At 38.5% G+C, this 105,315-nt stretch overlaps 10 protein-coding genes, 1 long non-coding RNA gene and 1 pseudogene across 13 annotated transcripts; 5 read left to right on the top strand and 7 right to left on the bottom strand.

The window, feature by feature from the left end:
• Window positions 1-1,661: 1,661 nt before the first annotated feature.
• LOC135608884 (UDP-glucuronate 4-epimerase 1-like) lies at window positions 1,662-3,159 on the bottom strand. The gene has a single exon (XM_065101935.1). The coding sequence runs from the start codon at window positions 3,005-3,007 to the stop codon at window positions 1,706-1,708; it is 1,302 nt and encodes a 433-aa protein (XP_064958007.1). The 5' UTR covers window positions 3,008-3,159; the 3' UTR covers window positions 1,662-1,705.
• Window positions 3,160-4,284: 1,125 nt separating this feature from the next.
• On the bottom strand, window positions 4,285-7,176 carry LOC135609304 (uncharacterized). Its single transcript, XM_065102411.1, has 2 exons — window positions 7,015-7,176; window positions 4,285-4,446 (listed from the first exon to the last, which is right to left on the bottom strand). The coding sequence occupies exons 1-2, from the start codon at window positions 7,174-7,176 to the stop codon at window positions 4,285-4,287; spliced, it is 324 nt and encodes a 107-aa protein (XP_064958483.1).
• Window positions 7,177-10,905: 3,729 nt separating this feature from the next.
• On the bottom strand, window positions 10,906-12,410 carry LOC103980512 (peroxidase 18). Its single transcript, XM_009396951.3, has 4 exons — window positions 12,107-12,410; window positions 11,837-12,016; window positions 11,545-11,710; window positions 10,906-11,471 (listed from the first exon to the last, which is right to left on the bottom strand). The coding sequence occupies exons 1-4, from the start codon at window positions 12,338-12,340 to the stop codon at window positions 11,056-11,058; spliced, it is 996 nt and encodes a 331-aa protein (XP_009395226.2). The 5' UTR covers window positions 12,341-12,410; the 3' UTR covers window positions 10,906-11,055.
• A 2,946-nt stretch (window positions 12,411-15,356) lies between these two features.
• Window positions 15,357-20,035, bottom strand: LOC135609413 (zinc finger CCCH domain-containing protein 18-like). Its single transcript, XM_065102657.1, has 4 exons — window positions 19,831-20,035; window positions 18,206-18,523; window positions 16,937-16,997; window positions 15,357-16,706 (listed from the first exon to the last, which is right to left on the bottom strand). The coding sequence occupies exons 1-4, from the start codon at window positions 19,963-19,965 to the stop codon at window positions 15,694-15,696; spliced, it is 1,527 nt and encodes a 508-aa protein (XP_064958729.1). The 5' UTR covers window positions 19,966-20,035; the 3' UTR covers window positions 15,357-15,693.
• A 1,121-nt stretch (window positions 20,036-21,156) lies between these two features.
• Window positions 21,157-25,545, top strand: LOC135609412 (probable folate-biopterin transporter 2). The gene is made up of 5 exons (XM_065102656.1): window positions 21,157-22,169; window positions 23,625-23,884; window positions 24,095-24,190; window positions 24,281-24,451; window positions 24,528-25,545. The coding sequence occupies exons 1-5, from the start codon at window positions 21,743-21,745 to the stop codon at window positions 25,131-25,133; spliced, it is 1,560 nt and encodes a 519-aa protein (XP_064958728.1). The 5' UTR covers window positions 21,157-21,742; the 3' UTR covers window positions 25,134-25,545.
• A 1,912-nt stretch (window positions 25,546-27,457) lies between these two features.
• On the top strand, window positions 27,458-31,406 carry LOC103980297 (hydroxycinnamoyltransferase). The gene is made up of 3 exons (XM_009396653.3): window positions 27,458-27,579; window positions 27,870-28,308; window positions 30,190-31,406. Exons 2-3 carry the CDS (start codon window positions 27,898-27,900, stop codon window positions 31,102-31,104), a joined length of 1,326 nt encoding a protein of 441 aa, XP_009394928.2. The 5' UTR covers window positions 27,458-27,579; window positions 27,870-27,897; the 3' UTR covers window positions 31,105-31,406.
• Window positions 31,407-32,066: 660 nt separating this feature from the next.
• LOC103980513 (uncharacterized) lies at window positions 32,067-33,768 on the bottom strand (annotated as a pseudogene).
• Window positions 33,769-34,224: 456 nt separating this feature from the next.
• On the top strand, window positions 34,225-59,658 carry LOC135584835 (kinesin-like protein KIN-7I). 3 transcript variants are annotated; one of them, XM_065102653.1, is made up of 33 exons: window positions 34,226-34,624; window positions 34,737-34,826; window positions 34,995-35,113; window positions 35,959-36,072; window positions 36,163-36,244; window positions 36,348-36,415; window positions 36,499-36,573; window positions 36,716-36,861; window positions 36,940-37,042; window positions 41,366-41,446; window positions 42,111-42,179; window positions 42,275-42,334; window positions 42,420-42,581; window positions 44,255-44,311; window positions 44,551-44,799; window positions 44,870-44,932; window positions 45,014-45,187; window positions 45,263-45,367; window positions 48,881-48,946; window positions 49,159-49,308; window positions 50,074-50,187; window positions 50,275-50,361; window positions 50,433-50,636; window positions 50,742-50,909; window positions 52,074-52,280; window positions 52,382-52,471; window positions 52,561-52,698; window positions 54,608-54,705; window positions 57,534-57,612; window positions 57,703-57,843; window positions 58,698-58,790; window positions 58,895-58,966; window positions 59,135-59,658. In XM_065102653.1, exons 1-33 carry the CDS (start codon window positions 34,501-34,503, stop codon window positions 59,354-59,356), a joined length of 3,870 nt encoding a protein of 1,289 aa, XP_064958725.1. In that variant the 5' UTR covers window positions 34,226-34,500; the 3' UTR covers window positions 59,357-59,658. The 3 variants fall into 3 exon arrangements, with proteins under 3 accessions (XP_064958726.1, XP_064958725.1, XP_064958724.1); XM_065102652.1 differs by having other exon boundaries at window positions 34,227-34,624; window positions 45,011-45,187; XM_065102654.1 differs by lacking the exons at window positions 57,534-57,612; window positions 57,703-57,843; window positions 58,698-58,790; window positions 58,895-58,966; window positions 59,135-59,658 and having other exon boundaries at window positions 34,225-34,624; window positions 45,011-45,187; window positions 52,382-52,485.
• Window positions 59,659-62,535: 2,877 nt separating this feature from the next.
• Window positions 62,536-64,917, top strand: LOC103980299 (uncharacterized protein At5g64816). The gene is made up of 3 exons (XM_018824762.2): window positions 62,536-63,744; window positions 64,551-64,605; window positions 64,697-64,917. The coding sequence occupies exons 1-3, from the start codon at window positions 63,410-63,412 to the stop codon at window positions 64,754-64,756; spliced, it is 450 nt and encodes a 149-aa protein (XP_018680307.2). The 5' UTR covers window positions 62,536-63,409; the 3' UTR covers window positions 64,757-64,917.
• A 7,918-nt stretch (window positions 64,918-72,835) lies between these two features.
• LOC103980300 (BTB/POZ domain-containing protein NPY1-like) lies at window positions 72,836-79,427 on the top strand. Its single transcript, XM_009396660.3, has 4 exons — window positions 72,836-73,690; window positions 76,538-76,607; window positions 76,821-77,987; window positions 78,529-79,427. Exons 1-4 carry the CDS (start codon window positions 73,629-73,631, stop codon window positions 79,066-79,068), a joined length of 1,839 nt encoding a protein of 612 aa, XP_009394935.2. The 5' UTR covers window positions 72,836-73,628; the 3' UTR covers window positions 79,069-79,427.
• Window positions 79,428-84,418: 4,991 nt separating this feature from the next.
• LOC135609411 (uncharacterized) lies at window positions 84,419-85,236 on the bottom strand. The gene is made up of 3 exons (XM_065102651.1): window positions 85,105-85,236; window positions 84,891-85,028; window positions 84,419-84,778 (listed from the first exon to the last, which is right to left on the bottom strand). The coding sequence occupies exons 1-3, from the start codon at window positions 85,183-85,185 to the stop codon at window positions 84,659-84,661; spliced, it is 339 nt and encodes a 112-aa protein (XP_064958723.1). The 5' UTR covers window positions 85,186-85,236; the 3' UTR covers window positions 84,419-84,658.
• Window positions 85,237-85,697: 461 nt separating this feature from the next.
• Window positions 85,698-99,936, bottom strand: LOC135609410 (uncharacterized). Its single transcript, XR_010485771.1, has 3 exons — window positions 99,130-99,936; window positions 98,967-99,017; window positions 85,698-98,846 (listed from the first exon to the last, which is right to left on the bottom strand). It is a non-coding gene; the product is annotated as an uncharacterized LOC135609410 (long non-coding RNA).
• Window positions 99,937-105,315: the final 5,379 nt, after the last annotated feature.

The raw sequence follows: 105,315 nt of genomic DNA, 5'->3' as shown, positions 1-105,315 counted from the left end.
TGACATCAGTTTACCAAAGAGATTGTTGCTGCATATAAATTGAGTCAATAGAAGTTACTGTATCTGAGCTTATGGTTGCCTCATGCTATTTTGCAAGAGGGGTTACTGTCATGAGCAGTGTTGTAAGAAAATTATGGTCACATATGGAATAGTACGATATTTTTATAAGACTATACAAGTAATTTAATGTTTGATCTCCAATCGAAGTCATATAAGATACGTAAATTGGATATATCAGTGCTAAGGAGACTCATATAAACACAATTTAAGCTATTATATAAACATGGGACAAGCTAGTTAACTATGTTTTAGATTTTTAGGATAAGAATTCGAATCCTCAACATGAAGTGAATTAAATACAATTTAATCTAATATACAAATGGTTTGGTATATTTTTGGACAATTTTTTGAAAAAAAATTAGTTTTGAAAAATTTTCTACTGAGCACCAGATAATTTTGTCATTGTCCTCGCTCATCAATCATCACTTTGTCACTGATTGCTTGTGCATCCTCCGCATTGTTAATTATTACTTGAGCTTCCACTTTACGGAGGGTGGGGACCCTGCACAGTCTCTCTCTTGCCCGTAGCCCTCTCCACCAAAATGATGATACGAATGACGTTGATAGATGACGAGCGATGGGGGTAGGGTTCGTGGGGTGGATGCGAAGGTAGAGACAGTAGGGCAGATGCGTAACTAATCAAGAATGTAAGCGAAGCCGGTCGAAAACGATAATCGATGAAGTAGAAACAAGAAACAAAATGCTGTGAATTTTAAAAAGAAAATGAAAAATGCTGTGAATTTTAAAAAGAAACAAGAAACAAAAATGAAAGTAACAAGAAACAAGAAACAAAATCAACAAGAAAAATGCTGTGAAATGCTGTGAATTTTAAAAATGCTGTGAATTTTAAAAAATGCTGTGAATTTTAAAATTGCTGTGAATTTTAAACAAAATCAACAAGAAAAAGAAACAAGAAACAAGAAAAATGCTGTGAATTTTAAAAAAAATGAAAGTGCTATGTAATTTTTTTTTAAAACGATAGTTTATTTCGAAAATGTCATATATTTTAAATATTTAAGATAATTTTTAAATTTCAATCTAATGACCTTTTTGGTCATCTACCTTCGAAAACAACTAACAATATGTACGCTCCATCAAAGAGAGTGGGAAGTGCTCGTCATAGAGAGGGCCCCACCGCCGCCTCCAAGCACGGGGTAAGTGGAGTGATCGGGTAGAACTGACGTCGACACGACAGCAACGGTCCAAGAAGCCCGCCAAAGATTCTGGCGGCGCTTACAAGGACACGTGGATCAATTAATGTCGCGGTGCGGAGATCGCGCAACGTATTCGCCGCCAAATTTGGAAGCGTGGTGATTGGACCGTTGGGCATGTACTAAATGAACCCCAGCTTGTCGCCGCCCGAGAAGAATAAGGACGATAGGGCGATTTAGATGACAACAGAGCAAACAGTGTCGACCGTCTAGATTCTTTGCGGGAATTATTATCGCTATAAGCAAGAAATCTGTGTCGAAAGAGGAGAGAGAGAGAGAGGTCCTGTCTTCTCTTCTGTGAAATGAAGAGAATCTGATTGCTTGTTCACCTTTCTCGAGAATTAACTGGTCCTAATCGAACTAATATGGATCCAGAGAAAGAAGAGGGGGTTCCTTTACAAGCACTATGCGGATCCTGACGTCGTTGCCCCTGCTCATGCTGCTAAGCCGCTGCTTCTGGGTTTGTAGCCGTAGTAGGAGAGGTACCATTTGACGAACTTCTTCAGGCCGATCTCCAGGTTGGTGGTCGGCTTGTAGCCCAGCTCGGCCTGAGCTAAGCTGATGTTGGCGTGGGTGAAGGGGACGTCCCCGTTGCCTGGCATCTCCACCACCTTCTTCTTCGCCTTCACCTTGAGGTGGCGCTCCAGGATGTTGACCAGCGCCGGCACCGTTACCGGGGAGGTGTTGCCTAGGTTGTAGATTCGGTACTGCGCCGGGCCGCGCTTCCGGCCCCCGCTCCCGGTGCTCTTCTCCGCGGTGTCGAGGGAGGCGACGCAGCCCTTGACGATGTCGTCTATGTAGGTGAAGTCGCGGGCAAGGTCGGCGCGGTCCTTGCCGCGGTACACCGTGATGGGCTTCCCCTGGAGGATGTTGCGGGTGAAGGAGAAGTAGGCCATGTCGGGGCGGCCCCAGGGACCGTAGACGGTGAAGAAGCGGAGGCCCGTGGTGGACAGGCCGTAGATGTGGTTGTAGGTGTGGGTGATCTCCTCGCCGGCCTTCTTCGTGGCTGCGTACAGGGAGGCCGGCCGGTCGGTTCGGTCCAGCTCCGAGAAGGGCACCTTCTCGTTGAGGCCGTATACCGACGACGACGACGCCCACACCACCGCCGGCTGCGGGTCGGCGGACTTGCACACCTCGAGCAGGGTGACCAGCCCGGCGATGTTGCTGTGCACGTACGACGCCGGGTTCTCGATGGCGTAGCGCACGCCTGCCTGCGCTGCGAGGTGCATCACGTGGGTGAAAGGCACGAGGGCGAAGAGCCTAGCGAGGAGGCGGGTGTCGTTGATGTCGCCCTCCACCACGAACACGCCGCGGGACTGCAGCATCGCCTGTCGCGCTTTCTTCAGCGAAGGGTCGTAGTAATTGTTGAAGTTGTCAAGCCCGACCACGCCGTCGCCGCGCCTGCGGAGGGCGAGGGAGACGTGAGTCCCGACGAAGCCGGCGGCGCCGGTGACGAGCACGGACATGCCTCCGGGGCGGCTGGCGGCGGCCGATTCCCGGATCTGCTTCTCCCATTGCATTCCGCCCCACGAGGCGTTGAGATATCGGGAGGAGCTGTCGACGAAGCTCTGGAAGCTGAGGTAGGAGGCCGTGAGCGCGATCAGGAACAGCGCCCACAAGAACATGGTGCTGGTCGAGGCGAAGCAGCGGTGGAGCTGGCGATTGATGGTGTGCGCCCGCTCGATCTTCACCTTCCCCGGCGTCGATGGAAACAACTCATCTTCCATCGATCTCATCTTCTTCTCCTCCTCTGTTTGTTTCTCTTCCAATCGAGGATGTATTCGGGTGTTCGACGAAATGTTTTGCTGCACCTGCCCAAGGATTGGGCGCAGGGGAAGATACAAATACGAGATGGGGTCTCTTCTCTCCCTTCCTTCTTCCCCTCGCCCGTTCCCTTCTCTCTATATATTAATCGCCTTGAGACGTTAACACCTTCTTTTAAATTGCGATCCATGGCGTGGACAAGTGAAGAATAGCGAACCTATTTAATTGGCCGCCGAGGAATCGGGCCCACCGTCAACGCCTCTTCGTTGGCTGGTAAATATTACCAAAACTTAATTTTACCCCACTCGTTTGACCCTATCCCGTTTCATGCGCGGGGCCCGATGTTCGTCCGGTCGAAGACAGCAACGCCTCTCTTTGGGCGTCATTTACACGGAGCGCGTTAACTTGTCCCTCGGGAAGAAGCTCGAGACGCGGGGAGCACGCACTTCTGCTCGCCACGTGTCCGGGATAGAGGTGGGGAGTAGCATAAGAGGGGGCGAGCGCGCGGGGGAGCATTCGTGGGGCGGACGGCCGGGAGAACCGGTCGCGCGGGAAGGCGATGACCGCGAGGCGCAGCGACGGTGGTACGGTGCCCCGGTTCCCGCGGGAGGGCGGACGACGGTGCGGGGTTTTGACTGGGATCTGCTTCGGCCTCTTACCAGAGAGAGAGGGCGGCACGTGGGCAACAGGCAGCAGTTTCTGGTTTGATTCTGTGTTCAACGAGGCAAATTGGCCTCATCTTCTCCGACATATCACTGAGAGAGAGAGAGAGAGAGAGCAAGGCGCATGTACGCATCAGGCAGCACGTAGTAGTGTGTGCGATTTGACTCCGCCTGCAATTGATAATTTGACAAAATTAGTGCAACCAGGAGAGATATCATGGTCATTTTAATCAGAATTATTAATTAATAGGGGATTTGTTTCAGCTGGACCAAGCAAGACTCAAACTCGCAATGAATGTTTCAGAAAAAAGACACAGATTGTTATTATATTCATATAAAAACAAAATTGACTGTCAAGCTTCTCAGAACACATCCACGGAGTGATTTGCTGTGATATGGAACAAGTTTATGCTTGATGCAAGGAATCAGCACCAAATGTACTTGTTTTGATAGACCACCAGGCATGGGAAGCTTAACAACAATCCAATGACAGGAGAAAATAAAAATGAAGTGAGACTTTCTGTTTTAGTCACATAATCAATCGACAAGATTCCCCTGTCGTCATATGGTTCATCGTTTCCGAGACCCTAAGAAGAAGGAACAGTTTCAGTTGTTTTAGAAGCAGCAGATTGTTCTCCAGGAGATGGAGCTGCCAGAGATGGTCGAACATAGATTCTAGCTTTCTGCAATATCTCAGCAACAACCCAGTGCTTTCTTTTGCTCAGTGGCCTTGAAGGATCCAATCTAACCTGGCAAGAAAAGATATTTCAATTTTTTTTACGAACGAGAAAGTAAAACAACAACTGAGGCTACGAGTTCTTTTGCAACTAGTTTCTGTACATCCATATACTTGATGATACTTTCTTTGTAGTTTCTCAGAGCAGACAGAATGCCAGAACAGGTAAAACAAAGAGCTCCGCATCATAGTAATCGCAGTTTATTATGGTGATTTGAGAATAAAGAGAAAAGAAAAGGAACAGAAAGCATATGTCTTTACAAAGAACATAATAGCTATGGCCTTGCTAACGGAGATAGAGTGGGGGGGACACAAAGTTTGTGTTCCCATTGATTGATTTCTCATAACTATCACAACAACGTCATTTCACTCTGTGTAATGCAATCTTTAACTATATTATGAGCATGCAAATCTCTTTTTGTTGTTTCCAGCAAAGGTTTTTGGATCACCCTCTACCTCTCTTCACGTTTAATTTTAATCAACTCAAACATTTATCAGTCTCCTTAAAACATGTTCACAACATCACTCTCTTTTTCTTTTTACCAGGGAAAAATATTTCTTATTCTACCTTTTCTAGTAACTATACACGTCCCCTCAACATTCTATCTCATTTTCATTGATTCTTTTGTGTATATTGCTTCTTAATCGCTGATCACTCAGTTCCATAAAGCATGAGTGATATTATAATTATTACAATGATCACAAAATTCTTAATGTCTCCTGTCATTTCAGTCATCAGCTTTTACATTACAAATACTATATTCATTAGTCTCAAATGTAATAAACTTCCAACTTTTCCTTAAGAGAACTTCTTACACGTCCAGTATAACTACATTCTCATTTCCTTTCTTAGTGTTTTTTTTTTTAATTACATTTAATACATCTGATCTTACTCCTACTTATTCATAGTATTTTTCTTGAAAGTGTTCTTCTATTATAAATGGCTAGTCTAATCCTATAATTTTGTCATTCTAGAATACCTTCTTCACCCACAATTGTCCAAAATAATACTAAAACATTTACCTCTTTTGCACCACATTTTAGTGTTAATGTAATGAGTCGCTTTCTGTACGGTATCCTACCTTGCCACTTGCATTTAGGGAAACACAGATGAAGATGACTTGCATCATTTCATGATAATGACAAAGTCTTAGAATGGAATTGGTTAAGATTCATATTTGATTTCTGACAGAAGTATCAAGCTAGCTGTCAACTGCCTAATGCAACCCTTCAGCATGTTCATCCAATCTTGGGACAAACATATGGCAGCACTATATGTCATAACCATGACAATTAAAAGATTATGTTACCTTTCGAAGTTAAAAGATCTTCATCTTTTGTTGCAAAAAGTCCATTTTTCACCCAACATGGCAGGCACACTTAGTACTTTTACAGTATCAAGCAAGACCGGTACCAAAAAACAGATCGCAGTCAACAAGCAAAAGAAAAACTGTGGTTTACAGTTACAAACTATAAAGAAAGAAACAGATTGATTGAAGGTCGAGAAAGCCTGAAGTATCCAAAACCATATGATTATTGCATCTCTTAAGTAATGCTCCTCCATGTCAATGGTAGTATTAAAAGCCTATCTATCAAATCTATCCACTTAATCAACATGCAAAATTTTCCTAGTTCAAAAGAAATCCACTCTAACAAGCCTTTGAATAAAGGTTTTTCCACCAAATTCAAACTGAAACCTTTTGCCAATGGTAGCCAACAAGTGTTTCACATAATCAAGAAGCACATCATGCTTGCTAGTTATCCACGGAGCCAATCATGCCACCACAATGAACAAAATCAGCTTTAGCGGAAGTTGTGAAGCCATAGGAAAACCACATATTCATTATCTGGGGCAATATTGGCCAATGTATGCTCAGTGGAATTTATTTGTTCATCAACATATTATAATGTCTAACCGACTTGCTACAGTTTAGACTATAGAGTCTGTGTTGTTTCAATTAAAATTCTGATATTTGACAGAGATAGGATAGATTAGAGGCTGAGTTAGAACAAGACCTTACTTTACAACTAAAAGGGGGTTCAACAATGCATAACAACAATAAACCCTACAAATAACTATCATATATAGCTGTAGTTCATCATCTTTCCTCACTACTGCACCAGCACAGAACCATGTTCTATCAAGTAAGCAAATGCATCAGCTATATGATAACTACAATTCCACAATCAGTTAATTGACAATTATTTTTTCCGAATACGCATACTTATGAACTCATTCATGCATTCGTACATTCAGAAGAACCAAATCATTGATCGGATTCTTCCAAGTTCTAATCCTTATCAAGGAGGAGTGTAAGTAATTCCACTCTGTAACCTTACGAGAAACAGCTCCAACCTCAGCTCTATGCAACAGAAGCAAATGATAATGCCAAACGATCAGCCCATAGGCAATTTGACAGACAAGTCGACCCTTTTTCTCAGAAAGTGCATTCACTTAAAATTGGTGGACGGCATCCGATCAACAAGCGAACATATCGATGAATCGAAATAGGGAAAATAGCTCCTAAATCCAACATAACCAAGGGAATGAGCAAACTAGAGGGATGTGGCGAGGGCTGACCCGGTCGCCGATGTTGCATTCGTTGCTCTCGTCGTGAGCCATGAACTTGCTGGTGCGCTTGACGTAGCGATTGTAAATCTTGTGGTGGAACAACCGGTCCACCGCCACCACCACCGACTTTTGCATCTTGTTCGACACTACGATCCCCACCACCGGCTTCATTCTGGCGCTCTTCCGCCCCCGCTACCGCCGCCTCGTATCGCAGAAGCTAAACCCTAGAATAGAGAACAACACCAAGGTTCGAAAAGGCTGGACTGAGTTGGACCGAGTTAAACCCGAGTTTAGACTCAAGTCTCCTCCACAACAGAAAGTAAAACAAAATTACATATATATCCTCACATAATGGCCATATATATACAGAGACATACTTATGGATCATTATGATTAATCTCTATCAATTACCATACTTACCCTTATCATATAAATATTTTTTATTAGGTGATCAGTAAACTCAATTGAGACGATATATCTGAACTCACATATCTGAAACATTTATCACACAATTTTGATATTTATCGCATATCTGAAACTTTTCCTACTCTTCTTTCTCTCTCTCTCTCTAGCAAAAGAGTATACAGTAGCAGCTGGATGAAGTACCAGATCTCGGTACTGTCAAAGAAGGTAGTACCCATAAAAGGCTGTACTTACTGCTCATTTCATACATCTAAAGGGCAAAAGGATGCAACCCATCGATTGCACCTCAGACTAACAAAGCCATTCTTCTCAGCTTTGGCACTTGAGCAAGCGACCGGTGTCTAATTTTCTCATTCACCAGAGCTTGCCAGTGTCCTCAAAAGCTACATCCAGCTCACAAGAAAGAAAGAGAAGAGGAAAATTTGTCCCTTCTCTCCACCTTGTTCTGTTCTAACATCCAAAAACAATACATATATAGGCAACAGTGTTTGGGTGTTAATCTTGCAAATGGTAGGCAACCACAGTATCCAATCAACAATGGACGAAGGAGAAAGAAAGCATAGCAAACGTTCCACACACAACACAACATGATGACCATGAATCAACCAAGACAGCAGCAGCAGCAGAAGCCTTGGCAGGAGGAGAAGCCAAAGCACCAGGATTTGGCATCAAGAAGAGAAGACAACAACTACAAGGCAACAACATCTTGGTGATGTTGGAGGAAACAAAGAAACAAGGAGAAGAGAGATCTGATTGAGCCACTCGCGCCAATATCACACACTACCCTTACACACACACGCACACGCACATCATAAAGAGGGAGCATTTCCTACACTTTTCTGCATCATTGTGTTGTGCATCTTCGTCTTCAGCTGCACTGTCATAAGACCTTCCTTCACCTGTCATCATCTCCTCCACAGACATACCTTCTTGGCCTTTGTCTTGTCAGTGTATCAGAAGAAGACCTCAGGAAGAAGAACGCAACAAATAATGCCAGTCTTCCTTGTTTCTCATCCTCCGATGCAGCACGTAGTCCTCTTCTCATCTTTTCCTTCGCCACCATCACCCTTCTCACCTCTCCTGAAGCTAAGGAAACATAAGGAAGAACGGAACAAGAGAGAACGAGCAGTAGGCTTCCATGTTTCACTCTTAAACGTAGGTGTACTCTCAGTACGGTGGACTCACTGCAGCTTATTAATGGCTCTGATTCTGCCTCTCCTTCGCCATGAACACAACACACCCAAGCAAAACAAAACAGAGCAAAGAAAGGAAACGACTCACATAAAAGACTGCGTGCAGGGAGACCTGCATCCCATACCTCGGCCAGTGCGTAATGACCTAATTGCCTTGGTTCTTGCTGAAGCTGTTGGCCGCACAACAAGGGGAGCCAAAAGGGCAGTTCAGGGACTCGGTGACCGATCAAACGTTGCTTCTATGAATTCCGCGTATCGACGACGTATTTAGTTTAACTGTTCAACCTTAACAGAGCAGGAAGAGCACGAGAGAGAGAGACAGATTGCTGCTGCCGCTGCTGCTGCTGTTGCCTTCACCATAGGAATCAGAAAAAGGAAATATGATTCCCAAACGATCCACAATATATTTTGTTACATATATGATTGTTGCAATACATTAAGCAGCAATGATTCTTCAAGCAAATGAATTGAAGATGTTGCTTTACTTTTATGCGTTTATGTTATGAATCGAAGAGGATTACTTGAGTTCGTAGCCTCGCATGCAGGAGATGGATTAAAAGTAGGGAAACGGAGAGCTTGCTTTCAAGCTTTCTCGCTTTGCGCCCCACTTACAAACTTTGTACCCTTTTGCGCACTTTACTTAATGCGTTGGAGGACAAAAAGAAAGAGTAGTGTTTGCATCGCTGTAGGTGAAGACAATTGGCTCACGCTTGTTGCGTTGCATTCGATGATGATTGATGTGGTTTGGATGAGGAGATGATTTAGCTGAAAGGAGAAAAAGAGTTCAAATACACATCATAAAAGAGGTCTACTTAGTTTTCAATCATCACTTTGGACAGCATCATTAAGAGTGAAACTGATAGGAAACTTTATTTGCACATGCAAATCTTTGGGGGGTGTTTGGATGCGGAACAGATGGAGGGCATGCCATCTCACTCCTCTTTGGTTGCTGCCTTACATCCCGTGAACGTGATCAATGAATGAAAGGGGCAAGAGAATGAATTAGTTTATTATTATCAATTTCAGTTTAAATATTTTGATCACCGGCTTAGCTCATCATTGAGCTACGCCTCATATGCACCATACTAGTATGTTAGATCTCGACAAATACGTCAAACTCTTGAGTAGAGAATATTATAAGAGTCTGATAAATATATTACTATCAACTTCAGCTTAAATATTTTAATGTCATTTCTTGGATTATTGGCTCGGATAGTAAATTTTGGACATTGTGAAGTTAAACTCTTCTTCGGCGTATATCTCCTGCCGAGTCTGAATAAGATGATGGTCGAAGCTCCATCTTGCATTCTGCTTTGTTACAACTTGGATCAAACAGGCACAGTAATATATATATAGTCTTTAACCATGTCGGAGCATTCTTTACGCCTCTTTCGATCTTTATCTCACATATGAATTATTTTTCTAAGACAGTACCGATTGTAAATTACTTGGAGATCTTTATCAACAAAGTAGGTGGCTCAGACTTGTTAGTTAGTTCTTTGATGAACAGAGAGTTCTGAGTCATTTTTTCTCTTTATGATCAATCAACTTGTGGATTACTGCAGATTCATTCTGTCTTGATGTATGCAGTTCGACTGAAACATAATTCAAATGCTTCAGGATAATGTCAGTCTTATAAGGTGAGATCAGGACAAACCATCATATGTACATGAATTACAACATTATTTATGTTGCAGAGTTGGTTCTTCTATATACCTTTTGATGCCTAAAGGAATCGATCGAAGGTGGATCATCCATGTGCCATGGCACAGACGATGCAGGGGACTGGAGCTTGTGGAGATCTTTGATGCTTGAGAACTCGCCTACCAGAACAAATCCAAGTTCTCACTGTCCTCGAAAGAGCTGTATGAAGAGGATTATGCATCTCGAATAGAGGCTGAGAGAAGTGCATATCTACTGACAAGCATGATGGTTTTCTTATCTCAACATTTCACATCCATGTTTCCACTGGGAATCTGAAGTGCTTGCTGAATTGTATCCGCATGACATCAATCTCTTTCACGTTTTTTTCTGCAACCTGGCATTAATCGTTGCAGCTTCAGTCCCAATATGTCTGAGACTGAGGAAGTAGGAAAGGAAAAGCTTCTGCATGTGTCACATATTTATGAGGAATAGATTTCTTTCATGATGCAGAGCTCGATGCCATTTCTCTGCTCCACTCTGCCTGCAGGTTGGATTCAATTTTTTGTTCCCGTTAGAGCAATCGACTCTCTTTCTCCTTAAGAAATGTGTTTGTTCTTTTCCAGTAAGAAAGAGTTGCAAGTGATCACACAACTTATTTTGGCCACAGTATTATACCGAATAGAGCCCTTGTGGTAGACTTGATCACATGAACTCCACGCAGTGACATTTATACAAACAGTATGAGGGAAAGATTGAAAGAACACAACAACGCATCAACAGCGATCTATGCTTAGCCGGTAGCGCTGGCGCACAATAATCGAATCGCACCTTCGTTGCCTGTCTTGACTCCAATGGTGGAGAGCTTCACGAACGACTTAGCCCAGCTCGCGAAGAAGGCGTCCTGGCTTCGAGACAAGGCTTCCACCGTGCTCTTTGTTCTGGCATCCGCGACAAGGACGGAGTCGGATTGAAGCAGGCCCTTCTTGGCCAAGAGATTCCCGTAGTATTGGTTGTCGAACAAGGAAGGAGTCACTGGATCGTTGCTGGTGGTGACCGAATCGCTTGCGCTGGCGGGGCATTTCCTGGCGAGCTGCATCGCGTAGTTCCTCTCCAGTGAAGCGTCTGCGGGCACCATGGTCCCGTCCGAGAGCTGGTTGAACCGATCGCTGAACGCGGTGCAGTGAGCTGAGCCGATGGTATGAGCACCTTGGAAGATGATTCGATGAGTGCAGTCGTGTCACCAGGTCTCGAGAGGGAAGGGCTTGCTATGGGGGATTACCTGAGAGGATGACGAGGTCGTCCATGGACAATCCTTTTGAGGAGAAGCGCTGCGCCAGCTGGTCGACGGTGAAGGTGGTATCCACCATGTTTGGCCTCACACTTGCTGCCGAGGACACCGCTCCGTCCCTCCTTCCCAGCGGAACCACTACCGATGGTCCTCCTGTCTATCACATTCCAACAATTTGGCCTCAAGCCATCAATCGCCGAGCAGCAAGAGCATGTAATTGTCGGCATGATGGATCGTCGGAGATTTAGCTGTAAGATTTGGGAGCAGCTGCAGCTTAGCTTACCAGTTCCACAGCATCCCTTGCAGCGAGAACCAGGATGTCAGCACAGGACACAGTTCCAGGGCACCAGAACTCGAGCAGCCTCTTGGCCGACTCCACCACGTAGAATCCACCGAGCGACTTGTTCGCCGGATCGCTCCTCTCCGTCCCATTCCCCTCCACCAACACGGAGCCATCGCAGCCCTGCACCCAGATGCAGCTCTCGTCAGATGTCACATAGCCCTCGCAGGCAGCTCCGTTCTACGACAGCGTGGCGGTGACGTCGGTTAGGACCTGGACGATGCAGTCATGGAAGAGGAGGCGGAGGAGTTTAGCGGGGATGGTGGAGTCGATCTCGTAAGCGGATCGAACGGTGTTCTTCACTAGCAACTCCACATCCGGGCAGGAGGAGGAGTAGAAGCCCGAGGAGAGCTGTGATGCAACAGGCGGCGAGAGGAACGGCAGGAGAAGGAGGGTGAAGGTGGAAACAAGGATGAACGGGGGCAGTCTCACGAGTTTAGGATCCATCAAGGAGGCTTAGCAACTCACCATTGCTTGGTCGGGTGTATTTATTGTGAAGCGAGAAAGGAGGGAGGACGAGAGCAGTGTCGGTACAGACTGCATTTAGTTGCGTGCAGCAGTGACAGTTAGGAGAGAAGAGAAAGGGAAGAATTCATGCATGCATGCATGCACGCACTGCGGTGTGCGCTCGAGATCAAAGCCAAAGAATCTGAATGACTTCACGAGGTTGACTCACCATTACATTACTTGCTGCAAGCAGTGCGAAGGTGTCAAAGTCACGGTTGGCTGCAGGCCAATTCCGGACCTAATTTTGAGGCATTAAAAAGGAGGAGTACCCTTAGCCTATTATTGGCAATAATAACAAAGGTTTTGATCATCCTTTTCTTCTTTTTCTGGACTTGTGTGTTTTGCCAATGGTTACAACGATGAGCTGAAGTGAGGTTTCCTGGGCTTTGATCTTCGACTAACTTATAATTATTGCAGGAGGAGAGTCATATATTTCAAGTGAATCAGTTTGATTTAAGAGAGTGGCTATATTCAATTGGCTTCCTCCTTTGGGGTTACACAGTGAAAGAAGAGCTGTAACATGGCATGTAGCTCAACTCCGACATGATTTACGTTTGCGGTATACGATGGATCACATTGTAGGCCACCGTGGTACTTTAAGTAGATCTACTAGGAATGGGTGGAAGTTAGCAACAGTTGGCAATACGAATTGGTTTTATCTTCTGACATATTAGTACATCACCTTCCGACCAAATAATTGACCCACCGGTTTGACGCGAGACCATCCATCTATCTAACCACGGTAAAAGCATTTGGTCTTGTTGTGTTGCGTAGAGTCATGCATGTTCTACAGTAGAGGTCGAAAAGGAAGTAAATAAAGATTGTGGATGAAAGAGATGGTTTGGCCGACGAATGATGCGTCAATTGCGTCCTATAAAGATGGATGGATGGATGGGTTCCCTCATTGATGAGCCACTCTATCAGTTATGCGATGCATTTATGAGGGAATTAAGAAGCAAACTCCACCCACATTTGCTTGCCTAATTAAAACGATACTCCCATGATCGCTCTGTGATGATTGATACATCTGAACTGTGTCTGTCTGCTTCGGGCCGCACGCCACTTGATGAGCTCGGCAGTAAGTTGATTAGAGGAAGACAGCGTAGCGTGATAGAAGAAGGTCATCACCATAATCTACGATCGTAGTGATTAATGATAGCATGTTACCGTGAGATTTGATTATTAAGCTATGGAGCTCTTTTACGTGGATCACTACATTTCGGTAATAATTTCTTAATCGAGTAAGTCTTTGGTGAGATTAAATATTTGAATGCAAAAATAAATAATAAAAGTGTTTTCAAAAAACTCTTCTTTTCTTTCGTTTTATATTTGTTATTGGGTAAAATTATAATGATTTTGATATAAATAAAAAAATAAGATGGAATTATCGCCCCGTTCGCGACAACTTAGATATAATTTTGACAACAACAACCATATTATTTTTGGGTAATTATACACATACAATTGATTGCCAATGTAAGTTGCATTGAATCGCCTGTAAATTGTAACAGTGTTGCAACCATAAGATAGGATTTCACTGTAGCATTTAGTGAGAAAATTGTAATTTTTATGATGACAATTTTGCACATGCAGACACAAATCACAGACCATCTATTTCTATTTCATGTAATGCAGCACACTATGTACATAGACTGCTTAGATATGGAGACATATCTAATTCAACAATGTTCTTGATGAAAGAAAAATGTGAATGAAAGATCCCACCAGATTGAATTTGATCTATGCATCTAAAAACTAACGAGAATTCTTCATCTCTCTCAGTATCTCTCTTAATTCGACAAACTCCCCGTCAAGACAAGGGACCAAATGAAGAGAGCTGCTGTGGCCGAACCGGTGATGATGCTGACACGCACGGAGGAGGACCACCCGACGTCGACGATGAACCAGCAGGAACAGCAGAATACACAACGGAGAGAACAGTAGTGAGCAACAAGCTCTGGAATGGTTATGAAGACCAATGGCTCACTCACTAGAAAGCCCGGTATAACATAGGTAAACGCAGTACAGTGAAACAGTTGATGGTCGCGTTTACCAGTAAGACAGAGTGGGAATCCTCAGATTTCTCGTACTAAAGCACCATCTCAACCAATATTCTTTATAACCAAGTAAGTCACAGTGTCCCAATTATTTATGGGTTGGCGACAACATTACTAGTACTAAAAGCAAAGGCATTTTAGCGTCGTTATTGGCCATAGTGTTTGGATGCCAACTTTGAACGTTGCATTACTTACCATGCAATATTGTGTGGCAATCGATGGCCTGTAGGAAAAGTCTTGAAAGACAAGTGCAGAACCATCTTTGGTGTCACATAGGAAAAGTTAAAGGTCTTAACAGCATACATACACAGTTGCTCGATGACAAAGTCCAGTGAGGTTTAGAAAGAAAAGTATATTCTTTTCTCTTTTTTTCCCAAATGATATGTCAATGTTTGGTGAAAGGAAAATAATAATAATAATAATAATAATAATAAATTAAATTTGTTTTGGACAACCACTTGTGGATGTGTTTACAAGACAAAAACACAATCATATATCTTTCAATTCTATTCTATTCATTGGTGTAGAGTCTTTAAAACCAAGGGATTTATGTACATTAATTAGCCCATCACTCACAGAACCAAGGGATTTATGTACATGTAGGATATATAAATTAATAATTTAGATTTACCACTCCAGAAGAGTGAAATAATAATGGTATCAGAGAGGGTCTCAAACATCTAATGCATTATTGTATATTTGATAGGTTCCGTATTCATAATTGATAGGCCTCATATTGATAAGTTTTATATTCGCATATTTGATAGGTTTCGTATTGATACATTTCATATTCGAATCCACATGAAACATTTAATATAATAAATAAGGATATTTAAATTTAAAACTTATTAGTTATCATTTGTAGCAATTAATCTGAGTTTTTTGAACAATAACGCTAGTTAGAAAATCAAAAGTTCATTAATGACCTCATAAGAATCATATCAACTACAGACTCCAAGAAAAATTTCTCTTCTCTGAACTTACAAACTGCTAAAAACATTCTCAAAATGTAAAATTTCCAGCACATTCATGTTCCCTACTTGCACATAAGAAGAGAGTTTGGCTTGGAATAACCTCCATACATATAGGCCCATACTACCCTACATTGATAAAAGTCCACATGCAGCTTGAAGCTTTTCACCAATCAACCTCCCTTCGATTCGATACGATTTCCAAATAAACAGGCAGCATCCTCCGGTGGCATAGAGAGAGAAAATTTTATCCGGTGAAGAAACATCAGAATTTAAGCCACTTCTTCTCTTTCTCCTTGTTGACAACAGCATTGGAGGCTGCAGCATGAGCAGCCTCAACATCTGCCAGAGCTTTCCTTGTTTCATTAAGTTTTCTCATGGCTGCTTCATATATTGCCTTGTCCTTGCGGTTGCGGTTTACCATCTCCGCGAGCTTCTCAATTTTGTTCCTCAGTTCTTTCACCTCCTCATCATATGCCACCAATGACCGCCTATCCTCCCTCCTGGCAGAGGCTTCACCATTACCTGTTCCCTTTTTACTTCTATTGCTGGATACATATGCAACATCTTGCCCAGCGAGTTGGTTGTTTATGAAGTTGAAAACATCCGGGGCCTTCTCTTCTTCGGCTTTAGCAGCCCGAGCAGCATCTGCATACCTCTTTTCACGCTTCCTCTTACCACCCCTGCTGCGCTTCTTGCCACGACCTACACTGTTTTCGTCATTCTCATTGGCTACAGCATGATCAAGAGATTGCTTTGGTGGAAGAACCTTCACCAGAACTGGATCAAGTATTCCCTGGCCCGAGGCACCCAATCCCATTCCTTCACGATAACCCATGCTGGCCATCATTTTCGAAGCAATACCTCGGGTGTGATGCTCCCACTTCGCAAACACAGTGGTCTCTGTTTGAACACCTTTCTGTAATGTTGTAGCCTCCAAAAACCCTAGGCCTTGGTGGCCAATTCCACTGTCAGTATCCTCCTCTTCTTCACTGGATTCAGATCCATCTGAGCTAAAGTCATCATCATTCTCCTCGCCATCACTCATTTCAGCATACTCTGATATGGAGAGAGCATCACTCGAAAGCTTCACAGAGCTGCCATCATCTTGGAAAACAACTTGACCCACCATGAGTTCATCATCCCATGACTCGAGCTCAGCTTTCCGCCATATGCTGGAATAGTTGCCAGCGGCTGCCCAAATACTGGACCCTACCAAGGACTGCTTCCATACAGTGGGAATGTAATTCTTCAATGATGAGATAGGAACAATGAGTCCTGTCAATCATTTATATTAGAATTTCAGGCCATATTTGCTCCTTACATAAGTACATAAGCAAGAAGCATGAAAAGTGATAGTCCATTCAGCCAAATATTTAGAGATGACAGTCATACAAGTTCATCGCATAATGTTTTCCGATAAGTAACACACTATTGACAACCCAAAATTAGAAAGAAAAGGGACAAAGTAGGTTCTATATCTAATAGATGAGCCTAAAACAACATACCATGTGATAAGCGGCAGTTATTACCAAATCGACATCTTTGCTGTAGGAAGAACTTGCACATCTGCACTTGGGTGGGACTTATATTAGTAAACTGCTAGTGACCAGGAAGGAGTCTGTGTCTTCCATGCAACATATATGTACGAGAAGTGAAACACTGCAGAGATGGGTAGCAATCAAAGTTAAGCAAGGCGAACATTACATGATAATTACAATGAAGGCTTCTAGTGGACATGATGCCACCAATGTTATTGCAAGTGAGTCAACAGGAGACCCAAGTTATTTGTCACACACAGAGTTGTTGGGGAAGTTCAAGATCCATGGGAAGATTTTGCCACCAGTTGATCCACCTCTTGAATGGATCAAGTGATTCCAAATAATTTTTTGACTACAGCTTCTTGTTGAAATTTCCGGTTGGCCAGGCAAGCAGGTCGACAGCGAGGAGGGGGGTGGCAGAGGAAGAAAGCGAACATAGCCACTCATAGAGGAGCAGACATGACAGCACAGATGTCTACAGATTAAATCCAAGAATTGCACATAAACATGCTATCTAATTCCAAAAAAGGATTACCTTACGACAGGTTAATGTTTATTCACTCATGCCGGAAGCTCATTTACAGGTTGACCATTAAGAATAAGCGTAACAATTTACAACTTCCTACCTGAGTGTCTTGTGCTTAGAGACACATCCTAACGTCTTGTTCAAATGTATTGTGCTCAGCCTCAGAGGCATGTCCTATGTAATTATTGACAAATAGAAAATCACTTGCTAATTCGAAAGATGTGCTAGTCTACCATATTGGAATAAGACCAAAAATAACCCAGTCCACTGTGGAAGTAATTACCTAATTGAGGTGATGGAGCCAAATGAATACTACTGAAAATTGCTGGAACTGACTGTCCACATTGGGAAGGATGAGGACCATCATCCAACGTAAGTAATCAATATACAGAACCAGAGAGCTTCAAATCCTACTAGTTCAGCAGCTCACAAAAAAGTTTATTACAAATCAACATTAAGGTGATTATCCCCAACAAGTCCTTATTTTGCCTCACACCTGAATTTCCATTAAGGACAATCTTGATAGATAATTTAGTGTGCCATAAGAGGGTCATAAATTTGCTACCATTTAGACAATTCTCTTGAGCTGAACTGAGTAGGATGACAAAGCAGAGTTCATCAAGAAATCAGTCAGATAGCCAAACTAATCATTCATAAAGGAAAAAAAGACGCCCCCATGCAAAGAGGAGAGCAGTGGAATTTGTACACACCGTCATGCCTTCAGATGTAGGGGTCAGGAATGAAATTCTTGCAGAAGTAGGACTCCCCAGTTCAACTATCTGACCATTGTACCAGCGTCCATCTGTGTAACGAAATCTGCACTTCGAACCAACAGAGTAAGTTTCTGATTCCGATAGTTCTGATTTGTCCTGTCTAAGATCCAGAGGCTCCACTTTGACATCCTGACTTATAGACTCAGCTTCTTGTCCTGAAAATATCATATCAGCTTCCCTTAATAACCGTGATCGTTTCAAGTTAAGCAGCCCTTCCTCTGCATCCTTGATTGCCAAGATAAGCTCTTCATGAACCTTAAGGAAGAAATTTGTCAGTGCCATATGCTTAACTTTTAGAGAATTCTCGTTAGCTTTGGGGATACAACAATAGATGAAAACTAGGATTCAAGAATTTAACTGTCTCCATCAAACATCATTCCAATAACTAAGTTAAAGAAAGAGGTCTTTTGACTTTCATTCGGGCCACAGCACAATATGATGATCGGTCCAGGTGCGGGACCTAGCCTAAGTCATACGATAAATCAAATTCAAGCATTAATCTACCAGGGATCCAAGTACAGAAACATACTTTTTAAGGTATCAAACTTCAAGTTCATCCGAAGTGGTCTATTCATCATGACAAATGAATAATTTCAATCATAGACAGAATGTTGTGTACTGAATAGTTGTCTTTTCCCTTTTTTATTAGGATTTCAGAGTAGGGACAGGTTAGCCCTTAAGCATATAATCAGCTAACTTGCGATGGTACTCAAGACAAACCACATACGACATGATTAGATCACAAACACTTATGAAGAAGGAATTACTTGTAACAAGAGACTCCTAACATTGACTACTTCATCAAATGCCTAAACAGAAGCTACATACATACACACATACATACAATCCTTCTTACTTGCCGTGACACGAGTTGCATAGAAATTGGCAGGTGACGATCCACTTTTGATCAATGGCGTGTTAATAGTTTCCATGTCTATTTAGGTTATCAGAAACCTAAGCCACAAGACAAACGATCGTTGGTATATAACCTGGGAAGGACAACTACAGCAGTTGGAAAACCAGTTGATTACTCATTCCTGATCCGTTTTGAGGTACGAATTACATTTCCATGGAATTCATTAGGTTATGGGCAAATAGGACTTTGGCGGTGGTGGTGGCGGTGGTGGAGGTGGTTACCGATTTGAGGAAAAAGGACAACTGCAACTACAGAAGTCTTTATTTAAATGACAAGTTCGATTTTTTGACATGATCTGAAAAAGTAAGACAAGCTACCCATCAGGAAGATTAGTTTTCAAGGCAAAATACAGGATATTTTGTGTTTGATACGATTTCACATCAGTTAGCAAACATATTTCGACCAAATAATCATTCAAAAAGGTTTTTTTTGGGGGGGGGGGGGGGGGGGGGAAGAGTTCTCAGGTTAAAGCAACTTCCGCACTCAAACCCTACTACATTATCGGTTACTAAGAAGGGAGAAATCGGACTAAAAATGTCAAACCGCTACGACGAGAAACCTAATTCGACGTAAAGGTAAGAAACTGGAGCTTAGTGCATGCAAGAGAGGAAGGAAGGGAAGCGGGACTCCAGGTTCAGGCGCGTACCGAGAGAAGCTCGAGATTAGAAGGTTCGGCAGCTAGGGCTTCGTCGACGGCCGCCAGGGACTCCTTCTGCTCCGCTACCTGCTGCTCCAACTGCCGCTCGATGGACGCCTCGTCGTCGCCGTCTTCTCCCGCCATGGACGGGAAGCGAGGAAAGCCACGGAGACGAGGGTTTCGGAGACGGAGCGAACCGACCGGGTTGAAGAGGCGGTCGAACGCGAGAAGCTCTAAATTACGATATCTCGAGATCGTGGCCGTCAGATCTATATTTGCTGGTCCAGATGCGATCAGTCTCCCTTGATGGCCGGATCACTGATGCATTCGTCTACAATACATAATCCTGTAAACGAACCGACCTACCCGCTGAATTACCTGACGAGTTATTTGATGGTTGGACTTCAATGAAGTTTACGTGGCCCCACCTTCTCCACCAATCTTGAGGCAGTGGATCCGTTTGTTGCCCGTATTTGGAGTATTTATTTTGTTTTCTTGCCTATATTTTATAATTGGTGCATGAAGTTTAGGTAATGAAAGTAAGGTTACTCGATTTGATGTCGATTTATAAAAATATTAACATTGAGTAAGATTCTCGACATAATCCGTTTGACGCTTAAGTTATTCTCGACATAATCCGTTTGACGCTTAAGTTAGTAACAAGATTACTCTGACTTGATATAATTTTTTTTACGATATATAAAAATTATATTTAATGAATGATTATGTGATATTATAATACATAAAAAATTCATAATAGCATAACCATACTTTTTTCTTTCTCAAAATATTTCTTCTAATAGAAGGTTAAGTAATCTTGATACGAATAAAGCAAAAGCTTGTTGAAAGATATTTACTATTGGTACTAATACATTAAGTTAAATTGTAATGGAAAAATTATATTTAGCAATCATAATCATAAAAATAACACTTATAACAAAATATAAAATGTATTCAATCATTTGTAAATTAATGATCATAATATTATATACGAATCCGAGCTAATAAATCGATATAAATCATTTCATAATAACATTTCTTATGCAATATATAAAATCGGCATGCATTGTTTCCATTTCATGATTAACTCCATATTAGGATTCTTCTAAATAACAGTTAAATAAATTAATTACTTCAACAATTTCGTTTACACAATTCACATTTTTCACATGACCGACAGGTGAAGCGGAAAACACACGAGGGACCAAAAACCCCAGTCGATCGTTGACGATGGCAATTATTAGCCCACGTAAGCTGGGACCCACATGCAGGCCAAAACCCTAAACTTGGGTGCGAAACTGGGTGTGCGTTGGACGTTGGGCTTCAAGGTGATCGAGCGGGGGGGTTTGGTCGGAGGATAACCCAACGAGACTTCTTCTTCTCCCCTTCTACCGGCGATCAACGATTGCCGACCTTAATTGCCTTTTTCTCTTAGAGTTTTCGGCATTTTGGTGGTGGTTCGTCTTAAAAATCGTCTTTTGTTTCCCCTTTCTTCTACATCTCGTATCGTATTTGATCCGAGTACAAGTACCTGTCTCGCGGCATCGGAGCTACTGGTGCCATTCTTGATCCAAAAGTCCTTTCTTTTTGTCTTATCTGTGCGTTCTCGGCCCTTTTTGGAGAGCAACAAGGCAACCTTTCTCAGCATTCCACGTGAAATCTAGGACAAGCTTCAATTTCTCAGCAGATATCGCTGTTGAGTGAAGAAATCCGGTTCCTTTTTCGCCCAATGATGCTTCCGGTGGCCTCTGGATCTTAACGTTCCCTAGTTTTATCTTAATTTCATGGTTTGTGTAAGTTCAGATCTCAACAATGAGCCCCATTTTAGTGAGAAAGAACCATGAAATACCCGAGTTTTAGGCGTTGAATGGTAGTTTTCTGAGGAAATCTCGACAAAAGAGGAGGTGATATCGGTTCGCAGATGGTGGCTCCACTGTCTTCACAGGTTTCCGAGGATACGGAGGTCATGGAAGAGAATATTGAGCTAGCTGGAGCTCAGATGAAGCGGAAGGAAGCTCCCGAGGAAGGATCCCGGGATTCCAGTGAAGGATATCGGTTTTCGGATTGGTCTCCCTTGCGGTGGTTCAGAATGCTGTCCGAGGAGATGCATTGGAGCTTTGTATTCGGCGTCATCGCAGTGTACGGGATCAGCCAGGGGATGGGCGGCTCCATATCGAGGGTTGCTACGGACTACTACTGGAAGGACGTTCAAATGGTGCATCCTTCGGCGGCGCAAGTCTATCAGGGAATCACTTCGATTCCTTGGATCGTCAAGCCTCTCTGGGGTCTTCTTACTGATGTACTCCCCGTGGCTGGGTATAGGAGGCGACCATACTTCATCTTGTCAGGTAAGGAGGCCAATCTCATTCCTTCCTTCTCTTATTTGTTGAGCATATTATTTATTGCAACTGAATTGTTTTGGAAGTGAATTTAACTGTGGGTTGCATCATCACTCTGCATCTTGCCAAGAATCTTGTTTTAGTGACTTATGATTGCGAAGGGTGCCATTAGTTGTCCACCAGTGGAGGATATCTTAGGTTTTCATGTAAGAATTGTGCAGCTGAGAAATAATGGATTTTGATTTTTTTTTTTTTGCTTGTTGTGATGTCTTAAGTTGCACATTTTGGTGGCGCTTCATATCATATAGCATTTTGACCATATGTTTATGTTTTCAGTAGGATCATCTGCAGGCTTTCTCGCTTATCCTCTTTGCATTGGTGGCTCTTGACTTGTAGTCATAGGCTTCTTGATCCTCAAAAATAGCTCAGAAGGTAGTAGGCTTGAGTAATACATAGAGATTGGATATCGGAGAAGTAATATAAGAAATATTAATCTAGATTTGTATTCTATCTAAAGTTATTTTAACTTTTAGCAATCACTTGATCCTAATTAAACATGATCTTGCTATTGTCATTTGTACAAGCAGCTGCTGTGTTCCCTTTAAGACTTTATTATCAGCGACTCTTGTCTTTGAGATGCTATCGGCAAGATAGAAACTTCTGGCTGTAGTCATAAGAAATATCTGATACCCAATGTGCTATTATTTGCCTATACTTAGAAAGGAAGCTATGATTTAAATCTTTTTGCCTCTTGCCGCCTAGTCTCACATTAGTGATGTTGGCTGCCACTACTGAGGTGTATTTAGTTGCCCTTAATTGTACCACAGATGTCCAATTACAAGCGACTAACAAAATACACTTGTGGAGATGCTTGTACAAGAGAATGACCATGCATCTGTCATCTAGCCAAATCCTACAAAATCAACTACAGTTATTTTGGTTTCTGGTGGTTTTCCATGCAAGTGTTATAAAGTAAGGCCCTAACTAACAGAATTGCATTTAAATTGTAATGCAGCCCCAGTTTGCAGGCAACCAAATGCAACCTGCAATTGCAACCAAGTTAGGCCGGTTTTATAGTTAAATTGAAAGCATGAGCAACCAAATATGCCCTAAGTAGTTGTATACCGATCATAGTGCTGATTGTTCATTAGATCTTTTATATTAGTTACACAAGTCTTTATTATGATTCTTGATATTACAATGGTATTTTTTTGTTGTTTCTACTTCGGACTCTAACTTTTCCTTTATTCCTGAAGTACCAAATATACAATATTGTCATTATTCTTATGTTCCAAATCTTGAATTCGTGTCTGTATACTTGCTTTTGTTTTCTTGGCATTTTGTTTATTCTGCACCATCTTTATGTATGATCTTATTTGTTGATTCATAATTATGAACTTTTAAGCCATATCTTCTGCAGATGCTGAATCGCGTGAACTGAGAATATCTGTGTGGAAAATGCAGGTCTTTTGGGAATTTTATCAATGCTTACTCTATCTCTGCATAGCAAACTCCATGTCATATTTGCTTTGCTGGCGATGACCATAGGAAGTGCTGGTGTGGCAATAGCAGATGTGACTGTTGATGCCTGTGTTGCACAAAACAGTATAAACCATCCTTCCCTTGCTGCTGATATGCAAAGCTTGTGTGGATTAAGTTCATCTATTGGAAGACTTTTGGGTTTTTCCATCAGTGGCCTACTAGTTCATGCAATTGGTTCTCAGGTTAGCTTCTTAGAATATCCAAGTCAAGCATTTTTTTTTTCCATATTAATTCCTTGTCACTCGCTGCCATGATAATAGCAATGGTTGCATCAGAGGATCCAACTTGCATCTTGATCCTGGATAACAAATCTAAAGCTTCACTGTGAAAAACATTTTCTCCCTTCCGAGTTTTACTTTTGACTGATTGTTTCACATTCTTCTATTCTAAAGGGCGTACTTGGCTTGTTAAGCATTCCTTCGGTGCTTGTACTCTCAGTTGGCATAATGCTAAAGGAGATGCACATACCAAACTTTGCTTATGGAGAGGTTAGATTCGATTAATGGAATATGAGAGTAAGTTACAGTCTCAGCTTTGATTGTTTTATTTCATACTCATACAGTATCTTCTTATATCAGGTCTTTCAAAAGTTGCAGCAAGCCATCCGAACAATGCGGACAACTTTACAATGCCCTTCTGTGTGGAGACCTTGTGTATACATGTATATGTCTCTTGCCTTAAGCTTGAATATTGAAGAAGGAATGTTTTATTGGTACACAGATAAAAAATCAGGCCCATCTTTCTCTGAGGTATTTATGCTCCTTTGACCGTAAGAACATCACTGGTTCAACTCTTGTAGCATATGTGATATCCATTTTCATGCAGGAAACAATAGGCTTCATCTTTTCCATTGGCTCTGTGGGTTCTCTTCTTGGAGTGCTACTATATCAAAACATTCTGAAGGACTATCCGTTCCGTGGATTGCTTTTTTGGAGTCAGCTGATTTCTGGTATCGCTGGAATGCTGGACTTAGTTATGGTACTTCGTCTGAACTTGAAGTTTGGGTTACCTGATTATTTCTTTGCTGTGATTGATGAGAGTGTCTCACGAATGGTTAGCCAATTCAAGTGGATGCCACTTCTTGTGTTGAGTTCCAAGCTTTGCCCTCCTGGCATCGAAGGCACCTTCTTTGCCCTGCTTATGTCCATCGATAATGTTGGCTTACTCACATCATCATGGGCTGGTGGTCTACTGCTTCATCTTCTAAAGGTTACACGAACAGAGTTCGGTAATCTTTGGGCTGCCATATTGATTAGGAACATAATGCGAATTGTACCTTTAGTTCTTCTATTTTTAGTACCAAAAAGTGATCAAAATTCTACACTTCTTCCTGCTGACATGCTTGACGCAGATGATAATACTGAAGTTCTTGAAGAAGACGTTGATGATATAGAAGATATTGAGCTGGTTTCACTTGTCAGCAAAACTTGATATCAAAGTGGAAGAAGTTATGCCAAAATCAACGAGCTGTTGTAAGTTTGGTTTCACTCGGGGTTTCTTCATTTATGGCTTGCTTGAGCCAATGGTTCCATTAATTTGATTCATAGAAGGTCAAGATGTTTGATGCTTGAGTTGTTTCCATATAGTAAAAACAGATTGGGACCTCCAAAACCAAGACAGTTTGCATGTTCAGTATTCATTTCTCTAACTAGAAATTAAGATCAAAAAATGAGTCCTTGTGGGGTCTTTGTTCTTGAAATACATGTTACATCCAATGTGGAATATAATGCATGACCAAGGGATCCGATGCCATTTCATGCAATTCCCTTTTCCTTCTTGGTATCATCCAAGTGCTGGGAAATAGCTGTTGTAAATAGTACTGCCATTTCTTCAATGCGAGTCTGGTTTGTTGAGCACTGCAAGGTTCAAGAATCATTCAGGCTTTGTGCAATGGTGATGATGAACATTGATTGATTGTGTCAAAGCTATTATTTACTGTGAAATGGTGATAAATACTCCATGGACTTAACGTAATTCGCTTGATAAATCAGATTGGTAAATTGGAAACTGAATTATGCATAAATTTATAACCGAAGATTAGTTAATACAGGAGATAATATCTTTATTGAGAATGTCATATTAAGCAAAATTAATGACACAATAATCCTTTTCCATTATTGTGATTGCTGCTTCTTGAACATAGGTAGGATCCAAGAGATGAGTTTAAGTTGACAAGTGAAATAGGATGCAGCTGTTGGCACATCTTCATCAGTCTAGTGAGAAGGTCAAACAAGGATCCAACATGAAAGCTTCACCCACCACCACCTAAATTTGCGAAGCTTATGTTTCAACACAATCCTTCTTGAATCCTATTGCTCAACCTCTTCATATCTTAGAATAAGACAGCATCCTCCGGTGCTCTACGTAATGTGCAAGCCACTATCATAACTCGTGGCTGAGGTAAGAAACATCAATGCAATGGAGAAGTGACTTGGATCAACGGTGACAACATCATGGCCTCCAGAAGATTGGGAAAGGTCGACTAGCCCCTCCCAACAACCATCCTCAAGGGTGGACTATATATATATATATATATATATACCAAAAATAATATAATCATATTGCAAGACATTATAACTGACACAAAAGCTCACTAATAAGAATCTATTTGAAACTTGTTTTATGTTAGATTTGGTTGTTCATGCTTGTCCGACCAAGTCTTTTTTTTTTTTTATCTAATCTGAAGGTAAGCTACCTTTTTCTGAGAAAAAAAAAAAAAAAAAAAAAAGCTATATCGAGGGCATAATGCTCATTCAACACTCCGTAAATGATTGGATTAGTTAGACAGGTCAAACTAAAGAGTAAGTTTGTGTGCTCAAAAAGTGCTCCTTTTTCATAGTAAAAATCTTGGTTCATTTTATCCATATATCATGCAACTTATGTAGTAATAGAGTGAAAGACTTGATCATAATTGTTTTTCATTTGCATCGGACTATCATTTTTGCTAATTACACCTCTCATGTCGTGATGGTCAATCATGACCATTGTTTGATTGTGACTTATCCGATGAGGTCATGTGGTAATCGGTGATCTACCTGTTGGCCAAGCATCGTTTACATGTTGATTAAGTATCGACAATATATCGATCACAGGTCATCTATAGGTTGACCATATGTTGCCTATGGGTTGGTTACATGAACTATATCCGTTGGACTTCGATGACCATTACGTCCTTCGCATGAAACAACAAAAGTAAAAACTTAGCATTCATTCATAATCTAAGTGGAGTTGATATATCAGGATAAGACTGACATATTGCTACATGAAGCTGACATATCAGCCACATCATTTTTATCATAATAATACTCGATCAAACTTAGTAAACCACCCACACCGACATAATTCAATCCGATCACATCGGGTCAGTTGAACTCGACTCGGGTCCGACTCGCGAGTGAGTCGGCCACTTGATGTGTCATGATGACCTCTTCATCGACGTCGGCACTCGCCGGCCCACCGTCAACCACCCACACCTTCATCGTCGGCCAACTCGGCCATGTTTGGAGAACAGCGATGGGACACATACGAACCGTCCGCGTCCGTGGATTGCAATCATCGTGCGACTGGAGTTGGAACTCAACGGGTGGGGCCATCTGGTCACCGTCCCACCAACTCTCTAGTCGCTCTCCACCCGATCTTGCACACGACTTTCGCTACGAAGATCTCGAGGGTCGGCTTCTTGCGCGCCAATCTCTCTTATCGGTACACGAGTCGTGGCTTGAGTCCGGGAGAATTACCTTCCCCTCACGAAATATCTTTTTTATCCTTATCTTGGTTATATAATGGCCCATCGGATCCCCGCTTCAAGGCAGCTCTCCCACCAGAGCTGTTCCCTTCTCCCCCATCTCTCTTGCCTCTTCTCGCTGCTTCTTGCGAGGTACAGTTTGCCCACTTTTTCTATCGATCTGAGGGAGATTTCGGTTTGATTCTTTGGAAATTCGATCTCTTGTCTTCCTTTTTTTTCACCGTTTTCGATCTTTTTTTTGCTCATTTTCCCCCCCTTTTTTTTACCGAAAAATCGGTTTTTTAGAGTAGCATTGGTCTTTAGGTTTTGTTAAGATCAGACATTTAGGGATTTAACGAGTGGAGAGATCATTCTCTTTTGTCGGTGCGAATCGAACGGCTCTGATATCTCGATCCGGTCAACCACTGTGTTCGACGCTGCAGTTGGTAGCTTGAGGACGGCGGGGGAGCGATGGTGGTGATCAACGTGCGGCGGTCGACGATGGTGCGGCCGGCGGAGCCGACGCAGCGGCGGCGTCTATGGAACTCTAACCTCGATCTGGTGGTGCCGCGGTTCCACACGCCGAGCGTGTACTTCTACCGGCCGGACGGGTCGGCGGGCTTCTTCGACGCGGCGGTGATGCGGCAGTCGCTGGCCCGGGCGCTGGTGCCCTTCTACCCGATGGCCGGGCGGTTGGCCAGGGACGAGGACGGCCGGATCGAGATCGACTGCAATGGCGAGGGGGTGCTCTTCGTGGAGGCCGACACCGACGCGGCGGTGGACGACTTCGGCGACTTCGCGCCCACCATGGAGCTGAAGCAGCTGATCCCCAAGGTGGACTACACCGACGACATCGCCGCGTTCCCGCTTCTGGTACTCCAGGTGAGCTTACCGCTATCCATATACACCTCTCATGATTTACTAATCAATTTATATATGTGTATATATCATGTTAATTGATCTTTATTAGCTGACTTTCAACTTTAATAAAAAGAAATAGTTTTCTATAACTCCATTATTCCTAAAAATGTTAAATTCTTAACTAAATTTTGCTATTACTAATAAAAGTTTTTAGTAGCAAATATATTAATTGTTAGACTACTTAAATAAGTTTTATATCAAACAGAAGAGTGTGCAAGTTCTCTAAGGAAAGCTGCAAGTTCAAATCCCTTGAAATAGTATATCATTGTATCAAACAGAGGGGTGCGCAAGTCCTCTAGGAAAGTTGTAAGTTCAAAACCCCTGAAATAGAAATAGAAGAGTGTGCAAGTTCTCTAGGAAAGCTGTAAGTTCAAATCCCTTGAAATAGTATATCATTGTATCAAACAGAGGGGTGCGCAAGTCCTCTAGGAAAGTTGTAAGTTCAAAACCCCTAAAATAGAAACAAAGGGGTGTGCAAATCCTCTATGAAAGCTGCAAGTTCAAATCCCCTGAAATAGTATATCATTGTATCAAACAAAGGGGTGTGCAAGTACTCTATGAAAGTTGCAAGTTCAAATCCCCTGAAATAGAAACATAGGGGTGTGCAAGTTATTTAGGAAAGTTGTAAGTTTAAATCCCCTGAAATAGTATATCATTGTATCAAATAGAGGGGTGTGCAAGTCCTCTAGGAAAATTGTAAGTTCAAAACCCCTGAAATAGAAACAGAGGGGTGTGCAAATCCTCTAGGAAAGCTACAAGTTCAAATCCCCTGAAATAGTATATCATTGTATCAAACAGACGGGTGTGCAAGTCCTCTAGAAAATCTGCAAGTTCAAATCCCCTTAAATAGTATACCATTGCATCGAACAAAGGGGTGTGCAAGTCCTCTAGGAAAGTTGTAAATTCAAATCTCCTAAAATAGTATATCACTGTAACAAATAGAGGGATATGCAAGTTATTTAAGAAAGTTGTAAGTTCAAATCCCCTGAATTAGTATATCATTGTATCAAATAGAAAGGTGTACAAGTCCTCCAGGAAAGCTGTAACTTCAAATCCTATCTTTATAGATTCAAGGTAGTTAGGTAGGATGTCAATTTAGATAGGGTTGGGTTTGAAAATGTCAGAGATGGTGGTACCTTTGAGACCTAAGAGACAGAAACATAGAAAGCCATGACTACAAGAAATCTCATGAAAAATACTCACTAATTGAAAAATCTGTATGTCATCGTTGTAGTTGAAGTAGAAATATTTATGCCTCAAGTACATGAATATTTGTTTTTGCTTGTTTGTCGATCAGGTGGAGGCACAAACTTTATAGCATTATCCACTTGCTGACCTTTTTCCATGTATGTTTTACTACTTGGCGATGTTATTTATAGTTAGGCTGTCACCATCCCATCCCCATTCAATGTTGACAGTCTTGGAATCTATAAAGCATGATCCACATGCAGACCATTTGCCATGTATGTTGACTTTCAGCTGTCAACGTGTATTATGGTAAGGCTGTCATCATGATCCCCATCCAGGGATGGCAATCTTGGAATTGCGGCCATGTTGAATTGCCTACTGCCATCTGTCATGCCCCATAACTTTCCGTATGAATTCTTGCAAGATATGCGAAGAAAAATTAAGGTTCACATCAACAAAGAACCAAAAAAAAGAAAAGAAATAATTAAAAAAATTAAACAGCGGAAATTATAGAATTATATGCAGTATAATGAGCTAGAACACGTCTCTTCTATTGTTACTACTTTGCCGACAACGGGGTTTTCTTTGCTCTGCTTCATGTCGACGAGGGCCGTGAGTGGAACAGTGTGATGTAGTAGTATGTTACGGATGCAGGTGACGTACTTCAAGTGCGGCGGCGTGTCGCTGGGCGTGGGAATGCAGCACCACGTCGCTGACGGCTTCTCCGGCCTCCACTTCATCAACTCCTGGTCAGACATCGCCCGTGGCGTCGGTGTGCGCGTGCAGCCCTTCATCGACCGCACCCTCCTCCGCGCGCGCGACCCGCCCACCCCATCCTTCCCCCACGTCGAGTACCAGCCTGCCCCTCCCTTAAAGACCGCCTCCTCCACACCGCCGACCTCGCCCCCCTCAGTCAACCCGGCCAAGCTGGGGTCCGTCGCCGTCAGCATCTTCAAGCTCACCCGAGCCCAGCTGAACCTCCTCAAGGCTAAGGCGCCCCCGGGCGGCACCTACAGCACGTACGCCCTCCTCGCCGCCCATGTGTGGCGGTGCGCGTGCGTGGCCCGTGACCTCCCGCCCGATCAGCCGACCAAGATGTACATCGCGACCGACGGTCGGCAACGGCTGGTGCCGCCACCCCCCGAGGGCTACTTCGGGAACGTGATATTCACAGCCACGCCGATGGCGGCAGCCGGGGAAGTGGCGGCGGCGGGGGGTGGGCCGGCCCCGACGGCGGGGACGATCCAGGAGTCGCTGACGAGGATGGACGACGCATACGTGCGATCGGCGCTGGACTACCTGGAGATGCAGCCGGACCTGGCGGCGCTGGTGCGGGGCGCGCACACGTTCCGGTGCCCCAACATCGGGCTTACCAGCTGGGTGCGCCTGCCCATCCACGATGCCGACTTCGGGTGGGGGCGGCCGGTGTTCATGGGCCCCGGCGGCATCGCCTACGAGGGCCTCGCCTTCGTGCTGCCCAGCCCCACAGCGGACGGCAGCCTCTCCGTGGCCATCTCCCTGCAGCCCGACCACATGCTCGAATTCCGGAAGCTCATCTACGACATCTGAACGCCTGCAAACTCAAACGGGGGAAACTTTTGCTCCGGGTACGTTCGCTATTACATGCTCGATCACCATAATATCTATAATTATGCTTTTGTATGGATTTATCCACACCTGACTCAACTTGGGTGATTTAGTTAATACTTTTTTTTATATAAATATATTAATATCTAATGTTGATGTTTCTTAAAAGTGGATAATGACTTTTAGATGTACAATGATCCTTAGCTCTGATCTGACATGAGATCGATCTATTACCCAAGAAATTTGTTCTTCTTTTGCATTCAATATCGATATATTTAAATTCATTGTTTGCTTCTGTCATCCTTTAGATCGGTTTGGAAGTAAGGTCATGGAACTTCTTCCATTTCTTATGAAAATAACCTCTCCTTATATAGATAAATTTATGTTATAATAATCATATCGATCCTCTTCAAACCTTACGTAGACCGGAGGTTTGGGGGTCGAGTTCCTATTTCTTTAGTACAGGTGTGATGTATTGCCTATGATTTATGAAGTCTATTATTGAAATAAATAATTCTTGTAGAGTTCCTATTTCTTTAGTACATTTTGAATTCAATTAAAGCTGTTGAGATTGCCTTGCATCTTTGACATTATATTAGTGGTTGCCTCCACTATGTGAGTTATTGTTGGCGATTGATGTGTATCCTTGAACAAAAATAGTGTTATGATCCGAGTGAGCTAATTAACCTATATCTCTATTTGATCTAAATCACTGACTAAAATACTTAAACTAAAATTATCATGATACACTCATTAAATTCTTATAAGTCAATATTAGTTATTATCCACTTCCGATGTGGGACTAATTGGGGGTGTCACAAATAGACTAATACAGATTGTGTTATTCTAAGATGCAATATAGGGCTCATTCCTCCTTCGATAGCCCTATTTCAAGCATATTTCTGCTGTCAAAGATTTGCATCGCCGGTCACCACCACATGTTTCACATAGAACAGGGATTTCAACATGTATCTATTTGTTTCATTACAGACCAAATGCAGTCAAATTCTAAGTGGCTGAGAGGGTTCAAAGGATAGAAACCTTTCTCGCCACTGATCCAAGCTACTTGGTCTTGCCATGCAAATTTCCTCTTACCTACCCAGCCATTTCCTACATCTCTACATATTGCAACGCTTCGATCCTTTGGTCCCCCATCCATCGAGCACCTCTTTGACAACTCAGGTTTCAAGGGTTCCATATGCATCTGAAACTCCACAGCATCTTCACCACTCTGCAAGTAACATTAGATCAACATTAAGAATCAACCATCCACAAATCCATGCACAATTTGTGCTTTCGGGAGGATCAAAATGGTACTGCTAAAATAATTTGATTCAAATTCTAGCAGTGTACAAGTGCTAGGTTTGGAAGCTTCAACTACACTGTGGTTCTTCCCTTTGAAGGGAGCAGCTTCGTTTGGAACATGCTGTCTTTCTGGTGGAGCAATTACAGTACAAGGCAATGACTTTTTGTGAATTTGCTTCTTGAGTCTACAAATGGTTGTCAGATGGATTTTCCAACAAGGTGTTGGCATCTCTTTTAAAGAAACCTGAAAACAAAAAAAATGAATGTATATAATGTAGCATTCTGTGATAACTTAAAATATTATACTTAGGGCATTGTGAAATTGAATAAATGACTGCTAAACACAGGAAATAATAGTACTTGACTTCAGCCCAGAGTCTCAGCTTCTTTTGTTTTGCTTTCTGAAGCCTTTTCTTCTTCACTTCAGCTTCCTATGGAGATAAATTAAAAGTTAATAGCCTTTATAATTGACAAAAGATAGAAGCTCATATTTTCTCCTAATTTTAACACCTTATAATCTCTTAATAATTTATATCAAAAGAGCTGATTGTCGATGGCCAGATTCACTGAACTGCCCTTCCTCTCAATTATTTCTCTCAAAAAAAGCATCACCTTTCCTTTCCGGTGCCTGTGGAGACCAAACCTGCGACTCTTTTCTTTCTTTCTTTCTTGCTCCGGTCATGGAATGATGGAAACTTCGTTCCTTCCCCCACCCTTTTTAACTTATCTCCATGAAATAATATGTTCTTCTTGATCACTGAAACAGACACCAACAAGGAATTTAAGTGGAAGGAAAATGCTTTCACCAACCATGTGAAAAGCCATTGGAGATAGCAGCTTTACATTCCGTGCTTGTAGCAATCTGACCTATGCATCCTCCGGATTTGTCTGCAATCGACTGCTAACCAACTCCTACAAGGAAAACAATAGCGAGTGTTGAGCATCTTTGATGGGTCAGCACGGTTTGGTCCAATTCCGAGTGCCTAGAGCTGCCTACATAGTTGCTCGAATGGGGATGGTTGGCATCGAGTCTAAGCTTTGTCTCTAGAATCGATCTGAGGTAGAGTAAGGAGTTGCTCTTCCTCTCTCGCTGGCTTGTTGCTCCTTCCTCGTCAAGTTTCTGTACAAAGGTCGAAATCGAGAGGAGGATTTCCCGACTTACCACTCCGAAGCTTAAGTCAGTATTGAGTAGTGTTAGGGGGAGTTTAAGTATTCAAAGTTTTACATCTGACATTGGTCAAGAGGTTGATTTTTATACCTATGAACGAAGGTCGATTGTATATGGTTTGTTAATGGTTGTCGGCTCCTTGGGCGATCAGCTTGTACCTTTCGTGAGGGCATCGATCAACCTGCACGGATCCGCATTATGCGGTGCCGTCTTGTATGACTTTGAACAGCGCGGGTGCAGACGATTGTCTCGTCCGAGTTCGAGATATTGCATCGACGTAGTGCATCATGTCATTCCTGAGACTTCATGTTGGCACTGATGTGGCTACTGACTGTTGCCACGAGAACGAGAGTAGAATATACCCTATCTACAACGTTGTTCTATTCATTCTAAAAGAAGCATATACAATCCTTGTCATACAAGTACTATGCCACATGCTCAGGTGTCGTGACACGTCCCATCTCCCATGCAGAGGTCGCCAGCCGTAATGCCGACACGAAACGATTGATGTATCTGCGTATCAACATACGGTGATTTCCAACGTTATAATCAGTACTCAACATTGCTATGCTTTTAACATTGCAGTATACAACTTCGGATGTGGATTTGCATTTTAGATCCAACAAGGTCTACGGATCGGGTAAGACTCCCGGGTCGATCCGATCGTGTGGTCTTTGACCGTTCATCCATGTGATGTTATTTCGGATCCCCGCTCGGATCCGACATGATCAGTACTCGGAGCCGTATCCCTTCCGTTCGCTTCTCTTCACGTGCCCTGCTTTCTCTTGGGCGGGAAACTGAATCCCTTTCGCGACCTCATTCGCCGTCTTCCCCTTGCTCAGACTTCTCCGCTCCCCCAAGCAAATTTGGAGTCTTCCCTTTCTTCTTGGTTTCTTGGGCAGCCGATGGAGAGGATATACGTGGCGGTAAGGGCGAGGCCGCTCTCCCCGGAGGAGTCTAAGAGCAACCCCTGGAGGATCTCCGGCAACTCTATCTACCTCCCCAGCCAGTCCACCAAGTTCGAATTCGGTCGGTATCGCCTCCCGTACCCATCCTCGTCTTGGTTTGATCCGTACTGTGTCTCTTTCCTTGAAACCCTAACCTCCGCGACCGCCTGCTTGGTTGCTTGACGGTGAGGCAGACAGGATCTTCGGGGAAGACTGCAAGACGGTCGACGTCTACGAGGCTCGCACTAAAGAGATCGTTGCATCTGCCGTTAGCGGGTTTAACGGTGCGGCAAAATCCCTGCTTACGCTTTGTTGTTCCATCTTTAGTTCTCTGTGACCGTGTTTTAGATTTCTTTTCTGGTGAATGTTGGTTCATGTTAATACGCATACCATGCGGGGTTCAGTTCGCGGGTTCAACATATGTTTGATTCTTCTCCCTGTGACCCTATCAGGTACAGTTTTCGCATATGGACAAACAAATAGTGGTAAGACTCATACTATGCGGGGTTCAGTTGCTGAACCTGGAATTATTCCTCTTGCTGTGCATGATTTATTCCTGAGTATCCAAGAGGTAACTGTCACTCTTCCTCTCTATTTTTGTTTATGATTTTGGTGTTCCTTGATACGGGTTACATGTATGCATAAATATGCATCATCCTATGTATATTAGTGGATTGATGGTAGTAACAAGGTTCTCATTTCGAAGCAGATTTTGCTGCAGGTGTATTTTCTGTTCTTCCTATATTGCCAAGTGAAATGAAAATAGAAGTTCATAAGACATCATAATTTTATTTTTATTATCAAATTTCCTACTTAATCCATGAAGTGCTCCTTTAAGGATCCGACTTTTTATTTGTCAAGTTTAGGAATTTTATTTGCTCATCATAAGGTCAAAAGGAAATTCAATTCTTAGTGTTATAATTTTTTTCACTTGTCTGCATCAGATTGGACCCTCATTATTGGCTAAAATATGTGATACAACATTGTGAATTTTATTGGTGTTTCTTTGTGGAATTGCTCTTAATTTGTCAAAAATGTTTGAGCTCGTAACATTCTTCACATTATCTGACTTTGATTTTGTGTATGTATATTGTCAATTTTACTTTTTTTGGTTAATCACATAGAGACACTGAAGCTGGTAACAGTGCTGGCTAAGTCATTAATGCCCAACCTGATTTTCATTTTGACATCTTCTAAATTATCTTTCATGTAGTCTGGCTTTCAATCTTCAGACCTTTGTGCTTTTACACTTATCTTCTTGATTTCTTACATAGAACTGAAGTGAGTTCTTGTTTATAATGAAAGTAACATGAAGCATCAACCTTATCTCATGCATCACCATACCGGGTGATACTAAGGATAGTTGTTTAGTTAAGATTAGTGATTCATTTTTCTGAAATTTAATTGCATTCTTAGGATATAGATAGAGAATTCCTTGTTCGCATGTCTTACATGGAAATATATAATGAGGAAATCAATGATTTGTTGGCTCCGGAGCATCGCAAATTGCAAATTCATGAGAACCTTGAGGTATTGTTAACTAAATTACTCTCCCTCATTTGATTGATTTGTTCGTTTTCCATTTCTTTTTTCTTCTCATCTTTAATCATGTTTGTGAAGAGAGGTATATATGTTGCTGGATTGAGAGAAGAAATCGTTACCTGTGCTGAACAGGTCCTTGATTTGATGGAGTTTGGAGAATGTAATGATTCCTTTGATTCTTGTTTCATTTTGTGCAGATTGATTTTTTTAAAAGTATTTGAAACTATTAGAAGAATGAACTTGTTCTTTATGTTATATTGCAGCTCATCGTCATATTGGAGAGACAAACATGAATCTTCACAGCAGTAGGTCGCATACTATATTTCGCATGGTACATTTATCTTCATTTGGTTCGTTTTGATGCATGAAACTTTGTTTGTCGGCTCTTTTATACACTTTTGATTGCACATACAGATTGTTGAGAGTAGGGAAAGAATTGAAGATGGGAACATGGTTGATTCATGTGATGCAGTTCGTGTATCAGTTCTTGTATGCAAAATTTGCCAAAATCCTTTACCACAACATGTCCTATTTGCTTATTATCATCTTTTCTTCTTTTCCTTTTCTTGCTTCAGTAATTATCTTAGTCATCTACTTTCTGATATTATTAGAATGTTTTTAAATTTTGTAGAATTTAGTGGACTTAGCTGGCTCGGAACGTGCAGCCAAGACAGGTGCAGAAGGTATGCGCCTGAAAGAGGGTTCTCATATTAACAAAAGTCTAATGACACTTGGTACTGTTATAAAAAAACTAAGTGAAGGTGCAGAGGGCCAAGGGTGAGTTGTTATTCTTTGCTGTATGGTTATTGCTTTACATATAGGTAGATACTGATCCCTACTGTTAAAGTGTTGTAGGATTCATGTTCCATATCGGGACAGTAAGCTCACTCGAATCTTACAACCTGCACTTGGAGGTAATGCAAATACTGCAATTATCTGCAACATCACACTGGCACAGGTGATCCACTATTTTGCAACATTAGTTTTTAAAACTGCCCCAGTTTTAGTCTTATAAATTGCTTTGTATTCTGACCTTTTAAGCTTTTGTCTTAGCATCTACCCAACTACATTTAACAGTCCTATCTCACTCAGTATTATGTGATGGTAAACCAACTTGTTAAATTAGTGTATTCTATGCATAATGCAGTAAAAATATTGGCCACATCAAAGGGCTTATAATTATCTCTTACGTGGTTTAGTGGATATAATGAAGATAAGCGAGAGCATGATTCTGAACATGAATGGATGCATTTAAGAATTTTGAAGATACACAACTTATACAATGAGCCTATTTTTGAAAATTAATTTGAATGATATTAAAGATGCAATTAGAAGTTGCAATGGTGGTATGAAGTTGGCTGAAGAGAGTTTCTAGAATGAATTGAAGACTGGGGGTTTACAATCTAAAATTTATTGGGCACGTAAGAATATGTAGTAAATATATTTGACAATTGTAACAATAGTATTTTCTTCATCATGTTGCTTAACTTATTCATGAAGAGGAGGATGCTAATATAGTTACTTTAATAGTAAAAAGGAATGACTAGAGATGGTTGTCATTTCCTTTGAAGATCTTAAGTTTGTTCACTCAAATTCATTGACATCACCAAATTAATTAAGTCACTTTTGGCTTGTTCCTGTGAAATAGGTGAAAGTGTAAGTTTGGTGTCAATCATAATTACATGTCTGGTACACCCATAAAATTGATTTTGAGCATACTTCATCTTTTTCTCAAGAGTTGAGGCACATAAACACTTTCTTGTTATAGCACCTGCTCTACTTAGTGGTTTGGACAATATTTATGGGATGTTTTTGGGGTTTATAATTAATAAATTAATGAGGATGTGTTAATAAGGGAGGGCACGGTCAATGAGCATCATAGGCATCTAAGTGTGAATTGATTTTAAGCATACTTCCTATTTGTCTCAAGAGTTGAGGCACATAATCACTTTCTTGTTATACTTGACAGTACTGTATATCGTGTGATAGTACATCGGTACATACCAACAATTCCATAACTTAGTTTAAAAATTAGCCAAAATTAAAATTAAATAAGAATAAAATATGTCAAGTCATAAATGAATTGAAATCCTAGGCTATAACGATTGAGAATTAAAATTCTTTTCTTTAAATAGATCCATGGAACTTTATGACATCGTCCTCCATCGAAGATTGCTTTCATTGATCTTGTATCAATGTTGGATTAGATGTAAACTCTAAGATTTGAGCAAGAGAAATTATTGAGATAACATTAATATATAATTGCTTTTATCACCATACTCAATGCAGGACTCCATGGTCTAGTGAATCGATGTCCTCGATCCTTTGAAGTTTATGTCGATTTGGTAAGTTTGTCGGATCCAATCTTGAAGTTGCTCACATGCTCCCACGACATATTATTTTTTTGAACCATGCACCGTTGATGCATCAATGTGGTAATAAGCAACACATCCTAAGGGCTTCTTGGGTGGTATGTAGGGATGAAGAGGTTGGAGTCAACCGGAATTGTGGCTATCTTCACTAATAGCTCCTCTGTAGCATAAGAATGATTAAGCTCGAAAAAAATAACAACTATCTCCGTAGATCCATTGGCCATGAGATCCTCAATATTATAAAAGCTCCATAATCTAAAGGTTGTGACTTGTGAATATGACGAGCTCCTACTAGTGTCGACATCGTAGCGTTTCAGCTTTTTTCTTATCAAGTTATGATCGGAAGGTTCTTCTTATCTCTATATGAATCCTGGTGCATTTTACGATATTGGAAAATCCACCAGCAATATGTTGCTTAAGACTGGTTATTCCTTCACCTTGATAGATGTAGTGTGGTGTGATACCTAATTGTTGCCATGGGGTCATTTTCATGCAAAAAGAAAAAAGTCAATAGAATAAGCTACTTCTAATTACCCCTAATTTAATTTTAATCTATGTCAAAGAAGGCCCAAATTAGCTCTAGTTAGCATTTCATCCAATGTTAATGCAAGAATAAACCCTTAGTGAACCAATAATTTCATAATCAAGCAACAATAAAAATGTTATGATTAGCCTTAGATTATCCTTAGTAACCCCTAAATGGGTCTAAAAGTAAGAAAATAACCCTAATTAGCTCTAGTTAGTCTTTAATTGCATTAAATGCAAGAATCAACACTTAGTCCAATAATTTCATAATTAAACAGCAAAAAGCATGCGATAATTAGCCCTAAAGAGTCCAAATGTAAGAGAAAGATCTTAATTTCATCTTAATTTAATTGTGATTATTCTTAATCATGCAATAATAAGCTTCTAATTAGCTGTAATACATGTAGAATGAGCTATAAAATCCTTGAACAAGTCGAAACATGGTGTAATATACTTCAATTCCTTAATTACCAGTTATCAGACCTTAATCATGTTTAATCTACCTAACCATATATTAATCAGCCTCTAATTACTCATTAATCATGATAGGATACACTCGTTAATCATGCTAATTTCTCTTAAATACCTTTAGTTGGGTATTAATTAATCATTAGTCCCTAATCAATAAAATTTATCAATATTCTTTATGATAAAGAGAAACATATGAAGTAGAAAAATACCTTCAATTGAAAATAAATTTCATTGTGTTTTGAGTTAGAATTTTTTTATCCAAAACGACCTCCACTAGTCACCAAGCAGGATGATTAAACACATAAGCCTGTAAGTTGAGAGAAAGAGTGAGAATAAGAGTGAGTGAGAGTGTGTGAAAGAGGGGGTAAGACCATTAGGGACTGAAATGGTAAATTTCAGCTCAGTACCGGTCGAAACAGTCGGGTAATGGTCAAATTTCAACTGTACTGGGTGGTATGTGAGGTGTCTCAACAGGTATGCCTCACAAATCCAGTTTATCAGACTGGTATGTCCATGTTCTGCATATTTTAGTTGGGATAAGGCACTGTGTTGATCCTGTGGTAAGTGCTAACATGAGATTGATGTTAAAAGAATACGTTCAAATCACTTGACTGTAAGAACATTGGTGCATGAAGGTGTGAGGTGCTTTTGCAGCTTTGTGTGACCATTTAATGAGTGAAATTATGAAACGTAAATGTGGTTTGCATATTTATGGGCAATAGATATGGAAAGATTACTAAAAGAGTATACAAAAATGATTATCGTTGGATGAACTTACAGTACTTTAGATGGGTAGGGACAGGGTAATGCATCATGGAGTACTTTCTCCCATGCAAGTGTAAGAGATGAAGCCATTTTTACAATGTTTTAAAGAATTTATGGAGATATTGGCATGTGCAACAGTGGAGGAAGCATGTCAGCTCCATACTAAGGAGTGATTTGACATGTGGTGAATGAATTAAAATATAGGGGAGGCAAACTTCAAGCCTACTGTGAGATATTTGTTATTTGGAGGGTGCTTGACATGAGGATATCCATCAAATAGAATGGCTGAGAAACAGGTTTAGATCATACTCAGTGACTGCTGTAAATTCGGAAAGAATTGTCATGAATTTTATTATTGTCTAATGGAGCTTTTCTGGTACATATAAACATTGGCGAAGCCTAATTTAACTGGATCAGTTACGAATACTTTTTGACATAAATCAAATCAATGTTATTGACCTAATTCTTGACTTGGTATCACATTGGAAGCAAATACAGATTTGTTTACCTTGTATCACTTTCATCTGGTAATGGAATCAGGTTAATGTGCAAAAGATATATAGGCATTGGTGATATAACAAAGCCACCATGCCAAAACAAACACATTTAATATGATCATCTTCTCATAACATGATATATATGACCCATCATTTACACACTTTTTTTAGACTTTCATTTGAATCTTGAACAAACTAAGACGACTTATGGAACGAGACTTTCATTTATGAAAATATTGTAATTCCGTAAAATTATATCTAATGACACGTATAAAACTCTCCAGGTTATAATCTTAATCACTTGAAAACTTCCTAAACCCAATAAATCCTGAATATGACTATTTAGCATCAGTGGACTCAAAATAGGACTCTACAATACTATAAAAGAAGAAATTATAGTGATGAAGTTTAGACAAATATGTTCAAAAATATAGCAATTCAAATATAGACTGCAATTTGACTCATTTTAGCGTAATTAAGATCCAAATAGACTCACCTGAGACTCGGCTACAGTTTGTCCTGTGTGATGCACATAAGATTTATCTACACATTAAACATCATAGCTCAGATAACTTTTCTTTTCATTTGCTTTTCTAGGTTGTCTCCAATTTGTGGCATCTTTCTTTATTAATAGGATTCCCTTGGTGGCAGGTTCATGCAGATGAGACAAAAAGCAGTCTTCAGTTTTCAAGCCGAGCATTGCGTGTCACCAATTGTGCATGCGTAAATGAGGTCTCTTTCTTACTGAATTTTCTATTTCTCTCTATTATCCTAGGTTTTATATAGTGCTTATAGATTTAGCTTTCTGTATTATCTTAAGATAACTTTCTTTTCTTCAGCATGAAGAATTCTGAACTCTGAAGGATGAGACATAGTCTTTTTTGTTACAAATTTTAGCAAAATAGTAAAAACATGAGGCCACACCCAACACATTTCACAGACAAAGGCCACACCCAACACTATATCTATAGCCAAAAGTTTTAATAGTTTCTTACTTTCTTACTGCTATCCAATTTAAGAGAGAAGTCCTAATGCAACCTTTACGGCTTTACCACATGCTTTCTTTCTCACGTCCCCTCCTATTTGCATCTGCTTTGACTTTCACACATCATATTTTTGGTGTGTATACTGCTCTTAGGTTCCTTTACTATTTATATTTATTTGAGGAAAAAAATTGACTTATAAATCTGCAAAAAAATCGTGGTAAGAGAAGTTTAAAGAAGTCAATCAAATGTCTCTTTATTCCTCTTAATTTAATAATTCTTGCAACCAGTTGCTTCTTTTGTTTTGCAAACCACATTAAATCTGTTCACGCCTATTTCACAAATTTTCTTTGTCTTGCTAGTAATGTGTGTGAAACTATTGGTTGCTTGTCCTTGTCCCACTTCATTGACAGATCTTAACGGATGCTGCCTTGTTAAGACGTCAAAGGAAAGAAATCGAAGAACTTCGGTCAAAACTCCTGGTTCGTCTTTATTTGGTGATATTATTATTATATATATGTAGTTTACTTGATTCAACTACATCCTCTTTTTCCCTTTTCCTTTTTGGGTGTTGTAGAGCTCTCACTCGGAGCATTGGGAGGAAGAAATCCTGAACCTGCGAAACACGCTGTTACAGGTTCATTTCAGTCCCCATCTTTCCTATTTGGTACTCAGGTTTGCTTTTGGACTTATTATATATATATGAGGCACATGGCTTTTAGAGTGAGCTTGAGAAGGAGAGAATACAATTAGAGCTAGAAGAGGAAAAGAAAGCTAAAGCTCATCGTGAGAAGAGATTGATAGAGCAAGCACAGAAAATTGCTAACCTTAGCTCATTGGTATTATGTTCTGAAAGGGAAGATAAGAGTACATATCTCAGTAAGGTTAGTACTTCTCTGCTCTTTGAATATCAAAGTACATTTTGTCGTTGCGTAATTTGAGAACATGGTTATAATATCAAAGCACAATATCATTCTGTGATTCAAATCCATTGAACATGGTTATCTTTTGTATATCATTCTTTATTCAGCTGTGCTGACTTCTTTTTTTTGCTTCTTAGATTAATTTTGTGATTTGTTTACCAAATGCTTTTCTTGGAAAAGCTAGAGAGATATCTGCTTACTGGTAGAGGATAAATGAAAAGCAGTACAAGCTGAGTTATTATTATTCTAGGTTGCCTATTTTTTCAAATCTTGAAGTTCGTGCGCAATTAATATTTGCCATAATTGTTTTACCATATAACAATTTTATGCTTGCATTTATCTATACAAGTCATTTGAACTTTCATGTTTTGTCTAATTTTGCTTCAGCATATCTTGCTTTAGACATTTTCACTAGATGCTGGGAAGAAAAAAGATATTGCTTGTAATATAGGTAGAGGAATTATACTGAAGTGATCAACATTTATATTGCCCAAGAAAGGAACTGTCAGGTTGAGACAGAGGGGAAGATAAATATGCTCACACCAGTCTCTCTCTTATTTTTGTTCTTGTGATTATGAAAGGTCAGGCATCAATCAACAGGCTTTATAATTGTTAAGGAAGGATTAAGATTTTCATGCTAGTTCTTGTCTATTAAATTGTTTGGGGCATGATATAACTGTAAGTTGCCACTCTATATGCACATCACGCTTATTGTATGTACATGTTGTTTGAGTATGGTGCGGCCTGGAATGATTACCAATGGGCTTGTAAATTCTGGTAATCTGGACTGATGTAACAATGTTTTGGTTTCTCATTGCATTAGGGGGGTACTTCCAAACTGTCATTTGTTGTGGATCTAGTTGATTTTGTAGATGAGTTATCTTTCATATTATTTGATTATGAACTTCTCTTGACCTCTTGAGAAATTTCTATAAGAAATATCATTAACTAGCTTGAAAAGCTCTTTTAGGCAAGGTATGCAATACCGTACTGTACCGGTGTTTCGAGGTTGACTCGATATGGTATGGTACCAGCGTATCGAGCGGTACATCAGGGCGTACCAAACGGTACACAAGGGCTTACCGAGCGATTTCCTCTTACTATAGCACTGTAGCACTACTACAGTATAACACTGTAGCACGGTCTGTCCGCGTACCAGTATGTCGTCGGACCGGTACGTATCACCCATACCGGGCGGTATCATTCAAAATTGCATACCATGCTTCTAGGTGCCTTTACTCTTTACTTATGGTTTTTTGGTTTCTAATAGAACAAAATTTTACAGTTAAATGTCCAGATGTATTTGATGTATTTGGTATTTTGAGAAGATTCAATTACGGAATCTTGGTTTACTAAATTGCAAGTTTTTTCACTCTATTCATTTCATATTAGTTTTAGAGAATGATCTCTCAGGTGAGATGGATCTTCTTTGAAGGGATTGACTTGCTACTGAAACATTTTTCATTTATCAAGCATTATATATTATTGTTTATTTTAGCTACAGTTTAGCTGCTTAATTCTATTGGTATCTTGTTAAATTTCTTTTGTTTATTCTTTGTTTATGTTTTCTGTATGATGTCATACTTGTTCCATCTAGTTAAATATCTTACCTAGATATTCGTTTTCATTTATAGAATAAAAGAAGGGTGACATGGTGCCCAGTACCTTCTTCTCGTAAATGTGTGGATGAGGTAAACCTTGAACTTGATCCCACTAGTGTAGCTCTAAGATCATGTTTATCAAGTCAAAGTCTTGTGGTATATGCTGATAAGGTAAAACTTGATTCGATCCCACTTACGTAGCTTTTCAATCATGTTTACAGTTTAAAGTCGTGGTATACTATTACTGGTTTAATTAGAGATTGGTGTGTCTGTATAAACCCAATACCAAAAATTTTGCCTAATAAATATCATCAACACTACAAATTCAGGTACATGTTCCAGATTCAGCATCTGGTGAGCACACCAGGCATGATTCTGATATTGGTTTACCAATTCCTTTTGAAGAATTAATGCAAGAAATTGAAACTTCTGTGGGTAACATGAATCGTGATACCTTCATGCCTGATAATATGGAGAACGGTTGTGATGTCAAGGACTTAACTTTTCCTGATGCACATGCCTTGTTGCATGTTACAGATAGGAGAAAAATCCATTCCAAAACCACTGGCTCTTTTCGGGTACTGATGTGCTTCTATATTGCTTATTTTGACGTAATGATATGGCAGTTAATTTCATATATTATTTCAGTCAGGCAGTGAATCAGCAGAAGACAATAGCTTTTATGAAGATCAGATCATAGAATATTATCCTGTAGGTTCTCGTTCTCTAAGCTTGTTACTACATATTTTGTGTCTGTTTTTACTGAAGAATATTATTATTTCTTTTCAGAAGAATGTTCTGGAGATTGAATCTGGAAGCATACATAATAAGTTCTCTGATAACACTCCTAGGTGTGCAAGCACTATCTCATCTAATGGTGAAATAAATGGTAGGTCTTGTGGGCGTAAAAGCTTGACCGAGAGGGAGTCAGAGGCAATTATTGTCATCAAACAACTCGAGGATCAGGTCCTTTATTAGTCATGCATGTAATATATCTATATTATAAACTGAAATCACTAGGGTATATGTAAATTAATGCAGATAAAAGCACTGGAAATTGAGAAGGCTACAGTTCAGAGGAACTTGGATGATGTTCTTGATATGGCAACTGAACAGAATGCTTCTTTCAAGGAGAAGTATGAAAAGGTAATTTGGTGAATACATTTGGAATCCATCTTTTATGTTGCTCTGATCTTTCCAGTTGACAATGGTTTAGTTAAAGTGCCTCTTAGAGAATATGTCACTGCTTTTTTTCTGTGCATCTAGGCAATCATGCTTTGATTATAACTTAGCCTAATGTTGGATTGTAACCAATGGGTCATATATTGTCCTGTCTTGTCACCAATCATAGATTATAGTAGGCCTGGTGGTGAAGAAAAACATTTCATCTTGATACATGGATCCTTTCTATGATACATTGACTTTTTGCATCCTGGAAAATTGATTTTTCCCATGAACTTGCTCTTATGACATTCCAAAGTACCTTGGAATTCATGGTATCCATTGAGTTGTTGTTGGTTCACCTACCACTAGACCAGAGCTTGTTGTGGATCAGGCACTCGTGTGATAGATCAGGCCATGCATTCATGTACCTAAAACACCAAAAACATCCAAGTAAGCCTTACAGAGACGAGAAGCTAATTGCTTTCTATCTGTTTAGCATTGTCCACAACATACAACATTACAACATAATGAAGCACCATGTTTTTTGGAGATCCAATTCTATGGGATTAAATTTTTTTGTGTACGATAGAACTGACTAAAGAATCAAGTTTTAGTTTCTCTATTAGCCTTTAGGATTGCTTAGGTACACTATAAAGATAGTGACTTACAGGAGGCGAACTGTTTAAAGAGGTTATCATGCAGAGTGGTCTAATACTTCAAACAGCTGGTGTGCAGATGGACATAGACTGAAAAATTTGATTCATAAATCCAATGAATCAAGGTTCTTGTTGTATGAGTCAGGTTGATTTGAGTTGATTCACAGGATTCCTTTTGGGATTTCAGGCCAATTCCCCAATACCTAAAACTTCTCTTTGTTGCCTAGAATACAAAAATGATCTCAAGTTGTTAGTCTAAAACAAACAGAAATGTTTGAACGCTATTTGGAAGACATACTGAATATACTTTACCTGCAAGAGCTATGATTTTTGTATATATTTCTTTCCCTAGAATGTTTAGGCATCCAATTTCTTTGAAATATTGTGTATCTGTTGCATCTTTGTCTTTTGAGTACATTATAAAGTTGACAGTGCCTAATTGTTAGTCGAAATAAAAGCACAGTAACATAATATGGGTTTAGGCTCAATGAAAACTTTGAGGTTGATGAGGTTACATGTTTACACTGGGTTGACGTGGTGTCAAAAGGGAAAGCTGCCACTTATATGTAAATTTCTCTCTTCTGATATGCATATCGAACTAAATAACAGGCTTTGTTATGTTTCATTCTTTTTTTTAAAAATAATCTTAGTTTTTTTGTGTCTGACAGATATTTTTGCTAAATTTTGTTATAAAATGCTTTAGTTACATTTCCTTGGAAGATTTATCTTTGAAATGTAAGAGTAAAAATTGACAATAGGTTCGAGTTTTTCCAAGAATCATAGAAATAGGTGGCAACATCTGTTTTTTATCTCAGTGGTGATTGGGCAAGTCCACAACCATTCACTCTTCTTCAAGTAATCTATGATATGAATAATAAATTTGAAAGTAAATGTTAATTTCTAGAGTCATGAAGATAAAAAAAAATTATTGTCATAAAAAATTCTCTCTCATTCTCCATGATATTTTAACCCTCCCCTTGAAAGAAGGGCAGTTTAATTGGTTTTTTGTGTTACTTCAAACCTTCTTCACTTCTTCCTTTGTTCTTTTTCATTACCTTCATTGCTGGAGACCTCTGTAAGAGAGACTTTTTCCCCCAATACTTCTGTCAAAACAAAAATGTGATGGCTTCATGGCCTCTTGCACAATCAGATTTCACTAACAAAATAACTGTGAGGTTCTTAAAATTCTTTGAATGTATATTTCTGTTGAGTTTTGCTATCTCATATTAATTTGTTACATAGTAGCTTAAAAGACTTGTGATGCCTAAAAATATGAAAACAAAAAACATGCAAATTAGTAGTTGTCCAAGATAGTACAACAGTAACAACTACAAGCTATAAAGTGCGGGGTTGGCCACATGGATCTTTCTTCATCGAACTTTATGAGGGAATATCTCAATTACAATTAGGAGTAAAATTTCTTTTTATCATTTGCAGTAAAGTCTTCTAGGTCTCTATTGACTTCTTTGTATGCCATTAATTCTGTTTTGATTTATAATGCCTAACTACAATATCTTTAGGTTTTCTTTAAACCAAGGTTCGCAATTGTATGTATCCATATTGTACCAGTTAGTGCACCGATTGGTATATATCTGTGTATCGAGTGTCAGTAGGTCCCAAGTTAAAATGAAAAGCTAAAAAGGCTGAAAAATAAAATAATAGAGACTACTTGGTACTGTGTAATGCCCGACCTTGCACTAGTCGTACCAAGCAAACCATGGTTCGTAATTTCGTGTATCGAGTAGGGCTTGGGCTGGTTAGGTACCGATTCATACCAGTGTATCTAGATGGTACATACCAAGTTTTGAAAAAAAAGAAGCCTAAAAAGATTGAAAGAATAAAAAATAAAAATTGTTCGGTACTCAGCCTTTACTGATTGACTCCTCGATTTATACTGGCCCGTGTACCAATAACCTGTAGGACTACAAAAGATCGTCTTGTGCCATACTAGATGGTATTCCAAACCTTGCTTTGAACATATTTTATTATCTGGCAGTGCTACAGCTAATTTTTGTGACTGAAAACAAATTTTGTTTTTTTGTTTGAGTAATTTGCACATTCGCCTCAGTAGGTTCATCTACATTAATTTTTTTGTACACGATGTTTATTAACCACCCAACAATTCCATCCATCAGGCATGCTTAGCATTATAGCTATCATTAAATCTTTCTCTTCATATAAGGGGCACATCATGATTACACAAACCTTTAGTGTGCTTTCTATTTTAATCATCTTGCATTTGCTGTATGAATAATGACCATCAATTTTTCTTCTTGTTGAATGGTAGATTGTAGCGAAAACTGTTATTTATATGAACTTTTTGTTCCTTCTTTTTATTGCACCTTTAGTTGTTTCATTACTGCTAAATTTTCATTTTACATATTCAATTTATGACCTATTTAATCTAAAATTAATTGATATGAATTTGCTTATATGCACATAAAATATAGATATTCTGAAAAGGCAGATTGAACTACTGATTCTCTTGATGTCAACAAAATACAGTAATATTATCTAATGATAAATAACTGTTGATGGATTTTGTAATATTTTAAAAGAAAATCTATGATAGCAGTTTATCAAATCATTTCTCTTGAATGAAAAAGATCAAATCAATAACAAATTTAAACAGTGTGGTTAGAGTTTAGTTTTTTTATGCTGTGATATACTTTGGCTTGATCCTGTTTAACTATTAAGTTCAGACCGATGATGCATATGTGGATAACGTATCACTGCTAATCATTTGGGCACATTTTGGAAAATTGCATTGATCCAATTATTAAGGAAAATAGTCTATTTACATTGATTATCATCATTTGTTTTTTTGATTTAACTGTAGTTACATCAAGAGGTTTTACTTGCACGTGAGGAGGCTAGAGTATCTCATGAACGACTTTATCCAGCGGTATGGATGAAACAGTTACAGTAACACCTTATGAGGTGCAATTATTTGGAGTATTTCTAGTCTCATTCCAGTTCTTCAGCTTGTTCTATTGTATTTTCTTTTTGTGGTCAATTTTTGGATGTAAATGTAGTTCAATATATCCAGTTTAAATACTAAACAGGATAGATGTATCTACTTTCCCAATTGAATCAAGCTATGTTGGCATGTTTCAGGAAGTTAAGTTTGACTTATCTGTTAGGATGTCAATGGAAGTCCAAGACTTAACTGTACAAGTCGAACATTCCAAGAACTTTGTGGACAATACTGTGTCTATAATTAAAGATATATTCAACAACTATTCCGTCTTAGCAGATATATTTCTGGTAAGATTCCTGCTGTTTTTTCATAGCATTCTTAATTTGATATATGTATTTTTTTTGTGTGTGTTTCTTTTTCGTGTATGTGTTGGAATGTGAGAAGTAATATCAATTAGCAGGTATTATTTCTGAAATCTTTTAAGTGACATACAATAATTACTGGTTATGTTTTTTTATTAATATGGTTCAAATCATTGAGAATTTTGTAAATAAAAAAGGAGTGATTATCTGAAAAGAATTGCCCGGTAGGGTAACTTTGAGGGTTTGTAGTGGTGATAACAGAGTTGATGTGTTAACTTACCATGGTTAGCTTTACCGGTTCGTACCGGTGTACCGATCAACTGTTGATACGATATATATCAAGCTATACTGAACTATACCAAGTGCACCGACACATGGCACATACCGATGTACCGCCCATATCGGTCCCCTGTCGTGCCGGTGTGTACCACCCATACTGAATGGTATGCTGCAATACGACGAACCTTGTAACTTACTATCACTTGTGGCTGCATTTCTCTTTCCCAAATTAACTTTTCTAGCCTCTGGCTTCAGTTTCTATGGATGCCAATAATCTGAGTATAATGTAGTTTAGATGAGTAAACCTAACTGCGTTCCATTTTTTTGTTTTTGTTGCATCCAGTAACCGATTGCTTTAACCTTTGTTTCTTATTTTCTTTAACCATATTTTTTTATGCCTCAAAACTTATTCTGTTGGTAAGCAGTCCATTCTTTGCCCACAATTCTCTTGTTGCATTGTTTATATGCCAGGAACTCAAGTCATTTGCTCAGGAAGATATTTCTCAGCTCAAATCTATAATCACTGGGCTTAGTCAAATGGAAAGATGTATTGTGAAGAGAAGTTATGAACTTGAGCAAGAAAATGTTAGTTTCTAGAATTATATTTTTAGTACAACTTTGGATTTTGAAATTGAAAGCTTACTTGGATGCTGTGATGTACTTCAATTGTAGAATATTCTCCGCAAGCAATCTGTTGATTATCAGAGTCAAGTTCAGCAGCTTATGGCTGAAGTGGGTAATCGGGAGAAAGCTATAAATGTAAGTCTTTGCTTTGTCATCATCCTCAATCTTCCATTAGGAATATTGCTGAAACTTGTCAATTGTGGTAGGAGCTTGGTCTTCAACATGATCTGGAGAAGGATGAACTCCTGTCTCAAGTCCTTAGTCTTAAAAAAGAAGTATCATGCTTGTCATCCTCTTCCTTAATCAGAGAAAAGGAAACCATGAGAAAGGAACTTGATAAATTGAAGGCAAAGTTGAAAGATACAGATTCCAAGCTTAAGAATGCTGTTCAGGACAAGATAAAACTTGAGGTTTTCATTTTTAAATCTGAATTGTTTTTATTTATCCTTGTCATTGATATGCTTGTTCTGTGGCCTATTTGACCTACAAATGTAACTTTTCAAAATTCTGTTTAGAGTGAAAAAGCACAGGCTGAGCGGGAGATAAAACGCTTGCAAAGTCAAAATGTTGTTCTTGAACGTGATATGTGGAAGCGTGATTCACTCACTGTTAGGAGGCATGAACCCAAATTAGGTGATTTTAGCCGACAAAAGAGTGTCAATGTGGTTGAGCAAACTCTTCAGGTGAACTTTTCTATATGAGATTATCTTAGTTCTTTTTTGTGTCATAGAGGTCTTAGATCCTCTCTATAGGAAACTTCTCTTCTTATTTTCTTGTTAACTTAAAATTGCTACTGGATCTCAATGTTTTTAGCATGTAATTTAGGTTGTTAAAATCATGATGGATCAAACTTAAAAGTATTCATTGCTTCAACACGAATGCTATCATGCTAAACTTGTTATTGATTTGTGAATTTTTTTCACAACTCATGAGGGTTAGAAGAGTGAGAACTTTGTCCATGTGCATTTTATTTCTGTTTTAAATTCTCCTCCCAATTAATGAATAAGTTCGCCACCGCTATTGAAGAAGGAAATGATTAATTTGGCCTTAGAATGAATATATTTACCAATTAATAGTTTAAACTTCCAGTGGCAGCAAAAGATCCCAAAAAGTTGAGACATTATGACTTGTTATTGTTGTTGTTGTCGTTATAGTTAAAATTGATTTTCTTTCCGTTGTTACACCAAGGTTTCATTTTTGGATATCAAACCCATGCCCCTCCATGACAAGATTGTTATGAGTTTGGTCCAGTCCAGTGTACGAACACATCTGAATGTACCTGCGTTATATTTTTTTGATTCTAAGCAATCACCACTTTTGTCCTCCAAGCCTCTTTTCAATGAGCTATAAATTTTATTGACTAGACCGACATAATTCCCTCTTGTATACTTTTATATTGATTCAGAAATAGTGGATCTCACATTTCATTGCATTTTTTCTATCCGAAAACTGCATCGTTCCATTAAAGGTTATCTCTACTGTGTGGATGATGGACTCTCGCTTCCTGTCAGTGTTCTTATGCAGACTTTATAAATACCTCTGCATTTATCGACGTGGCTTCTGTTCACGAAGAACTTGTTGGTTACCATATTACAACAGCAAGTCTCGTTGATCAATAATGCTCCCAGGTGCATTTTATCAAAATAATGGACAGAATATAATGGCTACACTTTAGATGCTTCTAAGTGTACATGAATTCTCTGATAAGAGTTATTTTTTTTATATTGATTGCCACCATTTGTTTGGTGGGTTGTCAATAGTAGTCCTTACCTTTTAAACGAGTCTTGATTTTTTGTTGCATAAACCTTACTAGTCTGCTGTTTTGGTTTTCCCTTTTGTGCATTTAGGAAGACTACCAAAAGCTTGAGCTCTGTGCTTTTGATATGGAAGCTGAGATCTCTTCTCTGAAGGAGGCTTTGATAAGTGCATTTGGTGAAAAAGAAGAAGCGCTTGCCAGGAATGAATTTTTTAATTCAGAAGTAGAGGCTCTTTCTGACAAATTGCTTACTGCAGATTCTGAGATAAAGTCACTGAAGGAGGAGGTTGCAGCCATGGTGTGCCCGTCTTTAAAAGATTTTTGTGGAAAGATTTGTCTACTTGACCTTTTCTTCATCTGCTATTCTCTGCAAATATTTGATATAATTTACTGCTGCAGGCAGAGAGATTGGTTGAGTCTGAATCATTTTCTAAAGAATTGGAATCCTCCATCAATTCTCTTTCAAGAGAAAAAGAAGAGATGGGATTGGTAATCAATCTTCTGTAAGTTAGGTTTGCATCATAGTGTTAATATATGATTAAAATGAATCTAAAATCTTTTGTTCAATTTGTATGCAGCAATTTACTGATGCCCTTCTTGAGATGGAGGCAGAAAAATCAATATGGTCAGTTAACGAGAAAGCTTTATTTGAGGCCAATGCAAAAATGAAAATACAGAATGATGAGATACTTAAGTTATCTGAAGATTTGCTAGAGGTATTATCTGGTATAGAAGTGATACCATAGTTCTTTCGGACCTTTGTTATCCTATCCTACTAGATGCTTTCACGTGTTAATGATAGCACTTAGCGATTAATGTTATTTCTTTTGGGAACAATTAGGAAAAAGTGATCTTTGGTTTAAAGTGAATGACTTACAGAAGGGATGTATTAGTTCACTTGTTTAAAACAACTACATAGCAAATTTGGTTTGCAGAACCTATAATCTATTACAGAAAGAGATGTATTCGTTCACTTGTTTAAGATAACTAGATAGCAAAATTGGTATGCAGAACCTACATTCTAGAGGCTTGATTGTAAAATACAAGTTGCCTATTTATGGTTGTTGATTTTTTTTGTATATGAACAACTTGCTTAAAATGTTCCTCTTGCATCAAAAGATTGCTGGTTAGCCTACCAGCCTTAGGGTCTAATGCAGAAAACAAACTAGAGGCTTTAAGTTTGATAGCATATGAGAATTGTATGAGTCTATTTTGGTTCATTGGCTGGAACAATTCGTGCCACAATTGTTTTGCGGGCTTGTTTTTTAGCGGAGATTCGTCATATGTGTGAAAGATCATTGAAAGCATTTGACCAAGATTTTGCTTGTCTTTGGTTTCGGAAGACTGAAACTAGGGTGATTTAGTTGAGTGGCAATTTGGACTGTAACAAATCAACTAGCAAAATGTGGATGAATATCCATTCTAGTTTTCTAGAGATATCATTTGCTGATATACTAGAAATAGAGGAAGTTGGACCTGGTGCTGCTGCCGTGGTGTTGTTTGCTTAACCATATATTGCAAGGATTTGTCAGCAAAAGGTTGAATTTCTTTATGCACCTTCCAAAGAAACAAGGGCTGTTCAAGTACCTCTTTCTAGCACCTAGTATAGTGTTTGAAAGTGATCATCTAAATTTTGTTGACAACTATGAATATTTGTGACGGCTTAAGCTTGCCATATGCATTATCTGATTACCCCATATTTATTTTCTGAAGATGTTTAAAAATGTATGTTTGTCCAATTGATTGGTAAAAGTCATCTACCATGGGATGTCTAGAAGCTCTTTGCATGATAACGACATGATTGCCTGTAGTTACTATACTAAAATTCTTTTACCGAAGTACTTGTTTGAAACATATGTTCTAAATATATTGATTGGGAGTGTTTTTTTTTTTTTTGCATCAATGTTATTTACGCCTTCTGTGTATGGATGGCCCCTAGCAACTGATTGGACATGTACTGGTTGCCACATATGATGTTAGCATGCTAAAACAGAGAAATTCTTGGTTGTATGTAAAATATGACACTTAAGCACTGTCACATGTTAAATGTCCATTCCGTGTGAAAAAATAATCATGCTATTTAAGACATTTTCTAAATCATATTTTTGATCAGAAACATGGATTCTCATTTATATTATGGGGACATCACCAATACCTTTCTGGCATGATACTATTCAATTATTTTGCCTATCAGCAGAACTTTGTGTTGGCTGGCTCATGCCATAACTGATGGTGCCATTTGTTGGTTGTTGGTACCTTGCGCACAAATTGACACAGTGCATATGACAACTTTGCTGGTATTAAATGCTTCAACTCATGTTGATCATCTTGATAATGCATGATCTGGAGAACTTAATGGTTTAAACACAGGAACTAATTTTATTGTATAATAAATATTGATTTATTGTTAAAAAGTGCCTTTTTAAAGTCATAATCAAACTAGTTTCACTATTTAAGTTTTTGAATATTTGTGCTGTATATACATTTGGTTCTATTGGCTTCTTACGCCTGTTATAATCATTCTGATCCTTGTTTTTTCTATCTTTTAACAGAGTTGTTTGCTTGACTAAAGCATAATAGATAATATACTCTTATAATTGAATGCGAGTTGCTTTTCTGTAACAGACAAAGCGTGACATGGATTCATATAGAGAACAATGTAAGGAACTAAGGGAGAGGTTGATTTTTCTTGAGGAAAATGCACAAGAAGAGAAAGAATGCAGGTTAGTTTGCTTCTAACTTTTGAAAGAATGAAGCTGATTTTGGTTGGTCATATCAACATGGCAATTTCACTATAATCACATGCACATATATGTTGTCTTTACATTGCTGATAGGTGTAAGGAAACTTAGTGGCAATCTATTTGTAGTTGGAGGTAACTGCTCTTGCCTAAGATTATGAAAGAAAGGACCATTGTTGCCATATGGCATAATTTTTGTTTGCTCCCCTAGTGTTCAAGCAAAGGATTGCCATTTTGCATACTGGACCATATCAGTCCCGGTCGGATTGCTATTTATTGATCCATACCGGTGTGTACCAACACATGGTGCATCGTACCAATGTTTTGAAGAAGAAAAAGGAGAGGATGACATAGTGGAGGAAGAGAAGGAAGGAGGAAGAAAGAGGAAGGAAGAAAGGAGGTGGTGGAGGAAGAGAAAGAGAAAGGAAGATCAGGAAGCGGCAAAGGAAGAGGAGGAAGGTGAGGATGCGGTGGAGGATGATTAGGAGGAAGAGGAGGAAGTGTACGTTCACACAGTGGGCAGCAATGGGCGGTTGTACAAGAAGAAATGAGGGCTGGCTCACATTCGGGCCTAAGAGGGCTCAAAATGCGAGTGCTAATGTTTGTTTTGTATTTTTTTTAATATTTCGGACTGGACGGTTCATGCCCAAACTAGTACATATCATCATTTCGTATCGATCTAGCTGAAATGTCACTCAATGGTGCTAGTTGTATTTCAAATTTATGGATAGTTAAATAAAATAACAAATTGATTTGTTGTAAATACACATTTCACAAATGATCTTTTAAGATTTGATCTTCAAGCTGATATTATGCTTTTCTTGTGCAATAATTAATATTTCTGAGCCATGCACATCAACAATGAGATAAGTTTTCATTAATTTTCTTGTTGAAACGATTTTGCATTCTATTCCTAAAAGTTACAATCCTGACTTGTGAATCAGAACATTTATGAAAAATAGATAATTTTATGATGGCCTAATTGGAGTTTGGCAAGGAACAAATTTGACGTGCTTGCCCTACCATAATAATAAATTGTTGCATTGGCAGAAAATGGTGTTTCCAGCATGACTAGTGCCATTATTCTGAAATATTTGTCTTGACATCCAGGGGCATATGGCTAATTATGATGACTTTTTTTGTTGGTGGTGATTAGTAGGCAGGTAGGCAAAAAAGGAGAATCAGTAAGTTCGCTTTGAAAATCTAAATTTGGTGAGCATAAATTGGAGAATAGCTTGTTAATTACTGTAAAAGTAACATAATTGCAACTGCTAGTATATCTACTTGGTGGACATTGTAATACCCTAGTTGAGTCCCACATTAGAAATAATAAAAATAATTTGTTTTTAAAGGTGTAATAGGAATGTTACATTAATTTGGATCAAAGCATTTTAGATTAGTAATTAGACTCAACAAGTTGATGAGTATGTTATCTTTGAAGTCATATTGTAACAAATAATGTTAGAGTCGGTATTGAATATGATGAGATGTTCGAGGAAGAAATGACTACCATGGATAGGGCCACGCATTATGTCATGGAGTCATCATTTGGATGGGTCTTCTACTAGGTTTTGATTCTGTGTTATGTTCAATTAACGAGGATATTACAAGTAGAGAAGATTGTGCTGTCCCCAATTTAGGCCAAAGATTTAATTTAGTCTATATGAGCTTCATGTACTAACATTAACTTGGTTAAGTAGTTTTAGGATTGCAGGCTGCACAAGTTTTTAGTTACCCATCAAGTCAGGTCATAGTAAATCTTTCAAACTTCATGTTCATGTCACTGAGGATTGGATTATGAAGAAAAATCAGAAACAAAGAAAAGGTTGAGCGTTAAGGAAATGTAGTTGTCGAATTTCACGAACAAGATTGCATTAGTCATTATTGTACCATGACCAAATCAGATTGGATGAAGGAATATATTGTTTTTGCCTATTTGTCTGACGTAGACATTTAGTATTGTAGATGATATAAATGTGATACAAAAGGAGAGGCATGATTGTCCAAATATGCTCTTTACTAAATTAACAAAATAGGAATTTTTAATCCTAGAGCGGAAAAGCTAGGATAGAAGTGTCATAGAAAGAAAAATATAGAATAAAAATTGAAAGAAATACCCCCAAGAGAGCGAAAAGAGAAATCACAGTTCACCAGACCTAAAGAAGCACCATTTTTTTTCATTAAAAATTCATCATGTGTTCTTCATTCACTCAAAACAAGTCATGCAAAAATAAAAGGACTAACTCTTCCGAAAGGAAAATAAATAAATTTATATTATTAAAATGTCACCAGGTCTTCAATTTTGCGTTTTACATTATTTGTGCTTTTGATATGGTCTTCTTCCTTTCTGACTCTTGAGTACAAGAAACTTAGACACATTCTAAAAGTGTAAAATTTTGTCTTGATAAGATTACAAATTCTGGTCATTTTATAACTGAATAATAATTAAAGTAGACTTCAATTATTGTCTTCTAAAGTAGATGTAAAAATTTATTGTGAAAATAAAAAATACTTTGGCCTCATCGGCATTTAACAAGCTACATGCCAAAAACAGAAAAGGATATTTGACGTTATATTTGTCAAGTTACCAATATCACAGGTTGACATTATTCAAGTTTCATGGTTAACATTGTTTTTAAAGTCGTTACCTTTGGTACTTCTTTTGTTCGTGAAAAGTCTTGGTTACAGTAAATATTCAATTATACTTGTTTGTTGAATCAATTAGATTTCTTAGTGAAGTTCATATGGGTATTCAGCAAAGTTATGAACTGCTTTTTTATACTTTCTCCTGTGAAATTTTTTCTTGTACAGCATGGCAAAATCTTTGGAAATCACTCAACTAAGGAATGAGCTTAAGCAAAACATGGCTGACATTGTTGAATGGAATGATGTGAGTTCCATGCTTTTCAAATTGAGTCTTTTCAAGTTTGCAAGCACATATACCATTTGAAAGAGAGAGCCAATGTTATTGAACAACCAGGTGAAGTCAAGCTTTGAGGCACTATCATCAGAATGCCAACATACTTCTGAAATATTGCCAAAATTGCGGGAGTATTTGATCTTCCTTTCTAGAGAAGGGAATGATCCATCTTCTCAGGTCATGAATGGTGATCAAGAATTGGTATGTTAAGTTTATACCATGTGTCATTTATAACCCATACCAAGTAGCTTACAATTTCTTTTTCATTGTGAATAACCTACTAAGAAGAGCTAAGGTGGGGTTGGCATTGTTCAATTTTTTCATATTTAAGAAATACAAAATAAAAAATGACATGGCAACAACAATCCATAATTTCCTAACTATATATGGTGGACCACATGATCTTTTGTTGCCATTGAGTCTAGTGAAAAGTTATATCCTTACTCAAATTAATTAAGAGTATCTAAATCTTGATGTATAGTTTCTAGTAGTCATATATTACTAATACTAATTATCTTACCCCTTTTAATTAAAACATCTGTAGGTCTCCTTAGCACATGTTTATACCATTTTAAATAATGTTTTCTCATTCTATATTATGTCGAAATTACACCTAATTATTCACAAATGAAACAAAATAATAAAAAAAAAATTATATTTTTATTAAAAATTTTGTTTGGTGATTATCACTGGATAGTTTTATTTGGATGATATGGTTTGCAGTCTCCATATATTTTATGGTTTCTCTTGAAATTTTTTTTCCCATCAGAAACATTTGTTGTTTTAATATGCAATTGGTCTGTAAAAATTATTAGAAAGTTTCTACTTCTGAAATTTAAAAAAATTATAATAACTTTTAAAAACCACTAATGAAAATAAGGATAATGTACATGGTTGTTTCAACTTTCAAGTATATAAAATATTTTTAGTTTTTTAAACAGAATAAAACAAACAATAAGTGATGCCAAAGCAGCCCGAGTTTGTGGCTGCTTATCCTATGCTTGCTTATGCTTAAAACTTGGTGATGCTTTGCATAATGTTGCCTTGTCTTGCAGAATCTTAAAGATCAGCTCCTCATAGTGACAAAAGAAAGAGATGATTTGCTTTCTAAAAATGGAGAGCTAAAGACAGCTTTATTTGAATCAGAGGTCCAAAAGAAACAATCCCATAACATGATAAGCCCCCTTACCTTTTAGCATGGGACATGGACTCTTTTTGAGTATTTATGCAACTTTACCTGCTTTCTCTGCAGATATTGAAGGCCAAAACTGATTCAGATGAGTTGGCTAAAAGGATCTCCAATATGGAAGTCAAGATGCATAGTGTAGGTGAAACATGATATTATTTTTGTTTTTAGTAGTCACATACAAAAAAGAAGCTAGATTCATGTGGATATATCTTTCAATTTTGTTTGTTGTATTATCAATAAAGATAAAAGAGGACTTAAGCTTTTAGGTGGTTGTCTGTCACCTTTTGATAATTGTGCATACAGGATAATTTAAGCTTCAACAAGGAGAGAACAAAGCTCAGGATGCAGCTTCGCTCATTGCAGGCGACATTAGATGCTTACCGTGGTCGATACACAGAGGTGGTGGACGAGATGACTCTCATGAACAAAAAATACGAAGAAGCATCAGCCAAACTAAAGAAGCAACTTGCTCAATATGGAGTTGAAATACTTAGCTTGAAGAAGCAGCTTGCCTCAAAAGAATGAGCTCGGTCAGACTTGAAGTAGCACAGGGTTCCTATTTGATTCAAATGTAGAGACATTTGCATGGTGAATGCAACAGTTTATTCACTTTGTACCTGATCAGCTATCTAGATTCAGAAGAATCATATTTAGGAGGATCCTGCATGTAGATTCACTTTGTTATCTTGCATATGGATTCACTTCGATTGAACTCATATTACCTTGTTAAGCAAGTAAAGAGTTGCAGAGTAAAACTGCAACTTCCTGTAAAATTCTCTGGTCATGAATGGTGAGGAAAAATTAATCTGCACTCAAGGCAAATAGTTGCACAAGTATAAGGTGGTGCAGAATAATAATCGGTTGACAATGGTTTATGTTGGAATCCATCTTTTATGTTGCTCTGATCTTTCCAGTCGACAATGGTTTGGTTACAGTACCTCTTAGTGGAATATCTCAGTGCTTTGTTTTTTTTTTGTTTTTTTTTTTTTGCATATAGGCAATCATGCTTTGATTATAACTTGGCCTAATGTTGGATTTGTAACCAATGGGTCATATATTGTCCTGTCTTGTCGCCAATCAGAGATTATAGTAGGCCTGGTGGTGAAGAAAAACATTTCATCTTGATACATGGATCCTCTCTATGATTCTTTTGCATCTTGCAATCAAGCTTTTATATTACCAAGAATGTGTTGTATCCTGCAACCATGCTATTGCTTTTTCTCTTAGGGAACAGAATCAGTTCATAAAATGAACTTTTTTTTATATATAACAATGACATTGTCTTTTTTGCATCCTGGAAAATTGATTTTTCCCATGAACTTGCTCTTATGTCATTCCTGAGTACCTTGGAATTCATGGTATCCATTGGGTTGTTATTGGTTCACCTGCCACTAGACCAGAGCTTGTTGTGGAGCAGGCACTCGTGTGATAGATCAGGCCATGCATTCAGGTACCAAAAACATCCAAGTAAGCGTTACGGAGGCGAGAAGCTAATTCCTTTCTATCTGTTTGTTTGGCATTGTCCACAGCATACAACATTACAACATAATGAAGCAACATGTTTTTTAGCGATGCAATTGTATAGGGTTAAATTTCCTTGTGTAAGATAGAACTGACTAAAGAATCAAAGTTTTAGTTTCTCTAGTAGCCTTTAGGTACACTATAAAGATAGTGACTTACAGGAGGAGGCAAACTGTTTAAAGAGGTTATATCGTGCACAATGGTCTAATACTCCAAACTGTTGTGCAGATGGACATAGACTGCAAAAGTTGATCCATAAATCCAAATGATCAAGGTTCTTGTTGTATGAGTCAGGTTGATTTGAGTTGATCAACAGGATTCCTTTTGGGATTTCAGGCCGATTCCCCAATACCGAGAACTTCTCTTTTGGGATTTGAGTTGATCAACAGGATTCCCATTTAACCCTCCCTCTTGAAAGAAGGGCAGTTTACTTGAGTTTTGCTATCTCATATTAATTTGTTACATAGTAGCTTAAAAGACTTGTGATGCCTAAAATTATGAAAATAAAAAACATACAAATTTGTAGTTGTCCAAAAGAGCACCCACAATAACAACTACATGCCATAGAGTACGGGTTCGCCACATGCATCTTTCTTCGTCGATCTTTGCTTTTTGAGAGAATATCTCAAATAAAGATAGTAGTAAAATTTCTTTCTATCATTTGCAGTAAAGTCTTATTAGGTCTCTATCTACTTCTTTGTACACCATTAATTTTATTTCGACTTATAATGCCTAACTACAATATCTTTAGGTTTTTCTTAAATCAAGGTTGGTAATTGTATCAATCCTTGTACTAGTTAGGGCACCTATTAGTATATACCTGTGTATCGAGTGTGTATCGAGTGTCAGTAGGTCCCAAATTAAAATGAAAATCTAAAAACATTGAAAAATAAAATAATAGTGGTCGCTTGGTACTGGGTAACGTCGACCTTGCACCAGTCGTACCAAGCAAACCATGGTTCGTAATTTTGTGTACCGATTAAGGCTTCAACCGGTATGGTACTTATTCATACTTGTGTATAGTACATATCAAGTTTTGAAAAAAAAAAAACCTAAAAAGATTTGAAAAAAAAATATATTTGGTACTAAGCCTTTATTATTATACTATTCGATTTATATTAAAATCTCTATAATTATGAAAGCGTAATATTTAATCATATTTATTCTAATATCGTCAATTTTATCGATGGAAGATATATCACGTGACAACATGTGCATGAATGATACGAAAAAGATAGACAAAAAGATAATTTTAATGATGGACTAATTATATATTAGCCTCTACAGTTAGACCTCTTTAGTATTCCGATCTCTAGATTTTAAAATTTTATATTGAAATCCTTATAATTATGAAAATAAAACGTTTAGCCCCATTTACCATAATATTATTGGTTTTATCGATGGAAAATACAGCATATGATATCACATGCATGAATAACACATAAACGATGGGTAAAAAGATAATTTCAATAATGGTGACAGACGATGACACCGTAGGTAATTATTGTGGTAGTGGTTGGCGACAACAACTCAATGGTCGGCTTTGCTAATATCGATCTGAATATCGATGATGAGGAGGTAGAGCGGTGAAACATCTACGTTAGCGCCGGAGGAGGAAGAGGAGAGAGGTGGGGTATTTGTGTTCTTGTTGTACCACTCTGCCTCCTCTTCCTCCTTCGACATTGTTTTGTATTTGCATTACTATTAGAGAAGGAAAAGGAGGTGGGTGAGGCATTTGCATCGCCAATGACGAGGAGAAAGGAGGAAGAAGAGACAAGTGAGGCAAAGCAGTGCGATGCCATTTATATATTTATTGTCATGTGCTATATCTTTCATGAGTAAAATTAATGATGTTATGATAAATAAGATTAAATTTTTTAAGTCTAAAACTTACAATACTAAAGAGGTTTAATATACTAAAATTTATTAGATAATTTATAATTAACCCGTCACACGATCGATGAAATTATCTTTTTTTCATCGTTTTTATATCATTCATGTATTTGTTATCACATGTTGTACCATCCGTAGATATAACCATAACGTTAGGGTAAATAATATTAAATATTTTATTTTTATAATTATAAAGATTTTAATATATTTTTTAAGTCTAAGTATAAACGGATAATATATAATTAGCGTCGGTCCATCACGTGCATCGCATGCTTTTGGTTTACGTGTGGGTCGGTGACGCTCGACGGACGGACGGCCGTCTAAGACACAATTGCTCCCACACTCTCCATCCATTCATCCCAATCCCTCCCCTCCGAACACCAAACCGACACAGAGAGAAGGAAAAAGGTTGGATCATCTCTCGATCGTCTCTATTTGTTCTTTGTTCTTTTTTTTTTCTATTTTAGGTAGAACTTGATCCAAGTTCTCAAGGACGGACGAAGCATATGGGTTCCATTGCTCATTTCTCGCCAATCTTGCTGCTCCTGCTGCTCGAAAAGGGTTTGGAGTTGATGTTGTCTTTGAGCCTACAAGAAGAATCATTTATAAACCATTGATTATCCTCGGATAGTGCCTGCCTGCGTTTAGTTCTTGGGCAAGGAAGGTTTGTTCTAAACTTAGGGTTCTTTTTTATGCTTTGCCGTGTCTTGGAATGCGAGAATAGGACCTCCTTTGTTTGCTCTATGTATCCCTCCATCTTTCGGCTTCAACTGTGGTCTACTATGATGGAGCTCAGAGCAGTTAGTTATCGGGGCACATTGGCATTTGAAATGTAAGCCTTTTCTTGATCCGGCGCTTAGGTTGATTGTCTGGTGTTTGTCCGGGGTGGAAAGTGTTGTTGATCTTCTTCCTCAATTTGAATGCTCGTGTTTTCGTATTTTGAAATGCTTGCAATGGTTTGTCTAGTAGTTCCATTGCTACATGACGAATAGCTTGTGGTGTATCTTCTGGTCGTAATTGTTTCTCTGCGTCTCTACTCAGAGAGTTCTTGGTAATATATATACACGTATTCGTATAGGCTGATCTTACTGGTTCCAGTTGCTTCTTGTACATGTCTAGTGAGGAGGAGGAAAAGAGGCATCATCATAAAGCTTGCCGTATCAAATGGTGGACATTTGGTGGTCATTGTTAGGGGCTGCAGTTCCAGCTCTTGTGGTAGGGCAAGCCATCAGAGCAAAGAGAAAAAATGGCGAAGAGCAAAGGTTCAAGAGTGCCCAAGGGCATGAAAGAAACTCGGATGAAATCTTCGTATGTGACAGAGTCTGTACTTCTAAGAGAATGCTCAAGAAGGTCGGTGCATTATCAGAGAATCTGCCTCAGGATACATGTGTTTCTGTTTGTGGTGTTTCTGAACTTGATGCTTGTGCTGATGCTTGTGCACGGAGTGTTTGTGTTATCCAACACCAAGTGCCTAACTGGAACGACGTTTGCCTTAAAAGGTGCGAAACCGAATGCCTTAGGCTCTTGGCAACTTCAAAGTACTAGAGCAAACTTTTGTTCTCGGTGGTGATATGAATAATTCTCACACAAATGTTATCAACTATTTAGTTACGGCTTCTTCTTTATGTGTTTTTCTTAAAGAAACATTATTTTGTTGATTTCCTTATCATTGTTGATCATGGTTAGTTTTTGCAATTGGCTACTGTTTGTTAGAATGTTGGACCTTTTTTGTTATTCTATAACATTCAGTGTCGCAACTTGTGATCTTAATTATAGTTCTTCTGTAACAATTACTTTTACATTAGATAACTATAATATATAGATCTACCTTGGAGCACCATCACATTTATAATTGCAATCAGGATAATAGTTGGCACAGAACACCAAAGTGCTCCTATGGAAAACACCACAGAAGACGTGTACCCCAGGAACATTTGTTTTAACATTGGTTAGATCATTATTCTAGGAAAAGAAACCCATCTAGTTAAATGTTAAAGTGACATTTGACTTTCATGTACTTTTTTTAATATTAGATTAAGGTGGAATTACGATCGGATAGTTATGCATGAAGCTAATTGTTCTTTTGTGATAATAATTTATTTGAAGTGAAATAAGGTTGTCACACATGCACTTTGCCAGAGTTAGTTCTTGTGCTTGTTCTACCAGTGGTGGTTTGCTCGAAATTAGTTCTTGCAACTCTTATTCATTGACTACTAGAAGTAAACATTTATTTTTTGCAGCCATGGTAGATATTCATAACAATGACTGTTAGCATAACCCTTCAAGTTTATCCTTTATGCATTAGGTATAAGATTCACATAATGGCGGTGCAAATCTATCGGAGGTTGGATGACTGCTTGGTAAGTTGGTACGCAAGAAACCATTTGTATAAATGCTTTCCTTTTTGTCAATTTTGTTATTTGTTCTCATTTTGATGATTTTGTGTTATAGATGGAGAGTCCCTCCTTGGAAATTCTCTTGTTGGTGATTGTTGTATTAAAAATCTCATAGGAAGTTCCTCAGATTTCACCTGTTTCCTGTAAATTAATCATAAAGCGTTACTGTCCTGTCTTTTTTTGCTGCTGCTACTTAGAATTAATAGCACATTTCTTGGAACTGCATGCTCACCAAAGTTGATAGATGAATGCAAAGTTATGATGGTTACAGTGAAATCTCCATGGTCTTGAAAATGATCAGAAAATTTAGTGTTCATTTGCTGTGGCTTCTTAGGACTTCAGTCTTGATTGAGACCCTAAGAGCCAATTCCAGTATCAAGCAGAAATATGTTTATTGTTTTAAGAGTCAGTTCTAATGTCACGGCTTTAGCTGGAATTACCTAAGGCGTGAGGCACCCTTGCGGCCAAGACGCGAACTTAGCTTGCGTTGCCTAAGTCGCGCTTCGCCCTTGCGATATTGCTTCGCAAAAATCAGCTCACTTGTAACCTCTCGCAGGTCCCGAAGGACCTGTAAAAGAGAAAGTTGATTAGTTCGAAAGAACGAGCGGCGGACTAGTCCCGACGTCTCGCGAAAAGAGCGGAAGCTTTACAAGCAATTCAGCGAGCACTTTGCGTGCACAAGAGAAAAGAGGGAGAGGGGGAAAACAAGGACTTTAGAAGGTTGAATGAACAGCTGCAAGCCCACAAATAGTTGCTTACCGAGTCCCGGGCGCGACAACAAGTTCCCGTCAAGGCAACGTGCGAACTTGCGAATGAGTGTTCAACACCCGGTACTATACCGAAGCCCTATCCAGCCCTGTGCCACCCGGGGGGTTCCAAGGGGCTGAGATGGTTGATGTTTTGGTGAGCGGAGGCAGATTCCAGAAATCAGCCCACGACACACGAAAACGAAGTTGTTTTGGACTGTTTTGGGGCTGTTTTGCTCGGTTCGGTGAGCGGTCGCTTTGTAACGCTGTAGCTTGTTCGAACTTCCATTTTTACAAGCAAAATGACCCAAAATCAAAAGAAAACATGTTGTCAAGCAGCTGTACATGTAGGTGTGAGCGACGAACGGTTCGTTGAACGGAGTTGTTGCGAGTGCGCGACGACTGTTCGTGACACATGGCCGGGCGCAAAAATCTCCAACCTGGGTGTGCTTTCATACAAAAATTTCATCTTCTCTCAAAATTAGGGTTGTATGATACATCACTGTTACTCCAATTTTCTCTTAATCACCCTTCCTTAGCTTTCAATTTATTCTTCTCTCTTTGAAATAAGGGGTGCTTCCAATTTTCTGTATGCTTCAGATAATTTTGTCTTCTTCCAATTATCATATCTCTATGATATCTCTAGAGCCAGTAATTTTCTTTTAGGATCGTGTTTTAATATTATGATCCTACCATATATGTTTTCTTTTTTGTTACGTCAAAAATTGTTTTTACGAATAAACGAAGTTGGAATTAATTGACCAAATTTTCAAAAAAAAAAATAAAATTCTGAGTGTCATTATTCATCCAGAAACTTCATTTTGTGGGCTTCAACTAGAATTAGTACAAGGGTTACTATTAGACTAAAAATGTCAATGCTTTGTTTAGGTTGCTAATTAAACTTCTAATATCCTAAAACAAACCTTTGAAGTTCTAATTAAAATCTGAGAGTGATGTAACAAAGCTCGGTCTAATGGACGAGGTCTTAGGGATGGCATCCACACTCATCTTTAGTCGTCTAAGAGCTCACCCTCTCAAAACAAGCTTCATCTAATTGGCCCAGCCCAGATTACAAGAAAGGCTTAACGCACGGGCCTCTTTTTATTGTGCCCTTCTCATACTATGATGGAAAGCATGAACGGAAGAGAGGATGCTGCAAGTTTCTCCTGTGCAGTGTGAGACTTCTGCTGCCAAGGGATTAAATTGACTTTTTGAATCGATTCTCTCGTGAGATATGAATGTTAGGGGAAGGATACTGAGACTGATATGTTTTGAAGGAGCAATTTCCTTGGGATATAACATCCATTTGTTTTTTTGTTGTTGTTGTTAGTCTTTCTGTAAACTTTGAAAGGCTAATAATAATATATTCCCGATTTACTCGAAAGAAAAAGGAAGAAAGAGAAGATGCAAGTTTACTGCAACACAACCATGCCATCTTACGAATCCATCATTCATCACAGCTCCTCGTTCACTACTCACTGTTCTACTGATTCCAATTGGTAAGACTATTTTGTTTCCTGAGCTGCAAGCAATGATTAAGCGCAGCAGAAACTTGGATCGGTGGAGTTCAAATCTATCGAAACAACTCCAACTCGAGATGAATCCATGCTTCCCACGGGCATACATATCTATCCTGCTTTTGCTATATGTAGATCTAATAATGAGGAGCGGGGTGGTCCTCAGGAAGCTCTCATGATCACTCACAAAAAAACCTCACAGGAAAAAGCAAGCTCCCATGTTGCTTTACATGCTTGTTGTTCATTTCAATATTCACCTGCAGGTGGGTGATCCATGATTGCTCATGATTCCAGCAATCTAGTACTTGGTTGAAACTTTGGACACCTGAGCCTCCCGTGGCAGGAGCACAACCGGTGGCCATGCTATTTAATGGATGCCACTTGCCTGCTGCCACACAGCTTTCAATCTTCATCAATGCGAACAACTCGTGGTAGGTTTGGTTGGTCGCTGCTCGGGCTTCAGTAACACCTTTGATTAAAGCAGCAGAGCAGAGCAGAAGAACACTTTAATCCTTGTTGCTCTGCTCCGCACAGTTTCAGTGAGGTAATCCACTCCCCTCACAAGCTGGCCTGCCTTCTTTTCGTTTTCTAGGTGAGGATCCATCCAACTTTAAGGGGGTGTAGGAGAGGGATCAAGCAACAGTGAATGGATTGATCATGCTTGGAGAGTGGAAGAGGAGGCAGACTGACTGCCTGCACCAAAAACAGTAACATGGGTCTGATTGCGACAGCAATGCTGATATCGGTAGCAGAGGAATGGAATGGAATGGAATGCAAATGCAATCTTTGCAGCTCAAGTATTTTTATTGAATGGAATGCGATCAGTTTCCTTTCTTTAATGCCACTGGTGATGCTGCATCATCCCATTGCGCCTGATGAGGAGAATGCAGCTGCCCATTACTTGACCCAAAGGTCGCCTAATGCAACTAAACAATTAGGTGGGATGGTTGCATCACACTAAGTTCGTGCGAGGCAAATCTTCATGTGGTTGCTGATATATTTTGGGGACCTACTGATCTTATTTTGCAGCCATCATTTTCCACAGTATGTATGTATGTATGTTCACAGTTCTTCTAAATAGTTTATAATGCAATCATTATTTTCGATCGATTAAGACTCGACGCCCGTTAAATATGCGCTATTGGACGCTTTTCCATCATCAAATCGAAAACTATTCTCGGTATGGTCTGTCTTCATCGCAGATGTACTCGAGCTCTTAAGCTCTTTGTCGATATCTTTGATTGTAATATCTTATACTCGGAGTAAAGTAAAATATGAGATGACATACATTTTTCATTCTCAAAATGAAGTAAAAGAAAGGTTGAAATCTTCCCCGATCTGGTCAAACTCTTTTCCCTCTTCCAAATAAATGTGATGGATTGATAATCAACAATATCACCAGTATCTATTGTGATCTTTACTACTTCATTGTTTCATCCGACATCTCAATACTTTCAACATGATCGTTTTAAGGTTCGGTCATTCTTTCTCTTCTCGAGAGTCATCTCGTTATCCAGTGGACGCAAGCAAGCTGCCGGCTTGGTGAGGGAGACCACAGCTCCCATTGTTTATTACTGAGAGAGGGCCAAAGGCTGTTGCCACAAGATGGAGGCTCAGAAAGCCAGAGAGAAGGGAAGAGAGCTTTTTACTGATGTAACAACTCATCAGACAGAGAACAAACAACACTTCAATCTTCTTCTTCTTTCCTGGTTCAAAAGAAGGATGGAGATCATTGGCGGGGAGACTCCAAAAGCTGGTCGAACGGTGAAAGCAAAGAGGAGGCTTCGTTTTGATGTAACAGTTCAATGCATCCGCTTGTGGCGATTCAGAACGGGGCTCGGTGGTCCTCCGGACCGAGCTGGTGATGTGAGTGACAAGTGTCTGTCACCTTCCATGTGTGTGTACTACTCCTTCAGTTGCATACACTCTTTGACACGCTTTTGCCGATCTTTTAGATCTTTCATCTTTCCAACAAGGATCAATGAACGAAGGATTCTAATCTGCATACATAGTTGTCCTTAGGATAACATTTATAATCATCCAAATTCTCTTTAGACTTTCTATTTTAATTTTAATATATATATATATATATATATATTAACTTGCATTAACTTGCATTATATGATATTATCGAAGAATAATTTTATATTACTATACTAACAATCTATGATATTATAAAAAAAAGACTAAGGGAGAATGCTGAATTTTGGAAGGTGCAATAAGATTTTGAATATATGGTCAAAAAAGATTTTAAAAATATGAAAATGGCTAATTTGGGTGAAATATCATGATAATTAATAATTAATAAAAATAATAATAATAAGTGTTGGAAACATGATCGAAGAGAGAGAGAGAGAGAGAGAAAGAATCCCAACATCAACCTTTGCAGTCAGTCGTATGTTAGATTCCATCTCCTAATTTGTGAAACTAGGTATACGAGCATCGTCTTCGACGGTAGCATCCGGAGATGGGATCGAGGACAAGGATGGTGGACCAGACGCATAGCATTGTCATTGCCCCCACATCCACAACCACATTGGCATGAGAAGTACAGACAACCTCGAGCATGTCCTCCACAAGCTGATGCTGCCCAAATGTGCAATAGTGCTGCTGAAAAGGGATGTTTTGGACTGTGGAATTGGACCACCTGCTCCCAAATGCTCCCTCATGGCCTCTAATGGCTCTAAAACCAGTGTCTGTGCCATCTGTTTCCCTGCTTCCTTCGTGTTGGGTGACTTTGAAAGAACACTCTTCTGTGCACTTGCAGCCACCACCTTCATCCGCACATACCTCTTGTTCTAGGCCTCAGTGCAGCTGCACACAGAGAGAGAGAGAGAGAGATGTCCGTGGACCAAGCATGTGATCGTGACAGTACATTCCATAACAAAATCCAATATAGGATTTGGTTCTATTAGACTGGATCGTACATCCCCACAGTTGAGGTCTTGTTGTTGGTGCGTGGCAACATATATCTAGTTTAGTATTTTGTATTGTCTTGTGAGATGGAATATAGTTAGTTCCTTCGGCTTCTGCCCTACTGAGATATCGCAGCACACAGTGCAGGATTCTTTATACCTGCATGGATGAGTGTGTGTGGAAAGAGATAAAACTCATGAGTCATGTCTAATCCTAATGTTGTTTTTATGCAGGCTCGGAGACAGTGCATTCAATGCCAATGGCTGGCACACACACACACATCGGCCCGTTGTTATCGTTCGAGGTAGAACATCATGCTTTCAATCAAGCATTTAAACCAATTAATTTCCAGCACAAATGGATCTCACTCACTATTCTAATAATTCATTCGTATCACCCAATGGAGAACGATGCTTGAGATGACACTCACCGAAGCATGAATTCTTCTCGTTAAATGACACACCAGAATGAAAGTTATTCTTTGATGGAAATCAAATCAAATTGCTGGCAGATGTTTGATTTCAGCCACACAGTAAAGTCTTCTTTCAGAAATTTTCGATCCGAAAACTGTAAAAGTAAATCCTTTGCTTTTTACCCCCACAAGAAAAAAGCAACTTTTATTTTTTGTCCTCATCGTAATAGGCCTTTGTAAGATGGTATCATTCCTTGCGTACTGATGCATGGCACTAAAAGACACTCTTTTGTTTCCCCAGAAGCAAAAGTAAAAGTAAGACGAGGCGAAGTTAACATGGAACACTGACTGCAACTTCTTTTGCTCCCAAAACACCCACTTGCTAAAGACAAATTAAGTATTTTCTCAGACCACGAGAAAGAAGAAAAGCATTCAAGAAAAATTTCTCATCTTTTAGAAAACTAAAATGGAGGATTATTGCAGTCCTCTCTACTACTTATAATAGATCATGTAAATTTATTTAAATTATCTCCTGTCGAGGGAGAGAGATGAGTATATGTTTGTCTTCTGTTGCCTGATGTATGACTGTTGCTGGGGAGCAACGACGATCCGATAGGTCAGGCGAGTAGGAATAAACAAACATCAACGAGGGAGGGGTGTGGAAAGAGGATTCACTCTGCCATTCTCGTCAACGATCAATGATATGCCCAAAAGAATTGTTTAGCAAAAGTCACAACAAGAATGATCCATGCTTGATATTTGATGGTCGGTCACCGAGTGGTCTGCGTAGTTCGCACTGTAGATGAGACCATTCAGTACCGCAAGTGTGGAAGTATGCGCCGCAGCGTCCAAAAGAGAAGAAGGAGTGACTCTCCCTCCTACCATGTTGCGATCCAATCAATCGATGCGATCCGCGCAGAGGCTCACCTCGATTCGATGATCCAAGAAACAAACATTGCCTCCACCCATGTCTGATGTCAACCCCTTTCTCTTTCTGTGGTTCAGACGTTGTGGTCTTCCCTGTTGCTAGTGTACGTGACGGAATGGCTCTTCTTCCGCTGCGAGCAACCTCGACGATGGCTTGCCAAATATGCAGCCACACACGATTAGTAACCCATCACTCCTAAGATATTAAAATGTGCTTTTTAATGTCTCGTTATTTATGAATTATAGAGAAAGATTTTGATCGGACTATCACAAATCCCAAACACTCGATCTACGAGGAAGGAAAGAATACATACATACATATATCTTTATTTTTACATGCACAGATACTATTTTTCATGGTCACAAGATTCTTGCCTCTCTGTCGATTCCTGCAATCAGCAACCATGATTGGAGCTTACGGTGGTCCAAACCCAGTCAAAATATTAACCCATCGATTAAAAGAAAGGAGGGTCGACTAGGTTGGCAGAGTGGTCATTTCATTTGTGTGGCCTGCTTTGACCTCATAGAAAGATACGAACAAAAGCCACAGGCAGGGGAAGAAGAGTAGGATGCTGCAGGGAATGCCAGAATCATAACTTCTGACAGGGACTTGCCAAGAAATATATTTATAATTTAACCTTCGATGAAGGATATATTTGTGATGCCAAAAAAGGAAAAAAGAAAGCATATTTCCCTCACATTTGACAGGGATTTGGCAAGAAACTATTTACGCTTACCATGTCATAGAAAGACAAACTTAGTGATGGAGAAAAAGAAAAGATTTATGACTCCCTTGGGGGATCAAGATCGGTAATGGTAGGAGCCCACTCAATCACTCACTCCCTTGACTTTTGTGGCAGCACTTTTCCTTTTTCCTAATTCTTTCTTCAAGGTTTGAGTTCTGACACTTGGAAAACGATGCATTATTGTGCTCGATGGTTTGGAATATTTGCATCACAGGTTTTAATGTTGCGTCTTTAATGCATCGGGGCAGATGAGAACAATGTTTGATCATCTTTGCATAAACATGTATGAATATACTCGACTGACTTCACCAATATCATGTTATGTCCAATAAGAATGATAAGATTATTATCTTATGTTGTCTAGCTGAATGCATAATCCAGCAGATATCTACTTCTTCTTTGACCAACCTCATTCATGCATAATCTCATGTGAACATTAAGATTATAATCTTTATCCAAGAGTCCTTAATAACTTTATCAATGATAAGATAATGGAATCATATGGAAATTTTAGATTTTGATCTATCTAATACTTCTCTGTCCAACAGTTTGATTACACATTGAGGAGTATATTGACCTTGGCATTGTGTGTATTAACGAGTGGTGTTAGCTGAATTGGATGGACCCGACGAAGTGGCCAAGTGGTGGGTGGTGAATGCTTCTTCCATGAGCAGAAGGATCAACCCAGGAATGATGAAGAGTCCACAAGGAGTCATATCTCTCCTGAGCAAGCAATCAATCTATCTATCTATTAAATGCCCAGTTGACAAGATAGCAAGGAGAGTTGAATTCCTTTGGGTGGCTGCCCCCCTCCTCTTTGGTATTCAATACAATGCTGCATGCAACAAGTCCACCACTTCCCATCATGTTTTATTATACACGTAGAGAGAGAGAGAGAGAGAGAGAGAGAAATTGCTTTCTTGGGGGACTGAGCAGCGCCGCACCACCGAAAGCGACGCCAGCTCGCTTAGCCTCGCATGGAGGTGGCCGCAGAGGCTGCGCAGCGCCCAAAGTCTTTATTATTCTTCCTTTTGGAAGCTCTCAGTAATAATAATAATGGAGGGAGAGAGAGACGGAGGGAGGAGATGGATGCAGTATAATACCCAACGCCAGTAAAGAAGACAAAGAAAGAGATATGTGTAAGTATGAATGAATACACAACGCCGGTGAGAGAGAGAGAGAGAGAGAGAGAGAGGGGCAAAAGGAAGTGACGACCATGAAGATCTGATAAAAAGAGGGAGCGAGGGGAGAGAGAGGGAGAAGAAGGACGTAGATAAGACTCGTAATCATCGTCACCAGTACACGACGCGCCATTGTTTCCTCTTCCCAATATACTCGCTTGCTGTTTCGCTCCCGCTTCCTGTTTGCCTTCTTTTATGAAGCCCACCAACACCACTTACCACTGCAGCAACAGCAAAGACAACATCAGCATCATCATCATCATCATTTAGAGGGAGCAGAGGAGCGGCGGCGACTTCCAGGAGGATTAATTCACCAACTCCTGTATTGAGGAGAGAGGGAGAGAGAGAGAGAGCGAGGCGTAGGGTGGATAGGCGGGAGGATCGGGGGGAGGACGAGGGGAGGGAGTAGTACCATAGGCTTTAAAGAGCGGGAGGCGCGAGGAGGTTGGCGGAGTAAATACGCCTTGGGTGGGTAAGCTTGCAAGGGAGGGAAAGGAGGAGGGAGGAGAGCTCCGGGTGGGTTGACTCTGCCGGTGGTAGAGATGAAGTTCATGAAGCTGGGATCCAAGCCGGACGCCTTCCAATCGGACGGGAGCAACATCAGGTTCGGCCTTTCGCTTTCTTCGTCCTCGGTCTTCCCTTTGAAATCGTTTCTTGGTTTCGATCCTGTGATTTCTCTTCGGCGGCGCGATCCATTTTCTTGTGGGCTTGTTTGTTCATCTTCTTGATTGGTGTTTTACGATGGTCTTTGGGATGTCAGCCGAATTCTTTGGGACGACGAGGTCGCTGTAACTCTCCGCAGCACCTCGAAACACCGAAGAAGACGATCCTTTCGTACTCGTCTTTAATGCTCTGCCTTGCTAACACCGGAATCAAGTCGATCAGTCCCCCGAGAGACTTTAGTCGCGTATGGTTCCTCTCTGTCCTCTATGTTCTGCTACTTTTGGACCGATCACTGTGGGGTTTTTGAGGGGAGCTAATTGGTTCGCCACCGAAGAGGGAGGAGGTGAAGGGGTGAGACTCTGCCACGCACTGTTTTGTGTAAGCAGAGAAGTGGCGTTGCTTCCTTGTTGCCATCTTACACGAAGAGAGGACTTGGAACGACATCTGGTTCAAGTTACTATTAGAACAATGGTTCTATGCTTCGTAGACAATGATGACGATGATGATGCAGGAACAGGTGCTCCACATTTTGCCCGACTTCCATGTGGGGGATGGAAGAGGGTGATTCGAAAGAGAGGCTAGTGAAATGGTGATCGTTTCAGAGGGAGGAATCCAACGCAAAGCAGGTGCCCGAGTCCCCGAGTCCTAATCAAGCTGGGGTTGGGCTGCATCCCACTTGGGTTTGCTGGTACACCCTTTTTTTGGTGTCGTACAGGTCTCACCACCTCAATGTCTTTTCTTTCATGGCTTCCTCTTACGTATCTGTGAGAAGTGAAGTTTAATTGCTCTAAAACTGCTGGATGGTAGAGCTGTTCCAGGAAGCAGCTGCAATTGCTTTAAAAGGCTCATTTAGGCAGGCTTTTGTCAACCTTTTTCCTAGTATTTGCTCTGGGAAGTAGTAACATTATCCAGAGGGGCTCTCTTTGTGAGCCTAACAGTAGCGAGATTTAGCACAGGAAATGAATGTTTTTCTTTTGACATTGTACTTTTGGGTGTCAACTGATGCAGATCTGGAGTTGCATGGTGAGTGGAACTGTAGAGAAGCTATTAATGGCTCTGCATTCCATCATCTTTCATATATATAATAATCATTGTGGATGATCTATAGTAGAGAGACAACCACTTTTGATCATATCAGATACATAGATCCAAGCTTTATTAGAATGAGCAGAGTTTTACTTTTGGAATTTGATATGGAATGAACAAGCTTACGAGCAATAAGAGTATCATAATAAATGTTTCTACCCGGCGTAAAAGTAGATTGTTCCTAATGGGCAAGAGTGGCCAGCCTGACCTTGCCGTGGTTGCCGGCTTATGCAACTTCTTTGAATTGTTCACTAAAGCAAATTTGTGGAAAGGCAAATCTACAGTTCTTTTTTTCAGAGCAGTGTTCTTACTGTTGGCGCTGCATGATCCAGCTTTGGCGAGGAGCTTATTGTGAGAACCCATGCTGTTTATGCTAATACCTGTTGACATTTTGTTGATTTTAGAAACAATAAAAATCCACACTAGTGATGCAACACTATAAGGCATTTATGTCTGGTCGACAAGAATTTTACTCAGAGTGTTGGAGTTTTCTATGACAAGATGTGAATATGATCAAGGATTGAGAGCAAGAAGTTTTGTCGCCTTTTTAACTAAATGATGGAAGAGCTTTCGATAATCTTGAAACCAATGGCTTTCTGTGGATGATGACATGCCTAAATGATAATAAAACTTTGTGAAATTTGATTCTATTCAAGAAATGGAAAAGATTCATAACAAGCTTATTCACATGGAATGCATTCAGAGTCAACCGGCTTTTGGCGTGTGTTTCATTTTTATTGACAAGATATTAGCTATCATATTCCTACTCTGTGTGGGTTTGTGATCTGACCAACAAGAATATTGTGGTGGCTTATTCATTTTCTTCACATATCATTAAGTATGTGCTTTTGGTTAGTAAGTTTTACTGAAGACTATCGGCAAGTGCAGGCCGAATGAGAACAAATGTCAGTGTTGATCAGAAGATTTCTATTGTTTTTTTCCTTGGGTCTGTGAACTGTGCCGAGTTAGCATTCTCCACTTTATTTTTCATCCTTTTAGATGAGCCCTGGGGCCTATTAATCTCCATTCCTACCCTTGAACATAGTTAGAGTCATCAAATTTCGGATGGTGCACCATTAGGAGAAACATAATTCTGATCTCAGATAAGCTGCTGATGGTTCTTCTGTGGATAAAATAAAGCTTTATCCTTTATATTTTTTATGCGGTGCTATGAGAGGATTGGCGGAGGCACATTTGCTAAGTTGCTCAGTTTGACCATGGCATCATGACTTGCTTGGACTCACTAAAAAGCCCTACCTGGCATGTGAGTGTAGGTTTCATAAAAATGTCTTGCACATTATGCTGCCATTATTTGGAAATTTGATATATGTATGATGATCTATTAAGTGATGGAGGCTCTAGTTCTTCCATGCAATTGGGTTGTAGTGAAGGACTCACCTTTGAACCCCCAAAATATGGTTTGCTAATGAGCTTGAAGAGGGGCTGAAACAGTTTTTATCTCATTGTGTGAACAACACAAGAACATAAACTGGTTTCCTTTCTTTTCTCGCTGCATGAATTAAATGAATTTACAAGTTAATTTACAAAGATCTAGGAGAGAGGATTTTGTTATGTTTCATAATTTGATATTTTTTGCCTTACAGGCTGATTGTTTTGTTTATTTTGATTATATCTTCATATGATATTTCTTGTCTGAGATAAGATTGGTACAAGGTTTGCGACTGATGATCAACTGATGCAGGTTTGTGGTGTCTGAGCTACCTACGGATGTCAGTGTTCGAATTGGTGAAGTGAGATTTTATTTACACAAGGTCAACACCTGTCCTTAATTTAGTAAAATGAACAAATTTCTTTTGTACTAATTACCATTTGATCTATGGAAAGGATAAAGTGCTTTACATTTCAAGTACTTGTGGTTCATTTCCATGACATAATGATCGTAAAATTCTATACTTATTATAGTGTCATGTAATCTTGAGATTGACTCAGTATGATGCTCAAGTGTTTTGAGTTTTTTGATCCAGTTCCCTCTTCTATCCAAGAGCAACAGATTACAAGGGTTAATTCTCAGGGTTGGTGAGGACAGCACAAATGAAATCTTCTTGCATGACTTTCCTGGTGGACCAAAAGCCTTTGAGATTTGTGCCAAATTTTGCTACGGAATGATCGTGACTCTCAATGCCTACAATGTGGTTGCTGCTAGGTGTGCTGCGGAATATCTAGAGATGACCGAGAATGTTGAGAAAGGGAATCTGATCTATAAAATTGAGGTTTTTCTGAACTCGAGTGTTTTACGGAGTTGGAAAGATTCCATTATCGTTCTACAAGCCACAAAATCTTTGTTACCGTGGTCTGAGGAGCTGAAGGTGGCTGGAAGATGCATAGACTGCATTGCTTCTAAGACATCTGTAGACCCAACCAACATCAACTGGTCATATACCTACAACAGGAAATTAGCAGCTTCTGATGAAATAGTTGAAATCCAACAAAGGATGCATACAGTTCCTAATGATTGGTGGGTTGAAGATATATGTGAGCTGGATGTTGATCTTTACAGGCGAGTGATGGTTGCTGTAAAATCTAAGGGAAGGATGTCCTCGGACATGATAGGAGAGGCCCTCAAGGCCTATGCGGTGAGATGGTTGCCCGATTCTTATGATGCCTTGGTTGCTGATGACTACATGAAAAGGAACAGGACTCTGGTGGAAACCATCGTCTCTCTGTTGCCATCCGATAAGTGTTCTGGATGTTCATGCAGGTTTCTCCTAAAATTATTGAAAGTTGTGATCTTGGTTGGAGCGGGTGATGCGTTGAAGGAAGAACTGATAAATCGCATTAGTATGCAGTTCCACAAAGCTTCCGTTAAGGATATTCTGATTCCAGCAAAATCGGGTGGTGATACAATATATGATGTACATCTGGTGCAAATTCTAGTTGGTAAATTCATGGTGCACGTTGGTAGCAGTCATGATATAAACTTTGTTGATAAAAGTGAAAGCAGATTTGTGGAAATTAATACAGAGAACAAAACTTTGCTGCCTCTGGGAAAACTGATTGATGGTTACCTTGCTGAAATAGCGAGTGATCCAAATTTGTCGATTTCTAGCTTTGTTGATCTTGCTAAGTCGATTCCTGATGCAGCAAGACCAGGTCATGATGGGTTATACATGGCCATCGATATCTATTTGAAGGTATTCTTATCATACACTTACTAGCTTTATTTTAATTTTGTACCTTACATGCTGTACGAAGGGATGGTTCAAGAGACATTTCTCATGGTTCTTTTTATGGATTATTCCTTCACTTGAATTCCAACACATATTACTTGTCATTGCTAATTGATTCCTTTAAGCAGGTCTAGATTGTATTGAAAATTCTTATCTGATTTTTTTCCTTCACAGAGAATTATGTTGAATTTCCGACTATATTTTTCACTTGATCATCAAAAAACTCTGATGCTCTCTATCATATGTTTCCATCATTTATTCCTGAAACAAATACCTGTTACAGATTCAATTTGTGAATTCAAACTCAAAGTATCTGCTTTGATTGTTTTTGAACATAGAATTCTATCCTCGCGCTCATCTCTTTTCCATGGTAGTACTCGACAACTTCAGCTATTCACAAGAGTTGCTCTTGGCTGATTAAATGGTCAATTTTACAAGTTTTTCCTGCTTACATCCATGTTCTTTCAAGATCAATGCTGAATTCCTTAACTTGTGAAAATATCAGGAGCATCCAAACTTATCGAAAGCCGAAAAAAAGAGGATTTGTGGCCTGATGGATGTAAAGAAGCTCTCGACGGAAGCTAGCATTCACGCAGCACAAAACGAGCTTCTGCCGCTCCGAGTGGTTGTTCAGGTCCTCTTCTTTGAGCGGTTGAAGGCATCAACGGGTGTGTCAGCCCCGACCAGTGATGCTCCACATGATGCTTCGATATCCCGAGCAACCTTGGAAGAAGATTGGGAGGGGGGGGTGTCCGAGCATCACAACAGTCTAAAGCAGCAGCTAGGCAGTTTGAAGATAAAGGGGGTTGAGTGCCGAAACAGTGATGAAATGAAGAGCAGAAGCACGAAGGAAAAGAGCAGTAGCTTGTTGCTACCATCAAGATCGAGGAGGATCTTCGACAAATTGTGGGTCGGGAAGGGACAGGGAGAGACGATTAAAAGTTCTGAGACATCAGGGAGTTCACAAAGCCCACCGATCTGTGTGAAACCCGGGGAGGCCAAGTCCTCTGGTTCTTCAAGGCGCATGAGATATTCAATTTCATAAGATGAAATTTCTTCTGTGGAGGTTTCATTGTATAGGAAAAGTGTGTTTCAGCTGCTTAGCCTGATAGATGCATTTTGCTAGTGTCTTTTTTTCTTTCTTTCTTCTTTCTGTTTTTTTCTTACTATCAAGGGGACTGACTATGAGCAGAAAAAAGATCTGCTTTGTATCATCATCATCATCCTCCTTTTTTTCTCACTGCCTTGTTTGATGATATTTGAAGAACTGTATTAGACTGTTAAGATTGTGTAAATTGAGGATCCAAGATGGGGTTAGATGATGCATATATAACTCTAACCTTGGGTCTTTGCATTCAAATGTATCTTTGTTTTTCTAAGCTCAGATATGTTGCATTCACTTTATATGCATCTTAAAATGCCTTTATGGCAGACCCAATATTTTCATGAGGAATGCAGATATCATCTTCCTATATGAAGCTCTCAAGAATCTGAACATGGTTGCCTTTCATAAAGATCATGGGAATATAAAGATGATAAAATCAAATATTGAATAGATTGTGGGGGGATTTTAATGGAGGATTTTTTTATGTGCAAAAGAAACCCAAAAACACAATATGCTTCGAGAAAGCACAAGTTGATCTCCCTGGACACTGTTCATTAGCAAATAAAAGGGCTATAGCAGCTCAAATAGTAGGACTGACTACTGTTGGCTCAAGAAAATAACACCACACACATCAACGCAGGAAGATAATTTAATTTCGAAAAAGAAAAAAAAAACCTATTGAGGTCATCCATAAAGCATATTGGAACAACAATTCCTCAATCGATGCAAACTAGAGACGATGGTAGGGTTGAAGTGATAGACTTACAGAGGTCAGAACATGCCCACACAAGTTGATGTTGGATGATCGATCATCACAGAATCACTCTGCAATCGTGATCACCCTGCAAACTCAACAGTAGGCGGAACACTCCAAGATGTCATAATGGTTTACATTTGTTTGAAATGTCAACAATAGATGAAAAAACTTGTAGAGCACAAAAAATGAATGTTATTTTTCATGAATAAAGTGACGATCTAATCAAACTAGTTTCATTGTTTCATCATCATGTTGGAAGTACAACAATTTTAGTGATTGCATCATACTATGGTACCTAAAACCTAAATAAGAAAAGTTTTTCTTTTTCTTCACATTTCTTAAAATAAGATCTACACATGCTGTCTACGCTGCTTCTGCAGGCTTTGCAAACAAATGGCAATGAGAAGATAAACTATAAAAGATGCTAAACAAGAACATTAGGCATTATATGGCCATCATCAATCCAACTAGCGCTAGACGAGAGAGATGTCACTAATGGAGAAAAGCATGAACTCTAAGACACAAGTCATATGGCAAAGGCATCAGGCAGCTATAAAAAGTCAAAAGAAAGTCGAGCTATGAAGTTTCGAAATGAACAACCTGGGAGTTGAACAATAATCTTAGAATCTCTGGCACTGAGGGTTGGAACTGTCTTTGCCATGCAGATTCAAAAAGTTAACCTTAAAAGAACCATAAGAACCATAGAAACCAGTGCTCCTGATGAATATACAGACCGAACAAACTCAATCACCACAAGAGAGGTTAATACAGAAGATAATAATGAAAAAGATATATCCGAAAAAAATTGAGGATGCATCATGATGATAGATCAAAGATACAAATGCTGAAGGACAAGAGTAACATTAATACAAAGATTTGGTAACCATAATCAAAGTGGTGACTCGATGACAAAAAGTGGATCACTGAAGGCCATAAGAGCTACAACAAATCAAGTATATAATAATTTCACAAGAAAAACTGAGTGCAAAGACAATCTAGGACATTAAAGAAGCTCCACGATAGCAACAGGTCTAAAAGCCTTTTGGCAGTTCTAGTTCTTTCTGAGAAGATTTATTCTGAACCACCTTCCTGGAAAATCTTTAATAAGCATTTATATATTTTTATAATTGATAATAATTAGTAAAGATTTGTGAAAGCACTTATTTTAGAATGTATTCCATCCAGAGGGCATCAATCATATTCCCAAAGTGAAATTTAAACCTGGGCAAAAGCTAGTATTTCTATTGTTTTAACTGAAATTTCATAAAATTTGTGGTTACTTGAAAAGCATTTACAGATTGGGCAACTATTTTTTCTTTGATATAATGACTTTCAAAGTGGTAAAAGGACTTCAATTAAACACTGCCAACCTTATAAAACAGGGAAAAAAAAAAAAGGCTAATAAACTGCAGATGAAAAAAAAAACATGATACCCAAACATAATGAAGAGTGTGACAAACAGTGAAGGTAGAGATTATTTACCAAATATGGTAAAGATCAAAGGATTAAAACAACTCCTTTACATGTTACAAAATGATGCATAAATCCAGGCAAAATAGCATGAAGATTGAAAACAACTTAAAACTATAGACAAACAGCATGAGTATAAGATAGTAACACAAATCAAACGTTGCTAATAATGAAGGATCAAGGTGCAATTAGTTAATCTCTTACTAAAGGCAGTGGCAAAAACTCCATAAAGCAACAACGAATTAACCAAAGACTAGAAGGGCTTATATTGGAAACATTTTAGGCACTCACAAGTATATCTTGATCAAATTAGATTAGTTAGACATCTTAGCCACTCACATAGTTGATAGACACTTAAGCAGCAAAGAAATCATTAAAATGCAATGGAAGGACAGTCTTTTACAAAAAAAGAAAAATGTGTTTGGCATTTTGCAATACTTTTCACAGTTGGTCAATGATGGAACCATCAGATTTGTACAATGTTAAATCAAAGAAATAAAAGGAAGTGATCAAGTTATATGACATCAAACTTCCACTTCAGACATTACGATAGCTCGGAAAAGAGCACAAAACTTAAACACACAGTAGAACTAGATTCTCATGATCTAGATCTTTTTGTTTCAATGAAAGCCCAAAACAGTATGATTTTATGGCATAGCATCCACTAGAACCAAGCATTACCATAAAATATGTATGACGGGGTACAAGATTAAATTGTAAAAATGGTAGCCTTGTAAAGTTGAACATTTAGCAACATAAAAAGATATATCTAAAAAAATATTAAATGATTACAAGAAAGGTGTTGGAAAAACAATGACAGTAAGAATTGAGTGGTAATGTGTAATAAAACTAACATTCTGTTGGCACAGGAAACAGGTAGAAGATCACCTGAGCATTGGAAACAAGGCAACCAAGTAAACAGGTTTGATGACCACAAACATTTTAAAATGTATAGGCCCACTGGATCCAATTCAATCAGGTAACAGTAGCAAAATTTCTTGAGAAACTACAACATTGGCATGGATGGTTTCTGGCAAGGTATACAAAACATAAAGAGAATTGAGATTAAATTTTCAAGGGATGATAACAAGTTGCTTGGAACTTGTAATTCATGTACAAAGCAAGCTGTCACCCACTGGATTTATGCCAAGTATATGCTAAAGTGAATTAATTATAGGCAGCTCAAGCCAATCATAAATTAACAATTGGCTAACGAAGTTACCATATCATAACTTTAGTTGTTCAAATTCTCAATCTGCTACTAGTGCCCATAAAATCTAATCTAATGTATCACAATTATAACCATTATGCTTTAACTGATTGGTTCAAGCACTCTGTGCCTTGTATACACGAATTCCTATTTTGGTGTGTACAAGTAGAGAATCCATTATTACTTCTACTTTTCTGAATCCTTATTCCTAACTTCAACCTGATTAAGATCTCCATTCTACTCCAGAATTTTACCTCTCTATTAATCATCCTACAACATCACTTATGAGATGTATGCTATTTTTTCACTCTTGTATAAGCTCTTATTGGATAAGAATTTTGATTAATACTATGAGAAGCACAACTTCACGTTTCTTATGTTTGGTAAAACTCATCCTTTAAATAGTGTCCCATTATATTTGTTGACATGTTGACGACTATTATATAAAAACCAATTCTAGTCTTGGCATCTCGTCAGAGAATCTATTTGAGAAATTCTGTTTATCTGATAAGGAATGTCAAATGGCATCTCGTCAGAGAAGACACACACACACACACACACACTGCCTTGTACAATTTACACTGTTCAATATCACCTGAAAAAAATAAAAAACTAATATTAACTAGTATCAAGATATATGGTTCGGTCCATACAGACCGGTACACCAAAATTTGATTCATTAATATATACTTATAAAATCCATAAAAAATAATATTAGATTATATTTACACCTGATTACTTTATCTTAGTGACGAATGTCTAAATTCTTTTCGTGTCCCTAGGGACCACATCTAGTCCTATACACAGTTCGGGCTTGTATTCGTATTTGTACTTCATCAATCTTTATCTAATCTTCACATCCATTTCTGCACTGAACAATACGCTTTTGGAATAAAGTATCCATGAGATAGTTGTATATGGATCCATACCTGCTAATCAAATATAGATATAGATACAGCTATGTTTTTGTCAATATCTAATCCAGTTTTTGATCTGTATCCAACATTTTAATCTCTAGATGTTCTTGAAGCTCTAGTCATTGTCTCGGTTCCCAAATTCAGCTGCGTAACCTAAGCATTGGAAGGGTCCAGCCAGAGCGTGTTCTGGTACCCTTTTGACGTTTTTCATCTTGCAGGATGCCTAGCCCCAGAGATCTTCCACATCACCTGTCATGATCCATGCACTAGTCCTAGAAAGATTTGGTGCTGTGTGGTGCCTTCTTATCTAGAAATTCCACTATTAACAATGTAGACCAACGACACTTGGAGAGACCTATAAACTAAATAGTGCATGACACTCGTGACATCTTTTCAAACATTAACTTCGAACTGTAATAATAGATAAACTAATTCTAAGCATATACTCATTCATCTATTTTCCAAAATCCAATCCTTCAACATCTATAAGACCAAAAGTTTTGAAGTCTATATTCTTACTAGTTTGTACTGTGTACAGTTCCATTAAGGCCAGGTCTAAATAGCTGAGAATACAGTTTCTAGTGTGTCGTGAAAGACTACTGCCCTAATAAAAATTCTTCTCCAGAATTGATGTCAGCAGTCTTCCCAGGGGAAAGAACTAAGTGGGTCATGGTCAGAGCACTTCTTGGAGATGGAGATTTTTTAAAAAAAAATATGCATGAAAAAAATCTAGGTGGATGAAGTATGACATTTTCATAGGATGTATAAATTTAAGCATGAACTAACCATCACGATGAAGTGCATGAACTAAAAGAAGAAATTTCACAGTCTTAGGTGGGCAATATTGTTAAGAAGTCATAGGGACAGTTGCAATGGCCTAAGAATACATGAAATGAAATAAGGAATAAACAATGAAAATGAAACTTACGAAGATAATAACTTAAAACATTTATGTAAAATTATTGCTTAAACTTCAAATATTTATCATTCCTAACACATACATCTATTTACCAAGATGAGGACAATCGAAGGAAACAAGTTCCCAAAAGGATTACAATTCCAACACAAGCATATCCAAAGACTTCAGCAACTGGACGGCCGATCCGACAGATCAAACCGATGTCTGTGTGAAGAGCAGCAAACTCTTTCCAATAGCAGGGAATAGATCAAAGGGAACTAGGGTTTGAAAGTGTAGGGCTGAGGGAGGGAGATGGGACCTCGGCGGGGATCATTCCCGTCGTCCAGCAACCTCTGCACCCGTTTTTTGGCGCAATACTGCCGATCGAAATGCTTGACCTGCAGAGTTCCGACCACCGCACACGAAGGATCACCAAAAGAAATAAAAGAGAAGGAAAAAAAGATCAATCTTTGGGCGAGGAGAACAGGGGAATTGAACAAGACACAATACCCAGGTGGGACGGCACTTGGCAGCGAACTCGGCGCGGGCGGACTTGCACTGTGCGGGATAGAGGAGACCCACGGTGGCGATCTCGGTGGGCTTCTTGTCAGACTCCTTCTCCAAGCACGCGAAGAAGGCATCCCGCGCCTGTTTGTCAAAACGACTCGACGAAATTAGATACAGGGGGGATGAGAAGGAGGAAGGCAGTTTGGTTTTGGCTTGCCTTGTAGCAGGCGGCTCTGCCTTGGGCGAGCACGTCGGCCATCACGCCGTCTGAAGCAAGTTGTGGCGGCTCAGAGGACATCCACGGAGTTCAGAACGTTGGCATAACAAAAACGACAAGCCGTGCCCGAGGGTTTATATATATATATATATATATATATAAGAGTTTCACTATGATAACAGTTTAAATTATACTTTAGCTTATTTTATGTTAAATATTTTAAAATGTATACAACAAATAATAATAATGATTAATAGTGATTAATTTGAAATTTTAGAGGCACATACGAAAGATCCTCATCTGAATGCTACATTAAAATATATAGAGGAAAATATGCCACATTCAAATTTTACGAGGACAAATATGTGAAATAATATAGTGCTATTGATCTCTTATGGAGCATGCAAGAACTAATTTTTGCAATACAACTCTTTTTGCCACATTGAAATAAATCACATTCTAAAATGAAATAAAAATCAACCACAGTTATAGCAATAAGTTCCCCCCGAAGAATACGCACGAATGGTATGCATGAAAAGATTCATTCATAAGCACTATCTTGTAGACTTAAGGAAATAGATTTGGATCGATGGTTGCAAAATCAGGACACCAACATATGCAATTCATGTTATCAGACAAGAACAACATAGCAACTTATAGAACATCCTTTCGTTCAATCAGTACATAACCAATCAAATGGCTTGTTCAACATTCAAAAGTCGATGGTTTCTCAAAGTCCATGGAGAGTTGAGGAATCTAAAAATGCCCATTTTTTTAAAATAAAACAATGCTCATTGCAACACCAAAACCAAGGATGATTTGCACACTGCAACTCTACAACGAAGGAGACTCGAAGGATGACAATTCCCTCCCTCGACTGTTGAAGCCTCAAATGCAGCGAAGGTTGTGAGACAAAGACATGTTAAATGGTCCGAACAAGCGAGTACTCCTCTACTACTTGTTCATCTTCTTTGAAGCCTCTCATGTCCATGATTTCCTTGCTTCTGTGAGCCAAAATATTTGACATCAAGCATTTCTTTGGTCATCATGGCAAAAGTTACAGTTATGGCAGCGATCCGTAGAAATCTTCTCTCCACTTCTTCCATGGCTTAGGCTTCAGCTCTTGGATCCAATTTGATAGATTCACGACAACCAACACGCTTTCTTCCTATCTTTTCGATTGCACTGCAGCTTCCCTTTTAGTTTTCCCCTCTGAATTAAGAGAGTCCTTTTCATGGAGATCAGTTACAAGCACTGTATAAGGAAACAAAACTCCTGATATTGGCCAATGTATGAGAACCATTCCATCAATCTCTCAGAGAACTGGTACATTGCTGAAGTTTGGCAATTCAGAACCTTGTAACCATGGAAAAGTTCAATTCGAAGGTAATGAAAGATACTGTATTTGGACGTTTAATGCTTATGCGCATCAACTTAGAAGGCCGAAATCCTTGCTTGACAATTTGTTACCACCATATTGCCGGACAAGAAAGTGCAATAAAAATGAAAAGAGAGTATAGGAATGCGTATATGTCTCTTGATGAGTTCAAATTTATCTCAATGTCTTCGTCACATATGCAGCAAATAGTAAAACCCAGATAATGAACATGATAATGTTGCTCAACTCGGTTTAGCTCTTGTCATAGCAACTTCGAACGTATACTGTATCACTAGCTTGATGAAAAGGCAGAACAAAAGCACTAAGACGCGCGAAATGGACGCAAACAAAAGCTTTGTCGAAAGCAAGGCATAATGTGAATTGAGGATTCAATGAGGAAAGGACAAGATCAATATCATTCATACTGGATTGCCCTTGTCTCGGTTCCCTCACACAAAATTGCAGATATTCAAGTAGATTAAAGCCCTCGGGAAGATAGCCTAGAAAGATCTGTAAGGACATCAAGCAATAGATAGTCTGGACAAGATGAAAGGAACACTTAGCAGGAAAAGAATCTGCTTCTTATAGTAACATTCGGCAATAATTCCATTGGAGTTTGGCCTTTCCAGCTACTATCACTGTGATCGAGTTTCTTTGCAACAAATTAAATCGGTCAGTATGAAGGGTTTGTCAACGCATGACATACTTAAGCTTCTTACTTGGAAAAGTAAAAAAACAATAATAATAAGAAGAGGCTAGACTGATGCAAAAAATTGCCATGAGAAGCCAATTTGTTTCATCTGATCTATCCATGTTGAACTAATTGTCGAATCGGATCTAGATTTATACACGAAACAGGAATGAAAAATCAATAAATTAAAACGAAAATAAAAAAAGAAAGACCAGAAAGGCTGCCAGACATGCATGTATAGACACATGAAAATGTAAAAAAAAATACAAGAATTAGATTGAGTTCGTTATGAGATCAAAAGATGGATAGCTAGCATGATCTGGGTTTTATCTTTAAGCTTCATTTATGAGTGTAAAAGGCATTTCTTTGACAATGAGAAGCAAACATTTGCAAAGAGTAAACATAACTATTTAACACATGAGAAATCATAGGTGGTCTCTAATTTCTTCTTCATCCCTCCTCTCCTCTATTGTTGATTATGCTATTGTTCTGTACTTAGCTGATTGGATTTTCAAAATTTCTCTCTATCCACTAAGCACTCAATTTCTTTTAGGAACCATTACAGAAAAAACTAGCCTTGGCTCATTCTCGCGTGTCGTATCATCCCTGAATGAAGAATGGTAGAGTTGAAATAGGCAGTAGTAAACGAAAGAATCTGCTCAGTTTGTGTGTTGTGTTATGGGTGGTTCACCTATGGATAAATTGCCCAAGCACATATTCTTTTACCTATGTTCCATGAATACTCATACCAAGATCATGATGTGTGTCTAACATTCCCTATGTTGATCTGTGCTTTCTGAAAACAATGATTTTATCCTCGGAAGTACTTCAAAGTTCAATCCATGACTTTGCCTCAGATAAAATAACCTCTAATGGTCTCAATTAGCCGCAGCTGCACAAAGTTTCAGACACATTGACCAATTGAGTTCAACCTAACTGCACATTAGATGTATGCGAATTCTATCCGATTTTATTTTGAACACCTTGAAACAAATAAGTACTTTGGCGGCAAGATGAAGTCACTCTGTCATGCAATGATAGTATCTTCTCTACAGTCTCCTTTGCTCATTCATTCATGTATAAGTCCTTGTTTTCCTATTGGTATAAGCATACAATAGAACCTTTTTCATCCTATGCTGATCATGGTTAAGCTTGGAACATTGTGTGTTGCCTTCATCCCCAAGGTTGGCCAGGTGAAGAACAAAATGAGTTTAATAATACCTTGAGGCCTCTGCCTTCGGAGTTGACATAGCAGTGAAAATTCATCCACCTTTGGGGTTGGCTAAGTAGAGAACAAGCAGACACCAAATACATTACGGCCATTAGCTTTAGGGTAGGTTGTCGAAAAGTACAAAATATATAACCTTCCACCTTCAAGATTGGCTAACTTTCAAAGATGTAAAAAAACATGCTTAACACATCACAAACTTCGCTGTTAGAGTTGGTTTAGTGTAAAAAGTATATCAAAGAGTCTTTTGAGTATTCATCCTCGGGAGGCTGGTGATAAAATTGCTTAACACAATCAGACACCCGAACGACAAAACTATTATCATAATATTGATTAACACAATATGACACCCGAAGGATAAAACTATTATCATAGCCCTTTAACACGATCCACGCAGAAATTGAACTAGTTAAAAATTGCATAAACAATTTTATTTTGACTCTAATGTGCCATATTAAATTTGAACCCTATAAGGTTTCTACCAAAAATTCTACAACTTTTCTTAACATGATCCATCCAAAATTTAAGATTGCTTAAAGCCTTAAAAAAAAAAAGATCGACTTTATCAAATCTGAACCACTCCAACCCCTTTGATCTTGTTTCACTTTCAAAAAGGTGGACTTAGGAAAAGCTCATTCTAAATCTGAATATAGGAAATGCTTTAGCGTTTACCACCACATTTTGCTTTTGTAGTCAAATAAATAATTGACCAAGCAATTGATAATGGTGGAGGGATTGTGGCGATGGCACGAACGATGATAATCATGATAACAATAGCAATGGCTGAAGGTGCTTGCGGTCGTATTTATAAAGGTGATGATGAAGACCATTCTTATGATGGAGATGGTAATAATGATAATGGTCCGTGATTATGGTAGCGGTAGCTATGATGAAGATTAGTATTGATGATAACGATAATACTGGAGGCAACAACAACAATAATGAATGATAATGACCACAGGTTGATAGAGACAGTTGTTACAGTGATGATGATAATGATAGTAGACGATGATAGTAATAGCGATGGTAGTAATAGCAATGAAGATGGCAAAGGACGGTGACAATGTTGAAACCATTAGTGATGATAATAATAACAATAATATTGGCAGTGATGGTGGTGGCGAGAATAACAGTATGAGTAATGGTATCAACAATAATATAGATGCTGATGTCAAAAGATATTCAATTAAAGAATCTTTTAAAGCAAAAATCTGGAGGACATTTTGATCCTCCCTGAGGAAGTTCTTTAACTTCTCCCAAAAGCTATTTCAAAAATTATAATCAAACAACCAAAGTTTGACCAAATGCATTCTTTGATAACTAATGTTCTAAAATATTTTCTGAGCTTCATCTCACTGTCCTATCTATAGATTTTTTTTTTGTTTTGTAAAATAAACTGTATGAAAATCTTATTAAACTACCTATTTAATGATATTAATTAGCTTTTGTCGCTTTCTTAAATTTTACTAGCATTTCAATTATGACCTCTTAGTCGGAATTACCCTAATTTAAAAGGTAACCAACAATTCCTCTTGAATTTATTATTAAAATTAAATAAAAATAATTTTCATTATGATGGATCTGAAAGTATTTATATAATGTATTTATGAATAACTTGTCTCTTCTTCCAAGAAAATTAAATGAAAAACCTCAATGTTAATTCATGATCCCACAATTTTGTAAATCAAGTTATTGAACTGCTAAAAATGGTTCATGTTCCTGTGTCGACAAAAAAAAAATAGAAATTCAAGTGGTGATGGACAGCTAATAGAAATATTTGCCAATAATTAATGATAAACTCTTAAATGATGAAGACATGTAAATCACAAAATCACAGTAATTTCGACAAAATATTGAAAGAAAAGTTTGGAGCTCAAGATTAAGTGTGTCTATGTGGCATTACTGTACAGCAGATTGCCAACCAAAGCCAAGTAAAAAAGAAATGCATGGCAATACTCACTGTTACATATGCTATGTCAGTACAAATGAAAATTGCTATCACTTGTTTTTCAATTATAGATACATGTTTCACACCATGGCCAGGTTGCAGAATCTACTTACCAAATAGATCAGGATCAGAAATACTGGTCCTGGCCATCAAAATTTCTGAATCATGTGTTGAACATGCCAGATATTTAAAGATTGCAAGGGCTCGCTCACAAACAGTGATTTAAAAAGGCGCTCAGGCATTCACCTAGGCGCTCGGGCGAGGCGAGGCGAGGCCCGAGCGCCTCGCTTCATTTCCAGACGGCGCGCTTCAAAGAGGCGGCGCGCTTAGGCGAGGCGAGGCGAGGCCCGAGCGCCTCGCTTCATTTCCAGACGGCACGCTTCAAAGAGGCACCGCCTAGGCGCTCGCCCGAGAGCCCAGGCGCCGGACACTTCAGGCGAGCACCTGGGTTAAACCAGGTGACCGAACCAGCGGTTTAGGTCTGGTTCGGTCTCCGGTGCTTTAGTTGGTTCAATCGAACCAACTAAAGCACCGATATCAGCGCGACTTCCCAACCCTAACCCTGCTCATCGTTCACGCTACTCGATGCTACTGCTCGCTGCTGTCGCTGCCACTGTTGCCGCTCACTGCTGCTCACTTTTACCGCTGCCGCTGCCACTATCGCCGCTCGTCGCTCCCGCTCCCGCAGTCGTTGCTCGCTGTTGTTGCTGCCTCTGTCACCGCTCGTCGCTCCTGGTCCCGCTGCTCACTGCTACCACTGCCGCTGCCACTGTCGTCGCTCGCCGTTGCCGCTACCGTTGCCGCTCTCGCTTTTCTCAACACCCTCGGTCTTCCCTTACACTCTTCTCTTCTCTTTCGCTTCTCCTATTTCGAAATCAAAAGTATACTGTTAAAAGTATACAATATACTATTATACTATATACCGTTAACAATATATAATATATTGTTTACTGTATACAGTATAACACTATTGTTTTGATTTTAATACTATTAATTTTAATATTATTAATTTTTAGCACCTTACTTCACTCGAGAGATGGCACTCGAGAGATGGCCTAGCGCTTCGGACGTTTTTGGATCGTGGTGTCTTTTGGCGCCTATCGCTTTTTAAATTATTGCTCACAAATGCCCATTCAACTGTTGTCTGCTTCTATTATATTTGCAGCTCCATTTATAATGTTAAGGCACCATTGTTTTGTGTGTTACTCTTCCCCTTCCTTCCAAGTAACAATTCAACACTAGTGAGATAGCATAGAGACTCCTGCTAGCTCCTTTTTGTTCATATAGTATTAATCTTTAATGGAATATAGCAATCACTTGGAAGAAATAAGATGGATTGAAGAGGAAGATGAAAAGCTTCTAAAGAAAGATCAATTGAGGGTTTGGACATGGAGAAACAGATGAAGAGATTTGACAAGCCGATATGATGATTCAATTTCCTATAGGTTTTATAGGTTTTTTAGGAGGCATACTTTGGAAAATCTTTCTAATGGAGAATCATCTAGTTTTATAAAGGATATTAGAATAATTTATTCTAGATAAGAAAATCAATAAAAAGTCATTAATTAGTTGGCTTAGAAACTCTGAGAATTGTTTGAAAAATTAAAGAATCTTTAGCCTTTTTAGGTGCCACCTTTGGGAGTTTACTTTTGTATTAAGTGTACTTTTTTTTTTCTCAGTTGTAATAAGTTATTTTAAAGCTGTTTAGATATCCTAGGAGTTATATTTTGGGTTTATAAAAGACATACAAGTTCCCTAATAGATTACTCTTAGAAATCATTACCTACATTGATTATACTAAGGCTCTTAAACCCTTATAAATAGTGGAGCTTATCAATGGATGAAACTGTTCAGATTTGAATGAAAAAGAATTACATTTTCTCTCTTCTAGCCTCTTTTTCTCCTCTCTTTCTCTCCCTTTAATCTCTAATCTCACTCCTCTTTTTTTCTCCTCTAATTTTTAATCTCACTCCTCTCTCTCTCTCTCTCTCTCTCTCTCTATTTCTCTACATCACCTTCTTTACGATCTAAACTTCAATTTCAAATTCTACATCACCTATAAGAATAGTATCGCCTTCCAAATAACACAGACCTCATGTGAAAAAAAAAGAAGAAACGTTTCACTTCATATAGAGGAAGCCAGTCAACAAAGTCATGCCATTCTAAGGGTAGAAAGTGGTAAAATGCTTACATAGTAATAAATAAATCCATATTGACTATTTTTCCTATGGGATTAATTTTTACTTTAAATACTATTGAACAAATGCAATACAAGGAGTAAGGGTGACATTGCAGTCTCTTGCAATCAAACACCATCCATGGCAGTCTCTTGTATTCATTGACGTAGTTTTCCATCAAAACAAATGCTAATGATTCCTGGATCTGACAACACCCGTATCTTAATTCTTCACTAGCCTAAAATGTCAGACAAACAAATCTTTATATAAGGTTTGCAATTTTGATATGTACTGATGTATCGATTAGGTATCGGTATGGTATGTACCGAGGTGTACCGATGATACATAGAGACGTACCAATGATACAATCAAAATCATCAAAAATAACTTCAAGAATATCTAAAAAATTTTAAAAAATAGATTAGGATTTTTAAGTTAAAAATAAATATAAATTTAGTATAATTTTAACATAAATAATGTAAATTAGGAAATAATAGTGACATCTTTTTTGAGCTTTGAGAAGTAACTTTACGGTACATTTTGAATCGTCCTCCCATTAATATTTAATTATCTATAAAAAAATAATTTGATTGTTAGATTATTTTTTAAATAACTTAAACTTTAAGATTCAAATGAATTAAGTAATTAATCAACAAATATATCTGGTTCTACTACTAAAAAGAACGCTGAGACTCTACGAGCGATGTATTGGGGTCCTTGATCCTATATATCTGTATATTAATATGATATGTTTGTCGGACTCAATCCTAAAATTAATCTCATGACATAGTGTATTGATACACCATATGTCATCAGTGCAACAATGTGATGATGGTCGTAATCTGATCGTCGTGAACCACATGTCCGAGGCTATCGATACAAGGTGTAGTCTAATCGTCGTAATCGATCATGGTGTCACAAGCTAATAGAGTTGAAGAGATCGAGAGAGCAAAATGAATTGAAAGAGGAAGAAAAATGTTTAAAAACCCTCTTCTAAGACTTAAACGATTAAATTGACTATTTGAAATCGAGAAATCTCAACCCTTGATCGTTACCAACTGGCATAGATCGGTAATGATCGGATTTTCGAACGGTAATGATTGGATTTCGACTGTTATCGCTCGACAAAAATATCGTATCGTTCGATACGAGGTCATGTGATGATACCACTTGGTAAAGGAGGATCCTCGTACCGATATCTCATCGAACTAGTATGTATCTCAGTATTAAGTGATACAGGTTGACACAGCAAACCCTATATTTATGTTAATAAATATTTTTTGGTTGTCACACAAGCTGACAATTGAAAGGTGGTCAGTCTTAACGAAGAAACCAATTATGTTAAGCTAGTCAGAATTACTTGATCTTAGAGCAAATTGGATGAAGTGGACATAAGAAGCAACGGATGGAGCACAAGATTCACAATAACAACTAAAGTCAACCAGAATAATGGATAGAGAAGAGTACATATGTTTAATACAAAATGAAAGAAAAATTATAAAAGTCAAGATGATTCAAAATGGGATGTTTTCCTAAACTGAAAAGATAATTCAAATAGGAATGTTATGTGCTCTGTCACCGCTCGCCGCTCCTGCTCCCGCTGCTCACTGCTACCACTGCCGCTGCCACTGTCGTCGCTCGCCATTGCCGCTACCGCTGCCGCTCTCGCTTTTCTCAACACCCTCGGTCTTCCCTTACACTCTTCTCTTCTCTTTCGCTTCTCTTTCGAAATTGAAAGTATACTGTTAAAAGTATACAGTATACTATTAAAAGTATACAGTATATTATTAAAAGTATACAGTATACTATTATACTATATACTATTAACAGTATACAGTTGTCTTCTTCTATTATTTTTAAATCACTGCTCACAAATGCCCATTAAACAGTTGTCTTCTTCTATTATATTTGCAGCTCCATTTATACTGTTAAGGCAACGTTGTTTTGTGTGTTACTCTTCCCCTTCCTTCCATGTAACAATTAAACACTAGTGAGATAGCATAGAGACTCCTGCTAGCTCCTTTTTGTTCATATAGTATTAATCTTTAATGGAATATAGCAATCACTTGGAAGAAATAAGATGGATTGAAGAGGAAGATGAAAAGCTTCGAAAGAAAGATCAATTGAGGGTTTGGACATGGAGAAACAGACGAAGAGATTTGACAAGCCGATATAATGATTCAATTTCCTATAGGTTTTTTAGGAGGCATACTTTGGAAAATCTTTCTAATGGAGAATCATCTAGTTTTATAAAGGATATTAGAATAATTTATTCTAGATAAGAAAATCAATAAAAAGTCATTAATTAGTTGGCTTAGAAACTCTGAGAATTGTTTGAAAAATTAAAGAATCTTTAGCCTTTTTAGGTGCTACCTTTGGGAGTTTACTTTTGTATTAAATGTACTCTTTTTTTTCTCAGTTGTAATAAGTTATTTTAAAGTTGTTTAGATATCCTAGGAGTTATATTTTGGGTTTATAAAAGATATACAAGTTCCCTAAGAGATTACTCTTAGAAATCATTACCTACATTGATTATACTAAGGCTCTTAAACCCTTATAAATAGTGGAGCTTATTAATGCATGAAACTGTTCAGATTTGAATGAAAAAGAATTGCATTTTCTCTCTTCTAGCCTCTTTTTCTCCTCTCTTTCTCTCCCTTTAATCTATAATCTCACTCCTCTTTTTTTCTCCTCTAATTTTTAATCTCACTCCTCTCTCTCTCTCTCTCTCTCTCTCTCTCTCTATTTCTCTACATCACCTTCTTTACGATCTAAACTTCAATTTCAAATTCTACATCACCTATAAGAATAGTATCGCCTTCCAAATAACACAGACCTCATGTGAAAAAAGAAGAAGAAACGTTTCACTTCATATAGAGGAAGCCAGTCAACAAAGTCATGCCATTCTAAGGGTAGAAAGTGGTAAAATGCTTACATAGCAATAAATAAATCCATATTGACTATTTTTCCTATGGGATTAATTTTTACTTTAAATACTATTGAACAAATACAATACAAGGAGTAAGGGTGACATTGCAGTCTCTTGCAATCAAACACCATCCATGGCAGTCTCTTGTATTCATTGACCTAGTTTTCCATCAAAACAAATGCTAATGATTCCTGGATCTGACAACACCCGTATCTTAATTCTTCACTAGCCTAAAATGTCAGACAAACAAATCTTTATATAAGGTTTGCAATTTTGATATGTACTGATGTATCGATTAGGTATCGGTATGGTACGTACCGAGGTGTACCGATGATACATAGGGGCGTACCAATAATACAACCAAAATCATCAAAAATAACTTCAAGAATATCTAAAAAAATTTAAAAAATTAGATTAGGATTTTTAAGTTAAAAATAAATATAATTTTAGTATAATTTTAACATAAATAATGTAAATTAGGAAATAATAGTGACATCTTTTTTGAGCTTTGAGGAGTAACTTTACAGTACGTTTTGAATTGTCCACCCATTAATATTTAATTATCTACAAAGAAATAATTTGATTGTTAGATTATTTTTTAAATAACTTAAACTTTAAGATTCAAATGAATTAAGTAATTAATCAACGAATATATCTGTTCTACTACTAAAAAGAACGCTGAGACTCTACGAGCGATGTTTTGGGGTCCTTGATCCTATATATCTATATATTAATATGATATGTTTGTCGGACTCAATCCTAAAATTGATCCAATGACATAGTATACTGATACACCATATGTCATCAGTGCAACAATGTGATGATGGTCGTAATCTGATCGTCGTGAACCTTTCACATCCGAGGCTATCAATACAAGGTGTAGTCTAATCGTCGTAATCGATCAGGGTGTCACAAGCTAATAGAGTTGAAAAGATCAAGAGAGCAAAATGAATTGAAAGAGGAAGAAAAATGTTTAAAAACCCTCTTCTAAGCCTTAAACGATTAATTTGACTATTTGAAATAGAGAAATCTCAACCCTTGACCGTTACCAACTGGTATAGGTCGGTAATAATCGGATTTTCGAATGGTAATGATTGGATTTCGATTGTTATCGCTCGACAAAAATATCGTATCGTTCGATACGAGGTCATGTGATGATACCACCTGGTAAAGGACGATCCTCGTACCGATATCTCATCGAACTAGTATGTATCTCAGTATTAAGTGATACAGGTTGGCACAACAAACCCTATATTTATGTTAATAAATATTTTTTGGTTTTCACACAAGCTGACAATTGAAAGGTGGTCAGTCTTAACGAAGAAACCAATTATATTAAACTAGTCAGAATTACTTGATCTTAGAGCAAATTGGATAACGCGGACATAAGAAGCAACGGATGGAGCACAAGATTCACAATAACGACTAAAGTCAACCAAAATAATGGATACAGAAGAGTACATATGTTTAATACAAAATGAAAGAAAAATTATAAAAGTCAGGATGATTCAAAATGGGATGTTTTCCTAAACTGAAAAGAAAATTCAAACAGGAATGTTATGTTCTCTTAATAAGTTATATCAGAACGATACTAAACCATTATCCTGAATCTTCTGCTAGGGTTCAGGAGACTAAGCCACATCACAGATGAATATTATTTTTTCTCCGTGTGGTAGATCCATTGCAGATTAAGGGAGGGGCTATATACCTTGAGATGCATATTAATTTTTTCTCCGTGTGACATATCCATCTTATCTTTTTCTGTGTGTGACTGATCCATTCTCGATTATAAGGAAAGAGCTACATATATTCCGAAATAATAAAAAATTAACTTAAGCATCAGAGTGATAGATGTAGCTGAAAGATAACCAACAAATGAGTGAAGCAAATTAAGTCACAAGTACATGACATGATCAAAGATTCTAATGGAAAAGGACAACGTAAAATTTTTTGCATCATAAGACAAAACCAAATGCATCCGAAAATAAATACAAAAATTAGAATGACACATATAATTTGAGTACAAGTGTTATCCATATGACTAGGAAAAAAGTGGGTAGAAGTCTCCATATGACTAGGAAAAAAGTGGGTAGAAGTCTCCATATGACTAAGGAAAAAGTGGCCAATTGGATAGAAGTCTACACATGACTAAGAGAGAGGTGGTCCTAATGACAAGGATTTCTTTTGTGTTTCTGGATAAGAATCACCATGTTGAATTCTTTTCTATGAATTGACAGTTTTGACTGAATACACCCTTCTGTCCTCATGATATGCTCATCCTGTGATGCACAAATAATGTTGAAAGTTTCTATCTAATTTGTTTACCTTTTGCTACATATAACTTGACTATATCGTACCAAGAGTTGAAGAAGGATTCAGTCAAAAGCCAAGTCTTAATCTATTGAGAAAGCTCACTTTCTTGCCTTCTACGCATAAAAATATTATTTAGAACCAACAAAATCCATCCATCACATTCTCTCCATGCCACAATCCATCATGTCATCACTCTTACCTCCATATACGTTCTATATATAATCCAAGTCCAAGAGACTGCACTTGCATCTTCAATAGAGATCACTCAACCACAATTAGCTTAGTTTGCCACATTTTAAGCATCATATTGCTTTGATGCCCACAAAAGATGTAGTTAGAACTTAGAAGTAAATTGGATTTTCATGATGGAATAAAGAAAAGGCAAGTGATGCATGTATATCGTAATGCGGACATAGAGCCATATTTTCTAAGCCGAGATACAATTTGTTAAATCGCGCATGTTAATTAACATTAAAGAACATGTATCAACTGAGTCCTCTAGTAAATTTTCTGTCAGCCAACTTTATAAGATAGTTAAACATGAGGACATATCATCCCCCCACATCTCCCTCATCAAGAAGACAAAACATGAATTTTGTACTCGATGCGCGAGATCAGGAGGTCAAGTGTCATCCTCTTTGCGATTGTCATTGATTTATCATGTTTGTGTTCAAGGTTCTCTTGATGACATAAAATATATACCTAATCCTAACTTCTTACACAATCCCCTAATAAAAGCCATGAATTAGTCGTCTAACAGATATCAAGTGTGTCACACTACAAAAGTATAACTACACAACTTGGTGGAAAACATTAGCGACAAGGAAGTTACGAAGAGCTGTCTCATTACCTTAAGCAAAAGGAGAACTTTCTGGGAGCGAGTAGCTGAGACCACAGAAACCAGAACCTCCACTGCATGAACCTAAAAGCAGACAAGTCTTTTCCTCAACTTGCTTCTCTACCAAACACTGGTATAGAACGTCGACCATGGAACGAAATCCGACTTCCAGCGAGAGAATGGAGGACCACGTCAATGGTGGTTTTGATGCAGGAGCGAAGCAAATTTTAACTGAAGCAACTAATGAGCAACAAAGAGACAAGAATCAATATCAAATGAAAAAGAGACAGCATCATATGAGAAGCTGATACAACTCAAATAAATAAGAGAAAGATATTTATGTGGATAGCAAGAGAATACCAAGTGGAGATAAGTGACCTGATAGCTCCAAAGTGAGAGGTGCTGCATCCACTGGTCAAACAGAAAGAAATCCGGTCAAACAGAAAAAAGCAAGGAATGTAAAGAAAGATCAAGGTAGCCTTAGCTCACCATGGAGTCATGGTTGAGGAAATAGTAATCTTACCTACACGATTATTACAGTTGATCTACGCCCAAGAAGAACGCAACGAATTCTTGAGGGTTTGAGCATGGATCTTGACGAAGACTAGAAAGGAAAAGAGGAAGAAAGCGGAGAAGGAAAGGAGAGAGAAGACAATAGGCATATGGATGGATCATGTACTTCGCCCTTATCCGAAACAATCGTCTCAAAAGTCACGCTTCCATGATCCATAAGTTCCAGTCTCTCCAAGTCTGAAATAGACCCAAAACTAGTAGTAGTAGCAGTACTTGGGAAACCAAGCAGAACTAGTCAAGACAGCATCGAAGTTCGAGGAGGAGGAGGAGGAAAAGGAAAAGCCTGCCGCGCACGAGCGTCCAATCAGATCCACCATCGATATACCCACGCAAGGTTGCCTCTTTCACCAAATCGCATCATCGTCACCGTCATCAACCCTCATCACACAAGATCAAAGAAGCAAGGAAAGAAGAAAAAGGGTAAAGGAGAGCAGATTTCTCTCATCCGGCACCGCCAGGGAGAAAGGGATGACAGAGAGAGACGTGAGCACGCAACAGCGACGGCATCCCGGCGACACCCACGCCGCTGTGTGCTCACTCTCTTCTGTCAAGTAGATCACCCCGGACGACGCCGGAATCGATGCATATAATAACAAAGCCCACATAGTCTAGATTGGAGGAGGAGAATGAAAAGAAACCAAGCAGAAGAAGAGCGGCTCACGCGTCCACCACCCAAGGCTGCCTCCGCCCTCGCTCTCTCGTCTCCCACTCATCTCATCACCTGATCCAATTCTCCAATTCTAGGGTTAACTCCGCTCCCGACTCTTGGCTCACACGTGTCTGCGCTTCCCGTGACGACAGAAGAACACGTATAGGAACGGAGAAGGGAAAAAACTATGAGGACTCCACCCGCATAATAAATCATATGCGACCGTTGTATCTGCCACTCGTTCCGTGACCGCAGCCCGATCACGGTACTCGAAGGGTGTCAATCAATGCCCGCTCCATCTGAGAGGGAACCGTGACGGGCCCACCACTGCCGGCGCTCGTGATTGGAGGCAGTTAGGACATCCCGAGACGTGTCGTCGCCTTCGCGTCGCCGTACGAGACCGGGAATTTCTTGTGTTCCACTGGGGCTATGTACGGTCCTGATCGACGCACTGTAGCTTGATGGACAAAGCAAGTCCTCCTACCTCCTTGTTTCACCGGTCACGCATACCTGACCTGTTATTGGATCCAACCATAGGGTCCCACATCCCTCTTAACTCGAGCGATTAGATTGGCGAAGGTAATGTCACGTTGATTAGACTCCAAAGGCTAATTAGTCTACAGCCTGTTGTCATCGTTGACCTGGTCAACGAAACTTTGGGTGTATGCTCGAAAGATGAGCGCTGTTAATTGCTAGTGAAGATGACATTTGAGGTGGTGACATGAGAATCCATTGTGGATGCGGCTCAACCAAGTAACTTTGTATTCCTCATGTCATTGACGTTTTACCTCTTCATTTGACCTTATAAGCTTTGCACCATGGTGGAGTCATCGCTTCCTCTTTGACTTTGTAAGCTTTTTTTTGCACATGGCACAATAGCAACTAATTCCTTTGATGAGATCAAATGACCTTTTAAATACTCTCTCATGAAAATTATATATATATATATATATATAAGATTTCTGATTAGTTCTGATATGGGAAAGATTAAGATTGACTTATAAGAGTCATGAGTGTGCTACTATTAACTTCAGCTTATAAAGATCTGATAGACCAATTAGCCCATTAGACCCAGGCCATGACAATATATATATATATATATATATATATATATATATATATATATATATATATATATATATATATATATATATTATCATGAATATATATATATATAATATAATATAATATAATATTTGAAGGATTCTAGTCTTCATTCTTGAAAATCTTTTTTGAAGTGGTTCTTTTTTATTTGTTGTGGAACTTGAAACTAGAAATGCATAAGGAAAAAGGGGGGAAAGTATTCAATTGCTTGGATCATGATGAATTGTTCGATTAACGAGCCTAAGTTTTTCATGAAAAAATACTATTGTGTACAACAATATCATGAATTTGTATCAATAAACATTTTCTACATGGATAATTAAGTTTGATGCATCTGTTTTGCGTTACTAAACACTACATATTAGTGGTTGCAGAATGATTCAGTTTTTCTCTCTTTAATTTCCATGAAATGTAATGTATTGCATCGAATGTCAAAATCACATGTTTCTTGTTTATAATGAATCACTGTAATATGGAAAATAATAACAAATACTATTTGAAATTGCATGAAGAAATTGATTGGGTAGAGAACTTAGCCACCCTGAAGAACAAAAAGAATGTGTGTTTTTCAAAAAAAATATTTTCTATTTATTATATCAAACAACAAATAAGATATTCTCATATAGACTCGAGTATAAGACATATCAATAATACAATAATACACTAATTATTTGGATGTCTCAAGTTATATAAAAAAAAAGTGTGTTAGCAGTCCATTCTACACTACAAATCTGCTTCTCTTTAATCTAACTTAACAAGACAATTAGAACATCAAGGAAATTGGTGATTACATATCTATATACCGAGTGAAGGCCCAAGGCAAAGTAATTTTTACATTCTCTCTTTTCCTTCTCAAATGTGTTGATTCAAAGTTATTGGGTTTTCTCTCTATCTGCTTAAGCTCTGATATACTAACAAAAATTTTGATTAATATTTTTTGTAATCTAATTAAAATATTTATCATGGCATCAGAACAGATCGTAAGTTCTAAATCTTCATCCGGTTCAATCAATACTTGTGTAATGTCTTCATGAACTAAGTCGAGATTAACTTTGTATGTGAGAAGGTGTGTTAAAATTCATATATATATAGAACCATTTCTTATCAGTTTAAGCTCTGATGCCATGGTAATCTAATCGTGATTTTTTGGTAACCCAATCAAAATCTTTACCACTTTTGATAGTTAATATGTCAATATTAGAACCTTCATCATTAATCAACTCCATACTTTATTGTACATTAGATATATATATGTATATATAACATGGAAAGTTACACACAACAAAAACTATCATCTAGTTGTTTCTTTCAGACCCATGGTTGTCGATGACATTTAGTGACCCGGTGCACATAATGGGGAAGAAGGGAGAAGGTTACTCCAAGGAGAGAAGCTTTGCAGGGATTATGACGATAATAGTGATATAAGTGTTCAGCAGCTCAACGAAGTGTTGGAAATCCCAAAAGTCATTAGAAGTCAAATTATGATTTTAATTGTATTATTATGACGATAATAGTGATATAAGTTACATAACATTGATAATAAGATAAAATAGTTTTTATTAGTTATTGATAATCTATGAATTATACATTCAATTCATAGGTTTTTTTTTTGCTAACATTAGTGGTATTAAAGTCATATTTCATCCGTGTTGTTCATAACATACAATGTAAATTTTGAGATGTTTTTTTGATGGAATAGATTTATTTGATTTGATCGTAAATTTTATTCTAATCGGTATTTTAGCTCTTCTTATTTCACAATCGATTTTTCATGTTTGTATTTTTTATTATAATTATTACATGGCAATGGAAAAAATCAGCAGCACCCACACATTCTCTACACAGCAAGTAAACAATAAACGAAAAAGGCAGTGAAAGTAGACATGTTGGTAAGAGAATGGTAGATGAATGGTGCAGGTGGTCATGTGATGGAGGGGAAGTTTCTTGTAGTTCTGTGAGGTGTGAGTTTGTGCTGAGGTGCTACTTGTTGATGTCACTATTAAATGAAGCATGATGACATACACTAGAAGAAAAATCAGAAGAGAAGGTGAAGTAATCATAGATGTGTCTTGACATGAGGCACAGATGACAAGAACAAGGAGAGGTTTAGTTTAGTCATCATTCTTGACTCCATTATTAAGAAGACTTTGAGTGCATTGACTGCAAGGGCCTTCTTGTGTTCCTGGAGTTGGAACATGGATAGTTAAGATGATAGATTCTTCATATCGTATCTATTACATAAGCCAAATCTTCAAGGACAAATTGGTTGCTTCCCTAATTGAAACATGGATTGGAATCAAGCAACCATTAATAAAGAACTGTAATGAAGAAGACCATCCTAATCTTCTTCACAATGACACTTGTTAGCTAAAAACCAGACAAGTAACAGCAAAAATATATGTTATTTCACAATGTAATGTTCTCTAAATCAATGGTTCTTTGATTTATATCTATGTATTGATATTTGCCCCAACCAAGGTGTGAGATGATGGTTGCTACATGAACTGGTTTCAGAGATTTCCATGGTATCATGTTGGCTAATTGAAAAAAAAACATAGGAATTATGTGTTTGCATTATGAACATGACATTAATCAGTCATTTGCGTATAGTCTTTTCTTAATATCACCATCCAAGTAATATTGACATCATTCTGATAGAAGCATGTGAATGACTAAATTAAGCAATGGCATCCATCATTGTCCAAGGATCAAATCTGCAACAGTATAAGATAAGACCTACAGCTTGTCTCCATTGACCTACTGGAGTCAGGTCAGGATCTGCAATTGCAATGCAATTGCAGGAAGAAGTGGATTCATCAAAGATCAATTATTTTGGCTTGGGAAGACTTGCTGTGTTGGTTGGTCACCAGCAGATATTAAATATGGTGGTTGGATTAATAAGAAGATTCACACATCCATCTGATTGTTGGTTGTGTTCACATGTTCATGAGCTTAAACCCATTGATGCAATTGTGTCGTATATATTTTTTAATTTTTTTTTTAATTTTGTCAAAAAAAAAAAGATGTACTCAACGTACGAAGCTCCCGTCAATACTGGGTCTAGGGAGAGTCAATATACATAATCTTATCATTAAATATTAAAAAAATATTTTCATGACTCAAATCATGATCTCTTAAGTCTTAAAGGAGCAATCTTACTATTATACCAAAAAGGCTCGAACCCTATTTCCTGATTTTTATGATAGGAAAGTTATATTAAATTAATAACAAAATTACTAAAATCCTTTCTCTTTAATCATCTGACATCTCCCATATCTCTTTCTCTCTCTAATATCTTCTCGACTTGATCATCTTACCTTAACGAGTGTATTTTATGTAACATACAATGACATTAAACATAAATATAAATTTTCAATAAATGTTGTTATGATCGTATACACAAATATATGTAGAGATGTGTGATTTATTAGATTTTTTTTTTATTACTAGAGTGCATCCATGTTTTTTTTTTTTTTTTTATGGTAAAACACTCTTTTTTTTTTTCGGTTCGATCTAATCAACTTCTCCTTTTGAATCAAACCAATAGATAGAAGATACATTGCATATGTATAAATATAAATACAAATGTAATATCATTTACTCACATTTTTTCTTCAAGGATCCAAGTAAAAAAAGGATATACTTTCTTTTTCCTTTTTGTTTTTTCTTTGGATACTCTTTTGGTTCATCTGATATTTTGGTCACAGGACTTGGTCCCAGTCATGCTTGGAAATAAGGTTGTAGAGAGGACTCCCACATTTTGACCCTGAAGAAATGCCCCACAAGTCCATCAATCTGCATGAAGCTTCCAGTTGGGATTTATGAAAACCACAGCCAATTCATGGGATGAAAGAAAAATCAAATTATAAATCACAGAGAAAATTTTAGTCATATGTTATTATGTTGCAAAACTTAAACTTAGAAATATGATTTCTCTCTCCAAATGCATTATCTTAAAGATCTTTCATGAAAGACCATATTATAGAAAAGTAAATAAATTCAAAAATCTTTCCTATGGAATACTCCTTTTTAGCAATCCATCTTAACATTAATTAAATGGGTGTGTATACCTACTTGCTCAATTAATTCTTCCTTATTTAAGGATACCCAATTCGAATTTAAGCATGCGAAATAGACAAAGCAAACTCTAGAAAACCTGATTCATTGCCATTATCATTTACCGATAAAACGACAAAATATATCATACTTAAGAATTCCACTGCTGGTGAAGAAAATGAGGTATATTAGTCTTAGAAGTAGAAATCTTCTCCAGTAAGTGATACACACAAGGACTAAGTCATCTGGTTTACAAATTCAACATCTCAATTTACTTTTGTGCATGTCTTAAAGATCTGCACTATCAATTTGACTATCTAGAAAAGT

This window comes from Musa acuminata, chromosome BXJ2-4 (assembly GCF_036884655.1).
Source record: "Musa acuminata AAA Group cultivar baxijiao chromosome BXJ2-4, Cavendish_Baxijiao_AAA, whole genome shotgun sequence".
NCBI lineage: Eukaryota > Viridiplantae > Streptophyta > Magnoliopsida > Zingiberales > Musaceae > Musa > Musa acuminata.
The sequence above is the reverse complement of the archived record's forward strand: the minus strand, read 5'-3'. Positions and strand labels throughout refer to the sequence as shown.

What these genes read in the sequence shown, in the direction of transcription:
- LOC135608884 (XM_065101935.1), bottom strand. Translation starts at nt 3,007, where the DNA reads ATGAGATCGATGGAAGATGAGTTGTTTCCATCGACGCCGGGGAAGGTG.
- LOC135609304 (XM_065102411.1), bottom strand. Translation starts at nt 7,176, where the DNA reads ATGAAGCCGGTGGTGGGGATCGTAGTGTCGAACAAGATGCAAAAGTCG. An exon ending in AATGCAACATCGGCGACCGG is followed by an intron (nt 4,447 to 7,014) that starts GTCAGCCCTCGC and finishes TTTTCTTGCCAG; the next exon opens with GTTAGATTGGATCCTTCAAG.
- LOC103980512 (XM_009396951.3), bottom strand. Translation starts at nt 12,340, where the DNA reads ATGGATCCTAAACTCGTGAGACTGCCCCCGTTCATCCTTGTTTCCACC. An exon ending in TCCATGACTGCATCGTCCAG is followed by an intron (nt 12,017 to 12,106) that starts GTCCTAACCGAC and finishes ATCTGGGTGCAG; the next exon opens with GGCTGCGATGGCTCCGTGTT. An exon ending in CAAGGGATGCTGTGGAACTG is followed by an intron (nt 11,711 to 11,836) that starts GTAAGCTAAGCT and finishes GGAATGTGATAG; the next exon opens with ACAGGAGGACCATCGGTAGT.
- LOC135609413 (XM_065102657.1), bottom strand. Translation starts at nt 19,965, where the DNA reads ATGGCGGGAGAAGACGGCGACGACGAGGCGTCCATCGAGCGGCAGTTG. An exon ending in CTAATCTCGAGCTTCTCTCG is followed by an intron (nt 18,524 to 19,830) that starts GTACGCGCCTGA and finishes TTCTTCCTTAAG; the next exon opens with GTTCATGAAGAGCTTATCTT. An exon ending in TAACTGCCGCTTATCACATG is followed by an intron (nt 16,707 to 16,936) that starts GTATGTTGTTTT and finishes AATGATTGACAG; the next exon opens with GACTCATTGTTCCTATCTCA.
- LOC135609412 (XM_065102656.1), top strand. Translation starts at nt 21,743, where the DNA reads ATGGTGGCTCCACTGTCTTCACAGGTTTCCGAGGATACGGAGGTCATG. An exon ending in TTCATGCAATTGGTTCTCAG is followed by an intron (nt 23,885 to 24,094) that starts GTTAGCTTCTTA and finishes TCTATTCTAAAG; the next exon opens with GGCGTACTTGGCTTGTTAAG. An exon ending in CAGGCCCATCTTTCTCTGAG is followed by an intron (nt 24,452 to 24,527) that starts GTATTTATGCTC and finishes ATTTTCATGCAG; the next exon opens with GAAACAATAGGCTTCATCTT.
- LOC103980297 (XM_009396653.3), top strand. Translation starts at nt 27,898, where the DNA reads ATGGTGGTGATCAACGTGCGGCGGTCGACGATGGTGCGGCCGGCGGAG. An exon ending in TCCCGCTTCTGGTACTCCAG is followed by an intron (nt 28,309 to 30,189) that starts GTGAGCTTACCG and finishes TTACGGATGCAG; the next exon opens with GTGACGTACTTCAAGTGCGG.
- LOC135584835 (XM_065102652.1), top strand. Translation starts at nt 34,501, where the DNA reads ATGGAGAGGATATACGTGGCGGTAAGGGCGAGGCCGCTCTCCCCGGAG. An exon ending in ATGAACGACTTTATCCAGCG is followed by an intron (nt 48,947 to 49,158) that starts GTATGGATGAAA and finishes GGCATGTTTCAG; the next exon opens with GAAGTTAAGTTTGACTTATC. An exon ending in AGGACAAGATAAAACTTGAG is followed by an intron (nt 50,637 to 50,741) that starts GTTTTCATTTTT and finishes AATTCTGTTTAG; the next exon opens with AGTGAAAAAGCACAGGCTGA.
- LOC103980299 (XM_018824762.2), top strand. Translation starts at nt 63,410, where the DNA reads ATGGTGGACATTTGGTGGTCATTGTTAGGGGCTGCAGTTCCAGCTCTT. An exon ending in AACGACGTTTGCCTTAAAAG is followed by an intron (nt 63,745 to 64,550) that starts GTGCGAAACCGA and finishes TTTATGCATTAG; the next exon opens with GTATAAGATTCACATAATGG. An exon ending in GGAGGTTGGATGACTGCTTG is followed by an intron (nt 64,606 to 64,696) that starts GTAAGTTGGTAC and finishes TTTGTGTTATAG; the next exon opens with ATGGAGAGTCCCTCCTTGGA.
- LOC103980300 (XM_009396660.3), top strand. Translation starts at nt 73,629, where the DNA reads ATGAAGTTCATGAAGCTGGGATCCAAGCCGGACGCCTTCCAATCGGAC. An exon ending in TGAGATTTTATTTACACAAG is followed by an intron (nt 76,608 to 76,820) that starts GTCAACACCTGT and finishes TTTTTGATCCAG; the next exon opens with TTCCCTCTTCTATCCAAGAG. An exon ending in CCATCGATATCTATTTGAAG is followed by an intron (nt 77,988 to 78,528) that starts GTATTCTTATCA and finishes TGAAAATATCAG; the next exon opens with GAGCATCCAAACTTATCGAA.
- LOC135609411 (XM_065102651.1), bottom strand. Translation starts at nt 85,185, where the DNA reads ATGTCCTCTGAGCCGCCACAACTTGCTTCAGACGGCGTGATGGCCGAC. An exon ending in GCAGAGCCGCCTGCTACAAG is followed by an intron (nt 85,029 to 85,104) that starts GCAAGCCAAAAC and finishes TTTGACAAACAG; the next exon opens with GCGCGGGATGCCTTCTTCGC. An exon ending in CCAAGTGCCGTCCCACCTGG is followed by an intron (nt 84,779 to 84,890) that starts GTATTGTGTCTT and finishes GGAACTCTGCAG; the next exon opens with GTCAAGCATTTCGATCGGCA.